The sequence below is a fragment of the Onychostoma macrolepis genome, chromosome 14 (assembly GCF_012432095.1).
Source record: "Onychostoma macrolepis isolate SWU-2019 chromosome 14, ASM1243209v1, whole genome shotgun sequence".
In the NCBI taxonomy this organism is placed as follows: Eukaryota; Metazoa; Chordata; class Actinopteri; order Cypriniformes; family Cyprinidae; genus Onychostoma; species Onychostoma macrolepis.
Window position 1 is genome coordinate 2,389,793 of NC_081168.1, and position 121,896 is coordinate 2,511,688.

At 37.9% G+C, this 121,896-nt stretch overlaps 5 protein-coding genes and 4 long non-coding RNA genes across 21 annotated transcripts in view; 6 read left to right on the forward strand and 3 right to left on the reverse strand.

The window, feature by feature from the left end:
* LOC131553287 (uncharacterized) overlaps window positions 1–8,010 on the forward strand; it is an 8,718-nt gene extending 708 nt beyond the window's left edge. Inside the window, exons 3-5 of the mRNA XM_058797844.1 lie at window positions 2,489–2,587; window positions 5,816–5,887; window positions 7,132–8,010. Of these exons, the coding sequence (XP_058653827.1) occupies window positions 2,489–2,587; window positions 5,816–5,887; window positions 7,132–7,196 (236 nt within the window). The 3' untranslated portion in view covers window positions 7,197–8,010. The remainder of the gene's footprint in view (window positions 1–2,488; window positions 2,588–5,815; window positions 5,888–7,131) is intronic.
* An 11,383-nt stretch (window positions 8,011–19,393) lies between these two features.
* Window positions 19,394–56,601, forward strand: LOC131553284 (uncharacterized). Of its 5 annotated transcripts, none has more exons than XM_058797838.1 (6): window positions 19,394–19,535; window positions 23,801–24,139; window positions 24,560–24,793; window positions 55,356–55,451; window positions 55,533–55,625; window positions 55,709–56,601. In XM_058797838.1, the coding sequence occupies exons 1-5, from the start codon at window positions 19,490–19,492 to the stop codon at window positions 55,592–55,594; spliced, it is 777 nt and encodes a 258-aa protein (XP_058653821.1). In that variant the 5' UTR covers window positions 19,394–19,489; the 3' UTR covers window positions 55,595–55,625; window positions 55,709–56,601. The 5 variants fall into 5 exon arrangements, with proteins under 5 accessions (XP_058653821.1, XP_058653818.1, XP_058653819.1 ...); XM_058797835.1 differs by lacking the exons at window positions 55,356–55,451; window positions 55,533–55,625; window positions 55,709–56,601 and adding exons at window positions 25,273–25,350; window positions 25,556–25,648; window positions 25,732–26,433; XM_058797840.1 differs by lacking the exons at window positions 19,394–19,535; window positions 55,356–55,451; window positions 55,533–55,625; window positions 55,709–56,601 and adding exons at window positions 21,054–21,163; window positions 25,273–25,350; window positions 25,556–25,648; window positions 25,732–26,433.
* On the reverse strand, window positions 24,577–27,828 carry LOC131553288 (uncharacterized). The gene is made up of 3 exons (XR_009274157.1): window positions 27,493–27,828; window positions 26,774–26,963; window positions 24,577–24,715 (listed from the first exon to the last, which is right to left on the reverse strand). It is a non-coding gene; the product is annotated as an uncharacterized LOC131553288 (long non-coding RNA).
* On the forward strand, window positions 31,710–33,223 carry LOC131553290 (uncharacterized). The gene is made up of 4 exons (XR_009274160.1): window positions 31,710–32,219; window positions 32,363–32,429; window positions 32,511–32,603; window positions 32,687–33,223. It is a non-coding gene; the product is annotated as an uncharacterized LOC131553290 (long non-coding RNA).
* Window positions 56,602–60,561: 3,960 nt separating the features above from the next.
* Window positions 60,562–70,606, forward strand: LOC131553286 (uncharacterized). 2 transcript variants are annotated; one of them, XM_058797842.1, is made up of 5 exons: window positions 60,562–62,450; window positions 63,501–63,857; window positions 63,964–64,197; window positions 69,684–69,776; window positions 69,857–70,606. In XM_058797842.1, the coding sequence occupies exons 1-5, from the start codon at window positions 62,405–62,407 to the stop codon at window positions 69,931–69,933; spliced, it is 807 nt and encodes a 268-aa protein (XP_058653825.1). In that variant the 5' UTR covers window positions 60,562–62,404; the 3' UTR covers window positions 69,934–70,606. The 2 variants fall into 2 exon arrangements, with proteins under 2 accessions (XP_058653825.1, XP_058653826.1); XM_058797843.1 differs by lacking the exon at window positions 63,501–63,857.
* A 3,990-nt stretch (window positions 70,607–74,596) lies between these two features.
* On the forward strand, window positions 74,597–80,931 carry LOC131553285 (uncharacterized). Its single transcript, XM_058797841.1, has 6 exons — window positions 74,597–74,751; window positions 77,231–77,566; window positions 79,777–80,010; window positions 80,205–80,276; window positions 80,358–80,450; window positions 80,537–80,931. The coding sequence occupies exons 1-6, from the start codon at window positions 74,706–74,708 to the stop codon at window positions 80,611–80,613; spliced, it is 858 nt and encodes a 285-aa protein (XP_058653824.1). The 5' UTR covers window positions 74,597–74,705; the 3' UTR covers window positions 80,614–80,931.
* Window positions 80,932–83,351: 2,420 nt separating this feature from the next.
* LOC131553282 (uncharacterized) lies at window positions 83,352–99,813 on the forward strand. Of its 6 annotated transcripts, XM_058797829.1 has the most exons (8): window positions 83,352–83,486; window positions 83,823–84,020; window positions 89,717–90,052; window positions 90,426–90,662; window positions 92,827–92,988; window positions 93,211–93,309; window positions 94,136–94,207; window positions 97,418–99,812. In XM_058797829.1, exons 2-8 carry the CDS (start codon window positions 83,975–83,977, stop codon window positions 97,597–97,599), a joined length of 1,134 nt encoding a protein of 377 aa, XP_058653812.1. In that variant the 5' UTR covers window positions 83,352–83,486; window positions 83,823–83,974; the 3' UTR covers window positions 97,600–99,812. The 6 variants fall into 6 exon arrangements, with proteins under 6 accessions (XP_058653812.1, XP_058653813.1, XP_058653815.1 ...); XM_058797830.1 differs by having other exon boundaries at window positions 83,456–84,020; window positions 94,139–94,207; window positions 97,418–99,813; XM_058797832.1 differs by having other exon boundaries at window positions 83,456–84,020; window positions 92,827–92,898; window positions 94,139–94,207; window positions 97,418–99,813.
* LOC131553291 (uncharacterized) lies at window positions 86,079–89,412 on the reverse strand. 3 transcript variants are annotated; one of them, XR_009274162.1, is made up of 4 exons: window positions 89,199–89,412; window positions 88,871–89,002; window positions 88,505–88,559; window positions 86,079–86,429 (listed from the first exon to the last, which is right to left on the reverse strand). It is a non-coding gene; the product is annotated as an uncharacterized LOC131553291 (long non-coding RNA). The 3 variants fall into 3 exon arrangements; XR_009274161.1 differs by having other exon boundaries at window positions 88,498–88,559; XR_009274163.1 differs by having other exon boundaries at window positions 88,498–88,559; window positions 88,871–89,023.
* Window positions 99,814–110,372: 10,559 nt separating the features above from the next.
* LOC131552934 (uncharacterized) lies at window positions 110,373–112,311 on the reverse strand. The gene is made up of 3 exons (XR_009274080.1): window positions 111,992–112,311; window positions 111,812–111,876; window positions 110,373–110,677 (listed from the first exon to the last, which is right to left on the reverse strand). It is a non-coding gene; the product is annotated as an uncharacterized LOC131552934 (long non-coding RNA).
* Window positions 112,312–121,896: the final 9,585 nt, after the last annotated feature.

Below are 121,896 nucleotides of genomic sequence, written 5' to 3' on the forward strand. Positions count from 1 at the left end.
CAAAAACAAATTGAAAAACAGGCTCACCTGAATTTATTATCCACAAATAAAGTGACAACAGCAACAGCAACAAGAGTGATGCAGAATCTCACAAAACATGTCAAGAACCTGTCAAAGTCATATTTCACCACAGAATCCAGAGTATTTTGACAGATTGTGATGGTTTTAACTCCTCTATGACTCTCCTTTTTGGTTGATTCTTAAGGAAAAATTATTAAGGAAGTGTGGCTATGTTCATAGTCTCACCTTTTTTTTTTTTTTAGAAAAACAAACTTTTTTGTTTATATATATACAGGTGCTGGTCATATAATTAGAATATCATCAAAAAGTTGATTTATTTCACTAATTCCATTCAAAAAGTGAAACTTGTATATTATATTCATTCATTACACACAGACTGATATATTTCAAATGTTTATTTCTTTTAATTTTGATGATTAGAGCTTACAGCTCATGAAAGTCAAAAATCAGTATCTCAAAATATTAGAATATTACTTAAGACCAATACAAAGAAAGGATTTTTAGAAATCTTGGCCAACTGAAAAGTAAGAAAATGAAAAGTATGAGCATGTACAGCACTCAATACTTAGTTGGGGCTCCTTTTGCCTGAATTACTGCAGCAATGCGGCGTGGCATGGAGTCGATCAGTCTGTGGCACTGCTCAGGTGTTATGAGAGCCCAGGTTGCTCTGATAGTGGCCTTCAGCTCATCTGCATTGTTGGGTCTGGTGTCTCTCATCTTCCTCTTGACAATACCCCACAGATTGTCTATGGGGTTCAGGTCAGGCGAGTTTGCTGGCCAATCAAGCACAGTAACACTATGGTCATTGAACCAGCTTTTGGTACCTTTGGCAGTGTGGGCAGGTGCAAAGTCCTGCTGGAAAATGAAATCAGCATCTCCATAAAGCTGTCAACAGAAGGAAGCATGAAGTGCTCTAAAATGTCCTGGTAGATGGCTGCGTTGACTGTGGACTTCAGAAAACAAAGTGGACCAACACCAGCAGATGACATGGCAGCCCAAATCATCATTGACTGTGGAAACTTCACACTGGACTTCAAGCAACATGGATTCTGTGCCTCTCCACTCTTCCTTCAGACTCTGGGACCTTGATTTCCAAATGAAATGTAAAATTTACTTTCATCTGAAAAGAGGACTTTGGACCACTGAGCAACAGTCCAGTTCTTTTTCTCCACAGCTCAGGTAAGATGCTTCTGACGTTGTCTCTGGTTCAGAAGTGGCTTGGTAGCCCTTTTCCTGAAGACGTCTGAACGTGGTGACTCTTGATGCACTGACTCCAGCTTCAGTTCTCTCCTTGTGAAGCTCTCACACGTGTTTGAATCGGCTTTGCTTGACTGTATTCTCAAGCTTGCGGCCATCCCTGTTGCTTGTGCACCTTTTCCTACCCAAATTCTTCCTTCCAGTCAACTTTGCATTTAATATGCTTTGATACAGCACTCTGTAAACAGCCACACCTTTCAGTAATGACCTTCTGTGACTTACCCTCTTTGTGGAGGGTGTCAATGTTCGTCTTCTGGATCATTGTCAAGTCAGCAGTCTTCCCCATTATTGTGGTTTCAAAGAACAAGAGATACCCAGAATTTATACTGTAGGGATGGTCATTTATTCAAACTCAAATGTAAATATTCTAATATTTTGAGATACTGATTTTTGACTTTCATGAGCTGTAAGCTCTAATCATCAAAATTAAAAGAAATAAACATTTGAAATATATCAGTCTGTGTGTAATGAATGAATATAATATACAAGTTTCACTTTTTGAATGGAATTAGTGAAATAAATAAACTTTTTGATGATATTCTAATTATATGACCAGCACCTGTATATATATATCGGGGTTTTTTTATTTACTATTTTTCACTTGTTTCTCGGCAGCCACTGGCATGGCATAAAATTATAAACAACAAACAAACATTTCATCCCAAAATAAAAAGAAATTATTTGTTTTTCATAGAATAATAATGGACACACACACACATGTATGTGTATGTATTCATGTGTGTGGGGGGCTGTGAATGGATGATGACAGGTGGGTGATCATCAGCACTGCTGCTGTTGCTGTTGTGTCAGTCAGTGGTTAGATCAGCACAGCAGTCAATAAACAGGACAAGGGACAAATCGTTTAGGCCCGATATACGGGACAGCTGGCAACCTTAACCTCTACGTCGACACAGACATCAGAATATGGTATGCGTTTCTCATCAGCTGGTATGAATGTCATGTACACTACAGCATTTTCTTCAAGGATGTGTGGCTGCTGACAAATAATGTAAATTACAATTAAACATAATTATGATGGCAGTGAGAGATCTACTGACTGTTCTGTAGCTAATATTATTTTAACTAATTTACTGTACTATTAATTGCATGAAGTTGCTAAAGTTGTTATTCTTGATACTGGTGCAGTTGGTATGAATGAACTTCTGGAAGAGGAGTTTGATTTAAATGTGTTTTTCTTCTTCACTTTTAGCCTATCTGATTGCTTTGGGCTGCGCTGCTCTGATCCTGATTCTGCTGTTCATCACTGTGTGTTATGTTTACAAGAAGAAACAGCTCAAGTCGACACCAGGTCAGTTTGTTTTAAATCTGCAGTTCATATACTAACTGATGAAGGTTAAAATGTAGTAATATTCTATGCAAGCGGCAATTACAGAGCCAAACACCTGGGTTAATATTCTTTAAAATGCTGAGAAGATTTGTAGCTTATATGATATATATTCTGCATAGATTTGTTTGGTCATTGCACTCCCTTAAAGACAGTTTTAAAGACAATTGCACCAAAAGTAGAAACATTGTGGTGAAGATGATCTGAGCCAGTTTTAGTGAAGATTTCACAAACTTTCTGAAGTTAAAATTGGTGCAAAATGGCAGAAAGAATTTTTGCCTTGAAGCAATATTATTATATAAAGCAATATTATATTCCTCAAGCATCATGCATATATAGAAAGAATCAGATTATTTGATAATGATTTTGAACATTTATTTTTGGCTCGTAGTGTCACGTATGATCATGGTATGAATAGGAAGGTTAAAGTCATTTGACCTTATTCATGAAACATGAGTATATATATACAGGTGCATCTCAATAAATTAGAATGTCGTGGAAAAGTTCATTTATTTCAGTAATTCAACTCAAATTGTGAAACTCATGTATTAAATAAATTCAGTGCACACAGACTGAAGTAGTTTAAGTCTTTGGTTCTTTTAATTGTGATGATTTTGGCTCACATTTAACAAAAACCCACCAATTCACTCTCAACAAATTAGAATACTTCATAAGACCAAAAAAAAAAAAAACATTTTTGGGAATTGTTGGCCTTCTGGAAAGTATGTTCATTTACTGTATATGTACTCAATACTTGGTAGGGGCTCCTTTTGCTTTAATTACTGCCTCAATTCGGCGTGGCATGGAGGTGATCAGTTTGTGGCACTGCTGAGGTGGTATGGAAGCCCCGGTTGCTTTGATAGCGGCCTTCAGGTCATCTGCATTGTTGGGTCTGGTGTCTCTCATCTTCCTCTTGACAATACCCCATAGATTCTCTGTGGGGTTCAGGTCTGGCAGGTTTGCTGGCCAATCAAGCACAGTAAAACTATGGTCATTGAACCAGCTTTTGGTACCTTTGGCAGTGTGGGCAGGAGCCAAGTCCTGCTGGAAAATGAAATCAGCATCTCCATAAAGCTTGTGAACAGAAGGAAGCATGAAGTGCTCTAAAATTTCCTGGTAGATGGATGTGTTGACTGTGGACTTCAGAAAACACAGTGGACCAACAGCAGCAGATGACATGGCAGCCCAAATCATCACTGACTGAGGAAACTTCACACTGGACTTCAAGCAACATGGATTCAGTGCCTCTCCGCTCTTCCTCCAGACTCTGGGACCTTGATTTCCAAATGAAATGCAAAATTTACTTTCATCTGAAAAGAGGACTTTGGACCACTGAGCAACAGTCCAGTTCTTTTTCTCCACAGCCCAGTTAAGACGCTTCTGATGTTGTCTGTGGTTCAGAAGTGGCTTGGTAGCCCTTTTCCTGAAGACGTCTGAGCGTGGTGACTCTTGATGAACTGACTCTGGTTTCAGTTCACTCCTTGTGAAGCTCTCCCAAGTGTTTGAATCGGCTTTGCTTGACTGTATTCTCAAGCTTGCGGTCATCCCTGTTGCTTGTGCACCTTTTCCTACCCAAATTCTTCCTTCCAGTCAACTTTGCGTTTAATATGCTTTGATACAGCACTCTGTAAACAGCCACATCTTTCAGTAATGACCCTCTGTGACTTACCCTCTTTGTGGAGGGTGTCAATGTTTGTCTTCTGGATCATTGCCAAGTCAGCAGTCGTCTCCATTATTGTGGTTTCAAAGAACAAGAGATACCCAGAATTTATACTGTAGGGATGGTCATTAATTGAAACTCAAATGTAAATATTCTAATATTTTCAGATACTGATTTTTGACTTTCATGAGCTGTAAGCTCTAATCATCAAAATTAAAACAAAAAAAACTTTTGAAATGTTTTACTTTACATGTAATGAATCTAAAATATAAGAAAGTTTCACTTTTTGAAATAAGTTACAAGAAAAAATAAACTTTTTCACGACATTCTAATTCATTGAGATGCACCTGTATATATATATTTTTTTATATTATTATTATTATTTTTTTTTTTGATGTAAATTATTCATAAAGTTCATTCACTTTTCAAATTGTTAGTTGGTTTACAGCTTCCAACATCTGAAACATTTGAATGAATGAATGAATGAATGAGGCATTTATATAGCGCTTTTATTGTGTATTGCTATACACCCAAAGCGCTTTACAATCATGTGGGGGGTCTCTCCTCAACCACCACCAGTGTGCAGCATCCACTTGGATGATGCGACAGCAGCCACAGGACAATGGCACCAGTGCGCTCACCACACACCAGCTACAGGTGGAGAGGAGAGAGAGATAGAGCCAATCAAGTGGATGGGGATTATTAGGAGGCCATGATTGACAAGGGCCAGTGGCGGGAATTTGGCCAGGACACCAGGGTTACACCCCTACTCGTTACGATGAGTGTCATGGGATTTTTAATGACCACAGAGAGTCAGGACCTCGGTTTAACGTCTCATCCGAAAGACGGCGCTCTTTTGCCAGTATAGTGTCCCCATCACTATACTGGGGCATTAGGACCCACACAGACCACAGGGTGAGCACCCCCTGCTGGTCTCACTAACACCTCTACCAACAGCTACCTAGTTTTCCCAGGAGGTCTCCCATCCAGGTACTGACCAGGCTCAGCCCTGCTTAGCTTCCATGGGCAACCGGTCTTGGGCTGCAGGGTGATATGGCTGTGGATTTAAATGTTTAGTGTTCTTTTGACACTGCATTTCAATAACACTATTTACCATAATAATATAGAATTACAAATTAATCTCTTAACCAGCTTGTTAAATGTGGAAATAAATTGCCAATTGTAAATGTGCACACATGCACGCCTTGTTTTTTAATGACTGGAATTCATTAACATACACGTATAACTAGTCTGAGGTTTAATGAAGCGTTTGTTCATTTTTGGAGGGTACTTACTTTCTATATCCAAATTACTCAGAATTGACTCATATATTTTCAAAAGTTTCATAAATGAGATCCAATAAATCAAAGATTGGTGAATATATGACCTCACTGTCTGTATTCTTTCCTTTTTTTCTCAATGTCTGATATGTTAAAAATGATTAAGAGGCATGATCTGTTATAAATATACTTTAATGACTGAAATATGAGATTGTAGTTGATCTGTTGCTAATGTGAGTGTTTTCCCATCAGCCGCTGCTGGAGATATGGAGCTCATATACAGTGATGTCTCTTTTAAGAAAAAGGATGAAAAGAAGAATACAGGTAAGAAACTCAGAGAAGCTCAGAGATCTACTTTACTCTAAAACAACACAGGAATCTGTCAGCTTGTGGTTTATTAGCCTCAATCATTAAATTAGTGCTGCTGGGCCTGAAACTCAATGTCATACGTTCACTATCACTCATTGCAAACTAAAGATTTCTAGTTGATTTATCACTTCAGATTCAGACCCTTCAAACCCTTTCAGACTAAAAGAAAAGAAATGTATCTGTCTTTTACAAACTATGGATGAAACCTGCTATGATTACCCTACTTTTAAAGCATAAAAGATTTAAACAATAGGTCTGCATAATATTCACAAAAGCAGTTAATGCAGTTCATAGGGGACATACTATATTAGCCCTATTTAAACCTATAATATCTTACATAAAATTTACACCTACAGTATTTTACCTCACAATTTTTTTTTATTATTTTTTCTCGCAAATGCAACTTTATATATCCTAGTTCGGACTTTGTAACTTGATTTAACTCAATAATTGTGAGTTTGTCAATTCCGAGGATAAAAAAAAGCCAGAAATGTGGGATATAAACTCATGAATCTGAGCCGAGGGGAAAAGAGAGAATGACGAGTTGATTTTTCTTATCAGAACTGTGAGATATAATCTTGGAATTGTGAGAAAAAAGAAAGAATTCTGAAACATAAGCTCAAAATTTCCTTTTTTTACTATTTTATTCCATGGCTGCCATAGCCGATACTTTAAAACTGTCATTTTCTACCACCAGAAAACATCTTCTCTGTTTGAAAACACTGAAATTGGTCTATACTACTCCATAGGTACACAAGAGATAACATGAGACTGGCAGAAACTGTGTGTGTTGTGTCCCCTTTAAATAGGAATCCTGCATGTTCTGCATGTCTCTGTGTGAATGAATGGGTTGGATGTGCGGTATTGTTTACTACCCACATACTGAAGCACACGATACTCATGATATTTTCAGCCTCTGTGCAAACTACTCAGTATATGAGTAGGACATGAACACATGAAATTCATCTCCAGCTGCTCTGAGAGTCTTACCTTGCACTGCATTGAGTCTTTTCATCATTATTGTTTGCTACTTTATCAGTAAAATGGTTTCACTCCAGAAAAGCTTGATTTGTCAGTCAGCAGTTTGTGGTAAAGCTGCTATTTCTGCAGTAGACTAACAGTAACTAGCAGCTGTTCAGTATGTGTAGCGACGTCCAGTAAAGTCTTGTCTTGCCATCATTTCTCATTTCTCTCCACAGAATCACTCCCGGCTGCTGATGTGGAATATGGTGCGGTCCGACCGCAGACAAAGAAGGAGGAATAAGAGGAGGAAGAGGTTCAGTACGGCGAGGTGACGTTCACTCCGAACCACTCAAACGTTACAGAGAGTGAGATGTAGAGCAAGCAAGACAATGAAAATAAAAGAGGAATCCAAATTGCATGTTATTTTTCCTCAATCCACTGAGCACTTCTGTTTTTAGCACTTCTCGATTTGTAGCTGTGACAATATGAAGGCAAGAAAAAGCTTAAATGAGAGTCAGCTTTTAATCATGAATCTCAAGGAGCTGATCGAAGTGCTCAGAAGTTATGAAAACACAGCAGTTGCTGATTTTGAATTAATAAAACATTTCAAAGCAACTAAAATTCAGGAGTCACAGAAAACCTGAGCTTGCTAGTATGCGGCTCATAAAGAGCTTTGTTTTTCTACCTCCACAAGTGCCATCTATAAGGGGCAGTTTCTTCAGGTGATATGGTGATGGACGCACCACCAAAATTTTTTCTATTATAACTGTGCAGCCCAGGGGACCCATTGTAATAGACTGCACTGGGACCCATCATTCCTAAGTTACACCACTGGTTGTGGTTTACTGTTTCTGAAAGGATCCATAATATTAATAGCACATTAAGTGACAACTGTAAACATTGTGAACTGTAAACATTGAATGAAAAAAAAAGAAGAATTAGGGAGAATCAATGAATTCTGAATGATTGACTGCCACAGTGTGAATATGTAATCATGTAATCCATAAACAAGTAACTGTAATCTAATTATGAACATTATAAAATGTAATGTACACCAATTACAAGTACTTGATTTTTGAAATCTTGATTACATAATCCAGATTACACGCAGTTACTACCCAGCTCTGTGTGTGTATGTATATATATATATATATATATATATATATATATATATATATATATACATTGTATATATAATAAAGGTGGGCAGCCAATGCTGCGGCGCCCATGGAGCAGTTGAGGATTCGGTGCCTTACTCAAGGGTCTCACCTCAGTTGTGGCATTGAATGACAATTCCCGCCAGACCTGAGACTCAAACCTGCGACCTTTGGGTTACAAGACCGACTCTCTAACCATTAGGCCACGACTGCCCCCAAAGTGTAATTTTAACTGTAAAATTTTGTAAAAAAGCTACAGAAAAAAAAACTGTTAATAGGTTAATAGTAAGTTCCCGAAAAACTGTAAAAGATCTAACCAGACATTTAATGTAATTTTACAGTAAAATGCTGTTAATTGTACAGTTTTTAGAAGTAAAAAAGAACAAATCAATGTATAATTTACAGTCAAAATCTGTAAACGGATATTCCCAGAATTCCCTGCATGACATTCTACATTTGAAAGTATTTTGTTTAAATAATCATGTTTTTAATAGCTTTTGTTATGTACATTTGGGCTTTATGTTACATCTTCTGTTGTTTAATGAATGTTTACTGCATTATTTAAGTGTTGTGTGCTACCATGATGGTGTTTTGTGTTTGCTTCAATGACTCTGTGCACCTTCTGTATATTAGTATATACTTCTGCTTGTGAAAGGAAAGGGAAAGGGAAGTGGTGTGTGGCCAAGTATGGTGACCCGTACTCGGAATTTGTGTTCTGCATTTGCGAAGCGTGTATGCATGGGCGACATTAGACTTTCAAGTCAGGGGGGGGCAAGAAAAAAAAAAGAAAAAAAAAAAAGCAATTTTTTTGGATGTAGCCTATGCATCAAAACAATGCACTACATTGCAACGCATTGTGTCAATACAGCGCAGTGAAGAATATCCAGCGTTTACTAAACTGTGGAACTTTTACTCTTGCTGCTGATTTGAATGGCGATGCTTCCCGTTTTAAGTGTCAGTTGATGGCCTTATAGTTTTAACCAGAAATGTGCGCGCTGCTTTTCTGATGCTTTTCTGATGTTTCTGTCAGCCCTCCCTCCGTCGGCTCCACCGTGGGTCATCTTAAGGGCTGCGGCCTGGGTCCTGCCTGGCTCCGTCTGCTCCAAGTCCCTTCTGTCTCCTCCCTGGTTCCTTCCTCAATCATCGGGATGTGGGTGGGCAAGTCATGTAATGCCAGAGTACAGTAAAGCCACAACTTACACATTGATGTTCAGATCGTCTTTTCTCCTGACAAAATCAATGTAATGCCAATATTACCGAGCTGAATGTAAGGTTTTCCATATTCCAAGCTTGCCTGCTGCACTGGTGACTTTATGTGCCTGTGCAAATCATGAAATTTATGAAAATATATCTAGGTATTATTGGATTGTTGGATTTCAAATCAGTAAAGGTTGAGGCATCAAACGTAACTAAGTAACGAGCTGTTTTATGAATGGAACTGTATTATTTCTGTAATAAGAGTTATTACAGAATATTACAGTTCCATTCATTATTATTCTGTAAATAACTGTCATATTATTACTAAAATCATATTAGTAATTAGTTACACAACTAGTTACTGAAAAAAGTAATATTATTACTGCCCAACACTGTTTGTGCGGAGAAACTGTCACTCATTTCAATGTTCAACCTGCGCCAACATTACACTGACAACACGGACATGAGGTGACTTTCATGTTTTCATCAGTGATCGACGCTGATTGCTGGGAATAATCTTTTCCCTCGTACTACCCCCTGTGGATGGGTCTTGTCTCTATCCCATGTGCTGCTATTGTACGGGTGTGCCAATGCTATGGTTTTCTTAGTTTTTTGGGGGAATTAATTGTAATTGACTGGCTCAAAGTATTTTATGCATTTTGAAAACACATAAATACTAATCTTAAATGTAATTAAATACAAATTACATTTGATAGAAAATAGTATTTTGTGTTTCAAATATGTATTTTAAATACATGTTTCTGAAATATTGCCCACATCCCTGTGCTCTAGTGACAGCTTTGTACATTTTTCTGAGAGAGCATGAACCACAAACAAACCTCCCCCAAAAAATCTGTCTCAATCAGGCCAGATGTTATTTTTAATAGCAACGGAGGAAGTCAAACAATATTGTCATGGCAATGACACTAACCTAATTAAATATGACCTATATATATACATATTTGTTTTTTATATTTTTATATATCTATATGTATATATGTATATTTATATATATATATATATAGAGTAAATGGGTGCAACTGTTAGAAACTACTTCTGACTAGTTCATTTCTGATGATTGCTAATTAATATACATTGATAAATTATATTAATATCAACATCTGTTTGGGGGGGAAAAAATGTAACTACACAGAAAGGATTAATAGATCTGTATATGTATAAACCACATGATACAGACATTGTAATATTTGACCAATTTTAAAGTTGTGTTACATTTTGTTCCTGAAATCCAGCCTGAATCCTCCCTTCTGCTGGGATCAGGACACTCCTGATTTTTTTTTAATCAAATGTGTCCCAGTCTTACTAAAATATTTGAACAACACATATACTGAAACCATTTACAAAGTTTATTTAAATTCAATAGCTGATATCCAATCAAATTTATTTTGAACTCGAGGAGATTCAGAGGCTGAAACAGCAGCGGATGGACAGCTCTGAGCTGATGGAGATCTCATGTGATGAATCTGAGTAATGACAGAGATCTCAGTCTCATCATTTCAACACAAACTGAGCTTCTTTATCAGGAGAAAATGTTTTACAAACTGCAGTAGTCAATGAGAGTTTGTTAAAACACTTTCAAACCACACATGCAGGCTTTAAACCTGACTTATAAATATCCTTATAACAACTGATTTATTTTTGCGTTTTTTTCCTGCATAACTTAGTCATTTTGTCCCTCATGTTTTTGTTTCAGTGGTTTAATGTAAGATATATAAAAAAAAAAAAAAAAAAAACACTTGATGGTCAGTTTTTCAGTGTTGTTAACAGGGAACATCGTCCATCATGATTTTGCGTCAGACCGCGCGGATTGAGACTTGGGTAAAAGTTGACAGAAGACGTGCAAATCGTGGCAGATGTTTCCTTTAGTATATGCTTGTTAGTCATCAGTGGTTTTTATTCTCACCACAAGCAGTTTTTCCTTGCGGTCACACAATGACAGGAAAGCACAAGTTATGTTAGTTATTTTGTGTTCTTGTGCAAGATCGTAAACCTCAAACTGCTTCAATAATGATCTCAACTTCCTTTTCTCTGACAGAAACTGTGTGTAGTGTTTTTAGACCACGTATAACATGTGATTTTTGTACATCTATACCAGAAAATATAAATAGCATCCACTGACCATTCATATCTGTATCTTTGTACTCAAAGATAAAACATTAAAGCAACTCTATGTAGGTTTGTGTATTGTTGTTGTGGTTTTGGAGCCTCCTACAGTTAAGGTGATTGAAATTGACTGTCATAAATAATGTATAATTGATATTACAATATAATTTAAGTGGATAGATGTGCATTTCTTGCTGATGTAAAGCAATCCACACTTCTCACAGATACTGTGTCCCAATTCACCTTCTTATATAGAAGTCCTTACATAAGTTTGAGTGTGTAGCAGAATAGTAGATGAGGTTTTGGACAAACTACTTCACCATAATTGCATCTTTAATGGATGCCCTGTCACTTAGTTACATGTATGTGTTTAGTACATTTGATTAAAAAGTTACAATACTTTAAAAACCTGTTATATTCATATAAAATACATATAAAAACACAAACCAACTCATACTAATCTGTGAAAGTTTTCCCCATTTCTTCACAAATATAAATCTGTGCTGTTTTTGCCATCAGAGGCTGCACGTCTTGGATTCATTCAGTAACAAAACACTGCTTTGGAACTATTTTCTTTGGTCAAATTGAGTAAAACAGACAATATTGACAATACTGTGTCTAGAATTTAGCACAATATTAACTTCTTGTTTATTGAACTATTGTATAAAATCAGTATCACATTCACAAGCATTGAGGAAAAACAGCACTCTTGCTCATATGATATTGCTAAACTATATTATATGCTATAAATATAAGACACAAACCCATACAGTTTTGCCATCTTATTTTAGTGGCATATAACTGTATTCTAATAAATTTGCATGCAAACAATCCTGCATCATGTTCATCAGCCACTGCATCACTGTAAGATGATGGACAGGTCTGGATGGAGCAGAGAGTGTTAATTTTGTTAATATTTTTAACACATTATTTTTCTCCGTAATATCGCACCAATTAACGCATTAAATCAACAACCCTTCTGAACTTATCAGGATTTAGTTTCAATTTTGGTCTAGCTCCGTGCTCACTCTGAATCCAATTCCAAGTGATCATTAAATTTAGACTGTACATCTAATTAAAAACTGATCACAAATATCGTTTATATATTAATTTAGATATTTGATTATCCTAGACATCCCATACTTTTAATTATCCGTTCACTGGGGACCTAATGTCGCACAGAGTCTCATGCCGCAGGTTTTGCGTAGATCTCACGGACACAAACTCGCCAGTCCGATGTTAGTCAGAGGGTGTAGGTAGACTAATACCTAATTGTCTGCCGCCAACTGCTTGATTATGACAAAAATTGTAGTTTACTTAGTCATTTCCCGTACAACTTGCTAGCACCAGTGATAGACAGAAATCTGAGGTCTCCGATGACATGCCTACTGCTCCGTTCATTCATGAGTCTTCAGTTTGACCAATCCTGGCCTTAGATTTGCGGTAACAAAAGCCTCCTCACAGTCATAATGATTTCAGGACAGTTCAGAATAAATCAAATATAACAATTATTATTAGTCAGGTAAAGTTGTATCATGCCAATTACATAATGAAACAATTAGAAGCCAATTTAGAAAGGATAATGCAATTGTGAATCACACTGTAACCGCGTGGCAACCCTGCTCCTGTACATAGATACTGTAGCTATATGGGAAATAGCCAAGTGACCTACGCAGGAGACAAACAAATTTAAAATAGTCACACATGTAACAGTTATCCTAATTTAACACAAGACACACAGTCTCAAATGCATAGCAAATAACTCAAATGTTTTAGAGAATAAACTTAACTAGCGTATGTGCACATGTAGAAGCACAAACAACTATACAGTGTGCTCTATGGGCACAATGTGTTTAACACAATTATATTTTTAAATCATACCTGACAGCAGAGAGACACGCAGCAGCAGAGCTCCAGAGACCCTCACACACTGCATGGGGTTTTCTGACTACAGAAATTCCAAAGTAGTGTTTTGTCACTTCCCTTCTACAGGTGCCTCTCAATAAATTAGAATGTCATGGAAAAATTCATTTATTTCAGTAATTCAATTCAAATTGTGAAACTCGTGTATTAAATAAATTCAATGCACACAGACTGAAGTAGTTTAAGTCTTTGGTTATTTTACTTGTGATGATTTTGGCTCACATTTAACAAAAACCCACCAATTCACTATCTCAACAAATTAGAATACTTCATAAGACCAATAAAAAAAAAAAAAAACATTTTTAGTGAATTGTTGGCCTTCTAGAAAGTATGTTCATTTACTGTATATGTACTCAATACTTGGTAGGGGCTCCTTTTGCTTTAATTACTGCCTCAATTTGGCGTGGCATGGAGGTGATCAGTTTGTGGCACTGCTGAGGTGGTATGGAAGCCCAGGTTTCTTTGACAGTGGCCTTCAGCTCATCTGCATTTTTTGGTCTCTTGTTTCTCATTTTCCTCTTGACAATACCACATATATTCTCTGTGGGGTTCAGGTCTGGTGAGTTTGCTGGCCAGTCAAGCACACCAACACCATGGTCATTTAACCAACTTTTGGTGCTTTTGGCAGGTGCCAAATCCTGCTGGAAAATGAAATCAGCATCTTTAAAAAGCTGGTCAGCAAAAGGAAGCATGAAGTGCTCCAAAAAATTTTTGGTTAACGGGTGCAGTGACTTTGGTTTTCAAAAAACACAATGGACCAACACCAGCAGATGACATTGCACCCCAAATCATCACAGACTGTGGAAACTTAACACTGGACTTCAAGCAACTTGGGCTATGAGCTTCTCCACCCTTCCTCCAGACTCTAGGACCTTGGTTTCCAAATGAAATACAAAACTTGCTCTCATCTGAAAAGAGGACTTTGGACCACTGGGCAACAGTCCAGTTCTTCTTCTCCTTAGCCCAGGTAAGACGCCTCTGACGTTGTCTGTGGTTCAGGAGTGGCTTAACAAGAGGAATACGACAACTGTAGCCAAATTCCTCGACACGTCTGTGTGTGGTGGCTCTTGATGCTTTGACCCCAGCCTCAGTCCATTCCTTGTGAAGTTCACCCAAATTCTTGAATGGATTTTGCTTGACAATCCTCATAAGGCTGCGGTTCTCTCGGTTGGTTGTGCATCTTCTTCTTCCACACTTTTTCCTTCCACTCAACTTTCTGTTAACATGCTCGGATACAGCACTCTGTGAACAGCCAGCTTCTTTGGCAATGAATGTTTGTGGCTTACCCTCCTTGTGAAGGGTGTCAATGATTGTCTTCTGGACAACTGTCAGATCAGCAGTCTTCCCCATGATTGTGTAGCCTAGTGAACCAAACTGAGAGACCATTTTGAAGGCTCAGGAAACCTTTGCAGGTGTTTTGAGTTGATTAGCTGATTGGCATGTCATCATATTCTAATTTGTGGAGATAGTGAATTGGTGGGTTTTTGTTAAATGTGAGCCAAAATCATCACAATTAAAAGAACCAAAGACTTAAACTACTTCAGTCTGTGTGCACTGAATTTGTTTAATGCACGAGTTTCACAATTTGAGTTGAATTACTGAAATAAATTAACTTTTCCACGTCATTCTAATTTATTGAGATGCACCTGTATATATGTGTATATATATATATATATATATATATATATATATATATATGAAAAAAAATGTATGGAGTAATCAGGTTTTGAGAATTTTATTTGGGGGCCCCTCGGTGCCGACAATATGACTGGTTATTGTCAAAGCTAGATTATTCACACACTATAAATCTAACACCCCCATTATCAGTTTTGTTTGTTGTAGCTGTGTTGCTTACATCATACTGTCTGCCTGCATGTTTTTACACTTCTGTGATTTTTAATTGTAACAGTTGCAAACTTACAAGAGTGATCAGGTGTTAATTTGCACTTTAACATTCAAAGTCTTAATGTATTAAGTGGCATACTTAATGTGGTGTGCTGAAAAGTAGCTAAATAAACCAGCAGACAATGTATTTATAGAACAGAATGTTATTTTAACAACATAAATATTAATCAAAATTGTACTTCTCATACTTTTTATATAATAAATCAAGAAGTCATACTTTTTTACAATAAATATTAAACACAGCAGAGAGCTATATAAAACAACAACTCTTAATCTATATCTAGCTAATTGAGGCATAATGATATTGGAATATAATAGCAAAGACCCAAAATGTAGGCTAAGGTAAATAATGTTAAGCTGTTATCAGTTTATGAAACAGAAGCTTATTTTTATTGCAAAGAAATATATACCCAGGAAAGTTATTTTACGCAGAAGACAACAACTTTAATCTAAAACGAAGTAAAATGTTATATTATAATATATTAAGATGTGTATTTGCTGATGTTTTGATGTTCAAGAATGAACTTCCCTAAAACAAAAAGATACCCTACCCAGGCTATGCTAATAAACTAAACTTTTATGTTGTTTTTCTGATGTTGAAATAAAGTTATTTTGTAATTAGTTGTTAAAAGTACTTTCAGTATAGAGCAATTTTTTTCATTTACAAATGTTAATTTAGATGCCCCCAAAAAAAAAATATATATATATATATATATATATATATATATATATATATATATAAGAATTTCTGTCATTTACAAATTATTGTCATTTACAAACTTGGGGTGGTCTGATCTGATCAGGGGTGCGTTTCCCAAGCGTTTCTTCAGTACTTCAGACCTATGTGCTCTCTAGAAGCTTGCGTTCTGCAAGTGAATGATGCATTATTGTTCATCCCAAAGAGGCACAAAATCACTTTCACAGACTTTTTCATTAACTGTTCCCTCCTGGTGGAATGACCTGCCCAGCTCAATCTGATCAGCTGAATCCTTAGCCATCTTCAAGAAACAGCTAAAAACACATCTCTTCCATCTTTATTTGACCCTCTAACTCTAGAACTCTCTATTCTAATTATATTTTGTCTCTGTCTTTTTATTAAAAAAAAAAAACACACACACACTTGACCCTCTATCAATTGCATATTTATTCTCTAACTGCTAGCTTTTCTTGAAAAACTAACACTAGCTTTCTTTTTTCTATTCTATCTACTTGTTTCTTTAAAAGAAAAAAAAAAAAAAAAAAAACAGGCTTCTTTTTTCTATATTCTATCTACTCGTTTTCTGTAAAAAAAATAAATCAATAAAAATACCTTGCTACCTGTACTGCGTTATGCTAACTTGTCATAGCACTTGCATGTTGTTGCTCTTTTGTTGGTTTTGATTGCTTCTAACGTCCTCATTTGTAAGTCACTTTGGATAAAAGCGTCTGCTAAATGACTAAATGTAAATGTAAATATATATGTGTATATTCATATATGTGTGTATATATATACAGTGCCCTCCACTAATATTGGCACCCTTGATAAATATGAGCAAAGGTGGCTGTGAAAATAAATCTGCATTGTTTATGCTTTTGATCTTTCACTCCAAAAATTCACAAAATTCCAACCTATCATTGATGTAAAATAATTGAAATTGGGAGAAAATGTCATGATGAAATAAATGTTTTTCTCCAATGAATGTTGGCCACAATTATTGGCACCCCTAGAAATAATTATAGAGTAAAATAAAAAGAATAAAGTATATTTCCATTCATATTTACATTTTTTAGCACACCAGGGTGACTAGGAGCATGAAATTGTCCAGCCATGACTTCCTGTTCCACAGGATTATAAATATGAGGAACACAAAGGCCAAATTCCCCTAATCATCCATCACAAGGAGAAAAACCCAAGAATATAGTTCTGATGTGCAGAACAAGATTGTTGAGCATCACAAAATAGAAAGTGGCTGTAAGAAAAGAGTTAAAGCATTGAAAATCCCCATTTCCACCATCAGGGTAATAATTAAGAGGTTCCAATCAACTAAAGATGTTAAAAATCTGCCTGGAAGAGGACGTGTCTATATCCTATATCCCTGTCCTAATGCACGGTAAGAAGGAGAGTTTGAGCAGCTAAAGACTCTCCAAGGACCACAGCTGGAGAATTGTAGAGATTAGTTGAGTCTTGGAGTCAGAAACCTAAAAAAATAAATATATCAAACATCCCCTACATCAGCACATGTTGTTCGGGAGGGTTTCAAGGAAAATTCTACCTCGCTCATCCAAAAACAAACTCTAGCATATTCAGTTATCAGACACGACTGGAACTTCAAATGGGACTGGCTTCTATGGTCAGATGAAACTGAAAAAAGTGCTTTTTGGCAGCAAACCCACCAGATGAGTTTAGTACAAACAGGGATAAAAAGGTACCCCATGTCCACGGTTAAATATACTGCTGTATCTTTAATGTTGTGGGCCTATATTTCTGCTGGAGGTTCTGAACATCTTGTTCAGATGCATGGCATCATGGATTCTATCAAATACCAACAGATAAAAAAATCAAAATCTGACTGACTTTGTTAGAAATCTTATAATGGGCCGTGTTTGGATCTTCCACCAGGACAACAATCCAAAAAAAACATCAAAATAAACACAAAAATGGGTCACTGAGCACGAAATGAATCTTTTACCATGGCTGTCCCAGTCCCAGTCTCTGACCTGAACCCTACAGAAAATGAGTGAAGTGAACTGAAGAGAAGAAGTACTAACATGGAGCTGTGAATCTGAAGGATCTGGAGAGATTCTGTATGACGAAAATGGTCTCTGATCTCTTATCAGGTGTTCTCCAAACTCTTCAGGCATTATAGGAGAAAACTCAGAGCTGTTATCTTTGGAAAAGGACGTTGCAATAATTGGGTGCCAATAATTGTGGCCAACATGAACTAGAGAAAGCATTTATTTCACAATGAGATTTTTCCCCTACTTTCAATTGTTTTGCTTCAAGGATAGGTTGGAATTTTGTGAATTTTTTGAATGAAAGATAAAAAGGATAAACAATGCAGATTTATTTTCACAGCCACCTTTGCTCATATTTACCAAGGGTGCCAATATTAGTGGAGGGCACTGTATTAAAATGTGACCCTGGACGACAAAACCAGTCTTAAGTGTCAATTTTTCGAAATTGAGATTTATACATCATCTGAAAGCTGAATAAATAAGCTTTCCATTGATGTATGGTTTGTTAGGATCTTTACTTAATATCCTAATGATTTTTGGCATAAAAGAACAATCGATAATTTTGACCCATACAATGTATTTTTGGCTATTGCTACAAAATATACCCCAGCGACTTAAGACTTATAAGACGTATCACATATATGTGTGTGTGTGTGTGTGTGTGTGTGTATTGTATATATGTTAACAGCAATGTACTGTTACAGTTTACATTCATGTTTAAATGAAATAAATGACATTAAAATCCAAAGTAATCACTTTGGTAATCTAAAATACTTCTTGGATGTACAGTACCTAATTAGATTACCACCCATTGAAAATGTAATGACATATAGTTACTCATATTTTGTATTTTAAAAACATGACTAATTTCGTTCCCTCATTTTGAATAAAACAGTTCAGAACGAGACGTCTTTTCCTTCTTCATTAGTTCTTTCCAAATAGGAAATGAAATGGTCAAAATATGGATGCTCTCATCTCATCACTTTCTCCGGTCCGCTATCAATCCCACAATTCACCACATGAGTGTGAAGCAGAGCATTTTCAATTAATTCCTATGGAGATTTGTACCTTATTTACCACAGCAGGGTCCATATTAGTACCTCAAATTAGTATATTTTGAAAAAGTGATGCACCAAGAGTTTTTGCCTTTATTTCTAAAAGTGTAGGGTATCTGGTGATGGTTATACCCTCGTTTGAAATTCTGGATAATCGTCACCATCTTTCTCCCTCCAGTGATGGGCCTGATTTCCTAGAGTTATTAGCCTGTTTGGACTATTCATGTTCAATTCTAGCTAGTTTACTAGTTAAAATCGCAACAACATTATTGTTGCAAAAAGCAACAGTATAATCTATATGTTACTTCTTCTTTTACACATTTCTCTTAGTTTCACTTTAATGTTTTAGATGTATTGTAATACAAACTAACAGCATAAGAGAAAACTTCCTCTTCAGATATTTCCTCATTGTGCTGTGAAGACGCTTGTCTCGATGAGATCCTGAACACAGATGATCTGAAGCAGCGTCACACTCTTCTGCTGGGATCGAGCTCTTCTGGAAACTGGACTTTAGAGAAATGATGCTCATCTTTGGACTGATGCTGCTGCTGCAAACTGCTGCATGTGAGTCACTTTCACATCAAACTCATCTTATCATGCTGATCAATCAGATCGATCCCAGAAATAAAAATGTAATGTTAGAGTCTGCAGTGATCTAACAATAGAGGTTTCTGATCTTGACTGTGTGTATTAGTGGAGTATTACGTGTTTTGCTGCTTTTTCCTTCTTGCAGCTCTCTGTCTCTAACTTCCTTTTTCTCTCATTCAAATCCACTCTGTTCTTCTCTCGTCCCTCCATGCTTTATACAAGTTTGTATCTGTATCTTTGTACTCAAAGCTAAAACATTAAAGCAGCTGTATGTAGTTAAGTTTTGTGTATTTTTGTGATTTTGAGCCTACACACTATACAGTAAGTGAGTGGAACTGTCGTAAATATGTCAATGTTATAACTGATATTGCAATATATTTTCAATGGATTGCAATATAAATTCAGTAATTGTACATGTGCATTTGTCACTGCCATAAAGCAATCTACAGTATATAGTCGCTTAGTTACATGCATTTCACCATTTAACTATATACATCTAATTAAGTAGAGCAGTTGTAAATGTTTTTAAAAATACACATATCCATTTCTGTACCAATAAAAAGTGCAACACTTAACATTTTACACAAATTATGTGTGATATCAAATTAAATGAACTTACATTTCAATGTTATCGTTGATCTCACGATTTTAGGGCATGTGAGTTTCTGAACGTGATGAATGATGGGATATGCTTCATCTCATTGTGACATTAGACTTTAGTGTGGATTTAGTTTGTGAGAGCAAGTTGACCACATCTGCAACATGTATGAATATCTGTATAGACTTCAGAAAATGATTTTGCTAACCTAACACAATACAAAATGAAGGTGTTAGCTAACATTAACATTAGTAACATTAAAACGTTACCAAGTTTGAAAACCTGTAATGTCCAGTTAATACATATAAAATCACAAATCAACTCTTTCTAATCTGTGAAAATTTACCTAATTTGTTCCAGAGTTTAAATCTATGAAATCTCAGAGACACCCAACAGTACTGCTTTTGATCTGTTTTTGTTAGTGAAATTAAGCAAAACTAACAATATGGAAATATTGTGTCTGAAACTTTTGTTTAAAATCATTATCACATTTGCAACCGTGCAGATATTTGGGAAAAACAGCACTCTTGCTCGTATGATTATTGCTAAACCTGTTATTTGATGTAAATATAAGACACAAACCCGTACAGTTTTGTCATATTTTAGTGGCATTCTAACACGCTTCATCGTGCAGTCAGTCGTCCTGCATCATCAGCAACTGCATCAATAAATTTAACACATTATTTCCATAATTAATCGCACCAATTAACACAGTAAACCAAAAGCCCTAGTTGCAATATTTCATTAAAAGTCTGCAGTGATCTCTTTTCTGGTCTTAACAGTTTATTTCATGAGTTCGCCTGCCCATCATGTCCTGATGGTTTATGGTAAACAAACTTGGCTTGCTGTCCTCAATAGAGGCTCGAACCCGAGTTCAGCAGTACTGGATAGAGGGAGAACAACAGAAATACACGAGGATCTTTCTTCATGTCCATTGTGCTGCTGCTTATAGGCTCATAATGATGATTGTCTGATTGTTCCGGAGAAACTTTACACAATCAACAAGGTGTGTTGGAAGAAACTTGGGACAATACCAGCAACACTTCTGATGTCAAGGGGTCAGAACAAACAAAGAATGTAATTAAAAATAATAATAATAATAATAATAATAATAATTACATTCTTTGTTTGTTCTGACATCACAAGTGTTACTGGCATTGTCATAATGATGATTGACAAGACTAAATGTTTAGGCTCCTCCAGAACCTGCATTTGGAAATTCATATTAGTGGAGTGTTAAAAATGTGAGAGAAAGTGTGTGTTTCTTTCTTTATGTCCATTATACTGAAAGGTTTGAGGACAGATTTGTCTAATGATGTCAATCCATTAAATGTGAAGATCCAGATATTACAACCCAAATTCCGGAAATGTTGGGATGTTTTTTAAATTTGAATAAAATGAAAACTAAAAGAATTTCAAGTCACATGAGCCAATATTTTATTCACAATAGAACGCAGATAACATAACAAATGTTTAAACTAAGAAATTGTACAATTTTATGCACAAAATGAGCTCATTTCAAATGTGATGCCTGCTACAGGTCTCAAAATAGTTGGGACGGGGGCATGTTTACCGTGGTGTAGCATCTCCTCTTCTTTTCAAAACAGTTTGAAAACGGCATCGAGGTTATGAGTTTCTGGAGTTTTGGTGTTGGAATTTGGTCCCATTTCTTGCCTGATATTTACATTTACATTTACATTTAGTCATTTTGCAGACGCTTTTATCCAAAGCGACTTACAATTGGAGAATACATAAAGCGATTCATCTTGAAGAGGCAATCAGACAGACGAAGTGCTTGTAACACCAAGTCTCAGGCATTGTTTAAATAAGTGCAAGCTAGCAAGGGAAGTAATAAATAAAGAGAAAGAGATTTTTTTTTTTTAAGTGTAGGATGAAGTCAAGTAGTATTGATATAGGTTTCCAGCTGCTGAAGAGTCTGTGGTCGTCTTTGATGTATTTTTCGTTTAATGATGTGCCAAATGTTCTCTATAGGTGAAAGATCTGGACTGCAGGCAGACCAATTCAGCACCCAGACTCTTCTACTACGAAGCCATGCTGTTATAATAGCTGCAGTATGTGGTTTTGCATTGTCCTGCTGAAATACACAAGGCCTTCCCTGAAATAGACGTCGTCTGGAGGGGAGCATATTTAAATTGAAATGAAGTGACGTGTGGCCAAGTATTTTGTATTTTATTTTGTATTTCAAGTATTTTAGGTTTATGTTGCTCTAAAACCTTTATTTACCTTTCAGCATTTATAGTGCCTTCCAAAACATGCAAGCTGCCCATACCGTATGCACTTATGCACCCCCATGCCATCAGAATGTCAAATTTGGACTCATCTGACCATAGAACCACTTTGAAACAGTCCATTTTAAATGATCCTTGGCCCACAGGACATGACGGTGCATCTGGACCATGTTCACATATGGCTTCCTTTTTGCATGATAGAGCTTTAGTTGGCACGGCGGGTTGTGTTTACCGACAGTGTTCTGGAAGTATTCCTGGGCCCATTTAGTAATGTCAATGACAGAATCATGCCGATGAGTGATGCAGTGTCGTCTGAGGGCCCGAAGACCACGGGCATCCAACAAAGGTCTTCGGCCTTGTCCCTTACGCACAGAGATTTCTCTGGTTTCTCTGAATCTTTTGATGATGTTATGCACTGTAGATGATGAGATTTGCAAAGCCTTTGCAATTTGACGTTGAGGAACGTTGTTTTTAAAGTATTCTACAATCTTTTTACGCACTCTTTCACAGATTGAAGAGCCTCTGCCCATCTTTACTTCTGAGAGACTCTGCCTCTCTAAGACATCCCTTTTATAGCTAATCATGTTACAGACCTGATGTCAATTAACTTAATTAGTTGCTCGATGTTCTCCCAGCTGAATCTTTTCAAAATGTCTTGCTTTTTCAGCCTTTTGTTGCCCCTGTGCCAACTATTTAGAGACCTGTAGCAGGCATCAAATTTGAAATGAGCTCATTTAGTGGATAAAAGTGTAAAATAGCTCCGTTTAAACATTTGTTATGTTCTCTATGTTCTATTGTGAATAAAATATTGGCTCATGTGATTTGAAAGTCTTTTAGTTTTCTTTTTTTTTCAAATTTAGATAAATGTCCCAACATTTCCAGAATTTGGGGTGTATTTATAAAGTCACAGGTTAACGGAATTGGACAGAAAGTGCATGACAAAGACAATTTATGCTTTATCAGAATAAAGCATGTCAACATGTATAAAGTGTTTGCAGACAGTGAAACTAAATTTGAATACAATCAACATTTTAAATTTGCTTTTTAACTGATGCCAGACAAAAAAAAACTAATATTCCAGTGTTAATGAGACATTTTATATCAAGTTATTTGGTTTTACACAATAAAAAGTTAAATCTCTCCAGTAATTTGATTAAGTACTCTGCTAATTAGTAGTAAGTGAGGTAACACACAAATGACACAAATCTGTGTTTATGATGAAGATGAGCATTAGATTAAGTCATATTGGAGCACGAGATCAGATCAAGAGTCTGTTTGCCGTGTTTCATCAGATGAATTTTAATTCTGTGAGTGTTTGTGTAATTTGTGTCTGATTTTAATTAATGAAGTCTTTAGATTTTGGTACATTTCACTGTGTATGTTTTGTTCTTCAGGTCTGGATCGGTTCTGTAGTTTTAATCAGTCTGATCCCTGTTACACAGCTCTGGGATACAAACTCACTCTGCTGATGGTGCTGGACACGAGTGAATATGACCTGAAGATACACAAGAGAATAAACAACGACATAGATGATCCAGTTTGTAGAGTAAAACATGGCACGATGAGGATGACTGAATGTGATCTTTATAATAACAGACCTGAAGTGACAGTCATTAATGGGATTCTGATAATAAACCGTGTGATCAGAGCAGATTCAGGGATTTACAGATTAATTCTCACTGATCACTCATGGACCACAGTAACATCTGGAGATCTTCAAGTGATTGTTGAAGGTACAGAAACTCTCTCATCAGACTCATTACAATCTCATGTTCTCCAAAGATCTCACTCTCATGCAAATGAATCAGCTGAATCTCTGTGAATGTTTTTATTGCAGCTCATTATTGAATGTCTGGAAGAATTTAGTCAAGTTTATCTGCGCTTTCCATGTACTAAGACTATTTTCAAAATGAAATACCAGCATGTTGCTTACTGTATACTGCTTTAAAAAAAAATAGCATGTGAAAGCATTTCAAACAGTCATTTGTAGGTTACAGTTGGTTAGTCATGTCACATGATTAACCTACATTGCATGTTTAATTCAGCGAGTCTAGCTGTAATATAAGATATACATTTTGTTTAAAAATGTCTTGGCGTTAACTGATAATGTGTTGAGAAAGAGTCATGTGACTGTGATGTGTCCCTCCCTCCAGCTCCTATTGGCTCAGTGGAAGTGTCAATCATCTGCTCCTCCAGTGGGGTGATGAGGGTGTTCTGCTCCTCTGAGGGGGATCAGCTCCTCTACAGCTGGACTCTGAATGGAGATCCACTGATGGATGGAAACAGCAGCATTGATCTGGATGAGAGAACTGATGGAAACATCAGCTGCAGCGTGAAGAACCACGTCAGTCACGCACAGAAGACCATTAGACTCAAACCCTGTCCTGGTGAGATTTTAATACATGAATGTCCACATACTGTATATATAAAAACCACAGCAACACCAATGATGAAGAACAGTTAGTTCTCTTAATTTGGCTCTTAACTCTTGAAAAGCATCACTAGTTTGTTTCAGCTTGATCTCAGCACTGAATTATGTTGATGTGGTTCAGACAGAAAGCAGGTGATTCTGTGCTGATATTTTATTTCAGGACCAAATACTGCAGCTGTGACCTCTAGTTTAGACCTTCTAGTAACCAGTGTTTCCAGACATATGATAATTATCGTATTTGTACTACAATTTTGACCTCTGTATGATGTAAGATCAATAATACCATAATGTATGATAATTTCAGAATTTTGTGACACCAAATGATGGTCGTTGTAATCATAGGGCTTCTGTACTCATTGATCTAACTGTGTGGATCCTACATCTACCTTCATGATTGTGAGGAGACTTGAACTTGACGTTATGCATGTCTTTAAGCTCATCTCAGGACTTCTCGACCAATCATCGTGGAGAATGACTCTCATGAGCACAAGTTAACATTCCTGCCGCACTTAGGTCAGTTGTTTCAAAGCTGAGGTCGATAGTTTAGCAATAAAGTATAGAAAATGAGTGCTGAAAAGGATAAATAGCTGTAACATCTAGATCATTTCTGGTATGAATCTTGGACATTTCCAATCTGGCAACACTGTAACAAACACACTCCTGGAAACATGAAGGATGGGTTTGTTTTGTGTCTAATGGTTGTTGTTCATGTGTTCAGTGTCTGTGGTGTTTGTGCTGGTCTGGTGTTTCCAGCTGATGGTTCTGTTGGGTCTGTTAGGAGCTTTTCACATCTACATGAGACACACGTCAGGTGAGAGACACTCATCATCATTATTATTGATTTGACATGCAAATATTAAGAGTGTAAAGATGATGATGATGTGATGTTTTTAGGAGAGAAACAGGAAGATCAGAAAGTGAGGATGAGAAGATTTAGAGAAGGACATGAACACACAGCAGAAGATTCATGAGAGCAGCAGCAGATCATCACATCTATGAGAAATGACTTCATAATCTCACCAATTCTTACATTAATTCAGCTTTCAGCTGTCGAATAAAACCAGGAGACAGAAGCTTATAAAATCGACACTGATCTTTACATGTGTTTATTTCTTGTAGAGTATGTTGATGTGTTTCTGGACTTTGTGAGCATTATTTCTGTCAGGTAATCAGAAATGAACGAATTAAACCAGACTGACTACACATTCATTAGTCTTTATGCTTTGAATGAACTAGCAGTATTTTGGTTTTATTACATGGAACACCTTTTTTCATTCATGATAAAACTCTTCTGGCAGATTGTGAAGTTATTCTTTGTGTTTGTTTTCCACATCTGGAGTTATTTTATATTTCTGCTTCTGCTGTCTCATTTAGTATCTGTATCTTCATTTACAGTGTCTGATCAGATGTTTTAACTGTTCAAATCTGTTCCTCTTGATCTGTGTCTCAGTTTTAGGTTGTCACTGTTAAAATAATATTAAATGTGATCTGGACAACGTTTTCACTGGGTTTCACTGATTTGTTTTGCTTTGTTTTAATTTTAGGCTCCACATCACAAATGCATTTCAGACACCATTTCTATTGTATTATATTGCATTTGCCCATAATAAACACTGAAGTCTGTTTGATATGAATCAAAAGCCTTTGATGAGCTCGTAAACAATTTAACTTTTATTTAGTTTTAACTAACTTTTAGTTCGTTTTTTTTCCTTGTAGAAAGTGCATTGATAAAAATTAAATAAAGGCTTGCCAAACAATAAGTGCAGGCTTTTTTCCCTTTTAGAAATGTGACTGTGAAATGAGTCTTCTTCTTTTATATTTCTCTTACTTTCAGTTTTGTGTGTGTGTGTGTGTGTGTGTGTGTGTGTGTGTGTGTGTGTGTGTTTAAATAGGAAGTGTTAAATCACAGTAACAATCTCTGAAAACTTCCTCTTACTTTCTTTGTTGTAATTTCCTGTTGTGTCAGTAGAGCTGCTGTCTGTCAGAGAGACTCGATCTGACTCTCTTCCGCTGGACTTTAGGGAAATTATGCTCATCTTTGGACTGATGCTGCTGCTGCAAACTGCTGCATGTGAGTCACTTTCACATCAAACTCATCTTATCATGCTGATCAATCAGATCAAACTCTGAAATAAATACAAAGTGATATTCAATTAATAGCAAAACGCATAGTAAAAGAGTTGGATGCTTTTTGTAAAAGACCTCAAAGTGATGTGGGAATCAAAATGTCTTTATAAGTTTTTGGAGGTAATTCATAAATAAAGTGCAGAAGTCTGAACACACACAGCTGACAGAGCTGCTCAGAAATCCAAGTAGGGTTCACTGCAGTCCACAAGATCCAGGGGGCATGGTTGGATCCACATCTAGGGGGTGGAGATTGGTAGGTTTAGGGATCAGGGGGTAGAGATAGGTAGGTTTAGGTATATGTAAGGTGGGAGGAGTTGGATCTGGATCCAACCACGCCCCCTGGATCTTGTGGGCTGCAGCGAGACGCTCCTCCGGAAGCTCCTCTGCTTCTGTGAAGAATAACTGCTGATTATGTGTCCAGAAATATAAATAGCATTTACTGATTGATTAAACATATTACTTTAAATTTAAAGAAGCTTGCAAACTAAACCAGCATTTTATATAAAATGATTGCACTTCAATTCTTACTTATTGATAATACAGTCAATTTGTTATGGAGCCGACGAGACATGAGGTGTGAGGATCCATTTGCAAGCATGGTGGTCTAACACAGGCAGGATCAAACATCAATAGACAGACACGTCGAGGGCAAGACACAAGAGTATACCAAAAGCATGCGTGGGTCGTCGATCGGCAAGCAATACAATAATCCAAACAGGAGTACAATAATCCAAACAGGGGCAAACAGAGTCCAAAAGGCAAGAGAAAAGGGCAATCCAAAAACACAAAAGCAATAATCAAAACACAGGTAAACAGGCTTGGCAAGACTAGATGAAGAAACTAGGGAAGACTCCGTAAAGTAGCTATCAGCAAAGACTGTGATAAACGCTAGACAATGTGAAGAATGTGCTTTAAATAGAGTGTGTAATAGCTCTCAGGTGAGCGCATGTGATTGGTGGCAGCTGTGTGATCAGTGCAATGGATGATGGGAATTGTAGTCCAGAGTGGCATGTAAAAAACGGAAGTGCATGGACAGGATTCGTGATACAATTAACATTTTATCACATCAATGAACTTAGAATAGAGACCATCACAGAAATTCTAATGGATTCCGCTACAAATACCATTACAAACAATCAACTTTTAAACATTAAAACCATTTTAAAATAGTTTATTTTAGTGTGTTTTAGCACATGTTCCATTAGGATTTAGTGGTTTTACCACCAATAGAAGTCAACCAATTATAGAGACCAACAGTGTCCATTATGTTTCCATTAAAACCAATATAATTCCCATTATAACCAGTAAAAGCATTACAAATTCTGTGATGGTTTCTATTGTTTTTTGTTTTTTTGGGGGTTCAGTAGGAATAAAAACAAATTACATATAAAACAATAAATCTAAAATATTTTTCAGATGTAGCTGTAATTTGATTGCTACTCATTTAAAATGTAAATGTAATGAAATACAGTTACTCATATTTTGTATTTTAAATACGTGACTATGTATTTGTGCGCTCATTTTAAATAAAATAGTTCAGAACGAGCCATCTTATCCTTTCTCTTTACTCCTCTCCAGTGTTTTCAATGAATTCTTATGGAAGCAGAGTCACACACACACTTAGTAGCTTATTTACCTCTACAGGGTCCATATTAGTACAAAAACCGGTACATGTTAGTATCTTTTGAAAAGGTGCTGCTCCTTGTGCGTTTATTTCTGAGAGTGTAGGGTATCTGGTGAAGGTCTGAAATCCCAAATAATCTTTCTCCATCTTTCTCCCTCCAGCGATGGCCCTGATTTCCCAGTTATTAACCTGTTTAGACAATCCATGTTAAATTCTAGCTAGCTGAATAAAATCCCTACAACATTATTGTTGCAACAAGCTACAGTATAATATAAATGTTACTTATTCTTTTACTATTTCTTTTTACATTTCTCTTAGTTTCACTTTAATGTTTTAGATGTATTGTAATACAAACTAACAGCATAAGAGGAAACTTCCTCTTCAGATATTTCCTCATTGTTCTGTGAAGACGCTTGTCTCGATGAGATCCTGAACACAGATGATCTGAAGCAGCGTCACACTCTTCTGCTGGGATCGAGCTCTTCTGGAAACTGGACTTTAGAGAAATGATGCTCATCTTTGGACTGATGCTGCTGCTGCAAACTGCTGCATGTGAGTCACTTTCACATCAAACTCATCTTATCATGCTGATCAATCAGATCCATCCCAGAAATAAAAATGTAATGTTAGAGTCTGCAGTGATCTAACAATAGAGGTTTCTGATCTTGACTGTGTGTATTAGTGGAGTATTACGTGTTTTGCTGTTTTTTTCCTTCTTGCAGTTCTTTGTCTCTAACTTTCTTTTTGTCTCATTCAAATCCACTCTGTTCTTCTCTCGTCCCTCCATGCTTTATACAATTTCTTATGTATCTTTGTACTCAAAGCTAAAACATAAAAGAAAACAAAACTGTAAGTAGTTTTGTGTATTTTTGTGACTTCGGAGCCTCCTACACAATGCAGTAAGTGAGTGGAATTGACTGTCATGAATATGTCCGTGTTATAACTCATATTACAATATAATTTCAGTGGATAGTTGTACATTTGCATTTGTCTCTGCTGTAAAGCAGTGCTCACTTCTCACAGATGCTGTTCTGGTTCATCTACTTGTTCTACACCCTGAATGTATGCATTGTGCACATTTCATGAAGAAAAAGTATCTACATAGTTTTGAGTGAGTAGTAGATTATAGAAAAGCTTTGAGACAAACTACTTCAGTTTGTGTCTTTAACAGACACTCTGTCACTTAGTTACATGCTTCCTATCATCATTTAAACCATAGATACATATATATTAGGGTCTGTCTCAATGTCCACAATTGTGTTCTTTGCACTTGACCGCTTGTCTACTTTATGATGTATTTCCTGTAGTTGGCTGAAGTGTTCAAGCAGGCGTGAAGTCTACAAATACAATACAAAGTTTTTACAGAGCTTTATTTTAATACATTTTGTACATGTAATACTTTGCACTTTAAAATAAACTTCGAAGTATCTGTCCAGTAGTCCCTACAAATGATAATTTAATTGTGGTGCTTCTAATTAAGTGATAAAAGGCAGTTTGACAAACATTTGACAAAATACATATCCATTTCTGTACCAATAAAAAGTGCAACACTTTCCATTTTACACAAATTATGTGTGATATCAAATTAAATTAACTTGCACTGCAACGTTTTCACTGACATCTCACGATTTCGGGGTAATGAATGATGGGATATGCTTCGTCTGAAATACGGCTTCGATGCAGTATTAGTGTGCATTTAGTTTGTGAGAGCTTAGTTGACCGCGTCTGCAACACGTATGAATATCTGTATACAACGCTGTACGTGTCTTCCGTAGAACTCGTTATGAATGTTTGTGTGATTTGTGTCTGATTGAAATTCATGATGAGAGAGATGATATTTATAGCAGAAGTAACTGACTCTGTCTGTCGATGTTGGTGAATTTCATTTTGTGTGTGTTTTGTTCTTTAGGTCTGGATCACTTCTGCAGGTTTGATAAACTATATACGATCAAACAATGTTACGCAGCTCTGGGACACAAACTCAATCTGCAGATGGAGCTGAACCCTCAATATCAAGACCTTCGTTTGTATAAGACGTTAAATGATAGCCGTAGACTACGAGTTTTTAGCATAAAGAAAAATAAAGAGTATGATTATGAATCCATCGGAGACATATCTGAGTTCTTTGATAATGAGACTCTGATAAATAAACATGAATCCATCAGAAACAGATCTGAGTTCTTCTTTGATAATATGACTCTGTCTCTGACCATAAACAATGTGATCAGAGCAGATTCAGGGACTTACAGATCAATTGTCACTGAGATAGATATGGCCACTGCCAGTGAACTTCAAGTGAATGTTGAAGGTATAGAAGCTCTCAGCAATATATATTTTTTTTTAGGAATGCCTTGAGATTGACGCTGATTATAGGTTGAGAAAGAGTCATGTGACTGTCATGTGTCCCTCCCTCCAGCTCCTATTGGCTCAGTTAAAGTGTCAATCAGCTGCTCCTCCAATCAGACTTCAGTGTTCTGCTCATCTGAGGGAGATCAGATCTTCTACAGCTGGACTCTGAATGGAAAAATACTAGAGCAAGGACAAATGTTTGGAAACAGCAGCATTGATCTGGGGTGTATTCCAGAAAGCAGGTTATGTGACATACCCGGGTATGTTTGAGGATAAGTGAGCGGATATCCTCAGCTTTCGGTTCCAAAATCGGCGGTTACTTTCAGGGTATGTAAGTAACCATAGCAACTTGCTCTCTGAAGATAACCTGCTCCGGAGCAGGTTATGTTCCAGGGTTAGTTCACTTCAGCGCTATCAGAGCATGACAGATAGCACACAATATTATATATTATTACAATACAGTTATGTATATAGCCTACTATATATATATTATATATATATATGTATATATATATGCTATTTTAATGATAAAGCGCTAATATAAATAATAAATAAGGTTTGCCTATATATTGCTCTAATATGGTTATTGTATTTTATTGGCATATATAACAGTTATCTGTATAAATTATAAAACACTATTATGGCAAGGTAATGTTTAATTTATTATATTAGCCTATATATATATATATATATATATATATATATATATATATATATATTACATGTTATATTATCATCTCATACATGGATCGACATTTTCTATAATGTATTTCTATAATAAAAATACATATCTGATATGACTTAATATATAATTAGCATCAAACAATATAATTCTTATTCTCAAGGATTAAAGATTAAACGGGAAAAAAATTAAAATGATTGCAAAACCATCAATTAGGTGGCGATATGCACTAAGCATAAGGCCAACATGACCTTTGAACAGAAGAAGAAGAAAGAAGCAGTATGGCGCGCTTATTCTTAGCGTCCGTTTCCATAGTGACTCGTCGATTCGTCGCTCTGTTGAGAATGTCTCGAGTCTTAACCAGGAACATACTCTGAGTTGAATGAACTTACTCCCGGACGCGTTTTTGGAACCACATACCTCGAGTAAGCAATGTTTGGGGTTAATCAACCGAAAGTTCAGGGTTTATCTGACGGTAAGTTAACCATGCTTTCTGGAATACACCCCTGGATGAGGGAACTGATGGAAACATCAGCTGCAGCGTGAAGAACCACGTCAGCCACGCACAGAAGACCATTAGACTCGAACCCTGTCCTGCTGGTGAGCTTTTAATACAGTGTCATTAGTTTGTTTCAGTTTTATCTCAGCAGTGAATTGTGTTGATATCAGTGATCAGTTGCACACAGACATCAGAATGTGTCACTTCTTAAAACATGAAGGTTTTGTTTTCTGTCTAATTATAGATTGACTCTAGTGTGACCTCTAGTGTGACCTCTGCAGTGACCAGCAGCACACAGACATCAGAATGTGGTACGAGTTTAACAAACACACTCCTGGAAACATGAAGGATGGGTTTGTTTTGTGTCTAATGGTTTTTGTTCATGTGTTCAGTGTCTGTGGTGTTTGTGCTGGTCTGGTGTTTCCAGCTGATGGTTCTGTTGGGTCTGTTAGGAGCTTTTCACATCTACATGAGACACACGTCAGGTGAGAGACACTCATCATCATTATTATTGATTTGACATGCAAATATTAAGAGTGTAAAGATGATGATGATGTGATGTTTTTAGGAGAGAAACAGGAAGATCAGAAAGTGAGGATGAGAAGATTTAGAGAAGGACATGAACACACAGCAGAAGATTCATGAGAGCAGCAGCAGATCATCACATTATAATATAAAACCAAGAGATTAATTAAAACCAAAAGATATGAATAACATTTTCTACAGTTTTAGTTAGGAAGATTATTTTCTGGACATTTGTGTGTTTGTTTGTTTGTTTGTTTGTTTGTTTTTTGCTTATTTTATTTATTTGTCTGTAAACTAGGACTATTTTTATTTATTTCATTACTGTTCATCCAGACTCTTTCTGATTTCTCTGAATCAGATCTGTCAGATTGTGAAGTCATACTGTGTGTTCATTTCATATTTCTGCTCTTTTACTTTATTCTGTTGTTTTGGTTGATTTCTCTTTATGTACAGCATCTGTTTAGATGTTGTGTCTGTTTGAAGCTCTTGATCTGTTTCTCAGTTTTGTAGTGTCTTTTGTTTTGCTATCTGTGGTTGTGCTTGAATCTGCAGTTTTTTTACATTACTTTTAACATGTTTAACCACATCTGTGCATTTTTCTTCACAAGATATTTGTGTCATTATAGAATATTGAGAAACTTGTAGTTCTTTAGAAACTGTAATTGGGGTCATTCCTGAATAAAGTTAAATTAAAATAAAATGCTTTGAAATGAAACCATGTTTGCAGTCAAAAGTCACAAGCTCATTCAGTTTTTATTTTTTAATACAGTCAATTAACATTTTATCTCATCAATGAACTTAAACAGATATCCCTACTGAAAAAGACTAAACAATAGAAACCATCACAGAAATCTGAATGGTTTCCACCACAAACACCATTACAAACGATCAACTTTTAACCATTAAAACCATTTCAAAAATTGTTTCTTTTAGTGTGTTTCAGCACATGTTCCATTAGGATTTAGTGGTTTTATCAAGCCACCAATAGAAGTCGACCAATTATCAATAGAGACCAACAGGGTCCATTATGTTTCGTTAAAACCAATACAATTCCCATTATAACCAGTAAAACTATTGTACATTCTGACATGGTTTCTATTGTTTTTTTTAGCAGGGATAAAAACAAATTACATATAAAAACAATAAATCCAGACAGAAATCAGATTAATTTTAATAAACTGATTCAGCTGTAACTCTTGTTCCCTTCTGCAGATGTCACTCATAACAAAGACGGTGTGTTTTATCCCAAGATGTACTCACTGCAGAGTCAAATAACTTTCAGCTCCACTTCTCTGGACATCTAATGGGGTGGAGGGATAGAGTTCTGGGTAGGATTAGGGTGTGATTGGATAGTCAAGCTCCACTTATTAGGTGGAAATTACATTCGTTCCTCCTCGCTGGACAGCTAGAGAGGGGGAGCTACACATAAGCTCCACACTTTTGCTCTGCAGTGAGCAGCTTCTCTTTTATCTTTGAGAATCATTTCTGCCGCTTGACAGAGCAAGATACATGGAAAAACTGAGCCGTATTGAGTCGGACTGTCCATACAGTATATGTGACTGAACAAACAACTACACAGAATGTTGTAATAGGTAATGTTTTAATGTTTAATAGGTTATGACATATACATCAGAAAATATCAGGGATGGTTAGTGAAAAGCCCCATCAGACCTGCTGTACAGGGAACAGGACTGTAATGACGGTTCATTGTGCCTGCATAGCAGGGTAAGTGGTGTAGCCTATGTGGAGTGAATATGAATATTAAGCTTGATATGTTTCATACGTTATATTTCCATAACTACTGTTCTCCTTGCCGGCTCCGCCTGTTTATTCAGCAGTGTACAAAACTTCATTTTGGGGCTCTTTATCTTATTAGAGGTGCAGAACGCCACAAAGCAACTTTTTGGCATTGCATTAAGAAAAGAATAAATAAAAAATAATTTGCCATCACTGCAAAAAAATCATTTGACCCTTTGCAAAGACCCGCCCCCCCTTAGTTACTGTTGCTACGTCTGACAAGCCATGCCACACATCAGTTCTCACATTGTGAAAAATACATCACGGAGCAAAGAGGAACCTGACAACATGCCGACAGACAAAACAGAGCAGCTGATTTTTGATATGAAACAAAGTTTCAGCTTTCAAATGTGGTAATTTTTTAAGAAATTCAAACAATAAAGATCATTTTGAGGCTTTTTAATTTGTTGTGACAGATCGCTGTAATACCTCAAATCAAACAGCACGTGAACTGATCATCTCTTCCTTTTTACTAGTTATAGTGTGAAATAAACATGAATGAACATCAGAAGTTATCTTGTTTTAACCAAGAAAAGACATCAATACACTGCATTTTTCAAGTTCAAGTCCACCGACTTTAATCTACACTCCTATCTGGTTTGTTTGTTGGACAAAAACGGCAGATCCTGCATTATGATTGGACAGATCGCCTGTCAATCAAACTCCCTGCGAAGGGTCAGTTGCAGGTTTCAAACGGAGATGGCGACAAAGGGGCAAAACTTACAGACTGCAGCTTTAAAATATACAGTGGAGATCATCACAGTTCGGTGACTGTAGTAGGTTTCTTAGCCATAACTTTGTCATTAAGGACTTTCCAGAGATTTTCATTCAGGTTTAGATCAGGGCCCGTATTTATCAAGCTTCTCAAAGGGCCATTTAAGTCTTAAGTGCTGAGAATTCATGAAATTTACTCCTACTTTTGAACTTAAGTATAAAAGCAAGTTATCAAATTTCTTAAAGCTTAGAATCGCTCTTACTCTCCCAGTTATTTAAGACAGCTCGAGAGGTGGTTAGGAGTTGCCAGCAGGGGCTTGTGATGGCGCTGAGGAGACAGAGACGTGTGCAAATCTTTCAGGAGAGGAAAAATGTTCTTGAAATGTTTGACAACGAGCAGTTAATCAAACGGTTATATTTCCTCAGTTATTCAAAACGAGCAAAGAACATTTACATTACTAAAGAACATCATAACTGACTTCAGTCTAGCGCATTATATGCTCTTTAAGCCCAAGAAATCAAGGAGCCTGGTGATCCAAAAGTGTACAACAACTGGAAGGTTCAAGTTACTTGTTCAAGGGGAAGTGATCCCGAACATCCAGGGGAACCCAATTAGGTGCCTTGGAAAGTGGTATGATGATTCCCTGTCAGACAAGAACAGCATCTCCAGCACCAGAAAACAAGTTGAAGAATGGCTGAAGAAGATTGACAAGTCTGGCTTGCCTGGGGAATACAAGTGCTGGATCTACCAACATGGCCTGCTCCCAAGACTCATGTGGCTTCTCCCTGTATACGAGGTGCTCCTATCAACTGTTGAAGGAATAGAGAGAAAGTTCAACAAGCACCTTAGAAGATGGTTGGGAATACCCCTGAGCTTTACATCCTTGGGGTTCTACATAAGGTCGGGACAGCTCCAGCTTCCCCTGTCATCAGTGGTGGAGGAGTTTAAAGTCGCCAAGTGCAGACTGTCCCTGACATATAGGGACTCTCAAGACCAACTCACCAGGGAAGCAGGAGTCAGCCGCCAGCACGGCATTTAACCAGGCAGAATGTTCTCTTAGGACCAAAGACATCATCGAAATCCTTGCACTGGAAGACAGGGTCTAGGAACAGCACATTTCCAGCAGTGGTCAAAGTCCACCCTTAGGGAGAAGAGAACCATGATCCAGGATGAAGTCCGAAACCTTTAGGAAGAAGGGAGAAGAGCAAAATCCATCGAGCTTGCAACTCAAGGCGCCTGGACGAGGTGGACCCTGCCCGAGGGAACAATCACATGGGGTGAACTGTGGCAGCTGGAGCCCTTCCGTATATCCTTTCTACTCCGGGCAGTGTATGACACCTTACCAACCCCAGTGAATTTGCACAGGTGGGGGAGGAGGGAGGACCCACTGTGCAGGTTATGCGGTGGGAAAGGAACAATGGCGCACATTCTGTCAGGGTGTAAGATCGCATTGGGGAAATACAGGTGGCGCCATAACAAGGTGTTGGAAGTGCTCGCAGACATTCTGGAGCAGGAAAGGAGGAACACACAACCAGCCAAAGCAAGACCACTGCTGAGCACCATCGCCTTTGTGAAAGAGGGCCAAAGACCTGTCGTCCACAGCCAAGCCAGGCAGAATCTCCTGCAGTCAGCCCAGGGATGGGAAATGGAGGTTGACCTCGGTAGGAAACTCCACTTCCCCCGAGGCGGTACTGTCTACAACTCTAAGGCCCGACATCATTATGTGGTCTCAAGAGGGAAAGAAGATCATCCTGGTGGAGTTGACGGTACCGTGGGAGGAGGGCTGTGAGGAAGCTGCAGAGAGGAAAAAAAGGCAGATACCAGCAACTTGTCCAAGACTGCCGGGACAAGGGGTGGACAACATGGCTGATGACGGTGGAAGTCGGATGTCGAGGATTCCCAGCTCAATCTGTGTGGAATCTATTGACAAAGGTTGGACTGAGAGGTCACTTGAAGAAAGCAGCTGTTCGTAGGCTGGGAGAAGCGTCAGAGAGAGTCTCCTGTTGGCTCTGGCACAAGAGAGAGGGCACAAACTGGAAGCCTGGAGGAGAGGGGCAGTGACCTGGCCAGTCACTGCTGACCCGCCAACTGAAGGGTGTTGTGGTTAAGGGTCGAAACACCCAGAGAAGGTTGGGGACCACCTGACGACCTCTCTTCCAGGCCAAGGTTGTGTTGCATTTTGTCCCTGAAATCCAGCCTGAATCCTCCCTTCTGCTGGGATCAGGACACTCCTGAAGTTTTTTTAATCAAATGTTTACTAAAATATTTGAACAACACTGAAACCATTTTTAATGTTTATTTAAATTCGATAGCTGATATCCAGTCAAATTTATTCTGAACTCAAGGAGATTCAGAGGTTGAAACAGCAGCAGATGGACAGCTCTGTGCTGATGGAGACCTCGTGTGATGAACCTGAGTAACGACAGAGATCTCCGTCTCATCGTTTCACTACAAACTAAGCTTCTTTATCAGGACAAAATGTTGTTAATACACTTTCAAACCACACATGCATTAAAACTGACATTATAAATATATTTACGACAACTGGTGTATTTAGCTGTTTTTTCCTGTATATTTAACTCAGTGCAGGTCATTTTGTCCCTCATATTTTTGTTTTAGTCTGTTTTAAAGTGAGGAATATTCAAAAAACACTTTAGATATCCTAGATAAGCTTCTGATGGTCAATTGTCCAGTGCAGTAACAGGGATCATCGTCCATTATGATTTTGTGTCAGACCTCGTGGATTCAGACTTGGGTAAAAGTTGACAGAAGTTTTTCCTTGCAGGTCATTATAAGCACTGTGGTTATAAAAGCAATCGAAGAGTGACAAAATTATTAATATATTAAATATCTTTGTGAAAATGTCAAACCGCAGAAGCATAATGAATGTAAAGTCCCCAACCTGATGGTAAAGCATATGTTTTAGTTATTTTTCTGTCCTTGTTCAAGACCCTGAAGTGTGAATGATCTCAACTTCCTTTTATCTGACAGAAATTGAGCAGTAGTTTAATAACTATATTGTGATATATAGTTGTATATACTATGTAGTTGAGGAACCAAAACTCCCTTGGGAGAAACCAGGCTCATTCAGAGGCCAGTTCTCCTCTGGCCAGACGAAACCCATAGTTCAATTCCAAACGCAGCCATGTCAGATTTTGTAAAGGGCTTATCTGATTCCCGTGGTCTTGTCCCAATGGAGCATTTTAATTTATAATTTAATGTATTTGTTATATTTGTATTTTATTCATTATTTGAAGTTTTTCATTTATATGATGTATTCATTTGCTATAATTGTAATGTATAGTTTAATGCATTTATTGTTTCTCTGTCTATTTTTATAATATATATTTGTTTTGTAGAACCTGGTCGAAAAGAACGCACACGCATAATCTTAACTCAAGAACATTCCTGAGTCCTTCCTTCATCAGCTCGTAAAAGTTACAAATGACTAAGCTTCCTGTCTGTTCTCCTTATCATCTCATGAAGCTGGGAGGAGAACATCTGGCCATTCTTTGAAGCACAGGATTTTCAATGTTGGTCTTGACCAGTTTACCATAAATAAAGTCGAATAAACAGACAGTACAAAGCACGTGGGATCTGGATATGTTCCAGCTCAGACCCTCCCTAAGACCCTGACTGCTTTTGACCATAATTCAATGATGGTATCAACAAGGAAAGACAGATATATGTTAACCAGACTTGAACAAACCTACAGCACAGACATCCTGGTGACCCCAGAGAAAACCCCCTTTTCCAAGTTGCATTCCAAGACGATGCCGCCTCTTTTGCTCGGACAACAAAGAAACTCTAGTCACACAGAGTTTCTTTCAAAAGCACAATTTGGAAAAGACTGCTGCTATTAAAAGCAATATATCTAAGAGACAATACATATACGAATGTGGTATTTTATGTTTCATTATATCTGACTGTAGTTATCAGAATTTAGGATATTTTTAATCTATGACTTAACTCGTTTAGTAGATAAAATTATAGGTATTCAATATAAGTATCTCATGTTTGATATTAAATTACACGTTATGCTGAGTCCAGTACATTGAAATAGATGAATGTTGACTTTTAGCATCACAAGGTATGATTATAACACTTTGTAGAAATCTGCTAGGATATTGTGGCTCAGGTGACATATTTATGAGCAGATAATGTATGCACGAAATATTAGTCATGTTGGGCGGGGCTCCGCCCTACAAAGACAATGTGATTGGGTCAGACAGTGACTAGGATGGACTTAATTCTGTCCGATAAAACAGACACCCCAACTTTGAACAGTGCTCAGAACAAAGAACGGGGTGACACAACTGGTGCAACTGCAAGAAACGTGGCTGAAAGTCTGGGCGTTGCCCCTCGATCGTGCTGTGAAACATCTGGCTGATCATCAAAAGACTTCGACACCCTGGCCACGTCTGACCAAAGAAAAACTTGCAAGCTGCTGCGTAAGAGAACTTCAAACTCGCTATTCGCGCGCTACCAGGAAGCCATCAAATCCAAAGGAGGAATCCCGAGTGACGTCACGCGACAACAAAATGTCAGCAGGAAAAGTCCTGGGTTTCCCTTCAGCAACCCTTCAAGAAGTACAGCCTTCAATTCAACTTCAAACTCACAGCAAGTAAAACAGACAAATCTCTTATTCACTGAAGCTGGTTGAATTGAATGAATCGTTAAAAGATAACAATAACTGAGTCTTCCGTTTGTGACGTCCCCATAAGGTCGTCCTTAATTCTCAAGAAAAGAGAATAGTTACCTTCCTTCAAACTGCTTTGATCTTGCCATAATATGTGTATGTGTGTGTGTATGTGTTTTGGTTATTTGTATTGTGCCTTAGAATAGTAAATAAACGCTCGATTCATTTTTAATGAATAGTTTGGTGCCTTGATTTTCAAATCGTTAAATTATTTGCCATAGATCGTGTTACCTGTTGCTCAGGCAAATTTCCCAATCAATTCTGTATTCTTATCAACAATAAGAAGCATTGCTGATTTATACCATATTAATACTCGCGGGACGAGTTGTTAATAGGGTATAAATTATACAATATTGATTAATATCAATTAATCAGATCAAAACCGAATTTCTACGATTTGGTTCTCTGAAGCTAAAATTGATAAATAAAGGATAAAACCTTTCATAACGTTACAGTTTGTTTATTATAATTTAAATGTATGTCTCTGGGGCTCATCTAGGTGTCCTGGTCTCCGCTGACAATCAGGGCTGAAGAATCATCTCTTGGTGCTGATCCACCATCCGATCGGATACGGACTGAGAAACAGAATAAGAAAGAAACAGACAAATATTAGTGTAGATGCCATTCTTCTTATGATGTAACGAGTACATCGTGTGTTATGGGGAGTGTTCCCGGTTCCGGTTGATCTAATTAATGCAGCCTAACAATCCTTTAACGGATTTGAATAATAGAAGAGTATTAGTGTGTTATGTGTAAGCCAGGTTAAAGAGATGTGTCTTTAATCTACTGTAGATTTAAACTGACAGAGTGTGTCTGCCTCCCGAGCAGTGTTAGTGTTACAGAGGAGGCTCCCGTACCGCCTCCTCCGCACCACCAGAGGGAGCCTTCTCCCGAATATTAACATTCCTTCATGCCTCGTATCTGGGACTGATTGTATTCCACACCTGTACCTTATTTACACACACACATATAAGCCACACACACCCCCCTCTCCTTGCGAAGTCTTGATTTGCACTGGCCGTCATTTCTGAGCGTTATTACCTGTGTTTGTTTTGATACCTTTTGATCTGATCTGGTCTGCTTTCCCGTTTCTGATTGTTCTCTGCCTGCCCTGACTTGGATTGTTTCACTGGACTCTGATTCTAGCCGCCTGCCTCGACTCCCTGCCTGACCCACGACTCTGTCTCAGTCTTGTCTCCGTTGCTCTGTTTGCTGGTATTTACTCTGCCTGTCTGACTATTCTCAATAAAGCTGTAAAATGGATCTCGCTGAGTCTGATGAATCACAACAGAAGACTTCGCCAACAAATGGTCCAGCAGCTCTCATACAACTGTCCACTGAATTGTCTGCCCAAGCCTCGCAGTTGGCGTTACATCAACATCAGTTGGGTCGACTTACAACACTCACCGACGAGCTTGTCCAGGCACTACAGGGCCTCAGTTTGTCATCGACCCCAGCCACTGCCAATCACCTACCAGTACAGAGCAACGCTCCACCTGTTGCTAATCCCCAGGTTGGTACTCGACTCGCTTTCCCAGAAAAGTTTGATGGAACCCCGACCAAATGCAAGGGGTTTCTACTACAATGCTCACTCTTTGTTGGCCAACAACCATCACTATATCCCACGGAGTCAAGCTGCATAGCTTTTGTCTGTTCATTACTCACGGGGCAAGCGTTGGAGTGGGCAACGGCAGTCTGGGGAACGGATGGGTCCATATTTCCCACCTTTGAGGCTTTCCTCCGGCAGTTTTGCGAGGTGTTCGAAAACCCTTTCTCAGGGGAGAAGTTCAGCTTCTGAGTACGCCCTCTCGTTCCGCACACTCGCGGCCCAAACCACCTGGGTTGAAGACACACTAAAACTCCTGTTTCGAAGAGGATTGACTTCAGAATTACAGTCCGAACTGGCCTGCCGCGATGAGGGGTGAAGCCTGAGTGAGTTCACTGACCTCGCTATTCAAATTGACAATTTAATTCGCTCCCGACGCTCGACTCGGGTCACGCCCCGTTATCCCCATGAAACCACCACCGCTAGCGAACCCATGCAGCTGGGATTCACACATCTCACTCCTGAAGAACGCGAACGGCGCATGCAGAATCATCTCTGCCTCTATTGTGGCCAATCAGGACATATGAAAACTTCCTGCCCAGTTCGTCCTTCATCTAGCGCGCAATCGGTGAGTGTTCAAGCCAAATATGTAACATCTACAGTGTTCAGCTCATCCAGGATAAAGTGATAACTACCACTGCATTGCTAGATTCAGGGGCAGCCGGAAGTTTTGTCATATGAATTTGCCTCACAATGCAAACTAAGACTAACTCCCTTGGCAGTGGAAGCGCTAGACGGTCGCCCCCTCGGAGAAGGAAGGGTTCTACGACTTACCGAAGAAGTCAAACTACGCATAGGAACCCTGTATTCAGAGATGATCCAATTTTATGTCATCCACTCACCCAATCACTCAGTCATCCTTGGTCTACCCTGGCTGCGCACTCATAATCCCCACATCTCCTGGAGAGAGGGACAAATCACTCAGTGGGATGTCACCTGTCAAGATCGCTGTCTATCTAAAATCTCCCGAACTTCCAGTAACGCTCCTCTCTCCTCAGCTCCAGTTCCTGACACAGTAAACCTACCTCCTGAGTACACTGATCTCGCCGAAGCCTTCAGCAAGAAGAAACCCTCTCAACTTCCCGCACACCGTTCAGTCGATTGTGCCATAGATCTCATGCCCGGCACCACACCTCCTAAGGGTAGGATTTTTTCCCCTCTCACAACCCGAATCCGAAGCCATGAAACGCTACATCGAAGAGGAATTAGTCAAGGGATTAATCAGACCCTCAACCTCACCTTCATCAGCTGGGTTCTTCTTTGTGAAAAAAAAGATGGGGGTTTGCGGCCTTGCATCGATTATCGTGGACTTAATGATATCACTCTCAAGTTTCGATACCCACTGCCCTTAGTCCCTGCCGCCCTAGAACAGCTTCAACGGGCCACTTACTATACTAAGTTGGACCTGCGCAACGCCTACAACCTGATTCGCATTCGTGAGGGGGATGAGTGGAAGACTGCATTCTCTACCACTAGTGGGCACTATTAGTACTTGGTTATGCCCTTCGGCCTAGCCAACAGTCCGTCTGTGTTTCAATCGTTCATGAATGATGTCTTTTGAGATATGCTGGATAAATGGGTGATCGTATACATCGATAATATCCTTATCTACTCTGACACCTTGGAGGAACATGTTCATCACGTAAGATCAGTATTGAAACATCTCATCCAATACCAACTCTATGCCAAAGCCGAAAAATGTGAGTTCCACCAAACTAGCACTTCTTTTCTGGGATATGTTATCAGTCAGGAGGGGGTGGCCATGGATGACAGGAAGGTTAAAGTGGTCTTGGATTGGCCATTACCTAAGACAGTCAAGGAATTGCAGCGCTTCCTGGGATTTGTGAACTTCTACAAGCGTTTCATCAGGAATTTCAGTACCGTTGCTGCTCCCTTAACCACCATGACCAAACGGAACACAGCTCACCTAGGTTGGTCCACTGAGCCACGTCAAGCTTTTGACAAGCTGAAAACACGATTCACCTCGGCTCCCATTCTGCGACACCCAGACCCTGAACAGCAATTCATTGTGGAGGTGGACGCTTCCAACACAGGGGTAGGCGCTATACTATCACAATGTTATGGTAATCCAGCCAAAATGTTGCCCAGTGCATTCTTTTCCCGCAAACTGACAGCCGCCGAACGAAACTATCATGTAGGAAACCGCGAACTTCTAGCCATGAAGCTGGCACTAGAGGAATGGCGACACTGGCTGGAGGGGGCAGCTCACCCGTTCATTATTCTCACTGATCACAAGAACCTTGAGTACCTCCACTCCGTCAAACGTTTAAATCCCCGTCAGGCCAGGTGGGCGTTGTTCTTCACAAGGTTTCGCTTCACTGTAACCTATCGACCGGGCTCTAAGAACACTAAAGCTGATGCTCTCTCTCGCCAGACAGAGGAATTAGCTCCGACATCGATTCACGAGAACATTATCCCTGAAAACCTCCTTGTAGCTCCAGTGCAGTGGGTATCATGATCGAGATTGAACAGTTGAATCTTCAAAGACAACCTCCTGCTGAATGTCCAGTCGACCTCACTTATGTCCCGGAGCCTCTTCGTCAGCGACTCTTCACTCAAATACACACAATGCCCAGCTCGAGTCACCCCGGAATCACGGCCACGACACATCTTCTCAGAAACCGGTTCTGGTGGCCTACTTTGCTCACTGACACAACCAAGTTTGTTCAAAACTGCATTAACTGCAACACCTCTAAATTTCTCAGACAATTACCCGCTGGTCTATTAACCCCATTACCCACACCACACCGACCTTGGTCTCACATCGCCATCGACTTCATCACGGACCTGCCCAACTCACAAGGTAACACCACGATACTCACCATTGTTGACCGATTCTCAAAGACCTGTCTTTTGATCCCTCTGCCCAAGCTCCCCACATCTCTGGAGACTGCCGAACTGCTCTGTAATCACGTGTTTCGTTTCTACAGCCTGCCCGAGGACATCGTGTCTGACCGGGGACCACAGTTCACTTCCAGGGTATGGACCGCTTTCTTTAAACATCTCAACGTGAATATTAGCCTATCATCCCCAATCCAATGGACAGACTGAACGTATGAATCAGGAGGTAATACGATTCCTTCGTTCCTATTGTCAACAACAGCCAGCAGAGTGGAGCAGGTACTTATTTTGGGCTGAATATGCACAGAACTCTCTTACGAAACCCGCCACAGGCATGACCCCCTTTAAATGTGTTCTGGGGTTTCAACCACCATTATTCCCCTGGTCTGGTGAACCCACAGACCTTCCTTCAGTGACAGAGTGGCTACAAACCAGCGAAGAGGTTTGGGATCGTGCACATACTCACCTACTTCACGCAGTCAGGCGTCAAGAGCATCAAGCCAACCGTCACCGTCGTCCCACTCCAGAGTATACCCCCGGCCAATGGGTTTGGCTATCCACAAGGGATTTACGACTCAAACTTCCATGCAGAAAACTCAATCCCAGGTACGTCGGCCCATTCAAAATTAGTAGACAAATTTCTCCAGTATCATTCCGATTAGAACTGCCTTCTAATTACCGTATTTCTCCCACATTCCATGTTTCCCTCCTGAAACCCGCTGGTGGTCCGAGAGGAGGAACGGAGGAGGGAGCCCTATCCCAGACCCCCCTGCCCATCCTGGTTGACGGCGAGGAGGTGTTTCGGGTGCACAAACTGCTAGACTCCAGGCGCCGGGGAAGTACACTCCAGTACTTGGTCGACTGGGAGGGGTTCGGGCCGGAGGAGCGGTCCTGGGTCAACTCTGGGGACATCCTTGACCCCGCACTCACTGAGGAATTTCACTGGACGCATCCGGAGAGACCGGCCCCTCGACCTCGTGGAAGACCCCGGCGTCGCTTGCCTCCTCGTGTCAGGAGCCGCTCGCAGGGGGAGGGCTCTGTTACAGAGGAGGCTCCCGTACCGCCTCCTCCGCACCACCAGAGGGAGCCTTCTCCCGAATATTAACATTCCTTCGTGCCTCGTATCTGGGACTGATTGTATTCCACACCTGCACCTCATTTACACACACACACCTCTCGTTGCGAAGTCTTGATTTGCACTGGCCGTCATTTCTGAGCGTTATTACCCGTGTTTGTTTTCATACCTTTTGATCTGGTCTGCTTTCCCGTTTCTGATTGTTCTCTGCCTGCCCTGACTTGGATTGTTTCACTGGACTCTGATTCTAGCCGCCTGCCTCGACTCCCTGTCTGACCCATGACTCCGTCTCAGTCTTCTCTCCGTTGCTCTGTTTGCTGGTATTTACTCTGCCTGTCTGACTATTCTCAATAAAGCTGTAAAATGGATCTTGCGGAGTCCGAATCACAACAGTTAGGTAAATTGTTCCAGAGTTTGGTCACTAAATAGGAAAAGGATCTGCCGCCCGCAGTCGATTTTGATATTCTAGGTATTATCAAACGGCCAGAGTTTTGAGAACGCAGTGGACGTGGACGACTATAGTGTGATAAGAGCTCACTCAAGTACTGAGGAGCTAAACCATTCAGGGCTTTATAAGTAATTAACAAGATTTTAAAATCTATCCGATGTTTGATAGGGAGCCAGTGCAGTGTTGACAGAACCGGGCTAATGTGGTCATACTTCCTGGTTCTAGTAAGGACTCTAGCTGCTGCATTTTGGACCAACTGTAGTTTGTTGATCAAGCGTGCAGAACAACCACCTTATAAAGCATTACAATAGTCTAAACTTGAGGTCATAAACACATTAATTAGTATTTCTGTATTTGACATTGAGAGCATAGGTCACAATTTAGATACGTTTTTGAGATGGAAAAACACAGTTTTACAGATGCTAGAAACATGGCTTTCAAATGAAAAATTGCTATCAAACAGAACACCTAGGTTCCTAACTGATGAAAAAGAATTGACAGAGCAGCCGTCAAGTGTTAGATAGTGTTCTAGGTTACTACATGTGGGGTTTTTAAGTCCGATAATTAACACCTCTGTTTTTTCAGAATTTAGCAGTAAGAAATTACTCGTCATCCAGTTTTTTTATATCGACTATGCATTCCATTAGTTTCTCAATTTGGTGTGTTTCACCGGGCCGTGAAGAAATATAGGGCTGAGTATCATCAGCATAACAGTGAAAGCTAACACCATGTCTCCTGATAATATCTCCCAAGGGTAACATGTAAAGCATGAAAAGTAACAGCCCTAGTACTGAGCCTTGAGGTACTCCATACTGCACTAGTGATTGATATGATACCTCTTCATTCACTGCTATGAACTGATGGCGGTCAGATAAGTACGATTTGAACCATGTTAAGGCACTTCCACTAATGCCAACAAAGTTTTCTAGTCTATTCAAAAGAATGTTGTGGTCGATAGTGTCGAACGCAGCGCTAAGATCCAGTAGAACTAATAAAGAGATACAACCACGATCAGATGATAGAAGCAGGTCAATTGTAACTCTAATGAGAGCAGTCTCAGTACTATGATACGGTCTAAATCCTGACTGGAATTCCTCACAGATACCATTTTTCTCTAAGTATAATATAATTAATATAATTAATATAATTGTGAGGATACTACCTTTTCTAGTATCTTTGACAGAAAAGGGAGATTTGAGATCGATCTGTAATTAACTAGATCTTTGGGGTCAAGTTGTGTTTTTTTTTTTTTTTATGAGAGGCTTAATAACAGCCAATTTGAAGGTTTTGGGGACATATGGCAATGATGAATTAATAATAGCCAAAAGAGGATCTTTGACTTCTGGAAGCAGCTCTTCTCGAAATACCTCTAGTTTTGTTTTCCTCCAGCTGCACTCCATTTTCCGGGCTGCTCTCTTTAGGGCGCGAGTGTGCTCATTATACCACGGTGTTGGAGTCTTATCCTTAATCTTCCTTAAGCGTAAAGGAGCAACCGTATCTAAAGTGCTAGAGAAGAGAGAGTCCATAGTTTCTGTTACATCATCAAGTTGTTCTGAGCTATTGGATATGCTTAGGAACTGAGATAAGTCAGGAAGATCATTTATAAAGCAGTCTTTTGTGGTAGAAGTGATGGATCTACCATATTTGTAACAAGGAGTTGGCTTTACAGCTTTAGTTATATGTAATATACAGAAGACTAGATAGTGATCTGAGATATCATCGCTCTGCTGCAAAATTTCAATGCCACTGACATCAATTCCATGTGACCGTATTAAATCTAGAGAATGATTTAGACAATGAGTAGTTGTACATGTGCATTTGTCTCTGCTGTAAAGCAGTGCACACTTCTCACAGATGCTGTTCTGATTCACCTACTTGTACTACACCCTAAATGTATGCATTGTGCACATTTCGTGAGTGAGTAGCAGAGTAGTAGGCAAGCTTTGAGACAAACTACTTCTATTTGTGTCTTTAACGGACACTCTGTCACTTAGTTACATGCTTCCTATCATCGTTTAAACCATAGATACATATATATTAGGGTCTGTCACAATGCCCACACTTGTGGTCTTTGAACTTGATACGTCTACTTTATGACGAATTTCCAGTATTTGGCTGAAGTGTTCAAGCAGGCGTGAAGTCCACAAATAAATTTTACACTCTGTAAAAACTTCACTTGAAAAAGTTTTTACAGAGCTTTATTTAATACATTTTGTACATGTAATACTTTGCACTTTAAAATAAACTTCGAAGTATCTGTCCAGTAGTCCATAGTGCCCTATGAATGATAATTTAATTGTGGTGCTTCTAATTAAGTAATAAAAAGCAGTTTGACAAACATTTGACAAAATACATATCCATCTCCAGAAAGTGCAACACTTTCCATTTTACTCAAATTATGTGTGTGATTTCTTTAGATTTTGGTATATTTCATTTTGTGTGTGTGTGTGTGTGTGTGTGTGTGTGTGTTTAGTTCTTCAGGTCTGGATCGGTTCTGCTGGTTTGATCAGTCTGATCCCTGTTACGCAGCTCTGGGACACAAACTCAATCTGCTGATGGTGCTGGACATGAGTGAATATGACCTGAAGATAATAAAGAGAATAAACAACACACAACATGATCCAGTTTGTAGAGTAAAGTATGGCAGGATGAGAGAGAATGAATGTGATCTTTATAATAACAGACCTGACGTGACAGTCATTAATGGGCTTCTGATAATATACCGTGTGATCAGAGCAGATTCAGGGAATTACAGATTAACTCTTACTCCCAAAGTGGGTGCAGACACATCTAGAGATCTTCAAGTGATTGTTGAAGGTACATAAACTCTCTCATCAGCAGGGCTGGACTGGTAATCTGGCATACCGGGCATTTTCCCGGTGGGCCGACGCACACTCAGTGAGATACACACATTACACACAGCTGCATGTAGACCTGATTCTGCTTTACTCAATAAAACTGTCCAGAACATTTCATCAATACATTAAAAATACTGTTTAATTTGATTTGCAAGAGAATCTGTGAAGCCATTCAACATTCAACAAATCCTGCCCACTTGTTGCTTCTAAAACAAGATTTTTGGCTCTTTTTTTTTTTTTTTTAGAAAATGTGCCTGATTATTGTTCCTTCTTTCTCGTAGTTTCTCTTGTTGTAGATGTATTGTAATGCAACCTAACAGCATGTGTCTTCATCCATATGAGGAAACTTCCTCTTTTCTCAGTGAAGCGGTCAGAGGTTTCCTCGTGTGTCAGTCCAGTCTGAGTCCGGCGTGAAGACGCTTGTCTCGATGAGATCCTGAACACAGATGATCTGAAGCAGCGTCACACTCTTCTGCTGGGATCGAGGTCTTCTGGAAACTGGACTTTAGAGAAATGATGCTCATCTTTGGACTGATGCTGCTGCTGCAAACTGCTGCATGTGAGTCACTTTCACATCAAACTCATCTTATCATGCTGATCAATCAGATCAATCAGATCAATCCCAGAAATAAAAATGTAATGTTAGAGTCTGCAGTGATCTAACAATAGAGGTTTCTGATCTTGACTGTGTGTATTAGTGGAGTATTACGTGTTTTGCTGCTTTTTACTTCTTTCAGCTCTCTGTCTCTAACTTCCTTTTTCTCTCATTCAAATCCACTCTGTTCTTCTCTCGTCCCTCCATGCTTTATACAATTTCTTATCTGTATCTTTGTACTCAAAATTAAAACATAAAAAAAAAAACTGCATGTAGTTTTGTGTATTTTTGTGACTTCGGAGCCTCCTACACAATGCAGTAAAGTGAGTGGAATTGACTGTCATGAATATGTCAGTGTTATAACTGATATTACAATGTAATTTCAGTAGATTACAATCGGCTATAATTTCAGTGGATAGTTGTACATGTGAATTTGTCTCTGCTGTAAAGCAGTGCACACTTCTCACAGATGCTGTTCTGGTTCATCTACTTGCTCTACACCCTGAATGTATGCATTGTGCACATTTCATGAAGAAAAAGTATCTACATAGTTTTGAGTGAGTAGTAGATTATAGAAAAGCTTTGAGACAAACTACTTCTATGTGTGTCTTTAACGGACACTCTGTGACTTAGTTACATGCTTCCTATCATCGCTTAAACCATAGATACATATATATTAGGGTCTGTCTCAATACTCACAATTGTGGTCTTTGCACTTGACCGCTTGTTTATTTTATGATGTATTTCCTGTATTTGGCTGAAGTGCTTTGCACTCCGTCGGATTTAGTGGTGCAGGACCCAGAGGAAGGCGGCTGTCCTGGGCAAACATCTGTCTTCTGCACTTTGCCCCGGCACTCGGTGCTATAGCATGCATGAAAGTCATATACATACTCAGCGACTGGCAAATCGGGAGCCCTTGTACTCAAGGGCTGTCGTTGCTCGGCAGGACATGCATGTAAGGCAGGCGTGGTCAGGTCGACATTCTGCGACTGCCTCTTCTTCTTCTTCTTCTTTGACACTGGAACATCAGAAGTCTTGGAGTGCACTCCGACCTCAACAGTGCTCCTCAGAAATCATCCGTCATTGACTGTGAACTATCTCGCCTCAGAGTGGATATCGCTGCTTTAAGTGAGACTCGGCTGTTGGGTAGTGGTTCGGTGCGCGAGAGGAACTACACTATTTTTTGGTGTGGTTATCCAGACGACCATCATCCAATGCATGGAGTCGGCTTTGCTGTGCGAAACACCCTGCTGTCTACCGTCTCTCAACCATCTTCCTTGCTCTCCACGTCTATTGTCCCTGCGGATGTCACATTCAGCTGGCTTTCTCACTCTCCTCTCTGCCTATGCACCCACCCTTGACGCATCACCTGAGGACAAGGACGCCTTCTATGCCCACGTTAGCGAGGTCATTCATTCCGTTCCGGCCGGGGATGATCTAGCTCTGCTTGAGAACTTCAACGCCAGAGTTGGAGGGGACGTCATTGCCTGGAGGCCGGTTTTGGGTCATTTTGGGATTGGTAGCATCAATGACAATGGCCAACGTCTCCTCGAGTTGTGCGCCGCTCATGGCCTATGCTTACCGGGTTCCTTTTCATCTGGACCTATTAGATCTAAGGTTACCTGGATGCACTCCCGGTCCAAGCATTGGCACCAACTCGATCACATTATTGTCAGGAGGCGCCAACTTAACGCTGTCAAGAGGTACAGGAGTATGCACTCTGCAGGCTGTGACACCGACCACGCCCTTGTTCGCTGCACTTTAAAACTCACCCCAAAGAAGATTCACAGTGCCACTCCAAAGCCCACTCCAAAGCTAAACACTGAGCTGATGCAGAAACATGAATACGTGGCAAGATTCTGTGCGCGTATTGAGGACCTTCACTTTAGAGTTGACGATACTCCTGAAAACACCTGGGCCGAGCTAAGAGGTTCCATGATGGAGGCTGCATCTGAGGTCTTCAGCCCTTGTAGAAGAAAACAGCCAGATTGGTTCCTTGCAAGCTCTGCTACTCTGCTCCCGGCCCTTGCTGACAAGCGTGCTGCCCGTCTCAGTGTTCTCCAAGATAGAAACGACTCCACCATCGCTTACTATCGTAAGGCCAGTAATGTCGTGAAGCGTCTCACACGCCAGGCCTATGAGCAGTACTGTCAGGACCTCAGTGAGAAGGTAGAACGGTGTGCAAGAAATGGGGTCATACGCGGCATGTATAGCAGCATCAATGAGGCACTGGGTCCTACAGTGAAGAAAACAGCACCTTTGCGAGCCACTGATGGCACCATCGTCAATGACCTCCCAGGTCAGCTTGGTAGATGGGTTGAGCAGTACAGCTTGCTGTATGGCACTCCTGTGGACGCCGATTTGAATGCTGTTTCTGCTGCTGTACCACAACTACCTGTCTTTAACGAGCTGGATGCGGAGATCTCAACAATGGAAATCGAGCGTGCGATTGCAGCTATGAAGAATAACAAGTCACCGGGCAGCGATGGAATTCCAGCGGAGCTGCTGAAGTGTGGAGGGGCAGTGTTGGTCAGGCGGCTTCACTGCTTGTTTCGTCGCTGTTGACAGAACAAATGCATCCCTAGCGAACTCAAGAATGCCAATATCATCACTCTTTTTAAAAACAAGGGGAGACAGGCAGAACTGCAACAACTATCGAGGCATCTCACTTCTTAGCCTTCCGGGAAAATGCCTTGCCCGTGCAATCCTCCCAAGACTGCAGCGCGTTGCTGACCAGGTGCTGCCGGAGAGTCAGTGCGGCTTCCGTGCTGGTCGCTCGACCTTGGACATGATTTTCTCGGTACGCCAGCTTCAGGAAAAGTGTGTGGAATAACAACGCCCATGGTATATGGTGTTTGTCGATCTGACTAAGGCTTTCGATTATGTGAGTCGCTCTGGTCTCTTCCACGTTCTGCTGCGACTCGGTTTTCCAGCAACTCTTTTGGCAGTGCTCTAAGGTTTCCATGATGGGATGCGGGCAACCGTACAGTTTAACGGTGCCCGCTCAAACGAGTTTGATGTCTGCTGCGGAGTAAAGCAGGGGTGTGTCCTCGCTCCCACCTTGTTTGGCATCTATTTCTCGGCTGTGCTGCAATGGACGTTTCCGGATCCAGGTGGGGTTCTGCTGCACACCAGGTGTGATGGCAACTTCTTCAGCCTGGCTCGTCTGAGGGCCAGAACCAGGGTGAAGCGCGTCCTTGTGCGCGAGTTGCTCTACGCAGATGACGCTGCCTTTGTGGCTCACACTGAACAAGAAATTCAGGAGATGTGCAATTATTTTGCCGCTGCCTGCACAGAGTTCGGACTCACCATAAGCCTCAGTAAGACAGTGGTGATGGCTCAGAATGTTCCTGCTCCCCCTCACGTCACCATCAACGGCACAGTGCTGTCGGTTGTCGAGAAATTTGTCTATCTTGGCTCAACCCTGACAGCAAACAACAGCCTTGATGCTGAACTGAATACCAGAATCGGTCGTGCCTCAACAACCTTTGGGCGACTTCAGTCTCGTTTCTGGAACAACAGCCACCTTTCTCTTAAAGTAAAGGTGCGCATATATGAATCTTGTGTGCTCTCCATTCTGCTATATGGAAGCGAAACGTGGCCTACATACCGGCGGGAGGAGCACAAGCTTAATGCTTTTCACTTCCGTTGTCTACGACAGATCCTTGGCCTGTCATGGCAAGATCGGGTCTCGAACACCACTGTGCTGAAGCTCACTAACAGCAGTGACATGTACACCACGATCCGGAGGAGACATCTCAGATGGATCGGCCATGTGCGCCGTATGCCGGATGAACGTATCCCAAAGTCCATCTTCCATGGGGAGTTAGCTGTTGGACACCGCCCTCGTGGCCGACCCAAGCTCCGCTTTAAGGGTGTCGTCAAGCGGGACATGAATGTCTTTAACATCAACCCTGACCGATGGCATCACCTTGCGGAAGACTGGGCAGCTTGGCGGTCTGCGCTGACAGAGGGCACGACTCTGTCATGCCAAGCTTACATCAGCTTTTGCACAGAAAGACGGCATGTTAGACACCGTTTAGATCGGCGCTTGCGTTGCGAAAGGCCTTGATGATGATGATGATCAAATGAAATGAACTTACACTGCAACGTTTTCATGCACATCTCAGGATTGTGGGGCACGTGAGTTTCTGAAGGTGATGAATGATGGGATGTGCTTCGTCTCAAACACGGCTTCGATGCAGTATTAGTGTGGATTTAGTTTGCGAGAGCAAGTTGACGGCGTCTGCAACACGGATGTATGAATATCTGTATAGACTTCAGCAGATGATTTTGTTAAACTAACACAATACAAGACGAAGGTGTTAGCTAACATGACATTAAAACGTTACCATAGTTTGAAAACCTGTAATGTTGAGATAATACATATAAAACACAAACCAGCTCTTTCTAATCTGTGAAAGTTTCTCATTTCTTCAGGAGATTAAATCTCTGAAATCTCGGAGACACCCAACTGCTTTCAAACTGTTTTTATTTGTGAAACTGAGCAAAATGGACGGACAATACTGAAATATTGTGTCTAAAACGTAACGCAAGATTAACTTGTTTATTGAACTATTGTATAAAATCATTATCATGTTGCAATCGTGCAGATATTAGAGAAGAACAGCACTCTTGCTCGTGTGATATTGCTAAACCTGTCTGATGTAAATATAAGACACAAACCTGTACAGCTCGGGCTCTGAGTAACACCCCATTGCTGTAGAGGAAGAAAAACAGAAATACAGGTTCTTTCTTCATGTCTATTGTACTGAAAGGTTTGAGGACGGATTCATCAAATGATGTCAATCTATTAAATGTCAGAAAGATCGAGAAATTATTTATAAAGTCACAGGTTTACAGGTTTGGACAGAAAGTGCAGAACAAAGACAACTTATGCTTCATCAGAATAAAGTGTTTGTAGAAAGCATTATAGTTCAATTTGAATACAAACAGTTATGTTTTATTACTCTCTAAACTGAGTTAAATGTGTCCAGTATGATTATGTTTAGTATCCTGAGTCTGTTTGACGCGTTTCTTCAGATGATCTTTAATTCTGTGAATGTTTGTGTAATTTGTGTCTGATATTTATTCACGATGTCTTTAGATTTTGGTATATTTCATTGTGTGTGTGTGTGTGTGTGTGTGTGTGTGTGTGTGTGTGTTCTTCAGGTCTGGATCAGTTCTGCTGGTTTGGTCAGTCTGATCCCTGTTACGCAGCTCTGGGACACAAACTCAATCTGCTGATGGCGCTGGACGCAAGACAATATCACTTGATGTTACATCAGAGAATAAACAACACAAAAGATGATCCAGTTTGTAGAGTAATATATGGCAGGATGAGGATGAGTGAATGTGATCTTTATAATAACAGACCTGAAGTGACAGTCATTAATGGGCTTCTGATAATAAACCGTGTGATCAGAGCAGATTCAGGGAATTACAGATTAAGACTCGTGAATCAGGCGGCTCAGTAACATCTAGAGATCTTCAAGTGATTGTTGAAGGTACAGAAACTCTCTCATCAGACTCATTACAATCTCATGTTCTCCAAAGATCTCACTCTCATGCAAATGAATCAGTTGAATCTCTGTGAAGGTTTTTATTGCAGCTCATTATTAAATATCTGGAAGAATTCAGTCAGCAGCATCTACACTTTTCATGTACTAAGACTATTTTCAAAATGAAATACCAGCTTGTTGCTCACTGTATACTGCTTTAAAATGACACGTAAAAGCATTTCAAACAGTCATCTGCTGCATTGTTGTCACATGACTAACCAATGCTGTGTGTTTAATTTAGTGAGTCCAGCAATCAGATAAAAACTGTGGTTTAGAAATATCTTGATAGTGAAGCTCCTTTTAATACATGAATGTCCAGATATTGTATATATAACAACCACAGCAACACCAATGATGAAGAACAGTTAGTTTTCATAACTAGGCTCTTAATTCTTGAAAAGCATCACTAGTTTGTTTCAGCTTGATCTCAGCACTGAATTGTGTTGATGTGGTTCAGAGAGAAAGCAGCTGATTCTGTGCTGATGCTTTATTACAGGATCAACTACTGCAGCTGTGACCTCTAGTGTGACCTCTAGTGTGACCTCTAGTGTGACCTCTGCAGTGACCAGCAGCACACAGACATCAGAATGTGGTACGAGTTTAACAAACACACTCCTGGAAACATGAAGGATGGGTTTGTTTTGTGTCTAATGGTTGTTGTTCATGTGTTCAGTGTCTGTGGTGTTTGTGCTGGTCTGGTGTTTCCAGCTGATGGTTCTGTTGGGTCTGTTATGAGCTTTTCACATCTACATGAGACACACGTCAGGTGAGAGACACTCATCATCATTATTATTGATTTGACATGCAAATATTAAGAGTGTAAAGATGATGATGATGTGATGTTTTTAGGAGAGAAACAGGAAGATCAGAAAGTGAGGAAGAGAAGATTTAGAGAAGGACATGAACACACAGCAGAAGATTCATGAGAGCAGCAGCAGATCATCACATCTATGAGAAATGACTTCATAATCTCACAGATTCTCACATTAATCCAGCTTTTACCTGTCGACTGCAGATCTTATAATATAAAACCAAGAGATTAATCAAAATCAGGAGATATTAATTAAACCAGATTGTCTATAGTTTTAGTTATGAAGATTATTTTCTGGACGTTTGTCTTTTGTAACAGTTTAATTGCTTATATTACTTATTTGTCTTCACGCTTTGACTGAACTAGCAGTGCTTTTATATCATTAGATGAAACCCCTTCTGATCATCACTGATAAAACTGTTATTTCTCTGAATCAGATCTGTCACATTGTATTTTCATATATTATGCTCATACAGTTTTTTTTAACATAGTCAACTATCAATAGCAGACATCAATGAATTTAAACATAAAAACAAACCATGAATGAATCCAGACAGAAATCGAATTATTTCTATTCAATAGTTTCGTCTGTAGCTCTTGTTTCCTCCTGCAGGTGTCGCTCATAACAAAGAAAGTGTGTTTTGTCTTTGATAGCAAACTTTAAATCCATTCAGTATAGAATTATATTATTCCTGTTTTGAGTTTTAAAGAAGTTTATTTGCAGTTAGATTTGATCTCTGTTACAAAACTATGTGGTTAAAACATAAAATTGTGTCACATGTGAAATAGTTTGAGACAGTCGCTGTTCTTGAGGTAAATATAGTATTTCCTGCTAAATCCGACCCGACAGCTGAAAATATAGATTATTTGCAGGCATAACGTAGTGAATCAAGAAAATAAGTATAAAAATAAAGAAAAAGCACAAACGTGATGTTTTAATGTAGGCTACTTGTTTATTTACTGAATTATCCGTTGATTATTAATGAGTAAGTTGTTCATTTGAACTAAAAAGCATCCATAATGTATCTTTAATGATAAATTAAGTTCAGATAAATCAGATTAAGCTGATTTTAACCCTGTTGTTGTGAATGAAATGAGATCAGATGATGGTGAAGGAGTGCAGCTGTAGTTGTAGTTTCCTCCTGCAGGTGTCGCTCTGAGCAGCTACAAACTCAACGAGTCCCATGAGTCTCTGCTCCAGTCAACAGAAGATCACAATCCTCTCTTCATTCACACACCAGCTGACTGCATCCGAGTCAAACACTGCAAACATCAGCACACACTCAGTGAGATACACACATTACACACAGCTGCATGTAGACCTGATTCTGCTTTACTCAATAAAACTGTCCAGAGCATTTCATCAATACAGTAAAGATACTGTTTAACTTGATTTGCAAGAGAATCTGTGAAGCCATTCACTTAGAAACAAATCCTGCGCACTTGTTGCTTCTAAAACAAGATTTTTGGCCCATTTTTTTTTTTTTTTAGGAAATGTGCCTGATGATTGTTCCTTCTTTCTCTTAGTTTCTCTTGTTGTAGATGTATTGTAATGCAAACTAACAGCATGTGTCTTCATCCATATGAGGAAACTTCCTCTTTCCTCAGTGAAGCGGTCAGAGGTTTCCTCATGTGTCAGTCCAGTGTGAGTCTCACCTTGAAGACGCTTGTCTCGATGAGATCCTGAACACAGATGATCTGAAGCAGCGTCACACTCTTCTGCTGGGATCGAGCTCTTCTGGAAACTGGACTTTAGAGAAATGATGCTCATCTTTGGACTGATGCTGCTGCTGCAAACTGCTTTTGGTTTGAGTACTTTAGTAATTTCCATGAGCACAAATCTTAATGTTTAAGCATATAATGATATTTTAGGGAATTGTGTGCTTCTAATTTTAAAGCAACAGTTTGAACAGGACCCTTTTCTGTTCTAACATGACGATGCCTCTGTGCAGAGATAGCAAAAGTACACGTGTCCTTTACTCAAGTAAAGTATAGATACTTGTGTTTAAAAATACTCTGGTAAAAGTAGAAGTACTGACTACACTTGTTTACTCAAGTTAAAATAAAGAAGTATGGGCTCTGACATGTACTTAAAGGGATAGTTCACCCAAAAATGAAAATGCTGTCATCATTTACTCACCCTCAAGTCGTTCCAAACCTGTATGAATGTCTTTGTTCTGCCGAACACAAAGGAAGATATTTTTAAGAAAGTTTGTAACCAGGCTGTTTTGGGGCACCATTGACTTCCATAGTAGGAAAAAAAAATACTATGGAAGTCAATGGTGCCCCAGAATTGCTCTGTTTCCCACATTCTTCAGAATATCTTCCTTTGTGTTCGGCAGAACAAACACATTCATACAGGTTTGGAACGACTTGAGGGTGAGTAAATGATGACAGAATTTTCATTTTTGGGTGAACTATCCCTTTAAGTAAAAAGTACCCATTACTACAACCTGTTAGTGTCACGCTGGTAACTGGACCTCACGTCATATTGACACATTAATACAAAATAACTTACATTTAATATTATTAGCTAATGAATGTATCATGACTGAAACCAGCATGCAGAACAGAGCAGGACTGGGACAACATTTCAGGCTGGGAAATCTCACACTCATCCAGGCCTTCCCATACACCCACAACACATTCAGAAACCACGGATAACCCTTTTTTTCTTTCTTTCTTTTTTTTTTGTATGGCCATCACATTAAAAAAAAAAAAAAGGTTTAAAACCTCAGGCTGAGGCCGTGCAAAATAATTAAAGGTTCTCTACTGAGCTGCATCTTCACTTCCGTTTTCTTTTTCAGTCTCTTCATTTTCCATGATATCTCTCTACATCTCACTTTGTGCGTTTACTTTTTTCACTAATTTTCTTGTACCTGTCACTTTTCCCATCAGCCATCTGCTGTTATGAACAGAACGGTCTCCACCTTGTTGCAAAACAACCACCTCATTGTTTTCTATTTGCAATAACATAACTTTATTTTAGTTCAATTTAAAGTATCACATTATGACCATGTGTTGTTGTTCTATCTTATAATGACTTAAATACTATATATTTAACGAAACTATACTTTCTAAATTGTCTAAATGTCAAAATTAGTACAATAATAATTACATCATGACAATATCTAAGATAATAATGATGTTCTTTATCATACAGTATTTTGAGTGATGATAGTAATTTAGTTTAGTTTAGTTTAGTTTACAGAAGACTATTATTAATCATCTGCGAATCGCGTTGCCAGTCAAGACTAACAGATTCATGACGTATTATAGATTTGTTATCGAATGGCGATCCACCAAAACTAAAGTAACGAGCCTGGTTTGAAAATGTAAGAAGTAGAAAGTACAGATATTTGTGTAAAAATGCGAGGAGTAAAAGTAAAAAGTAGTCAGAAAAATAAACAGTGAAGTAAAGTACAGATACCAGAAAAATCTACTTAAGTACAGTAACGCAGTATTTGTACCTCGTTACTTCCCATCTCTGTCTCTGTGTATAAGGCAAGGTTCAAAAAGAAATGATTGATTGAGTCAGCGTGGAAGAACTCGACTGGTCTGCAGAAAGCCAAGTCCATAATTCATGTATTTAAAAACTGTATTTCCATCTCTGTTGCAACAGTTTTGGAAGTGTCTAAAATGACTGAACCCATATGTACAAGTCATTGGTGTTTGGTAAAGAGTTTCTGGCTCAAGATCTGCATTTAAAGTCACAGCAGAGGTGTTCAGCTTGGATTAGGACTTGGCTTTCTGCAGACCAGTCGAGTTCTTCCACACTGACTCAATCAATCATTCATCACTGTCCTACAGTACCATGCTGTCTGTTTCATAGCAGGCAAGTAACTTCACACAACTCTGTCTTTAACTGTTGGAGCCTTTCGATAGAGTCCCAAAAAAAGTTTAGCATAGTTTGGTGCAAAACATGATCCCATAGCAGTACCTTTAAACTGTTGGAGGAAGTTATCTTCAAACACAAACACGTTATGTTTCAAAATCCATTCCATTAATGTCAGGATCAATTCTGCTGGAGGACTCTCATGCATCAGTCCAGATGTTAGATAGTGTCTTAAGGCTCGAAGACCTTCATCATGGTTGATGTTAGTGTATAAAGCCTCCACGTCCATAACTACAAACAGAGAAGCAGGATCAGCAGACCCAATATCCTTAATTTTTTTAATTGCATCTGTTGTGTCCTGAACAAATGCTGGAAGAGTGGGTACCAAAGGCTTAATAAAATAATCAATGTATTGTGAAGATGGTTCCAGAAGGCTCCCATTATTCAAAAATAATAAGACGTCCAGGAGGTTTGTTCAAATTTTTGTGAATTTCTGGTAACATGTAAAAACACGTGGATTCGTCACATAAAGAAATTTAAATTCATTATCCGTAATCCAGCTCCTTCCTCTTGCATTAGTTAATAAAGATAGCAAGTCTTTTTTCATCACTGTTGGATCATTAAAAGTCCTGATTCTTAAATTGTCGATAGGCCTCTTCTACATACAAGCGTCTGCTCCGTATTACTACAGCTCCACCTTTATCTGCTGGCTTAATGACCAAGTCTTTATTATTTGATGATGAGATCAATACATCTTGCTCTTTTTTTTATTAAATTCCTTTTCAATGGTTTAACATCTTTCTTAAAAAGTAATTCTACATCATAATTTACCTTTTTAATAAAGGTATTGATGGTTGCATTCTGAATTGGAGGCAGAAAGAAAGATTTTGGTTTAAACTTAGAGGGATTCCTTGAGGGCTCTTGATTCTCTCTTGACACGTGTGACCCTGGACCACAAAACCAGTCTGAAGTCGCTGGGGTATATCTGTAGCAATAGCCAAAAATACACTGTATGGGTCAAAATTATAGATTTTCCTTTTATGCCAAAAATCATTAGTATATTAAGTAAAGATCATATTCCATGAAGATATTTTGTAAATGTACTACTGTAAATATATCAAAATGTCGTTTTTGATTAGTAATATGCATTGCTAAGAATTCATTTGGACAACTTTAAAGGCGATTTTCTCAATATTTTGATTTTTTTGCACCTTCAGATTCCAGATTTTCAAATAGTTGTATCTCAGCCAAATATTGTCCGATCCTAACAAACCATACATCAATGGAAAGATAATTTATTCACACTTATTGACACTTAAGACTGGTTTTGTGGTCCAGGGTCACATATTACTCCGTATTTGGGTTGTTCGTCCATACCATGCTCTCAACTGCAATTTACGGTGGAAACAGAATCAATCCATTTTAGTTTTAAATTCTGTTGTTTGGTGCATTGGAGCAAATGAGAGGCCTTTTGATAAAACTTGTACAGCATCATCCATTAATGGAAAACTTGATAAATTCACTACAGTGTCTGTTTGGTAAAACTGCGTGTACTCGGACGCCATTGATTGTTTAACTGTCTTCTTTCTCCCTCTCCTTGTCTTTCTCTTGTTTTGAATGGTTCATTATTGGTCTGTGCTGTGACTGTAAAACACTGCTGGAATCAGCTACTATCAGAAAGATAATCATCATCACTACTGGTCGAGTTAAAGGAGTGCGCTGTGTTCTCTTTAAGGACAATCCTCTCTGCTTGTTACGTGTTTTCCAGGTGTACACCCTTCCATCTTTATAATCCTTTTCATCTCTTGAATTTATCCACCTTCTGTTTCTTTACATTTTCGGTGAATTTAAGCAGTTCATCTTGTAATTTGACTTCCAAATTTTCTTTTTCTTTAGTCACTGCATTATTTTCAAGTTGGTTTCTAATTTCATTTATCACCTGTTGAACCTTATGTCTATCTTTTTTGGATTCCTCAATCAATTATTATGGGATCATAAAAATGCAATTCGTACTAGAAACAAAGATTACCCCATGGCAGTACATTATGCATCTGTACATGACTCAAATCCGTCTACTTCAAGAATCATTGGTTTGGAAGTTGTAACAGGATCTATTAGAAAGGGCGACAGACTACAAAGACTTTTACAAAGAGAAGCCTTTTGGAGTTTCAGCTAAAAGCCACCATCTTTCCTGGTTTAAATGAGGAATTAGATTTAACTCTATATTTGTGAAATGATTAATCATTATGATTCTTGTTGGTATTATTGTTTTCCTTTTTGTTTTTTGGGATGTGATTTATACCTTGTAACAGTTCATGATATTATTGGTTCCCCCTGTAATGATTATTTTGGTATCTTCCATTTCTACTGAGCAACTGATTATATCTGCACCTGTGATCAGTTTAGTATCTGACACAATCTGAGGAAGGCTGGGTGGCTGAAATGCATCAGTGTGCAGTGTTTTAGCTATTTTTTAATGTTTCTAGAATAAGCCATGTTTGAATAAAGGCTTTTTAATATTTTGGAACCAGAAGAAGTGCCTTGGATTCGTTTTTCTATAGATACATTTTTATTTAATTTATAGGTTTTTTTCCTCTTAAATTTTTTTTGCATTGATTAAATTTAAACAAAGGCTTGCCAGACAATAATTGCAGGCTTTTTGCACTTTTAGAAATGTGACTGTGAAATGATTCTTCTTCTATTTCTCTTACTTTCAGTTTTTTTTTTTTTTTTTTTGTGTGTGTGTGTGTGTAAGTAGGAAGTGCTAAATCACATTAACAATCTCTGAAAACTTCCTATTACTTTCTTTATAAAAGTCATGTAATTTCCTGATGTGTCAGTAGAGCTGCTGTCTGTCAGAGAGACTCGATCTGACTCTCTTCCGCTGGACTTTAGAGAAATGATGCTCATCTTTGGACTGATGCTGCTGCTGCAAACTGCTGCATGTGAGTCACTTTCACATCAAACTCATCTCATCATGCTGATCAATCAGATCAAACTCTGAAATAAAAACAAAGTAATATTCAATTAATTGCAAAATGTATAGTAAAGGAGTTGGATGTTTTTGTTAAAAACCCCAAAATGATGTGAGAATAAGAATGTCTTTAGTTTTTGGAGGTAATTCATAAATAAAGTGCAGGAGTCTGAACACACACAGCTGACAGAGCTGCTCAGAAATCTGCTTCTGTGAAGAATAACAGCTGATTATGTATCCGGAAATATAAATAGCATTTACTGATTGATTAAACATATTACTTTAACTTTGAAGAAGCTTGCAAACTAAACCAGCGTTGTATATAAAACGATTGCACTCAGTTCTTGTTTTCACACATTATCACATGGTTCAGATTTATCGCTGCTAACAATTCTCTAACTTTCTCTTTCCTGTTTTTTTTTTTTTTTTTTATTTGTAGAAAACATGCGTATATATCAGAAATAGCCTACGGTAGTTAATTATATTTTATTATTATTTTTCTGCAGTCATTATTTGCATTAAAATATTTCAAAAGAGCACAATTCAATGCAGAGGTTTCATAGCCAAGCCAATCCTCAGTATTATCAAACATTAAATTGTAGAATGACATTTCTACATACATGATATTTCTATTTACATTATTTACATTTCTTTATAAATCCTGATATGTGCATGGTAACTAAGGTTTATACAGCAGACCTCTGATGTTCTGGCATTGACACACGAGCAGTGGTGGTTTGGAGATGTTTTTTCTGTGTGTTGTAAATGCCTTCTGCCAGCTATTTTTTCAGTTGTTTTCAAAAAGTTTCAGGAAATGTAGAAAAACCGCACTTTTTATCATTTGAAACCTGATATGAGATCAAGAGTCTGATACGTGTCTTCTGTAGAACTCGTTATGAATGTTTGTGTGATTTGTGTCTGATTGAAATTCATGATGAGAGAGATGATATTTATACCAGCAGTAACTGACTCTGTCTGTCGATGTCGGTGAATTTCATTTTGTGTGTGTTTTGTTCTTTAGGTCTGGATCACTTCTGCAGGTTTGATCAACTATATACGATCAAACAATGTTACGCAGCTCTGGGACACAAACTCAATCTGCAGATGAAGCTGAACTATCAATATCTAGACCTTCGTTTTTATAAGAGGTTAAATAATGGCAGTATACTGCGAGTTTTTAGCATGAAGAAAAATAAAGAGTATGAGGATTATTATTATGATTATGCATATGAATCCATCAGAAACAGATCTGAGTTCTTCTTTGATAATATGACTCTGAGCATAAACAATGTGATCAGAGCAGATTCAGGGATTTACAGATCATATGTCATTAATATAGATATGGTCATTGCCAGTGAACTTCAAGTGATTGTTGAAGGTATAGAAGCTCTCCGCAATATATTTTATTTTTGAAATGCCTTGAGATTGACGCTGATTATAGGTTAAGAAAGAGTCATGTGACTGTGATGTGTCCCTCCCTCCAGCTCCTATTGGCTCAGTTAAAGTGTCAACCAACTGCTCCTCCAATCAGAGGTCAGTGTTCTGCTCCTCTGAGGGGGATCAGCTCCTCTATAACTGGACTCTGAATGGAGATCCACTGATGGATGGAAACAGCAGCATTGATCTGGATGAGGGAACTGATGGAAACATCATCTGCAGCGTGAAGAACCACGTCAGTCACGCACAGAAGACCATTAGACTCAAACCCTGTCCTGCTGGTGAGATTTTAATACATGAATGTCCAGATACTGTATATTTAACAGCCACAGCAACACCAATGATGTAAAACACTCAAGTCTCTTAATTCTTGAAAAGTGTGGAGTTTGTTTCAGTTTGATCTCAGCAGTGTTGATATCAGTGATCAGTAGCACACAGACCTCAGGGGCCCGTTCTTCGTATCTCGCTTAATATCTGAGATGATTTGAAAGATGCCAGATCTTCTAATCGTGATAATTGATCTCTGGCTAATTTGGTTCTTCAAACTAATTTGCGGATTTGATTAAAATATCTGGATTAAGTTGTCTCAGATTACTGCGCGTTCTCGTGTTCCCTGAAAAGGGCAGATGTATCGATCTCCTAAACACGGTCAGCAACGCAGCGATTGGCTGGCGGCAAGACAGCAGCATAATGACATCATATCATTCAAAAAGACACCTGACGAAAAACTTGACACATTTCTGGACTTTTATAAGGAAACAGATAAATGAAATGTGCACTGTTTTTATTTTATTTAAAGATTTTTTTTTTTTTTTTTTTTACATGATTCCCAATTATTTATATTCACTATTTCTAGTATTTGTACAGGCTTTACATTTTTTATTTCAATGTTGTAATTATCAATTTATTTTATTTTATTTTAACAGATGTGTTACATGACAGCATTAAATAAAGTCAAGATCAAATTATCTGCATCTCCTGCTCCATCAAGCCTCTCCCATAATATCTGTCATCACTCAAATTAATGCACGACTCATAGCATGTGTGTAAGACCCCAATACAATTAGAAAGTAATTATTTTATCATGAATAAATATTTCACTGTAAAACTGGTTATGTCTATAGTATTATAGACTACACAACATTATTATATTATTTATCAATTAATGATTAAATTATTTTAAATGACTGTCCCTGGATCAGTAGGGTAGGCTACTCTTCTAATAAAGCAGCGGTGGCTGAGACAGATTTTAAGTATCAATTCTGCTTAAAAAGATGCGATCTAATCCTGTTTACATGAGATAAACTGCTCCAGAGCAGGTTTAAGCTGACAGACCTGTTGCTATGACAACAACTCTGTATAATGTTCTTATAATGAGTCCAGTCCAGATATATCAGTAGAACAACTACCCCCTGTCCTTGCCTGCCCCCTAGTGTTCTTTAACACAGTTTCACAATTCAAACATTACAACCCTCTACACTACACAAATATTAACAGTGAACAGTAAACATTCCACTCTATAACCAAAGAGTTTCTCAAAATGTATATACTTTGTATTTCATAATCTGCTGATCTCCTTGGAGGTGCTCTGTTCTCTCTCCTGGATATCTTCTGATCTCTGAAGTCAGTGACTGTGCATCAGATGCTGGGGAAGGTGGTGTTACTGTTTTGGTTTGACCTGGGATGTTGAATTCCCAACTATCTATCATCCATTGTATTTCCGATGCCTTTCTGTGTGACTTTCTGAGGAACCCAGCACCTTGAAGTGTGATGAATTCCTTGTGATCTACAATGCTGTGATCATTGGCCCTTTTACAGAGATCACCTTGTACGGTTGAGGCTCAAAAGCTGAACAGAGCTTTCCCTTCTTCTGTTGTCGACACAGAACAATGTCATCCACCTTTAGGTTTGAAGATTTAGCACGATATTTCATATCTGCATGCCATTTCATGATTGTTTTTGCTGCAGCATCTGCATGGCGAAGTGTGTCATCGCAGCTCGGTTGTTTTGGATAAAACTCTGGAAGCTTAGTGCGTAAAGGCCTTCCAAACAAAACTTCAGCAGGTGACTTTTTTGTTGAACAATGCGGGGTGGCACGATAATTGTGAAGGAAAGTATACAGAACTTGCTTCCATGGTAAATTATCCACACGGCCTGCTTGAATGGCTTTCTCCAACGTCCTCGTAAACCGTTCTGCTTCTGCATTTGCTTGTGGCCATAGTGGGGTGATTTTCCTGTGTTTGAAGCCTAAATATGAGGAGAAATCTGCAAAATCATGTCCATTAAAGGGTGGGTCATTGTCTGTCTTGACCTCTGAAGGCACGCCAAAAGATGAGAAAATCTTATCTAACTTCGTAACGGTGCTTTCTGCTGATGTGGACTGAACAATCTCAACCTCAGGGTACCTGGAATATTCATCAATCACAGCAAGGAGGTAATCTCCTGAGGGAAATGGGCCACAAAAATCAACTCCAACTTTATCCAATGGTTTGAATGGCAGCTCTGACATTTCCAAGGGTTCTCTGTTATAGGCACGACAGCTTGACATGGAATGCAGGTTTCTATCCTTCTCTCGACCAGTCTGTCAATGCCAGGAAACCACACTTTTTCATGGATTAATTGTTTTGTTTTCACGATCCCTTGATGTCCTTCATGTGCGAGGGAAACCGCTTTTTTCCTGCAATGAGAGTGGCACTACTATCTCAGTCCCTCTCAGCACCACATGTCCTGCTGCTGTAACAGATAGCTCCTGTCGTATCTTGTACAACGAGATCAATGTATGTCTGTCAATATTACCGTCCACTGACTTTTTTACAGCATCTTCCCACACACCACGTTTAATGAGATCCGCAACTTTAATCAGTGTTGCATCATTTTCCGTGGCAATTTGTATGTCTTGTAATGTCATGTCTTTAAGTACAGCGCTGGCCGTAAGGAAATTGACATAATCCTCAGCACACTTCTCCGCTGTATTTGACTGCGATGTAGAAGTATATAGGTCTGCTGTATTGTCTTTTCCTGACTTGTACTGAAGAGTGAAATTGTTTGAAATTGATTGAATTCTTTGCCTTGTTCAGCGTTAGTATTGGGCTCCATTCGATGCATGAATTACATCATCAACATGTCCACATAAATTCGAACAGCATCAGGATCCTTTGTTACCGCAACAATAGAGGACACCCACGGCGTCGGGCCTTCCACCTATTCAATAATGTCCAGCTGTTCCAGTCGTGTAAGCTCAGTCTCTATACGTTTCCTGATGTGAAAGGGAACCCTGCGACATGGTTGGCTAGCTGGGTGACAGATTTGTTGATGTGAAGTTTAACTTGAAAGTCTTTTAGTTTGCCAACGCCATGGAAGAGGTCATCACACTCAGCAAGTAGGCAGTTCACATTGGTGTTGTGGGGAATGTGGACAGGCATCTGAGAAGCTTGCATGTTCAGCCCTTGTTTGGACTGCACTTTGTTCACTATTTTGATAAGACCTAACTGAGAAGCAGTATCGTAACTAAGTAGCGTTGTGCTTCTGCCTTTTAGAACATAAAAAGTTGTTGTGAGAAATCGTGATTTTGTTTCAAGTACTTCTGTAAACTTTCCAAGGACAGGTAGAGGAGTCTGGGAGGCATGTGCAAAAATAGCCACATCTGCTTTACTCAGGACAGGTGGATCATACAGAGTCTTGAACGTTTTTTCGTCGAGAATGTTGACACTCGCTCCTGAATCGATCATTGCTCTGATTTTGTCTGCCTTTTATTTTGATTTCTGTGTGCAGAGTTTTAGTGTTAGCATCTGAAACTGTGTAGAGGTATTCCTCTTCAGAAGTAAGTAACAATTGGCTCAGCTTGAACCAAGTGGAGCTGACGTTTGCTTTTTACTTAGTTTACTTAATGTACATGTTTGAATTAATCATGGTCTTGATCTCTCTGTCAGTGTCCGTGATTTCACACGTTGCAGCCAATTGTCTCAGCCTAGTATGATAAGCGTCAAGTGATTCTCCGACTTTCTGAGTAGCCTCTCTGAAAATGTACGTTTCATATGCAATGTTTACCTTCGGTGAGAAGTACTCGTTGAGTTTGTTAACAGCAACAACATAGTCGTTGGCCTGGCCTGTGTCCGATAATGTGTCAAATATACTTCATCTCCCGCATAATGTAGGAGCATTGCCCTTTTCCTTGTGTCATCTTTAATGTCAATAGGCGGATCTTTTGTGACGTCATTGTTTACGTTTGTCGCGTTGCATCATGGGAATCGTGTGGCAGGAAACACCGCTAGATACCTGTAATTTGATTGTTTTGCACGTTTGGATGAGGATTTAGAGAAGAGGATGGTTCACTCTTGCTGTGTGGTCGATTGTACGGCTCGTTGGGGGCCTGATAAAAAGTTTTTTCGAATTCCCTCCGAAAAGGATCACGAAAAACGAAAGAAATGGTTGCGTGCAATTAGGCGATTGAACCTGGACGCTCCGAAGAAAGCCTGGATTCCTGCAGCTTCTGATCGAGTTTGTGAGGCTCATTTTGTTCATGGTAAGTCTTAGTGACTATGTATTTATAGAAGATTGAAAAAATAAAACTGAGTCAAATCAACCGAGTCATATGTTTTCGCGTTCTGATTCAGGTGTCCCAAACCGCGATCCACAGCACCCAGACTATGTTCCTCACATCAAAATGGTCTATTTCACCATAGTACAAATGCCATTGAAAGTCTCACACTGAACACAACTGAATTGGTACAACAGTCACTACATTTTCAATAAATAAGTAAGAACACTGATCAATGAAGACTTACCCGGCTTTGCAGTCGCAGTGAGCAGTGATTATTTCGCCGTTCTCTTTGGCGATCACCCACGGAGATGCGAATCACGCTGTGACTCTGCTTGGCCAGGTCTAACCTCTGCTTTTAGCACGATCACTGCTTTCTGTTTGACAGAAAAGATCGGCCCTACTTACGAGAAACAAAATAATCATAGGCCTCCAGACTTTTGAAAGCCTTTAATCTTTCATGAGTGAAGGGTCCAGGGGTTTCTATTAAATAAGAATAAATGTCTCCCCAGCAGATTGGTGGCCAAGACACCGGCGAGTCGGACCAACGTTTTTTGTCATCCCAGATCTCATATGGGCTTTGAATAACTTCAATTTTGTCACCAATACAAATTTTGAGCTTCTCTCCAAACCTCCTCCGGTCTTCAGATGTTAAAGTGCTTATATATTGTGGATTTCGCCCGCTAACTCTCTTGAAAGTGCTCGTCGCGTCTTTACAGCCCGCCATACTGTTTGTTTTGTTGCCACACAACCACTCGCGCATGCGTACAAAGATGTCAACAAAGATCCTCCTATAGCCAGTAGAAAATTCTCAAACCGTTGTAACCATTTTTTCCATCTGACACCGACAGAGCTGCGATCTTCATGAACAACAAATTGGGGAAAACCCGGTAATATTTGGTTTGCCATATTTTCCTCGTCGCCAGTATAATGTCCTTATAATGAGTCCAGTCCATATATATCAGTAGAACAACTCAGTTTTTTATTTTCTCTCCAAACCCTTCTTTAACACGGTATAACAATTAAAACATTACACTCTGGGATGAGCTTCAAAGAACCAAACAATCCAAGATCAAATCATCAACAATCAAATCCAGCTCAATGAGTTAGCATCGTACGAAGAACAGACCCCAGAAAGTGTCACTGCTTAAAACATGAAGGTGGTGTTTTCTGTCTAATTGTTGTTCATTGATTGATTGATTGATTGATTGCTGTGTTTGTGTTGTTCAGTGTCTGTGGTGTTTGTGCTGGTCTGGTGTTTCCAGCTGATGGTTCTGTTGGGTCTGTTAGGAGCTTTTCACATCTACATGAGACACACATCAGGTGAGAGATGTTTATCATCTGCATTATGGATTTGACATGCAGATATTAAGAGTGTGATGATGATGATGTGATGTTTTTAGGAGAGAAACAGGAAGATCAGAAAGTGAGGAAGAGAAGATTTAGAGAAGGACATGAACACACAGCAGAAGATTCATGAGAGCAGCAGCAGATCATAAACTAGGAGTATTTTAATTTCATTACTGTTCATCCAAACTCTTTTATTGAATCTGCAGTTTTTTAGATGACTTTTAACATGTTTAACCACATTTGTGCATTTTTCTTCACAAGATATTTTTGTCATTATTGAATATTGAGAAACATGTAGTTCTTTAGAAACTGTAATTAACATTTCAATCATTTCAAACAAGTCAATTAACATTTTATCACATCAATGAACTTAGAATAGAAACCATTACAGAAATTCTAATGGATTCTGCTACAAATACCATTACAAACAATCAACTTTTAACCATTAAAACCATTTAAAAATGGTTCACTTAAGTGTGTTTCAGCACATGTTCCATTAGGATTTAGTGGTTTTAACAAGCCACCAATAGAAGTCGACCAATTATAGACACCAACAGGGTCCATTATGTTTCCATTAAAACCAATACAGTTCCCATTATAACCAGTAAAAGCATTACAATTTCTGTGATGGTTTCTATTGTTTTGTTTTTTTTCAGCAGTGATAAAAACAAATTACATATAAAAAACGTAGCTGTAATTTGATTCCTACTCATTTAAAATGTAAATTTAATGAAATGCAGTTAATCATATTTTGTATTTTAAATACGTGACTATGTATTCATCCCCTCATTTTAAATAAAATAGTTCAGAACGAGCCATCTTGTCCTTTCTCATTACTCCTTTCCAAACAGTGTTTTCAATTCATTCTTATGGAAGCAGAGTCACACACACTTAGTACTGTAACATCTGCTTATGATCCTTGATGGTCGTTGGGACTTTATGGCTTAAGGGACCCTTTTAGCCTTTTGACTTTTGCATATAAATTACTGACCTGGCCTCAGCGTTTACATTTATATGGGTACTAAATTGCAGATGGTCTTTATCACTATCAAAAGGATGCAAAAGGATCGACTAAGTGTCCTTATCAAGCTTCAAAAACATTCCACAGAAGGGGTGACCCCGGACCAGACTAGTCTGTCTCCTTCTCTCTCTCTCTCTCTCTCTCTCTCTCTCTCTCTCTCTCTCTCTCTCTCTCTCTCTCTCTCTCTCTCTCTCTCTCTCTCTCTCTCTCTCTCTCTCTCTCTCTCTCTCTCTCTCTCTCTCTCTCTCTCTCTCTCTCTCTCTCTCTCTCTCTCTCTCTCTCTCTCTCTCTCTCTCTCTCTCTCTCTCTCTCTCTCTCTCTCTCTCTCTCTCTCTCTCTCTCTCTCTCTCTCTCTCTCTCTCTCTCTCTCTCTCTCTCTCTCTCTCTCTCTCTCTCTCTCTCTCTCTCTCTCTCTCTCTCTCTCTCTCTCTCTCTCTCTCTCTCTCTCTCTCTCTCTCTCTCTCTCTCTCTCTCTCTCTCTCTCTCTCTCTCTCTCTCTCTCTCTCTCTCTCTCTCTCTCTCTCTCTCTCTCTCTCTCTCTCTCTCTCTCTCTCTCTCTCTCTCTCTCTCTCTCTCTCTCTCTCTCTCTCTCTCTCTCTCTCTCTCTCTCTCTCTCTCTCTCTCTCTCTCTCTCTCTCTCTCTCTCTCTCTCTCTCTCTCTCTCTCTCTCTCTCTCTCTCTCTCTCTCTCTCTCTCTCTCTCTCTCTCTCTCTCTCTCTCTCTCTCTCTCTCTCTCTCTCTCTCTCTCTCTCTCTCTCTCTCTCTCTCTCTCTCTCTCTCTCTCTCTCTCTCTCTCTCTCTCTCTCTCTCTCTCTCTCTCTCTCTCTCTCTCTCTCTCTCTCTCTCTCTCTCTCTCTCTCTCTCTCTCTCTCTCTCTCTCTCTCTCTCTCTCTCTCTCTCTCTCTCTCTCTCTCTCTCTCTCTCTCTCTCTCTCTCTCTCTCTCTCTCTCTCTCTCTCTCTCTCTCTCTCTCTCTCTCTCTCTCTCTCTCTCTCTCTCTCTCTCTCTCTCTCTCTCTCTCTCTCTCTCTCTCTCTCTCTCTCTCTCTCTCTCTCTCTCTCTCTCTCTCTCTCTCTCTCTCTCTCTCTCTCTCTCTCTCTCTCTCTCTCTCTCTCTCTCTCTCTCTCTCTCTCTCTCTCTCTCTCTCTCTCTCTCTCTCTCTCTCTCTCTCTCTCTCTCTCTCTCTCTCTCTCTCTCTCTCTCTCTCTCTCTCTCTCTCTCTCTCTCTCTCTCTCTCTCTCTCTCTCTCTCTCTCTCTCTCTCTCTCTCTCTCTCTCTCTCTCTCTCTCTCTCTCTCTCTCTCTCTCTCTCTCTCTCTCTCTCTCTCTCTCTCTCTCTCTCTCTCTCTCTCTCTCTCTCTCTCTCTCTCTCTCTCTCTCTCTCTCTCTCTCTCTCTCTCTCTCTCTCTCTCTCTCTCTCTCTCTCTCTCTCTCTCTCTCTCTCTCTCTCTCTCTCTCTCTCTCTCTCTCTCTCTCTCTCTCTCTCTCTCTCTCTCTCTCTCTCTCTCTCTCTCTCTCTCTCTCTCTCTCTCTCTCTCTCTCTCTCTCTCTCTCTCTCTCTCTCTCTCTCTCTCTCTCTCTCTCTCTCTCTCTCTCTCTCTCTCTCTCTCTCTCTCTCTCTCTCTCTCTCTCTCTCTCTCTCTCTCTCTCTCTCTCTCTCTCTCTCTCTCTCTCTCTCTCTCTCTCTCTCTCTCTCTCTCTCTCTCTCTCTCTCTCTCTCTCTCTCTCTCTCTCTCTCTCTCTCTCTCTCTCTCTCTCTCTCTCTCTCTCTCTCTCTCTCTCTCTCTCTCTCTCTCTCTCTCTCTCTCTCTCTCTCTCTCTCTCTCTCTCTCTCTCTCTCTCTCTCTCTCTCTCTCTCTCTCTCTCTCTCTCTCTCTCTCTCTCTCTCTCTCTCTCTCTCTCTCTCTCTCTCTCTCTCTCTCTCTCTCTCTCTCTCTCTCTCTCTCTCTCTCTCTCTCTCTCTCTCTCTCTCTCTCTCTCTCTCTCTCTCTCTCTCTCTCTCTCTCTCTCTCTCTCTCTCTCTCTCTCTCTCTCTCTCTCTCTCTCTCTCTCTCTCTCTCTCTCTCTCTCTCTCTCTCTCTCTCTCTCTCTCTCTCTCTCTCTCTCTCTCTCTCTCTCTCTCTCTCTCTCTCTCTTCTCTATCTCACACACACACCTAAAGACATTTTCTCTATTTAGGCCATAATTAAGCAGTTATAAATGTATCTGGTATATGCATGTGTTGTTTGTATGTTTCCTTATTATATCAGCCTAGTTACCACTCGTTATTCGTATTAAGTAAGCTCTAAACACTCATATTTAGAGGTATGAAGGTATCTCTGGTTTAATACCTTTCAGATGTATCTTTCTTGATATCAAAATGATCTGCTCTTTATTCCTCACACAATGATGTACACTATGTGATCATGAAATGCATCACACTATTTTTACTGTACTGTGGGGAAAATTACACCAGTCTCCAGATCAGTCGTAAAACATGCAAACGAGGTGTCAAGTGGGACAAAGAACATTTTCCCGCTGAAACTATGAGCCTTGTTATTGGTCAAACTAACCAAAATGGGTGTTACAGGGAAACAGATAAAACTTCTCCCGCACCAAAAGCCAACGCTTCTCTTAACTGTCGGTGCCCCGGAGACACACTTATCACCTTGGAAACCTCACGGCTCCCCTTCCGGGGGAGTCCGATCTTCTGGAAGTTTTAAACTCAGTAACTTTGTCAACTCACTTGGACTAATCACCCATGACTGGAATGACGAAGCTTTCACTCCTAAAGGAATTCATCAGGAATCTACGCACCAGGATGCTTTACTCAGCTCCCACAAAACCCATGCAAGTAACCGCTTGTTAACTATCTAGATGCGCTTCTAGGCTTCGACCCCTTTTAATTAAGGTGATGTGATTATCTGATGGTTCGTAACAGGTTGTAGTCAGCTGATGTTAAAATCCTGCCATACTCTCTCTCTCTTCTCTCTCTCTCTCTCTCTCTCCCTCTCTCTCTTCTCTATCTCTCTCTCCATGCCTTCCTTGCGTTGGCAGCCATGTTTAATGTGTGTATGTCTGTGTCTAGTTCTATGTTACATGTTCCCCTGTAGTGTAGTTTAATAAACATCCATATGTATTCACACTTGGTTGTCTGTGTCTGCTGCTCTCAGAACGAAGTCACTTTAACGTCCGGTCTTGCTACAATGCTCGGAGCAATGCTTCAGTAAGGAAATTATTTGTCGTGACCAGAGGAATAATTTTCCTTAGACTCAGAAGGGTCCGTACTGCGGACGAACTAATCATTTTATTGTACTATTAATACTACAGCTAATTCCTGAAGATGGATATATAATTGATAACCCTTCATGATTAATTATGTTCATCTCATAAAGCAAATATGCTACAGTACCTTATTTACCTCTACAGGGTCCATATTAGTACGAAAAACGGTACATATTAGTATCTTTTGAAAAGGTGCTGCTCCTTGTGCGTTTATTTCTGAGAGTGTAGGGTATCTGGTGAAGGTTTGAAATCCCAAATAATCTTTCTCCATCTTTCTCCCTCCAGTGATGGGCCTGATTTCCCAGTTATTAACCTCTTTAGACAATCCATGTTAAATTCTAGCTAGCTGACTAAAATTACAACAACATTATTGTTGCAACAAGCTACAGTATAATATAAATGTTACTTCTTCTTTTACACATTTCTCTTAGTTTCACTTTAATGTTTTAGATGTATTGTAGTACAAACTAACAGCATAAGAGGAAACTTCCTCTTCAGATATTTCCTCATTGTTCTGTGAAGACGCTTGTCTCGATGAGATCCTGAACACAGATGATCTGAAGCAGCGTCACACTCTTCTGCTGGGATCGAGCTCTTCTGGAAACTGGACTTTAGAGAAATGATGCTCATCTTTGGACTGATGCTGCTGCTGCAAACTGCTGCATGTGAGTCACTTTCACATCAAACTCATCTTATCATGCTGATCAATCAGATCCATCCCAGAAATAAAAATGTAATGTTAGAGTCTGCAGTGATCTAACAATAGAGGTTTCTGATCTTGACTGTGTGTATTAGTGGAGTATTACGTGTTTTGCTGCTTTTTCCTTCTTACAGCTCTCTGTCTCTAACTTCCTTTTTCTCTCATTCAAATCCACTCTGTTCTTCTCTCGTCCCTCCATGCTTTATACAATTTCTTATGTATCTTTGTACTCAAAGCTAAACATAAAAGAAAAAAAAAAGTAGTTTTGTGTATTTTTGGATAGTGCATAGTTGTACATGTGCATTTGTCTCTGCTGTAAAGCAGTGCTCACTTCTCACAGATGCTGTTCTGGTTCATCTACTTGTTCTACACCCTGAATGTATGCATTGTGCACATTTCGTACAATTGTGGTCTTTGCACTTGACCGTTTGTCTACTTTATGATGTATTTCCTGTAGTTGGCTGAAGTGTTCAAGCAGGAAGGAAGTCCACAAATACATTTTACACTCTGTAAAGACTTCACTTGAAAAAATGCAACTAAAGTTTTTACAGAGCTTTATTTAATCAATTTTGTACATGTAATACTTTACACTTTAAAATAATCTTCGAAGTATCTGTCCAGTAGTCCCTATGAATGATAATTTAATTGTGGTGCTTCTAATTAAGTGATAAAAAGCAGTTTGACAAACATTTGACAAAATACACATCCATCTCCAAAAAGTGCAACGCTTTCCATTTTACTCAAATTATGTGTGATATCAAATTAAATGAACTTACACTGCAATGTTTTCATGCACGTCTCAGGATTGTGGGGCACGTGAGTTTCTGAAGGTGATGAATGATGGGATGTGCTTCGTCTCAAACACGGCTTCGATGCAGTATTAGTGTGGATTTAGTTTGCGAGAGCAAGTTGACGGCGTCTGCAACACGGATATATGAATATCTGTATAGACTTCAGCAGATGATTTTGTTAAACTAACACAATACAAGACGAAGGTGTTAGCTAACATGACATTAAAACGTTACCATAGTTTGAAAACCTGTAATGTTGAGATAATACATATAAAACACAAACCAGCTCTTTCTAATCTGTGAAAGTTTCTCATTTCTTCAGGAGATTAAATCTCTGAAATCTCGGAGACACCCAACTGTTTCAAACTGTTTTTGTTTGTGAAACTGAGCAAAACGGACAATACTGAAATATTGTGTTTAAAATGTAACACAAGATTAAATCATTAATCAAAATCATTATCAAATTGCAGATATTTGGGAAAAACAGCACTCTTACTCGTGTGATTATTGCTAAACCTGTTATTTGATGTAAATATAAGACACAAACCCGTACAGTTTTGTCATATTTTAGTGGCATTCTAACACGCTTCATCGTGCAGTCAGTCGTCCTGCATCATCAGCAACTGCATCAATAAATTTAACACATTATTTCCATAATTAATCGCACCAATTAACACATTAAACCAAAAGCCCTAGTTGCAATATTTCATTAAAAGTCTGCAGTGATCTCTTTTCTGGTCTTAACAGTTTATTTCATGAGTTCGCCTGCCCATCATGTCCTGATGGTTTATGGTAAATGAACTTGGCTTGCTGTCCTCAATAGAGGCTCGAACCCGAGCGTGTTAAAAAAGTGACTGGAAGAGTGAATTAAATTTGAATACAATAAACATTTAGATTTGCTTTTTGACTGAGAACATACAAAAAAGCTGATATTCCAGTGTCAAACAGACACATACTGTATATATATATATATATATATATATTTTTTTTTTTTTATAATACACTCTAAACTGAGTTAAATGTGTCCAGTATGATTATGTTTAGTATCCTGAGTCTGTTTTGATGTGTTTCTTCAGATGATCTAGAAATTGATGGGGTTTTTTTATTGGCACCTGGTGGCTTTTTTTGGTATAAGGCCTAAACGAAATTGCATATGAACCTTAATTTTTTTTTTTATATCAACTTCAAATTTGGAACAAAACTTATGAAGACATATGGCTTTAATTTTATAGCAATTTTGTATTTTGAACTATTTTTAAAAATATTTATTTTATATAAAATAAAATAAAAATAGTACAATACATTTTCTTTACAGTAAATTTAAACTTCTATAACTTTAGTACTTTCATTTTATCAAATTATTTCACTTCTGTAATATTCTGCTAATTGTCTTCTTTAAAAAGAGACCAACCTTACGTCTGTATTCAAAAGCGTTCATGAATTATAATAATTTAAGTTTGGATAGTGCACTTTCTGGTGAATTTTCAAATATGGGGATGACAGTTAAGGGGTTAATTTAGTGAGTACAGTTTAATTCTGTGAATGTTTGTGTAATTTGTGTCTGATATTTATTCACGATGTCTTTAGATTTTGGTACATTTCATTGTGTGTGTGTGTGTGTGTGTGTGTGTGTGTGTGTGTTGTGTTCTTCAGGTCTGGATCAGTTCTGCAGGTTTGGTCAGTCTGATCCCTGTTACGCAGCTCTGGGACACAAACTCAATCTGCTGATGGTGCTGAACACTAGTAAATATGACCTGAAGATAATAAAGAGAATAAACAACACAAAAGATGATCCAGTTTGTAGAGTAAAGTATGGCAGGATGAGGATGAGTGAATGTGATCTTTATAATAACAGACCTGAAGTGACAGTCATTAATGGGACTCTGATAATAAACCGTGTGATCAGAGCAGATTCAGGGAATTACACATTAACACTCGATCGCTCAGACGGCACAGTAACATCTGGAGATCTTCAAGTGATTGTTGAAGGTACAGAAACTCTCTCATCAGACTCATTACAATCTCATGTTCTCCAAAGATCTCACTCTCATGCAAATGAATCAGTTGAATCTCTGTGAAGGTTTTTATTGCAGCTCATTATTAAATATCTGGAAGAATTTAGTCAAATTCATCTGCACTTTTCATGTATAAGACTATTTTCAAAATGAAATAGCAGCATGTTGCTTACTGTATACTGCTTTAAAATGACACGTGAAAGAATTTCAAACAATCATCTGCTGCATTGTTGTCACATGACTAACCAATGCTGTGTGTTTAATAACTGTCGCCGTCCTGTATATGGGACGCCTAAGTTTACTTCACTATATTATGATTAAATCCTAATGTAATCATGACAAACTATATATCATTGGAAAGGTCTAAGACTCCTAAATGGATATTTTACCAATTTGTTTTATTACAAATTATGTATGAACAGTAATAGATTAATTTATGACAAGAGTGCACCAAGAGTCTATGATAAATCTACATCATAACACGAGTTCTGACCTTTGTCACAAAAAGTCTTTCATTTGTTGCCTTTTTTAGTACATTTTTTAGTAATCATCATAAGTGAGCTTAAAATCTCAAAATTCATCCAATGGAAATCGTTTTGAAATCGGACACTGCGTTACCATAGAAATGGTACTTCAAAATCTTTTAGCAAGCTCCTCCCCCTTAGCGAGCGGATAATCTTTTATAATCTTGACAAAATACAAATCGTTGGAAAGGTCTGAGTCTCAGGATTCCATATTTGGTTGAGATAGATGTAATATTGAGAGAGAAATTTATAGATTCGTGACAGAAATGCATTAAAAAAAAAAATTTGTTGTTTTTTTTTTTTTTGATTGGCACCTGGTGGCTTTTTTTGGTATAAGGCCTAAACAAAATGCATATGAACCTTAATTTTTTTTTTTTATATCAACTTCAAATTTGGAACAAAACTTATGAAGACATATGGCTTTAATTTTATAGCAATTTTGTATTTTGAACTATTTTTTAAAATATTTATTTTATATAAAAGAAAAGAAAAGTAGTACAATATATTTTCTTTACAGTAAATTTAAACTTCTATAACTTTAGTACTTTCATTTTATCAAATTATTTCACTTCTGTAATATTCTGCTAATTGTCTTCTTTAAAAAGAGACCAACCTTACGTCTGTATTCAAAAGCGTTTATGAATTATAATAATTTAAGTTTGGATAGTGCACTTTCTGGTGAATTTTCAAATATGGGGATGACAGTTAAGGGGTTAATTTAGTGAGTCCAGCTGTCAGATAAAAACTGGTTTAGAAATATCTTGATATAATAGGTGTGTTTGACTTGATGCGGAGCTGCGCAGACCGATCGGTGTATGACGTCAAAGTACCGCGAGAGCGTTTAGAGAGCTGATCGCTCCATACGCCCTGTAATCACTCTCGCGGGACTTTGACGTCATACACCGATCGGCCGCATCAAGTCAAACACACCTATTAGGCTTCTTCGAGATGAACTATACTCGCCTGCCACCGGCTGGAGTGTGGAGACGTGGAGACGTCAAACCGGACACTTTCTGCTCCCGGTAGTGACGCTCTCACAGTGTTTGCACACTCTTATCACAGATAAAGTTAATTAAATGCTATATTTGTCAAATACAAAACGTTTTTATGAGCAACAGAAACACCTTTTATGTACTGCTTAATACAGCGCCATCTGTTCATGAATGAAGTTCAACATAAACATATTTAAATACCAGTAAAGTGGGGGTATATATGCTTTTATCAGTGTTTTTGATTAAAAAAAAAATGACTCAAGATAACAGTGCGACTACACTAATAAAGCTTTTACTGTTATAAAAACACAGATTTGTGAGCATTATTGGAATTGAATTGTTAGAATAAACATGCAACTCATCTCGTGCTTGTCATCACAGAATCTGACCAATGAGGATAAAGTGTGTCGTCATCAAGGCTCTCGCAGCCGATTTTGAGCATCTGCAGCGCCTGACCTCGGCGGCTGGTCTCGTTTTGCTCTCGCGGTACTTTGATGGCACATGTGATCGTAAGGCGGATGCAGCGCTGATCAAAGTCGAACAAAAGTTCTAACCAGAATGCATTGCTTTTGTCAGGCGGCAGTCGATCTTTGCGGCGCCGCATGAAGTCGAACAAGCCTAATGAGTGGAGAAAGAGTCATGTGACTGTGATGTGTCCCTCCCTCCAGCTCCTATTGGCTCAGTGGAAGTGTCAAGCATCTGCTCCTCCAGTGGGGTGATGAGGGTGTTCTGCTCCTCTGAGGGGGATCAGCTCCTCTACAGCTGGACTCTGAATGGAGATCCACTGATGGATGGAAACAGCAGCATTGATCTGGATGAGGGAACTGATGGAAACATCAGCTGCAGCGTGAAGAACCACGTCAGTCACGCACAGAAGACCATTAGAGCCAAACCCTGTCCTGGTGAGCTTTTAATACATGAATGTCCACATATATATATATATATAAACCAGAGCAACTGATAATGCAGTTCTCTTAATTGTACTCTTAATTCTTGAAAAGCATCACTAGTTTGTTTCAGCTTGATCTCAGCAGTGAATTGTGTTGATGTGGTTCAGAGAGAAAGCAGCTGATTCTGTGCTGATGCTTTATTACAGGAGCAAATACTGCCACTGTGACCTCTAGTGTGACCTCTGCAGTGACCAGCAGCACACAGACATCAGAATGTGGTACGAGTTTAACAAACACACTCCTGGAAACATGAAGGATGGGTTTGTTTTGTGTCTAATGGTTGTTGTTCATGTGTTCAGTGTCTGTGGTGTTTGTGCTGGTCTGGTGTTTCCAGCTGATGGTTCTGTTGGGTCTGTTAGGAGCTTTTCACATCTACATGAGACACACGTCAGGTGAGAGACACTTATCATCATTATAGATTTGCAAATGCAGATATTAAGAGTTTGATGATGATGATGATGATAATGTGATGTTTTAGGAGAGAAACAGGAAGATCAGAAAGTGAGGAAGAGAAGATTTAGAGAAGGACATGAACACACAGCAGAAGATTCATGAGAGCAGCAGCAGATCATCACATCTATGAGAAATGACTTCATAATCTCACAGATTCTCACATTAATCCAGCTTTTACCTGTCGACTGCAGATCTTATAATATAAAACCAAGAAATTAATTAAAACCAGGAGATATTAATTAAACCAGATTTTCTATAGTTTTAGTAATGAAGATTATTTTCTGGACGTTTGTCTTTTGTAACAGTTTAATTGCTTATATTACTTATTTGTCTTCACGCTTTGACTGAACTAGCAGTGCTTTTATATCATTAGATGAAACCCCTTCTGATCATCACTGATAAAACTGTTATTTCTCTGAATCAGATCTGTCACATTGTGTTTATTTTCATATATTATGCTCATACAGTTTTTTTTTTTTTTTTTTTAACATAGTCAACTATGGAATTATATTATTCCTGTTTTGAGTTTTTAAAAAGTTTATTTGCAGTTAGATGTGATCTCTTTTACAAAACTATGTGTTTAAAACATAAAATTGCATCATGTGGGGAATAGTTTGAGGACAGTCGCTGTTCTTGAGGTAAATGAGGTAGAGTGGGGTAAAATGCACCCCAGTCTGACAAAGCAAAAAAATAAAATAAAAATTAAGAATATAGTCAATAATTATGAATTACAAAATTATAATAGTCTATTTGAAAAAAAAAAAAAACTTAGCTGATGGTAACTGGCTAGCTAACTAGCTACCTGATGCTAACTTGAGGTAATTTTTAAATATTAAGTCCAAATATTTGTATTCAACCAACCAGTTAGAATTCATTTGATGTTCAAACAGAATAACTACAGTAATTGTTCATTGCCCCCTGGGGGTGTTTTACCCCTATGTTTGAGGGAAAAATTGTCATTCTGAAAATATAATTATATTTGTATTAAATAACACGTACTCTCTATCTACAGACTCTACTGTTCTCATATCATATATAACTGTGACGCTCTTCTTTTTTTCTTACTGCTGAAAATGAGATCATTTACTGTGAAATCTGTTTTCTCTCCGGTTCATCACCAGTGTGAGCTTCACGATGAAAACTACTACATCACTCTTGTCAACGTAGTCCATAGTTACAATAAAAATGTATCTTGACTTTATCTTGCGGTTATTTTGGGAAATACAGTAGGGGGGGCGTTTTCCCCCAATCTACCCTACATTGTTTTCCCTGCAAAATCTGACCCGACGTCTGAAAATATAGATTATTTGCAGGCATAGCATAGTGAGTCAAGAAAATAAGTATAAAAATACAATAGCCTACATCAAGCACAAAAATGACGTTTTGATATACTTGCTCATTTAATGAATTAATGATCCGTTAATGTTTTGTTGATTATTAATGAGCAATTCATTAATTTTAACTAAAAAACATCTGTAATGTAGCTTTAATGATAAGTTAAGTTCAGATAAATCAGATTAAACTCATTTTAATCCTGTTGTTCTGAATGAAATGAGATCAGGGCTGCGTTCAGCGCCGACAAAACGGTGCAAAACGTTTATTAACCGGAAACGGTGGTGTGTTGAACACTGTTCTGATGACGCAAGAGTTGCAACTACGGCAGCTGAGAAGGTCTTTGTGTTCTTTTTGAAGAATTTTCAGAGCCTGATGAAATCGGTATAAATATGTGTTTAATACTGAAAAATACACTCGATGTTACAGTCACTGCTCTTGCTGTCCAGAATAAAAGAGAACATCCCGATCGAGTGAAGGGTTTGTGGAAACTGTGCTTCCTAATCATTGTGATCCAACATTTGCCTCGTATTTCAGGTGAAGGACAATCCACTTCTTACCTCCGAGACTGTGTTATGATCTATATGACCTTATTATTTTTATTGTGAGTATTAGGCTTATCATTATTGCTGATCACTGTTGTTGTGCTGTGTTATTGTAATATTTACCATAATATAATCAGAGGAGCATAGAAACGTTTATGAAAGTGTCACTCCACAATACAACAGCAAAATATATAAATATGTATAGTATTTTTATGTTACATTAATCAGTGTCATATCTTCCTAAGGAAAGGATGTGGACCAGAAGACATTGCAATTACTACATGATATTTAGACAGACTTAAAGAAGTTCCAGATCTATATTTGTGCTCTTATTATTTCAGTTATTTTGCCTTTAATGTAAATAAACATGAGTAAACAATGTACTTGCTCTTGTGAATTTATTTTGATGTTAATTGCATTTACTTACAAATTCCCACTTTATATAGAAATATGTGCATCTTTTTGTTTATCTCCTGGTAATCAATTCTAATTTAAATTATTTCATTTCTAGTTCTTACTTTTTTAATACCTTGTATTTTCTTTCTCATTTTTATGTAAAGCACTTAATTACCATTGAGTATGAAATTTGGTATATAGCCTAAATAAACTTGCCTTGCAATGAAGCTAAAAAAAATATATAAACAACTACATCTTCATGTTGGTATGCTATATTGTTACTATAAAACTCTTACGACAAACATGTCTTCTAATATCTTCAATAGTTGTATACCGAGCTGCAGTGGACACATATTAAATGACTTCACTTGGACCCGTTGTGCGAGCTGTCTCTGTAACACCACGTGGTTTATATTCATGTTGCTGCTGATTGGCTGACATTTTTGACACCTCCACCAAACAAGAGAAAACGTATCTCAAACCCCGTTACACACCGGTTTGAGCCTGAACGTGCCCCTGATGATGGTGAAGGAGTGCAGCTGTAGTTGTAGTTTCCTCCTGCAGGTGTCGCTCTGAGCAGCTACAAACTCAACGAGTCCCATGAGTCTCTGCTCCAGTCAACAGAAGATCACAATCCTCTCTTCATTCACACACCAGCTGACTGCATCCGAGTCAAACACTGCAAACATCAGCACACACTCAGTGAGATACACACATTACACACAGCTGCATGTAGACCTGATTCTGCTTTACTCAATAAAACTGTCCAGAGCATTTCATCAATACAGTAAAGATACTGTTTAACTTGATTTGCAAGAGAATCTGTGAAGTTATTTGCATAACAAGTCATTTTACTTCACTTAGAAACAAATACTGTCCACGTGTTGCTTCTAAAACAAGATTTTTTGCACTTTTTTTTAGGAAATGTGCCTGATGATTGTTCCTTCTTTCTCTTAGTTTCTCTTGTTGTAGATGTATTGTAAAGCAAACTAACAGCATGTGTCTTCCTCCATATGAAGAAACTTCCTCTTTCCTCAGTGAAGCGGTCAGAGGTTTCCTCATGTGTCAGTCCAGTCTGAGTCTCACCTTGAAGACGCTTGTCTCGATGAGATCCTGAACACAGATGATCTGAAGCAGCGTCACACTCTTCTGCTGGGATCGAGCTCTTCTGGAAACTGGACTTTAGAGAAATGATGCTCATCTTTGGACTGATGCTGCTGCTGCAAACTGCTGCATGTGAGTCACTTTCACATCAAACTCATGCTGCTGTTCACTCAGATCAATCTCTGAAATAAAAATATAATGTTACATCAAGAGTCTGCAGTGATCTAGTCAGTGTTTTCTGATGTTCAGCAGTTTGTATTAGTAGAGTATTGCAAAATATGGGAGGAAGTGTTTTTATTTCATGTTCGTTGAGCTGAAATGTTTCAGTGTTTTGTAAATGTATGAATTTATTTTTATTTTACTTTTTTATATAAAGCAGAATTCATCAAATGATCTGTCCCCATTAAATATGATATCAGAGAAAAATGTCACAGTATAAAGCGACTGAACAGAAAGTACAGGACATAATGTATTCTGCATGTTAAGATATATTATATAGTATCGGAACATCTGTATAATATAATATTTTAACATGCAGTTAAAAACACAATGTAGACAGTAGGTCTAATGTAATGTCTTACGATACTATGCCAGCTGAAGTATCACGATACCATGCAGTATTGTGTTAATTTAAAATTCAATTCTACAAAATAAATAAATAGATGTAAGTGAAAACAGACAATATTATTCTCTGAATACTTAATGTGAATGAATGACTGGCTATTGTTATCCATGAAATGATCTAAACAAAACTCATCTTAGCACTGCACAGAAGCTGCATGAAGTGACATTTAGATGTGGCATTTATACATAATTGCATAAATAATGTTATGAGATTAGTGTTTTAAATACTAAATTCTGAATATAGAAATATGTTGGAAAATAATGTAATATGCCTACTTTTAGATGGGAAACTTAAAAACGGCCAGCAGGGGGCAGAAGTTCGTGATTGAATCACTGAGTCATTCAAACGATTCTTTCAAAACGGCTGAATCCTTCAGGAGCGAATCAAATGACTGTTTTTATGAATGGCTCAGTGAATCAGTGATTCTCCCAAATCAATGCGGATTTGGATTCGAACACAAACAAAACAAAAACAGCACTCTTGCTCGTGTCGTATTGCCGAACTGTCAGGAGCATTTTTTTGTTCTTGTATCTTGAAATTTCGAGTTAGCAGCATGTATATTAAAACATAACATTATAAATGAATAAACAAAATATACATAATGATTGATAAGAACCAAGTGCAAAGCCGCTATGCTGATGAATGGATTTGCATTCGTGATCGCAAAGATGCTTCCAGAAACGAACTACACCTGTTCTAGAAGTGGTCAAATTAATTAAACTGTGAGAATACTTTCTTGTAAGATATTATGATGTTGAATAAGTGATGCTTGAGCTGCTGTTTTTTTTAAATGACATAAGATGGTCTGAATCAGACCCTTTCTTCTGATAAACTGCAGCATGAACAACGACGTGCAAGTGCGACTTCCCATTGCAAACTGAACTGAAGCATTGGGAAACACTCAGCACCATATAACGCGTAACATTATACACAAAGCACAGCAGAAAGACAATTGGCAATCAACTTGTAATGTTTCTGCTGGCATGCATGTTCAAATGAACGTTTTAAACAGTGTTCTTGCCGTGCATACAACATATCTTACGGTACCGTATGGACGATACTACCGTTTAAAAAATGCAATGGCACTGCGGGTATTTTTAAGCTTTAGTATCGCGATACTACCGTAGTACCGGTGTATCGTGCAACCCTTGTAGACAGTGAATGAATGATATTTTAATTGGAATAAAATTAACATTAAGGTGAATGAGAGCATATGGACTAGCTGATGTTTCGGTGTTAAACAGACATTTTGAAATAAAATGTTTTATTTTAAGTTATTTTGTATTACACAACAAACTATCCAGTAATCATGTTCAGTATCCATACTTCAGATGAACCAAGATCAGATGTGCACTGTAAAAAAAAAAATTCCAGGACATTTTCTGTTAAATTTACGGACACTTCCTTCAACATTAAAAAGGAAAATTCTTTACATTTTCTTCTGTATCATAAACGGACAATCCGTTTTGCATAGGCCTATCTTTAGTAGCAAATAAATCCAGCACAATATATACAAATTGAACGTGGTTTATTTTTACCTCATGTAAACATTCTTAAAAGTGCGTTCAGTAGCTTTTATTTGCTTTTAACAGGTGAAGACAAAAATATTACATCAATTAATTTAACAATGTGTTTTAGTTTTAAACAGCACCAGGCAGAAAAAATAACTATACAATCTAAATTAAGAGCAGGGCTCCAAGTGTTTGTGTGCTTTTAGTATCTCTTGCCATGTGCCAGCTTGGGGAAACTACTACTTTTTTCCTTTTGCTGCATGTTCAGTTCAAGTTCCATGTTGAGATTTGAAAAAAGCTCAAATTGTACATGGATTCTCGAAGTTGTTCATACACTAGTCTTGGAAGCGTAGGTTCCCTTCATCTGAACTGTCGACCCTTGTTCAGGATTTCTTCACAGGAAGACTAGAAATGACAAGAAATTAAATGAATGAAAGTGAAGTATAGAGTAACGTGCAGAACAGGTTGAGATTGAATTATCAAGTTCCAGTTCAAACATTGTTTATAAAATGCTAAACTTGCATTTCCAGTGGTCTCCAATTGTATCCGTCATGTGATCTTGTCAACAATGTTTTATGATATACTTAAAGGGTTACTCCATCCCAAAATGAAAATTCTGTCATTAATCACTTTTCCTCATATCGTTCCAAACCTGTAATAGCTTTGTTCATCTTCAGAACAAAATTTAAGATATTTTGGTCCAGAAAAGTATGAAAAGCATCGTCAAAATAGTGCATCTGTCATTAATTACTCACCCTCATGTCATTCTAAACCCGTAAGACCTTCGTTCATCTTTGCAACACAAATTATGATATTTTTGATGAAGTCTGAGAGCTTTCTGACTCTCCATAGACAGCAAGGGTCCTTACACGGTCAAGGCACAGAAATGTAGTATAAGGACATCGTTAAAACAGTCCATCTGCCATCAGTGGTTCAATCTGAACTTTATGAAGTGATGAGAATACTTTTTGCACACAAAGAAAATAAAAATAACGACTTTATTCAACAATTCGTCGCATCTGCGTCACAGTAGCGCCATTTTGGAGAATATCCGCTGAACGCAAACTGCGTACGCTGTTCTGTGTCAGCCGCACCACACGGATACACTGTTTTTGTTAAATAACGACTTGAATAAAGTTATTTATTTTCTTTGCGTACAAAAAGTATTCTCATCACTTCATAAAGTTCAGATTGATGTGTTTTTGTCAATACTGAATTTTTGTCAGTATTGAACATCCCTAAAGGTAAATAAAAATGGAAGCATATGGGTAGCAAAATTCAATTTGAAATATGCAAAATGGCAATGCATTGCAATACACAAAATGGCAATGTAGTTCTGTATTTTTATTTACATTTTGCCACACGTGTCCAAATTTTAGTGTAAAATGAAAATTCAGTTATATAATTTACATTTGCCATTTTCTACACTAGTTTTAATATGCAAATTAAAAACATATTTTAACACTTTATAAGTTAATTATTCACAATATTAAGTTAATTAAAACAAAAATGATTACCCAAATTGATTAGATGTGTTTAACATGTCCAAGCAAAAACTGTAGCAAAATTATCATTTAAATGCTGTTTTTCCTAAATGCATTTAGACTTAGGGGTAGGACACTTGGCATTGCATTTCCATCATAATACCGCATGATAATTGAAGCAAAATGCAGTTAGAATTTGAGGATGCATTCTGAGCCAAAGGTGCAGCAAAAGGGTAGCAAAATGCTGATTTAAATGTATTTTATTTTTCTTAAATGCATTGACACTTACATATAAGACATTTCAATAACATTTTCATTTAATACCCTGCAATGAATAAGTCAATGTGGAAAGCGTTTGGTTGACGGTGAATATTGTCCTGTTGCTGAGCCCCACCTAACGATTGACAGGTCAGGGGCGTGTTGCATTTTCAAATGCATTTCAAATCCACATTGACTTTAAATTCATAGCGAGGTATTAAATGAAAATGCAATTGAAACGTCTTATATGCAAGCGTCAATGCATTTAAGAAAAATAAAAGACATTTAAATCACCATTTTGCTACCCTTTTGTTGCACCTTTGGCTCAGAATGCATCCTCAAATTCTCAGTGCATTTTGCTACAATTATCATGCAGTATTATGACGAAAATGCAATTTCCAAGTGTCCTTAAGTCTAAATGCATTTAGGAAAAACAGCAATTAAATGATAATTTTACTACAGTCTTGGCTTGGACATATTAAACATTTTTCATTTTGCAACTTATAAAGCGTTAAAATATGATTTTATTTTGCATATTAAAACTAGTGTAGGAAATGGCAAACATAAATTATATAATTGAATTTTCATTTTGTACTAAATATTGCACATATGTATGGGAAAATGTCATTTTACATATTGCATTGCCATTTTGCATTTCAAACTGAATTATGCTCCCCATATGCTTCCATAAATAAAAACGGCAGTGTTACTAAATAAAACAGGCGACGCACAACAAACCCTTGATAAGAATGCAGGGGGTGCTTGGGATGCACAATACAGCAGCAATTACGACCTGTCATTAGAAAAGAAAACAGAAGAAACAATGAATGTCATGAACTGCTGTCCCTTTTAAACATGACTCACATCTGACACATCCCAACTTTACATCAGTCAAGACATTTTGACTTATTTAAAACTGTCACTAGCCAAAAATGGTCATTTTGACATAATTTTGTGTGCTTTTGTCCGTGTAAGAACTCGATGCGCTCCTGACGCGTGTCTGAAGCGTGCGCGTTCACCGACAGCGTGCCAGTAACGTTACCAAACAAACTTCTCGCGTGCGTGTGTGTGTAACAAACAAGACAATAAAATGTCTAAACCTACCTCGTTTGGCAGAAAAGTTGCGTTATCCTTGAAGAATTCCGCGATGTCAGATCTTCACCTAGTCGTATAATCTCTTTTAAAGAATAATAAAAAAAGTCGTAATGCTTTTCTTGACAATTCCTCTGCCAGCTTCTGTTGAAAGCACACAGCGCTCTAAACACAGTTGTACGACACTTCAGATTTAGCTGCTTAACATCACCTCAGTAAAGTTAACATGCCGGATGCTTTACGGCACGCGCAGTAACAAATACACCGCATCAACAACAATTAAAAGTTAATAAACTTATTTATAAAACTGAAAGTGAGCACACTGTAACACCTAACTTACCTCCACGTCGAGTGAGATGTGACGGTGTGCTGAAAATGTCAAATGCGACGGTTCCGACATTCATTTGGCAAACAAGGAAGACAGCAACTAAGTTAACGTTACATTTAACAAAATATAATTTACCACGGAAGTGCAAAAACGGTTCCTCAAACCCGAAATCCGACTTTAAGATGACATTTTTACCGAGACTGTCTCTGTGAATAATGGCGTCTGCTCAAGCACTGTTTTCGCGCCGATAATCGACTGAGCTTCTTGTTCCCACAATGCAAAGCGTAATTTAAAAAAAATACGAAAAAACACCTGTAAAAACCAAATACGGAAAATTCCTTCAAATTATTAAGGTATATTGTACTGTGTTTTTACGGAATTTTTTTTACAGTGTGGGAGATCAGATAAAGTGTCTGATATGTTTCTTCAGTTAAACTTTCATTCTGAGTGTTTGTGTAATTTGTGTCTGGTTTTAATTAATGATGTCTGTAGATTTTGGTACATTTCAGTGTGTGTGTTTTGTTCTTCAGGTCTGGATCAGTTCTGCAGGTTTGATCGGTCAGATCCCTGTTACGCAGCTCTGGGACACAAACTCAATCTGCAGATGGTGCTGGACGCGAGTGAATATGACCTGAAGATACATAAGAGACTAAACAACACAAAACATGATCCAGTTTGTAGAGTAAAGTATGGCAGGATGAGGATGAGTGAATGTGATCTTTATAATAACAGACCTGAAGCGAAAGTCATTAATGGGACTGTGATAATAAACCGTGTGATCAGAGCAGATTCAGGGAATTACACATTAACACTCGATAACTCAGACGGCTCAGTAACATCTAGAGATCTTCAAGTGATTGTTGAAGGTACAGAAACTCTCTCATCAGACTCATTACAATCTCATGTTCTCCAAAGATCTCACTCTCATGCAAATGAATCAGTTGAATCTCTGTGAAGGTTTTTATTGCAGCTCATTATTAAATATCTGAAAGAATTTAGTCTAATTCATCTGCACTTTCCATGTGCTAAGTCTATTTTCAGATTGAAATACCAGCTTGTTGCTCACTGTATACTGCCTTCTGTTTAAAAAAATAACAAAGCATTTTAAACAATCATTTGCTACATTGTTGTCACATGACTAACCTATGCTGTGTGTTCAATTCAGTCCAGCTATTATTTCATATATACATTTTGTTACATATATAGAGTCATGTGACTGTGATGTGTCCCTCCCTCCAGCTCCTATTGGCTCAGTGGAAGTGTCAATCAACTGCTCCTCCAGTGGGGTGATGAGGGTGTTCTGCTCCTCTGAGGGGGATCAGCTCCTCTACAGCTGGACTCTGAATGGAGATCCACTGATGGATGGAAACAGCAGCATTGATCTGGATGAGGGAACTGATGGAAACATCAGCTGCAGCGTGAAGAACCACGTCAGTCACGCACAGAAGACCATTAGACTCAAACCCTGTCTTGCTGGTGAGATTTTAATACATGACTGAAGTATTTTCTAGACACCAGCAACAAGAGTGATGTAGAATCTCACAAAACCTGTAAAGAACACGTCAAAGTCATGTTTTACCCCCAAATTAGCAGCATCTCTGAAGCATATTTTGATGGATTGTGATGGTTTTAACTCCTCTAGGATTCTAGATGATTTTGAATGAAGTGAGAACAGATTTAGGCTGGATTTAAAAAATATATATATATGAAAATAAACTTTAAAAACCCTTTTATTTTTATTTGTTTAAATATATAGTTTATTTATTGATTTATTTACTTTTTATATTTTTCACTTGTTACTCAGCTTTAGCTGGCATGGCACTAAATTATAAACAGCAAACAAACATTTCACCCCCAAATAAAATTTTTATTGCATAAATAAAATGAGAACTATTTTACAAACATTCATTTTTTGCATTGTGATATTATTTTCATAACAATTTAAAAAAAATTGTCCACGCCCTAAATTTTCTTTACTGTAATGGTTTACAGGTTAACTTTTTTTTTTTTTTTTTTGTAATTGCAATTATTTACAGCAATAGTTGTTATTTGGATGTTATTGATGCATTTTTACTTATAACATGTAATATGATAATTTAATCTGCATAGTTTGAAGACAGACAGGTGTTTGTTTATTTGGATCCCCATCAGCTTCCACGAGGTTGCTAATCTTCCTGGTTTCCACAAATCTGTACAAGAAAAAAAGTCATGCAAAAAGTTAAATAAGAACAAAAATACAATTACACTAACTGGATCACAAAACTATACATCTTAGCAGTAGCAGCACATAAAACGTACGTCTACATATTTATAACCATATCTTCTCATTTTCTTTAAAACATATATGTGCAATTACTCTTTTGCATATTTATGGGAACCATATTCCAAACGTCTTTCTCATCAAATTTTTTTGTGGACATGGTAAAAAGATTCAAGCCTTTTATAATCATGTCTAAATCCCACATGTACAAGCTTTTCAAAGAAAAAACAACAGTCGTAAATGTAATTTAACCTTCACGACAGCCATGATAACTTTCTATGCACGTCACTAACATTAGACCGAAATGGATAGAGAAGCACTAACCTGGCTGCTCTGTTCTGAACCATCCCAAGTGTTTTTTAAGTGTTTCTCAGATACTCTTGACCATACCATTGGGCAGTACTCATGATGCAATAAAACTAATGACTGCACCACATTAATTCTTTCTATTTTTGCTATATGTTGTACATAACCTAAAACATTTGCACGTTCATAATTCTATTTTATCTATATTTTTATTACCATATAGTTATTATTTTTTAATGCATTGTCTGTTCTGTTTATTATTAGCCTTATATTTCACTCTATTACCTTAAATTATATGCATGACTACACTCTCTCTGTACTTTCTCCACTGGATGCTCCTGTCACTAAGACGAATTTCTTGTGTTTTTGTGTGTGTAAACACACTTGACAATAAAGCTCTTTCTGATTCTGACATTTAAAACACATTTTGAGGTCTAGAAGAAGTTAGCTACAGTATAAAAGCTCAAATTTTAGATTTCGATATGGCAATAGGCTATTGTCCCACATAAAACTTTAAAAGCCAGTCAAATATGTATATAATCGAAAGCGATTATTTATTTTTGATAATTATTACTTTACTTCAGTTTGGTTTTCAATAACTGCTGTTAGTTTTGTTTCATTTTCGTTTTTTATTTCTTTGACATTTTCCTTTCTTTCTTTCTTTGCCTAAATGCCTTCTCGTGTGCATGCGAAAGTCTTCTTCTTTTTTTGCCAATGTCCCTTTAGGGGCTCAGTATTATCATAATGAGAATTGAGGTTTTCTTTTTTGTTTGTTTGGATTTTTCTTATATATCAGAAATGTGATTTGAGGGATAAATACAGTTTAATGCCCCTAAAAACATGCAATGAAATATTATACATTATACAAAATATTACGTACTACTTATAGTATTATAGTATAGTATACTATTTTGATTTTGAACTGATACGTGACCTGTGCGTGTCCTTTACAGGTTTCATGAGATTCACACAAATACATTCTCTCAACTGGCCAGTTAATTCTTCAGAATGATTAATGCAGTAATTTATATTAAGAGAGGAAGTAGGTGATTCTGTGCTGATGTTTTATTACAGGACCAACTACTGCAGCTGTGACCTCTGCAGTGACCTCTACAGTGACCAGCAGCACACAGACACCAGAATATGGTACGAGTTTCTCATCAGCTGGTATGATTCAAACCCACACTCCCACACTCAACACTGAAGACCATGGATGGCCTTTTCCACCATGGATGTGTGAGTGTTGAGTTACAACAAATACTGTGAATTACAAATAATAAACCCAAAAATGATGGCAGTGATACAGGCTCCGCAGCTAAAATTATAATTGAACTAAATTACTGTACTATTAATTGCATGTTGTTGTTGTTCTTCTTGCTGCTGTTGCAGTTGCTATGAATGAACTTCTCGAAGCATGATTTGATTTAAATGACCATCTGTTTTCTTCTTCACTTTTAGTCTATCTGATTGCTTTGGGCTGCGCTGCTCTGATCCTGATTCTGCTGTTCATCACTGTATGTTACGTTTACAAGAAGAAACAGCTCAAGTCGACATCAGGTCAGTTTGTTTCCGCTGAGGGTTAAAATTCAGTAATATTTGATGGATGTGTCAATGACAGAGCTAAAAACATGGGTTAATACTCCTTTAAATGCTGAGAAGATTTGTAGATTATATGTTATATGTGCTGCATAGCCTTGTTTGGTCATTACACTCTCTTACAGACAGTTTGAAAGACAATTACACCAAAAGTACAAACATTACACATTTTATGAAGGTGATCTGAGCCAGCATTGGTGGAGATTTGACAAACGTTCTATGGTTAAACAATGCAAACTGGTCCAAAATGGCAGAAAAGCCTTTAAAACAATACCAGGAATACATACTGTAGACAGAAAAATCCAGATTATTTGATTTCATAATGATTTTAAGCATTTATTTTTGGCTTGTACTTATGTATGATCACGGTATGAATAGGAAGGTTAAAGTCATTTGGCCTTATTCATGAAAACATACTTAGTTCATGTAAATTATTCATAAAGCTAATTTCATACACATTTAAGTATGAAATCTGAGGTTTAATGAAGCATTTGTGAATTTTTGGGAAGGTACTTACTATATGCAAATTACTCAGAATATACTCATATATTTGCACCTGTTTCATGAATGAGATCCAATAAATCAAAAATTGGTGAATATCTGACCTCACTGTCTGTATTTTGTCCATTTTGCCTTTTTCTCAATGCGTTACATGCAAACAGTCTGATATGTGAAAAACATTTAACAGGTATGATCCGTTACGAGGCTAGTTTTGAAGCCAATACTTTAATGATTGAAACATGAGATTGTAGTTGATCTGTTGCTAATATCAGTGTTTTCCCATCAGCAGCGGCTGGAGATACGGAGCTCATATACACTGATATCTCTTCTGAGAAAAAGAGTGAAAAGAAGAAAACGGGTAAGAAACTCAATGAAGCTCAGAGATCTACTTTACTCTGTAAAACAACACAAGAATCTGTCAGCTTGTGGTTTATTAGCCTCAATCATTGAATTAGTGATGCTGGGCCTGAAACTCGATCTCATACGGTCGCTATTACAAACTGGAAATGAAAGCTTTCTAGTTAATTCATCATTTCAGATCGCTCTGTTGTTGTTGCTCTTTCAGACTAAAAGTAAAGATGCTGTAGAAAAGAGATTTCTTTATTGCATCCGTCTTTTAAAGTCACTTTAAAGCTAAAAAAACTCCTTTATGGAGTAGGTCTCTTTTGACGTCGATTCGTTTCGTCAGTTCTCATCCCATGTTCAATGCAAACCTGTTACTGTGTTTTTCCCCTTTTACACAAATGGAGAAGTGAGTTAAGAAAGTGTCATCAGTAAACTCTTTCTCCAGATGATGGAAAAACTTGAACTGCAGGGTTGACTAGTCAAGCTCAACCATTCAAAGCTAGGCTAAATCTGCAGCCCATTCTGACTTAGAGCTTGAATTATTTGTATTATATTAATTATTATACTAATTAATTTTGAATTTAATGTTAAATTCTATTATTATATTAAAGGCAGGGTAGGTGATTTGGTTCAAAAACATTTTTTGTTATGCTGGTTGAAAGTTTCTTCACGTCCCGATAGCAACCACTAAGTTAGATAAATGTATTTATATCATCTGTGGAAGGCGTAGGACCATGAAATGTTCATCCAATCATATCCCTCGGTCCGTGGACTCTGATAGGCTGTCCTACCTGCCCATTAATGTATGTATTTGCATACCTCCATGCACCCTGTTCACGCAGACATGATACGTCATCAACACGTACATTACACTATTGCAGACCGCTGCATCTCTGCTCTGCCTGTGTTGTTGATGTGTTCTGGAGGAGGCGTGGCTTAGGAGAGTGATTTGCAGGAGGGTGGGATCTTATGCATTCAAAGCTAGCTTGCTATCACCTAATTATTACGTTTTGCTATTTAATCTTAATTTCCCATGTTAAGTGTGTAATTAAATTAATAATAAGAAGAGGAATGTTCAAAACCATCAGTCTGTTGTTTTCAAAGATTGTTACGCATAGCTTTTTGGACTTCGGATGTAAACTAAGACTTCTTATAATGTCTTCTGTGGAAACTACAGCATTAGAAACAAAGGTCTAGTGGTTTAGAAGATGAATCTCATTCAATTTAGTAACTAAGCTAATTAATCTGTAGAGTAGTTAGTGATGGTCGGTTCATGTTCATTGCATCTGTCATGTTTCAAATGAACGAAAGACTTGGGAAGTGAACTAATATTAGTGTTTATGTTTTGCTGCAATATAATGATTTTCTAATTTAGAATATGATCAAAGATTGTGTAAATGTATAACATTTGAACTCTGTTCAAATGAATGAAATGACTCAAAAATTTTACTGAACGATCCAATCTTTTTGACTTGAACTGCATTGAATCTTTTCATCATTATTGTTTGCTACTTTATCAGTAAAATAGTTTCACTGTTGAAAAGCTTGATTTGTCAGTCAGCAGTTTGTGGTAAAGCTGTTATTTCTGGAGTAGACTAACAGTAACAGCTCCTCGGTTCATATAGAGACATTCAGTAATGTCTCGTCTTGTCCAGTGCTTAATTTGTAAATTTCGAGGTCCCGGAACAAAGCGGGGTGACGGATCCGGCATGTGATTAGAGGAGGGAGATGTAACGGAGCATTCAGCCGATCACATTGGTGGGCCAGTTTAAGTGATTAACAGCGTGCATCAGTTGCTTTTATTAGGGTTCGTACATAATTTTTTTTTTTTAAACCTAAAAAAGCCATGAAATTTTGAAACAGTAATTTCCAGGCCTGGGGGGGAAAAAATAAAAAATAAATAATAATAATAATAATAATAAGGGAATTTTATTTCACAAATTTCTGTAATAGAGTTATATTTAATCCTGTCCAGAATTTCGTGGGGGATTGTGTGTAGGCTATATCACATAGTTTTACTCATCCCTGCAGCTTTCAAATTTATAATGAGGGAAATTCCTGCAAACATTTATTCAATATAGCAAGTAGGTTATATGAGTAAATAAATCCACACAAACTAGCAGATTAAATCAATCATTTGATTCAGCTGGACCGAGTCTCCTCTCTTTCACTCTCTCAAAGCGGCTTCACATCAGCGCATCTGGTCTGCAATACAACAAGCTGCTGCACGCTGTCGCTGATCCAAGACTTTCGCTCGCATTTCGGGACAGTTGACAGATTTGTCACTTGCTTAATCGGGTCATTGTTGCATCTTCACAAAAATGCACGTTTTTTTTAAGCGAATCGGTACTCGCGCTCCAGAGGCGTCTCAAGGCTGAGCGCATCCAAAGCCGCCTAGCGAGTATCATATTGAGTTATTTTTCGTAGTTTGTTTTTGAGCCTAAGTGGCCAAATACACACAAAATTACGCAAAAATGGCCGTTCTGGCGAATATCCAGGTTTTTTCTTAAGTAAATGTGAACAGTTGAGAAAGAAAACGCATGTGTATTGGCTATGGGATCCGTGCATGTCTTGTGAGAGCAGAGAAGTTCACATGTCGCGTCTTTTGCGCGCTCAGGTTCTTTATTTCAAATGTAGATGTGCCGCAAGCGCGGTCATTATAGAGGATTTTTCATATATGCACACTATAGGTCAGCACAAATGTCTTTCATATTGGTGCTTGAGGAGGGGGATTGGACAAAATGAGGTGCCGGATCGGATTTTGGATTTTATCCTACCCGTCAGATTTTCCTACCAGGGTTTACTGCGCATGCGCAAATCAATATTGCATCTTTTTTCTCATGCTGAACAACAATATTTAATGTATCTGCATTACTTTCATTTAGGGTTGGGGTAGGTGTAGACATTAATAAAGCACATTCTAATAGGTAGAAAAAATGATTTATTGTTGGTTTCCGGTAGCTGTATCCCTTCTAGCCACAACCGCAAATATAACACATAATTACTGTATTTGCATTACTGTAAGGGTAGGTTTAGGGTTGTGGTAGGTGTAGACATTAATAAATCATAATTTGACAGGTAGCATTTTTCGTTGTCGAATTGTACTACCTACTGTTTTAATGGGAGGTAGCAAAATCTGACAGGGTAGCACAAATCGACAGAACACCGGATCCGGCACAAATTAAGCCCTGGTCTTGTCATCGTTTCTCTTTTCTCTCCGCAGAATCGCTCCCGGCTGCTGAAGAGGAATACGCCATGGTCCGACCGCAGACAAAGAGGAAGAAGAGGAAGGTGGAGGAAGAGGAGGAGGTCCAGTACGGCGAGGTGACGTTCACTCCGAACCACTCAGTCTCTCCACAGCAGCCTCAGGAGGAGTGTGTTTACTCGCAGGTTCAGAGACGCTAGTTTCACAACAACAACCCCTGTAAGATCGCACTTTGCCCGGGAAACCAAGTGCTTATTTTCACTTATGTTTGACTTTGGGAGTTTTACGGGTTGTATAAAGCACATATCTCTTGATATGTGACATGTACTGTACCTTGATGTGGACTGTTGAGCGAGAGCTTTAACGTTCGTGTCTGGGGCTGAACCAAGAGATGTTGAGTAAGCAAGAGAATAGAAAAAAAAAGGAAACCAATTGCATGCTATTTTTCCTCAATCCACAGAGCACTTCTGTTTTAGCACTTCTTGATTTGCAGCTGCGACTTTATGACGGCAAGAAAAAGCTTAAACGAGAGTCAGCTTGTAATCATGAATCTCGAGGAGATGGTCGATGTGCACAAGCTCAAAAGTCATGAAAATACAGCAGTTCAAAAACTTTTCAAAGCAACTGAAGTTCGAAAGTCACAGAAAATCTGATCTTCGATAGACTGATATACTAGTTAGTGACGAGAAGTTAACAATGATATGAGAGAGATAAAATGAGGGGTTAAAACAGTTCAGATAGCCTATCTTTATTTGGTCATCTGGAGTGAGTTGAAGCAGTCACATGTTGTTAACGTTTACAGCAGGGTCGGAAATTAACAGTGTCGCCAACTTCATCTCTTAAACCAAGAACAAAGAAAGCACTAGTTTATTAAATTATTAAAATGTTAATGCGGTCTCCTTACTGTTTTTCCCTGACACATCTATAATTATTACTTCTGCCGGTGTGCTGAGGCAAGCTTCACGCGTGCGCTTGAGCACTTATAGGATCTGTAAGCAATTAAAGGCTCATTATAATGTGATTAGTCGACTAATGCTTAAAATTAACGACTACTATTCGACCAGAAATTTTTTTTTTTTTTGCAGCATTGAGCCTTATAACCAATCACATGTGTTTCCGTTGAGTTTAGGAATGCAGTGGCCAATCAGAGGTGCTTAGATTAAACAGTGCTGAAAACTCCTGAGTTTTTTTAATGATGATGTAAATAAAAGATTCATTTCATTTTTTTTTTTGCACTAGACTAGAATAACCTCATGGACCGTTTGTCTGTGAAGCTAGAGCCAGAATATGATGAGCCGTTTCCCCAAAACGCAAACGCAAACACAAACACAAACAAAGTTTCATAATTCAGCATTACTAAGCATTATTATTATAACAAGAGCAATAATTGATGACAATTTTTGTTATAATATTGCAGCCAAATTGGCTCCTGTTTTTAAACCTATAATTTAGATACAAGTTTAAACATTCAACTGTTATTGGCAATTACATTTAAAGGTATTTTGATTGATTGAAGTAATTGGTTAAATTACACAGATAAAGTTATTAAGGTGGTGATAAAAATTGCCCTCATGAATGTAAAAAATCAAAAATTGCCCCTTAATGGAAAAGTTCATTTCTGACCCTGGTTTACAGAACACTTCTGTTTACAGATATATATTGCATTAATAATGTCTTAAATGCCGTTCCTCAAATACTGGGAATGACCTGAGAAAGGCCGAAAAGGCCTGATAATGTCTAAAGGTTTGCACACATAATTGCTTAAAGTCCTGTAGTGTTGGTTGATGGTAAATTCTGTTCGTTTCTACTAGCTAAACTAGTCCAGGGTTCAATTCCCAGATAAATTCATAGCTTGAATTCATAGTAAAAAGTGTGGAAAAGCGTCTGCTAAAAGCAGAAATATTAATGCACTCAAAACAGTTGAATCTTTATTGCTTTTAGTGACAATTAGTGTTAAATTTTTTATTTAATAATAATTAATTTATATTGTCACCCAGCTCTTTATATTGTTTATATTGTTGGATATGCAGTGTAAAATAAATAAATAAATAATACATTTAAAAAAAAAAAAAACTTTTGTTTTTGGAAAATTGTAAATAATACAAAGATTATTATAGTATTATTATTATTTTTTTTAGAAATTTCTAAGAGAAAATTGTTTCTACACCACCCTTTTCCAATTGATTTTATATATGTGTGTGTGTGTGTGTGTGTGTGTAACTGTATTAATGCCAAGTATTTTTCTGTGTATAAAGTTGGTTTTATTAGTATGTCCACACACACACTACACTGCGTTCCAAATTATTATGCAAGTGATATATCAGTAGGATTTTGGTACAATAATGAGTCAGATTTTTGTTTGTGTTGTTTTTCTTTCTTTTTAGTTAACTGGTATCAATCTCAGACAGGTTTGTTCAATAGTTTGCCAGTTCTTCTCAGGTAAATGGAAACCCTACTTAAAGAGGTTGTTCCACATTATTAAGCAAGTCACAGTTCTCATGAAATATGGTGAGGAATAAAGATCTTTCTGAACATGAAAAGTATGAAACAATGCAATGTCTTGCAAAAGGCATCAACACAAACAATATTTTGAGCACAGAAGATCTTGGTCAGATAAAGATTTATTAAGGAAAGTTTCTGTCAAACAAAAGAACTGTATTGTAATACCAGCTGTAGAAAAGCCACTGCTGAGCAGCAAACAGGTGTTTGAAGCTACTGGAGTCTCGAGATCCTCTTCATGCAGACGGGCAGTTGTGTGTAAAGCTGCGTTTCAGTCACTGCTAACCAAACCTCACAAAGAGAAACCTGCACGATGGCTGTAGAAATACACGAAGACTTGTTTTTAAATAGTTTTATTCATTTACGAATGCTGCAGTACAATGGATGGTCCAGATAAATGGATTTCTGATAGTTGATGAATGGCCATCCTGTTCCAATGAGACCGCAACATCAGCGAGGAGGCGGCGGATGATGATTTTGGTTGGAATATTGGGAAGTGAGATGTAAGGTCATTTTAGGGTGTAAAAATTACTTCTGCAAGATATGCGGAGTTCATAACTGACCATATTCTGCTGTGGTATAAAATGAAGAACAGTGCTCTCGGAAATAAAAGGATTTTCATGCAGGACAATACACTATGCCATGCTGCATAAATACCATGGTGCTAAACAGTTTGAAAATGTGTTTCTACAGCCACCGTGCAGGTTTCTCTTCGTGAGGTTTGCTTAGCAGTGACTGAAACGCAGATTTGCACACAACTGCCAGTCTGCAGTCTTCATTTGTTTGACAAAAACTTTCCTTAATAAATCTTTATCTGACCAATCTTCTGTGCTCTAAGTCACTCACAAATATTTTGACAGTTAAATAATTTTCATTTGCTTTTCACAAAATATTGTTTGTTTTGATGCCTTTTGCAAGACATTGCATTGTTTCATACTTTACTCATCTTCAGAAAGATCTTTCTTACTCACCATATTTCATGAGAACTGTGACTTGCTTAATAATGTGGAACAACCTCTTTAAGTAGGGTTTCCATTTAACTAAGAAGAACTGGCAAACTATTGAACAAACCTGTCTGAGATTCATACCAGTTAACTAAAAAGATGTGAAAAACAACACAAACAAAAATCTGACTCTTTATTGTACCAAAACCCTACTGATATATCACTTGCATAATAATTTGGAACGCAGTGTGTGTGTGTATATATATATATATATATATATATATATATATTTGCAACCCATTCTCACACCCAACTCGTCACATATTGAAGCTTGGTCAGGAGCACTTGGCGTTGCTTTTTGTCGCTCAAGGTACCCCTTAGCGTCATTTTTCGACTTGCAGGGTCCTCCATTGCTTTAAATAGGAAACCCTTAGCGTCAATATGCCGACGCCATACTGGGAATTTTATCGTCATTATTAAATGATATATTGTGTAATAACAGTGCCATTATTGCATATATGTTGGGGTGTGATTTTTCAATGTAAACAGCCACAACAGTTTTATTTATATTACATTATTTACACATTTATGAGCACATAACCCAACCCCTGCCCCTAAACCTACCATTTGTCAATAAAACACAAGATTTATTCAAAAAATATTAATATTCCAAGTCTTCCGAGGCAAAACATTTGATTTGTGAGAGGAATAGACGCGATCGGCGTCTCCGTCCGCCGTTAATCCTGTGTGCTGCAGTCTGACTCTGTGCGCGAATTCAAAAAATGCCGCCAGAAGAAGCCTTACGTCAGCCTTGGTTGTGAAATGCTATTGGCTCTTGTGTGTCTCGTGACCGATTGCGTTTTGCTGTTCCGACAGGCTATTGGCTCTTGTGTGTCTCGTGACCGAATGCGTTATGCTACGGGACTGGAGTATCTTTTTTTGAATGAGATGTGAGCACGTTAACAGAGCGGGGTCATTTTCAGCGATTAAAACCTTTTGCTCTCTTCTTCGCATAAAGACTTTGTATGGCTTCAGAAGACTTGGAATGCAACACGACTTGTTTGTAATGCTTTTATACTGCTTGTTTATGGTCAGTTTTTGCAGTAAATACCTGTGACTGCACTTATATTTGCCTGTTACGTGTTTTATGTTGTTCAGAAGTGGGTAGGTTTAGGGTAGGGGTGGGTTAGGTGCTCCAATAAAAGTATAAATGTATATAAAATTATTTATATTTTTTACAAATGCTTGCAAACCATTAAACTAAGACAAACAACTGAAAACAACGGAGGATAACGTTGTCATTTTCCATAAGCGTCTTGACCTGACGCATAAAGCAAGCAATTGAAAGCAATGGAGATCCTATTTTGTCATATACTGACGCCTAGGGGCACTTTTGGCGTCTTCATAGTGACACGAAAGGCGTTTGACCATGCTTCAGTTTTTGACGCCTCGGGAGTGAGAATGGGTTGCAACATATAGTATTGTATATATTGTCACAAAATGACTCTGTGTCTGTGTCTGTGTGTGTGTGTGTGTGTGTGTGTGTGTGCATACAGCTCTAATCTGCTAAATGCATTTTCTGTAAAGCTGTTTTGAAACCGTGTATTGTGAAAAGCACTATATTAGTAAATCAATAATTTATGCTACTGGTCTGAATGTCCCTCAGTATTAATCTAATGTGATCCATGTTTTCTGTTTTTCTGCTGATTGAGAGTGTTTTCAGTGTGTTAGAGTTCTGTTGCATTACTTCCTTCAGCTCGAGTTCTGGTTATAATGTAATCTTGATTAAACCATGGTTTTGGTAAACACTGTAGATTAACGCTTAATTTTGATATGCTTTGACCTTTTCAAATGGTGAGTTGGGAAATCTGAAGGCGATCCGGGGTGGATTTCTTAAACATGGTTTCCTGATCATGTCATGTGACTTCCTGTGTGTGAAAGGAAACATCTCATGCCTTCTCAGTGCAAAGAGCAAATGCTGTGTGCATTTACGTCTGTCGTCTACATGCATCAACGTATTTAAAGAAGTCCGCTCTGAATCATTCAGTTCTATTGATATATGTGGCTCAAAGATAAGACGTCACATTTTGGTGTTTGCGTTGAGTAAAATTGACAAAATCGGTTTTATACACACAGAACACGTATGAAATGCAAGTAAAATGTCTGCTTTAATATTTCAAATAAATTATGTAAAAATAAAATGTCCAAATATGGGTGAAATCATGTGCAACAGATTTATGTGAATCAACATACATATACAGACCTTTACTTATTAAAACATATAGAAGAATAAATGTTCATACTAAATTGTATTACATTTTAAATGCTGAAGTGTGATCCTTAAATAGACTCTTTTAATGAAATATAATGATTATTGTTCTAAATAAGTCTTTAACAAAAAATCTTGTTAAGATTTTACTCTTGTTAAGAGTGTTTTATTTTCTGAAGTTTGATTCTGCATTGTTTTACACTCATGCAGATGTACAGTAAAAGAGTAAGAACTTGTGTAAAATACTTCTGTTTGCTCCCTCAATAAAGATACTGAAGTGTGAAGCAAGATAGTCTGATGCCATGCTGCACTAATAGGATGAATATGTTCATATGCAGCACGAAACAGAAATGAGGATTTCTTTTTAAAGCATGAGTCATACGCATAGTTATTTGTGGACTTATGTCACGCACACTGACCCATGCACATAAATGTTGTTGTTTTTTGCGCTTTACAGTCGTATGAAGTTCTCCATTGATGATTAATGTAATGCAGTCTTCCTTCCAGGGGCGGATCTATAATTATCACAGTATAAAATATAAATGTAAGCAGTGTTTCATGCTACTTCATGTGCACCATGGTTGCACTCGCACGCAGCGCGCCCAGTGTAATCGGCTTCATTAACAAATGACTCGTATACAAAGCGCAGCCCGTTTAACTAACGAATTGTTTTTACATTTGTTCGTGAATCAGATACCGATTCTCAGTTTATTCAGAAGTCCACTGAGAAATCTAATCCCGTCAGGATATGTCGGATATGTTCGGTGATCAATTCTCCCACCGCTCGCGCCACTTTCATCATGAATATCGGCCTTTCTGCCATATCGGACGAAACAATAACATGAAATCAATAAGAAGATGCCGATCACGAAAACTAATAGCAGAGTTAGGTAAGAGTCTTATATTGCAGTTTTCTCGATTGTTAATATAATATAACTGATTTTAGTTGGCCATTTTCCCAAACCATTAATTCAGTTCTCAAAACAAAGACACATTTCTGTGTCTTTCACACTTCAATGAGTAAGTTAAACATTAGGCAGCAAAACTGATGACACCAATCAACGGAGAGAGGAGAGAGCTGAGAGAATAATGGCTTTTATACTTACACATTCAGTATAATACAGTACAGTACCAGTACATGATGGAAAGTTCACTCTTCTATATGTACAGTAAACTGTAGCACATGTTGTACACCTTCAAACGTGTGACTGTCAAATTTTATTTGTAACCATTTTTTTATGTGTTCTGCATGTTTGCAGAACTGTGAAATGAGAGATATCGCTAGTCTTGTGTCAGGAGACCAGGAAACTAGCTATAGTACAGTTTAATCAAATTTGACCAAATGTGCAGAGGATGCTGAATTAACTTTTTTTTTTTTTATTTTATACTATACTGTATTGTGGTGCATACCAAGTTCATATACAATTCTTTGGTATTTGAACTTTTCTAGTGTTTTTCATCTACTGCAAGATTACTTAATTACCGTAGTAAAATGAAAATAATCTGTTCCCAAAAGTTCATTTCTGAATTATTATTATTATCTGTAATTTAATTTATGTTGTATACTGTAATAGACATTGAGCTGCAAAAATAATTCCTGAATCCTAATAAGAGTTGTTTAAGTGTTATTGATCTCATGAGTGTTCTGGAAAGTCATCTGTGTATTTGAACTGTAAGTATTTAATAATACCTGTAATAACTAGATTGAAAGTTTGAAAGACACATTTATGCTGAATTGTCTTAAAGTCTTGTTTAAGAAACATAAATAGTTTGGCCAGTTAGATGTTCTAGATGTTTGCTAAAGTGATGCTAGTTGGTTGCTAGGATATTCTGGATGGTTGCTAGGCTCTTGCTATGCGGTTGCTGGGGTGTTGCTAGACTATTGATAGTGTTCTGGGTGATTACAGACATCCCCATCTCTGGTAATAACAGAATGTCTTATTTAATGATACAAGCTCAGAAACATTTATAACCTCTTGAAGTTTTTTATATTGTGTATTGACTTGGTGCCATGATGGATATTGAAATGTTATTTATTTTATGTTATTTATATTTGTGAATACAACTGTGCACGTCAGACAATAAATCCCCAAAAACTATGCTTGCTTTCAACCCATTCTCACACCCAACTCGTCACATATTGAAGCTTGGTCAGGAGCACTTGGCGTTGCTTTTTGTCGCTCAAGGTACCCCTTAGCGTCATTTTTCGACTTGCAGGGTCCTCCGTTGCTTTAAATAGGAAACCCTTAGCGTCAATATGCCGACGCCATACTGGGAATTTTATCGTCATAATTAAATTATATATTGGGTAATAACAGTGCCATTATTGCATATATGTTGGGGTGTGATTTTTCAATGTAAACAGCCACAACAGTTTTATTTATATTACATTATTTACACATTTATGAGCACATAACCCAACCCCTGTCCCTAAACCTACCATTTGTCAATAAAACACAAGATATAACAGGCAGATACAACTACCGTCATAATTTATTCAAAAAATATCTTCCGAGTTAAAACATTTGATTTGTGAGAGGAATAGACGCGATCGCCGTCTCCGTCCGCCGTTAATCCTGTGTGCTGCAGTCTGACTCTGTGCGCGAATTCAAAAAATGCCGCCAGAAGAAGCCTTGGTTCTGACAGGCTATTGGCTCTTCTGTGTCTCGTGACAGATTGCGTCATACTACGGGACTGGAGTATCTTTTTTTGAATGAGATGCAAGCACGTTAACAGAGCGGGATCATTTTCAACGATTAAAACCTTGTGTTTTACTCTCTTCTTCTCATAAAGACTTCGTATGGCTTCAGAAGACTTGGAATGCAACACGACTTGTTTGCAATGCTTTTATACTGCTTGTTTATGGTCAGTTTTTGCAATAAATACCTGTGACTGCACTTATATTTGCCTGTTGCTTGTTTTATATTGTACAAAAGTGGGTAGGTTTAGGGTAGGGTCTGGGTTAGGTGCTCCAATAAAAGTATAAATGTATATAAAATGATTTCTATTTTTAACAAATGCATGCAAACCGAAAACAACGGAGGATAACGTGTTGTCATTTTCCATAAGCGTCTTGACCTGACGCATAAAGCAAGCAATTGAAAGCAATGGAGATCCTATTTTGTCATATACTGACGCCTAGGGGCACTTTTGGCGTCTTCATAGTGACGCGAAAGGCGTTTGACCATGCTTCAGTTTTTGACGCCTTGGGAGTGAGAATGAGTTGTTGCTTTGGTGTTGCCACCCCTCATAGACCCCATGCCACCCTAAAAATTATTTTCTAGATCCGCCCCTGCTTCCTTCTCTGTTTTATCTCAAAGGCAAACATGTATTTGCATGTCTGTTGTACTTTAAGTTCTAACTTAAATGTTATTAATGACTATCTTCATTATCCTAAACAAAATGTGCAAAATTGCTAATTAATTTTAGAATGAAATTTGAATGTGTTCTGGGTTTTTCACACGTGCCGTTTCTACAATTGGATTTTAAAAAGGCATTAACTGTTATCTTCCTCTTTCTAAAAGATGCAGCACATTTAATTTAGCTTTTCCTGTGGTTTTATTATGCTGCTATCACTATCACCATCGTCATACATAGCGAGGTCAGGTCCTTTTAGAAGAAACTCGGTTATAATTAGACGAATCTCACAGCATAAACTCACAGGTTCGCTTAACTTCCTCTTTCTGATTTTAAACACGTCTTGCGTTCTGATTGGCTCAGGGCTCCGGTGTGTGATGAAACTCCTCCTCCAGCTCTGTTCTTGTCCGTGTCTTCTCTCCTGTCATCACAACAGGGTCATGTTGTATTTCCACATTCAGTCTTTGTAGCTCCTGAAGGTTTTTAAAAGTCATTTATAGAAATTACTGGGCCGGATTTCTGTTTGTGTGTCAGATTCCAGTCACTGCGATTACCATATTTAAGCTAAGAGGGGTCAACAGCGTAAAAAGAACTATTTAAGGATTGTACACATATTTTGTGTGTGTGTGTTAAGTTTTTTTAAATGTTATGTTTACATGTGCAAATGATGCATTATGTAAATAAATATGCACTAATTTTTTGCATTTATTTCCAGAAGAGAAACTAATAATGCCAGCTTCAAAATTCTTGTTTGGTTTTGTTGACATATTAGAGTTTAATATTTTTCCAAATGGGATTTTTAAAAAAAAAAGAAGAAGAGTTCAGATGCCATGCATCCTAAATTTTCTTCTAAAATCGTCAGTAATTTCCCTTTAATGGCAATAAATAGATTATTTTCATTGCCATTAAAGTGAAATTACTGAACATACATATAGGAGCCTGAAAAAAATGCTCATTTTAGAAGAAAATTTCAGATGGCACGTCAAAATCAGTTCAATTCAATTCAAGTTTATTTGTATAGCGCTTTTCAAGATACAAATCGTTGCAGCTTTACAGAAAATTTTAAGTTTCTACATTATATTTAGGAGTAGGTTATTAGTGGTGACTATGGCAGAAATGTACAGTAAAAATCATGCAGTTAGTTACAAATTACACGTAATCAAACAGACGGTGAACACTATTAACTGCAAGGATTATATGTTACGGTTAAGCAAAATTTGGTAGTTTTATGTGTTGTTCCAGGGTTAACATCATCTGAGGTCTTCTGGGGGGTTGGCATCAACTCTATTGTAGCTGAAATCTACAGACTCAAATAGAAAAAAAATTGCAATAATATAATGATGTATTATTTGTGTACAAATATCTACAATAAGACAAAACAGCTTTTCACAGAGCATTATTTAAATGTTATATAGAAAAATGCACCAAACAGATTTTAAATAAGCTGAAAATCCCCTGATATACACAATATTTGTGCAAATGGAAAAGTAAAAGAAAGCCAGATGTGTGGAAATGTTTTTGAAGTGTTTAGCTGTGTAAAAGGAAGGGCAGCAGTTGAGATCTCAGTTCCTGTTTTTATAATGTGTCACCATCCACTACAGGTCATGCGCTAATATTAAAATGCTTATTGCTCTGCAGAAGCTGATGGCAAATACTGTGGTTGACTACTTTCATATTCCTCTCACACTTTTGGTTCCTCTTAAGATGTTCTGTTTGTCTGATGTTAGTATTAACCACATGTGCTAAAATACACAACCTCATCTAACGGTGTGAAACTCAAAATCTTCTCAGAGAGTTATTTTAAAAACGCCCTGTCCATTAAAAAGTTCTTAAGTGATGCTTAAAATGATTACATTACCTTGGAAAGTTACAAAGCAAGTGAATGTGCTCCACCACTGCAGGAGCTTTTCTTAGATCAACTTCACTTTTCTGAGCCTTTTTTTGCAGTGACCTTTAAACAGCTAAATCAGACATCCAGCGTCTAGATACGCTTGAGGCGGCTTCAGACTAATACTTTTGTCCTTTCTCTTTCAATGTTGTGGCACAGAAACATTACAATCACTCATTAAAACTCATTTTTCAATACTTCTAATACAGATCCCTGCATGTAGAATTCCCTTCAGCAGCATGTTTTTCTGGCAAACGCTCGTGAGTTTTAGCTCTTGGGCTTCAGGCCTGGCTGCTTGTAAATGAGTGTTTGGGTTTAATAACGTTACCAAAGCAGCAGTGTTATAAACTGAGGAGGTTACAGGCTACGTCTCCAAAAATCAGAACAAACACTTATGCATTTGAGATGTTTCTGATTTTTGGAAGTTTGTTTCATTTTTTTGTGTTAATTACGAAATTATTGGAAGTTTACAGCATTGAGACATGCCACTTTTTAAAAACTCTCTATATATTATAGTAATGAGAATTTGAGGAAAATGTCATGCAAAAAATCTTAATGGTACCAATATTTTGGCTGAAAAATGTTTTTTGTGAGATTCACATACCTCACAGAACATCCTCGTTTTATTAAAATCATCCACTTTTTAAAAATAAATAATGACCAAATATGAGAACAAACCCCTGTGCGTTTGAGAGATTTCTGATTTTTGGAAACATGTTTCATTCTTACTGCCAATTATAAAATTAGTGGACGTTTGCAGAGAAATAACGGACTTTTACAACTGAATGCTTAAATACCATAAATACCATAAATCATACACACATGCATATCTCTGTTTGTGTAAATCTATTTAAATCTCAAAGCAATCAAGGAGGCCTTTCAATAAGAATGAATCATTTTTGAATATTTTGAAATGCATTAAAAGAATGCTTTAAAAAGCTGCACATCCTCACAGTTAATATTTAGTTGATCTTAAATTCGTAATAGATTTTTATTATTAAAAACAAAATATTAAAAACATAAACTTATTTTATTTAAAGCAACATTTTTTTATTTTCATTTAGTTTACTAAACTAATAACTAAAACTGAAAATTAATTCAAACAAAAAACAATTAAACATTAAAAAACTAATAAAAATGACACAAATGCACAACCGACAAAATTATTAAAACTTTAACTGAAATTAAAATAAAATTGGAAATTACAATTAATAAATAAATAAAAACTCATTTCAAATTTCTAAATAAAATGTTAAAAATTGTTTTATTTCAGCTAGTTGCGGAGGTTAAATTTTGAATTTTCATTTAGATTAATTTGATGTACTTAACTAAAACAGAAATAGAAATGAATAAACTATACAGACATATTAAAAAAACTAATAAAAATGGCAAATAAAAAATAACATTTAAAATAAAATTAATGCAATTTTAAAAAAAATTAACAAATCAAATGAACATCTGAATTCAGTTTTCATACTGAAACTCTTTCTCAACAGTTTTCTTCCCTTTTGATTGTTTATCCCCAAACTCTAAACCTACCCCTTACAGAAAACCTGTTTGCATTCTTACACTTTCAGATTAACACCATTTGCTATTTTTAATAATTATTTTTCCCTCGTGGGGTCCACAAGGTCAAAAATTTCAGGTTTTACTATCCTTGTGGGGACATTCGGTCCTTACAATGTAGCATAAACAAGTACACACACACACACACAGAGAGAGAGAGAGAGAGAGAGTCTCATCCCCTCATTAGTGCGCTCTGATTCTCCTACACAGCAAGGAGCAGCCTCTGTATACTATTAGCTTTTAGTTTTTTGCAATCATTTTTGCACTGTTAACAGAACCTTAATGTCATTTTTCAAAACTGTAGACACATAATTCACAACTGATGATCAAAATGCACATTTTTCAAAACACTTAACACTTTTTCCAAATGCTTGGATACAATACACACACTGTAAAACCCGACAAGTTCAGAATACTCCATTTTTGTAGATACCAATTACCTCAAAAATTTTGGTTAAGCAACTGTAATGTAATTATTTTGATGCAGTGGTCATTTATTAAATAAATTTAAAAAATACACTTATGCATTAAAAAAAACACACATACACAACTTTGGCTATACAATTGAGGATTTTTTTATTCAGCATGTTTTTTTTAAACCTTGTGACTGTGTATCTCTGAATGTCAAACACACTGGAAGATCATCTCATCACAACTTCAGTGCTTGTAGGACTCGTAGTGGTTACGTTGTACGTGATGACAAACTTAGCAAGAAAGATGTTTGTGTCAGCGTTGTATGGCTCGCCCAATTCTTCCTGCAATAAGCACAGAGGGTAAAACTGTGACTTTAACTTAAGAGACTAAAAGCAGACAGTTGTGGTCACTAACAGTTGAGGTCAAAAGTTTACATACACCTTACAGAATCTGCAAAATGTTAATTATTTTACCAAAATATGAGGGATAATACAAAATGAATGTTATTTTTTATTTACTGACCTGAATAAGATATTTCTCATACAATGTTTACATGTAGTCCACAAGAGAAAATAGTTGAATTTCTGTTCAAAAGTTTACATCCCCTTGATTCTTAATACTGTGTTGTTACCTGAATGATCAACAGCTGTGTGTTTTTGTTTAGTGATAGTTGTTCATGAGTCCCTTGTTTGTCCTGAACAGTTAAACTGCCTGCTGTTCTTCAGAAAAATCCTTCAGCTCCCACAAATTATTTGGATTTTCTGAATGTTTGTGTATTTGAACACTTTCCAACAATGACTATGGTTTTGAGATCCATCTTTTTCACACTGAGGACAACTGAGGGACTCATATGCAGCTATTACAGAAGGTTCAAATGCTCTCTGATGCTCCAGAAGGAAAATCATGCATTAAGAGCCGGGGGTGTAAACTTTTGAACAGAATGAATTTCGCGTAAATACGCGTTTGAACCTTCTGTAATAGTTGCATATGAGTCCCTCAGTCGTCCTCAGTGTGAAAAAGATGGATCTCAAAATCATACAGTCATTGTTGGAAAGGGTTGAAATACACAAAAATGCTGGGAAACCAAAGAATTTGTGGGACCTGAAGGGTTTTTCTGAAGAACAGCAGGCAGTTTAACTGTTCTCATAGACTCATGAACAACTATCACTAAACAAACACAGCTGTGGATCATTCAGGGAACAACACAGTATTAAGAATCAAGGGGATCTAAACTTTTGAACGGGGTCATTTTTATAAATTTAACTATTATTTTCTCTTGTGGAATATATGTAAACGTCTTATGTAAAATATCTTATTCAGGTCAGTAAAAAAAAAAAAACCTACATTTTGTATGATCACTCTCATATTGGTAAAATAATTAACATTTTGTAGATTCTGCTAGGCGTAAGTAAACTTTTGACCTCAACTGTATGTTTACTGCCAACAGCAGCTCTATTAATGCACTCAATACTTACATTTCATGTCTTAAAGTGCAGTTCTCCTCACACACGTACACTGGGAGAGCACGAAGGGCTCGTTTCTTGTTGACATCATGAAGAAGAAAAAAAAAGCATGTTAAACTAGCAGACCAACTTTATTTTACATACAGTGAAGACAGTGATGGAGGTGGTTAATGTTGGTGAATTTGCACTCACCTGAAGATCAAACTTTTAAAATGTCATGCAGCATCTGTGAAATCTTGTGTGTGTGCTGCTTTTTCTGATCTGGTCAGCACAAACCTAGAAAACCACAAACACGCACAAGTTAGTTTATAACCAAAGATGTAGAAAAGAAAAAAACCGACACACAAAACTTGCTCTTCAACTCAACAGAAGTGTTGAGGCTCACTTTTTAGTATTCAGCGTTCAGCTCAGCCTGCAATTAAAGAAAGTTTGTAAAGGTTTACTACAAATTTGTAGATTGCTTTTGCATAATATCCAATATATTGCAAAATTCATGTCTGTGTACTAATTTTGGATTAATACCGTTAGCAGCTAGTTGTTTAAAAAACAGACCAAATAAAATCACATTTACCAGGGCTCCATTTCCCAAAAAGTATGTCTAAGCTGATTGTAGAAACATTTGCCACCAATGGTCTCAACAATCGACTTAAACATCGCAGTAAACAGCAGCGGCATTCAAAACGTAGGACTGCGTTTACTGAAATAATGCCAGATAACGTTAACATTAGTGCCCTACCTTTACGTTAACATCATACTATAACTCATAGTCTATAAGCAGTGACGCTAAAATAGCATTCAAAATAGGGCTGGACGATATGGCCAAAATTTATATCACAATATATATTTCGGTCGATACGGTATAATTCCGATATCGATATGAACACTATTAAAAAAAGCCTCATAAAAACTGCCAAGAATGCCCACAACATATGTGTACCTACAAACTTATGAAAAATGAATTTGCCAAGTCTATGAACTCCTCCTATAAAACTATATGGAAATATTATCATTTTGAAATATTATTACCATTTAAAATAACTGTTTTCTATTTTAAAATATTTGAAAATGCAAGTTATTCCTGTGATTTCAAAGCTGAATTTTTAGCATCATTACTTGTCACAATCATTCTAATGTTCTGATTTGCTGCTCAAAAAAACATTTATTATTATGTCGAAAACAGCGGAGTATAATTTTTTTCAGGTTTCTTTGATGAATAGAAAGTTCAGAAGAACAGCACCTATTTTAAATAGAAATCTTTTGTAACATTATAAATGTCTTTTTGATCAATTTAAAGCATCCTTGCTAAATAAAAGTATTAATTTTATGAGAGCACTCCCGGTTTCAGGCCCATCCACAGTTTATCACCTTGTATTTACCCCCGTACTCTCCTTTCCTTACTGTAACCCGACCGAGGAGTTTTTCTCCACGTGGAGGTGGAAGGTTTTCAATAGGCTCCTCACAAACAATCACTCTTCTCCAGGCCATAGATGATGCCTGCATTAACATCACAGGAGACCGATGTCAGGCCTGTATTTGCCATGCAGGAAGATGTTTAGCTAATGAAAACATCCATTATGATGTGGATGAGAACCTGTGGCCAAACCCACAAGACAGGGTTGATAAAAACATAGAAGAGCAGTGAGGAACACTCCAGCTGACATTTTACTGTAGGCCTACTGTAATTTTATCTTTTTTATTATTTATTATTTTAGTCTATTACAATGCTGTATGAATGTGTAGAACCATAATGAAAGCTGCATCATATGTTTTGAACAACTATATTTAATGATTTTACTAACAACTAAACAGTGAAACTATGAGTATCTTGTGTGTGGGTGATCTAAAGTAATGTTCCTGTGATGTTTCATAACAAATGAGTATTTTGAACCAATGCTTCTACAAATGCAAGGCTTCTTTAAAATATGAGCGCAATATGCAAAGTTTTGAACATTGGACAGCTTGTGTTACAAATAATGACTGTTTTGAGTTTTGCGTCTAGAGTTTTGAAAAATGACATGATGGTTCTGTTATCAGTACAAAAATGATTGTAAAAAACTGTAATCTGTCACTTCAAGACGCCTTTAGGCAACACTTCATCCGTCCTCACACACTACAGACTCACTTCAGCTCTGGGGTGTGTTTCACAGAAGGAGCTGGTCACAAGTTTTGTCGTTACTAATAGAGTTCAGTTAAAACTTGCGACTGACCATAGCAGCAGTGTACGCCTAAAGAAAAAAGTGCTTTACTATTGCACAGTCACAAACAACATAAATGTTTTATGTTGTTGTTGGTTTAGTCATTTATATAGCGGGCTAATATAAATTCAGTGCACTAGAATTTGTTGCAGATTATTTTTCAAGTAGTCTGTTGCATGGCTTCAGCAGTCCCTTCAGAATGATATTACTTGTGAGAAGTGCTTTACAGATCTGTTTTGGTCAATCTGTTATTAGCTTCAGCTGAGGATGCGCTTGCGTTAGTTCCAGGAAAGCTGCGAGTAAATTCACATTCAACAAGTGATGCAAATTCCGATTCATTTCCACGAAGCGTTTTTTTTTGGACAGTTCGGCTCATTGAACCGCTTCAAAAAGACTATTCATCGGTTCCTGACATAAATACACATTTAGTTCCTAACACCCTATTGCATTTAAAGAGTTTCAGAAAGTTGTTAAAGCTATTCCAAATGGGTTAATGCACTTAATGAAAAGTCAGAGATGGTATTAAACTATTTTCTCATTCCTGTAATAACAAAAATCTTAGATTAATTTTTCAATACAATCATAAAATCTCTCCTAGAGGAAAATGTTTTTGGAATGCACAGATTGCTGATATACACTGGAAAAAGACATGGTTAAATGCATTTAAATTCTGTATATTGAATAAACTTAAAGAGGTACCATTTAAAATACTCCAGAAAATCTACCCATGTAAAGCTTTCTTATCAAAATTCATGGACATTGAAAACAAATGCAGTTTTTGTAATGTACAAGAGGAAGATCTGGACCATTTGTTTTACAGCTGTGACTTATATTTAAAATTTTGGTCTGATGTTAGTTTTTTTCTACTTGCCCCAAGAGATGTTAATTATGAATTATCCTTTAAAGATGTTATATGCTCTTACACACACACTGTAAAAAAAAAAAAAAAAAAAGTTGAGCGAGCTTAAAAAAAACATTTTTAGCAAGTTTTCAGACTACCCTAGCAACTATTTTTTCCAAAAGCACCTAGCAACAAATTTAGCAATTTTCAAAATGTATTTGGCAACTTTTAGCAACTTTTGTTAAGTGACTCAGACAATAAAAAGGCACACATTTTCCATCCAGATTACACAAAAAGAGGAAACCAAAGATGCCTAGCAGTACACACATCACATGAATTGAGTTAGCTGCTATTTGCAATTGTTCAATTTAATAATAATAATAATTTAATAATTGTTCATTTATGATACACTTTGTTAGTAGCTTGTACCTGCAATTGTTGATCAGTTAGTACACTGTAGCAAAAATGGAAAAGATACTAGTAATTTTCCAGGACATTGTCCATTATCCATTAACCCTGTAACCTGAAAACACAATGCGTAATTTAAAATGCAGGTAAAAAACCAATACGGAAAATTATTTCATATTAACATAATAGATTGCGCCCTATTTTTTACAGACTTTTCTTAGATTGTAACATATTAACTACTAACACACTGGACTTTGTTTACACAACAGAAAAGGAAGCTTACAAAGCCGAACCCCGCCCCCACCTCGGGTACTCCGACCACATCTCTGTTATGCTAATCCCAGCATACAGACCACTTCTCAAACTTGCCAAACCGGTTCAAAAACAGATCACAGTATGGCCAGAAAATGCTACCTCAGCACTGCAGGACTGCTTCCAGGACACAGACTGGAACATGTTTAAAGAGGTGGCCACCTACAACAACCACACAGACCTGCAGGAGTACACTGAAACTGTGACTGCTTACATCAAAAAGTGCACTGATGATGTGACAGTCACCAAGACCATCACCACACGCGCCGACCAGAAGCCATGGATGACAGCTGAGGTTCGCGGGCTGCTAAAGACCAGAGATGAAGCTTTCAGATCAGGAGATAAAGCAGCCCTCAAAACGGCAAGAGCCAATCTGTCCCGCAGCATCAAAAATGGAAAACGGTCATATACTCAAAAAATCAATAATCACTTCACAGACAGCAGTGACACACGGAGCCTGTGGAAAGCCATTCAGACCATCACAGACTACAAGCCCCCGCCACAGGCCTGTGATGATGACACATCCCTCCCAGATACACTCAACCACTTTTATTCACGGTTTGAAATGCAGAATGACACACCTGCACAAAAACTACCCACACCTCCCAACGACCAGGCGCTCTGTCTGTCTCCAGCCGAGGTAAGGAAGACCCTATCTAGGATCAACCCACGCAAGGCTGCGGGTCCCGACAACATACCTGGCCGTGTACTGAAAGACTGTGCTGCACAGCTGACAGATGTCCTAACAGATATCTTCAACACCTCGCTGAGCCAGGCAGTCGTCCCCACATGTCTCAAATCCACAACAATCATACCGGTACCAAAGAAATCACATGTGTCCTGTCTAAATGACTACCGTCCCATAGCACTGACTCCAATCATAATGAAGTGCTTTGAGAGGTTAGTCATGCACAACATCAAAACCAGCCTCCCCAACACACTCGACCCGCTCCAGTTTGCATACCGTCCGAACCGCTCTACGGACGATGCAATCTCCTCCACCCTCCACCTGGCTCTTACCCACCTAGAAAACAAAGACTGTTATGTAAGAATGCTGTTCATTGACTTCAGCTCAGCATTCAACACAATAATCCCACAACAGCTCATAAATAAACTCAACCTGCTGGGCCTTAACAACTCCCTCTGTAATTGGATTCTGGACTTTCTAACCGGACGACCTCAGTCAGTCCGTGTCGGCCACAACACCTCGAGCACTACCACACTGAACACAGGTGCCCCACAAGGCTGTGTGCTCAGCCCGCTGCTCTTCATGCTGCTGACCTACGACTGCACTGCCAAGTCCAGCTCCAACCACATCATCAAGTTTGCTGATGACACAACTGTGGTAGGCCTCATCGGCAACAATGATGAAACGCACTACAGAGAGGAAGTGGCACAGCTGGCTGAATGGTGTGGCACTAACAACCTGTCCCTCAATGTGAGTAAGACAAAGGAGGTTGTGATGGACTTCAGGAGAAACTCCGGTGACCATCGACAGCTCGCCTGTGGAGAGATTCAGCAGCACTAAATTCCTGGGGGTGCACATCACAGAGGATCTCACCTGGTCCACCAACACCATGTCACTCTCCAAGAAGGCACAACAGCGCCTACACTTCCTCCGCCGGCTGAAAAGAGCAAGTCTCCCTCCACCCATCCTCACCACTTTCTACAGGGGCACCATTGAGAGTGTGCTGACCAGCTGCATCACTGTCTGGTACGGGAACTGTACTGCAGCAGACCGCAAGACCCTCCAGCAGACAGTGAACACCGCTGCAAGGATCATCGGTGCCCCTCTCCCCTCCATCCTGGATATTTTCCTTACACAATGCTCCAGCAAAGCCAATAGTATCGTGAAGGACTCCACACACCCCTCCCACAGTCTCTTCCAGCTCCTACCATCAGGGAGACGGTACCGGAGCATCAGAGCCCGCTCTGCCAGACTGCTCAACAGCTTTTTCCCCCAGGCTGTGAGAGCCCTGAACTCAAATCACCCCGCCCCTCTCTGAACCCCCATACAAACCCCCTACCTCCTGAAACATGGACCATCTGAAACTTATGGAACTGTTTTTTGTGCAATCGAAGTGTGCTACACACAGGTGAGTGGGCCTGTACAAACCACCTGTAGTAGCACACTCTCCTCCTCTATGCGCACTAGTCACTTTTCACACACACTGCTGTGTGTATACAAATCCCACAAAAAGACTCAGTAATATACATATGTTTACATGCTCATGCACTACAAATCATCCTGCACTGTTCCCCAGCCAGCTGCTGACTCACAATGTTTCTCTTCGCACATGTACAGTATTTATCTGAAGCACTCGTATAGTTTGTATTGTTTGTATTTTTTAGTTTATGTATAGGTAAAAAATTATTAATTTTTATAATAATAATTATTTATAGTCAAATCTATCAGTAGTATAGTTGTGTATAGGTTTATATTGTTTTACTTCACTGCTGTATTCCTGTATTTATGTAGCACCGTGGTCCTGTGAGGCACGACATTTCGTTCCACTGTATGCCCCCCGCATGTAGCGGAATGACAATAAAGCTCAACTTGACTTGACTTGACTAAAGCATTGAGAATGTGTAGTATTACTAGTTAAGTAGCTATTTAAAAAAAAAAAAACTTAAATTGTAATCATTAAAAATGTGTAAGTGTTCAATAATTCAATGTATTTAAAAATACAGTTATTTTACAAACAAATCTAAATTAAATTATGTAAAATAGTTTTTTTTCTGAGATTTGATGTTGTAATGATTTTGCATCGTGATTACGCAATGACATCATAACGTCATTTAGCAACTTTTAGCAACAGTTCGACCTTCCTTTAGCAACTTTCTATGAAAATTAGTTGGCAACACTACGCCCAAAGGTATACGGAAAGAAAGAAGGCGGGTCTTTTATTCTCGCTGTAGTATTGTTGCTGATGCTGGGACACAACTATAAATCAGTGGTTCAGTTGTTTTTACAACACTGTTCCAGAACAGTTCAACCCAAATACTAGAGTGTGTGCAGCGCAATTTACGGAGGATTATTTCCTGAACCTGGGAGTAGCTGCCAGCTGCTCAAAGACTGTTTCTATAAAGTGGGGCAATCCCAACTTCTCAAGGACAGTCTGGCGCTTCTGACTCACAGCCTATAAGTATGTTTTCATATTTAAAGAATTTGCTACTGACGATTCAAACACGAGTTTTGAGCAGTGTAGAGTAGTGCTTGTTGTTTGTATCACAAATGCAGACATGGTAATGTTTACGTGGCGCGATGCTACGCGGTGCGTAAAAACACAGTATAAGCCATTATAATCAGTAATGATGTTCCCACTGGATGCAACAAATGCCTTGTTTATAATGGGTTTTATTGTTTTTGAGTCGTCGCACCGGGACATGAGATCACAATACGGTAAGGGGCGTAACATTTCCGTCTCACGCTTGAGGTATTCGGCCAATCACAACGCACTGGATAGCTGGCCAATCAGAGCACGCCTCGCTTCTCAGAACAATGAGCTTTGTAAAAATCGGTGCATTTCAGAAAGGCGGGGCATAGAGGAGCAACAATAATGCACAGTATGTGGAAAATAATGTGTTTTTTTAACCTTAAACCGCATAAACACATTGCATTACACCAAATAATGTTCTTTTAGCAACGTCATATGACCCCTTTAATGTATTCTTTGAATACGTCTTCAGGGAACGTTTTTTTGGGGGTGGAGTTTCAGTTCTCTGAATGCTTATGTCATGTTATAATGCGAACATCCTTTATGTATGTTTGTTGAAATTTGATGTTAACTTTGTTTGAATTAATAAATATATACTCATGTTGTATCAATGAAACATTCAAATAAAAAGTTACTTGTGAACGCATATTGCTGATTATTGCCTTTAATTCACTTAAGTTAATGGTGTTTGTGGTCACAGTTTCAGTCGCGGATCCTTTGTCAGATAAAACTGACCAATATTGACTATAACCTACAACTTAAGATTTCTAAGTTTCGCAGCTACAGCACACATTACAGACATTGATGCACAAACAAACACGGATATGCTCCACATGTCTAAATTATAAAGAAAGAATAAAAACTCTTAAGTCTTATAAACTCCTTGATTTCACTTACACAAAATATAATCCGCATGCACAATAAACTATAGTAAAATTTAGAAAACAGAAAGGTTTTTGCAGGTTTTAATAAAATGTTAATTAATAACAGTAATCATAATAAGCATATTTCCAGTAGGCCTACGTGACAGCTCTGAACTGATGGAGAGCTTGTGTGACGCTTTTTCATTGTTATGCTGATGATACTCAACTATATATCTCAACAAGACCAGATGAAACTTCTGAACTATCTAAGCTAATAGATTGTGCTAAAAATGTAAAAGATTGGATGACCAATGATTTCCTCCTATTAAATTTGGATAAGACAGAGATATTACTTATTGGACCAAAAACAGTACTCAGAATCTCTTGGATTACAATTTGCAACTAGACGGATGTACTGTTATGTCCTCTAAAGTCAAAAATCTGGGTGTTATATTAGACAGCAACTTGTCCTTTGAAAATCATATTTCCCATGTTACAAAAACAGCATTCTTCCATCTTAGAAACATTGCCAAGCTTCGAAACATGCTACCTGTTTCAGATGCAGAGAAGCTAGTTCATGCATTCATGACCTCTAGACTGGACTATTGTAATGCACTGCTAGCTGGTTGTCCTGCATCTTCAATAAACAAGCTACAGATAGACCAAAATACAGCGGCTAGAGTCCTTACCAGGTCAAGAAAATATGACCATATTACCCCAATTTTACAGTCTCTGCACTGGCTACCTATTAAGTTCCAGATCAGTTACAAAATATTATTACTTGCCTATAAGGCACTAAATGGTTTATCTCCTGCGTACCTAACTAGTCTTCTACCACGCTACAATCCAACCCGCTCCCTAAGGTCGCAAAACTCTGGACTTTTGGTAGTACCTAGCAAAGTCCACTAAAGGAGGCAGAGCTTTTTCACATTTGGCACCCAAACTCCTTCCTGATAACGTTCGGGGTTCAGACACACTCTCTCTGTTTAAATCTTGATTAAAGACACATCTCTTTAGCCAAGCATTCACATAATGCATCTTATAATCTTGTACTGCAAGATGATTGTATCGTAAAAAGCGCTATACAAATAAACTTGAATGGAATTGAACTGAATTGATGGACCTGAGTAATGACAGAGATCTCAGTCTCATCATTTCAGCACAAACTGAGCTTCTTCATCAGGACGAATCGATTCCACAAACTGCAGTAATCAGAGAGCTTTATTAATACACTTTCAAACATTCAAGCTTTATAAATAGCTTTATGAATTAGCTGTTTTTTTTCTCTAGGCTACATTTCCCTCATATTTTTGTTTCAGGAATATTAAAAATACTTCATGGCTTGTCTATTGAGCAAGTGGGCGAGTCTGTTTAACACGGTGTTCATAAACATGTAGGCTACACGTGTGAAGTTTATACCTTATTGTCACAGCGTATATATAACACATACCGCATAATCCACACTGTAGCCTTTACCTTTACTCATTAAACACAGGTGCTCTAATTATATTATATCACAGCGCCACATGGTGGACAACAAAAGCTTTACAATACGATAAATGTCTCAAACACTTCAGATATTCTAGATAATCTTCTGATGGTCAGTTTTCCAGTTCAGTAACAGGGAACATCTTCCATTATGATTTTGTGTCAGACCTCGTGGATTCAGACTTGAGTAAAAGTTTCTATAGTAGATGTTTGTTCATCAGCAATGGTTTTTGTTTTCACCACAGACAGTTTTTACTTGCTGTCGATGCATGTTGAGTGTTCATTATGAGCCCTGCTGTTATAAAAGCAACCAGGGTGAGCAAAAAAAACAAGGTTGCCAACTTTTTCACATTCAGCATGAGACTCAGTTTTGCCAACTTAGCAATTTTGCTGCTAAATTTTGCAACTTTTCAGACTACCCTAGCAACTTTTTCTTCCAAAAGCACCTAGCAACAAGTTTATCTATTTTTTATAATTATTTGGCAACTTTTAGCAACTTTTGCTAAGTGACTCAAACAATAAAAAGGCATGCATTTTCCATCTAAATTACACAAAAAGAGGAAATTAAAGATGCCTAGCAGAACACACAACACGTGAATTAAGTTAGCTGCTATTTGCAATTGTTAAATTTAATAATCATAATAATAACTGAACAATGGAATCATTGTTCACTTAAGATACACCTTGTTAGTAGCTTGTACCTGCGATTGTTGATCAGTTAGCACACTAAGAAAAATATACAGAAAAATGGAAAAGGTATTATATAGTAATT

What these genes read in the sequence shown, in the direction of transcription:
- LOC131553284 (XM_058797835.1), top strand. Translation starts at nt 19,490, where the DNA reads ATGATGCTCATCTTTGGACTGATGCTGCTGCTGCAAACTGCTGCAT. An exon ending in GCTGCTGCAAACTGCTGCAT is followed by an intron (nt 19,536 to 23,800) that starts GTGAGTCACTTT and finishes TTTGTTCTTCAG; the next exon opens with GTCTGGATCGGTTCTGTAGT. An exon ending in CTACATGAGACACACGTCAG is followed by an intron (nt 25,649 to 25,731) that starts GTGAGAGACACT and finishes TGATGTTTTTAG; the next exon opens with GAGAGAAACAGGAAGATCAG.
- LOC131553282 (XM_058797829.1), top strand. Translation starts at nt 83,975, where the DNA reads ATGATGCTCATCTTTGGACTGATGCTGCTGCTGCAAACTGCTGCAT. An exon ending in TCTTCAAGTGATTGTTGAAG is followed by an intron (nt 90,053 to 90,425) that starts GTACAGAAACTC and finishes CCCTCCCTCCAG; the next exon opens with CTCCTATTGGCTCAGTGGAA. An exon ending in ACAGCTCAAGTCGACATCAG is followed by an intron (nt 93,310 to 94,135) that starts GTCAGTTTGTTT and finishes TTTTCCCATCAG; the next exon opens with CAGCGGCTGGAGATACGGAG.
- LOC131553286 (XM_058797842.1), top strand. Translation starts at nt 62,405, where the DNA reads ATGATGCTCATCTTTGGACTGATGCTGCTGCTGCAAACTGCTGCAT. An exon ending in ACTTCAAGTGATTGTTGAAG is followed by an intron (nt 63,858 to 63,963) that starts GTATAGAAGCTC and finishes CCCTCCCTCCAG; the next exon opens with CTCCTATTGGCTCAGTTAAA. An exon ending in CTACATGAGACACACATCAG is followed by an intron (nt 69,777 to 69,856) that starts GTGAGAGATGTT and finishes TGATGTTTTTAG; the next exon opens with GAGAGAAACAGGAAGATCAG.
- LOC131553285 (XM_058797841.1), top strand. Translation starts at nt 74,706, where the DNA reads ATGATGCTCATCTTTGGACTGATGCTGCTGCTGCAAACTGCTGCAT. An exon ending in TAGAGCCAAACCCTGTCCTG is followed by an intron (nt 80,011 to 80,204) that starts GTGAGCTTTTAA and finishes GCTTTATTACAG; the next exon opens with GAGCAAATACTGCCACTGTG. An exon ending in CACACAGACATCAGAATGTG is followed by an intron (nt 80,277 to 80,357) that starts GTACGAGTTTAA and finishes TCATGTGTTCAG; the next exon opens with TGTCTGTGGTGTTTGTGCTG.